Below are 125,723 nucleotides of genomic sequence, written 5' to 3'. Positions count from 1 at the left end.
TCAGGTATATGTCATGGGTGCCTACTATTAATGCTATTGGAAGTCCCAGCCAATGTAATAACATAAGAAAAAGAAACACAAATTGTCAAGTTTGAAATGGAAGAAACACAACTGTCATTGTTTGTAGAGTGATTTAGCCACCTAGAAACTGCAGATGTATCCAATTCCTCGGGTAGGGAAAGCAGTGTAATGGAATAGAAGAAGCCCAGGACAGACCCAGATTTGAGTCCTATCTTCTCCCTTACTTTCTGTGGGATATTAGGCAAGTCCTTTTGCCTCTTTGTGCCTCATTGGTAAAATGGAGATGAGAATAGTACCTATACCATGAGGATTAATATAAGTGTATATAAGGTACTTCAGTGGCTGACATACAGCAGGCTTTGATAAGTAGAAGGGGATTTGAAGGTAGGAGCCAGGCAGGATCGCAGTGTGACTAATTTAATGCCCAGTTCCCCAGGCTGTAGAATGTGGCATCCTTCCATTCTCCCAACTGACTCCAGCCTGCTGATAGGGTCCTAAGAGGTTCAGTAGATCCTTATCTGGATTCAACCTCTGGCTCCACTTCCTTTCACTGGGCATCTTAGGGCAACTTCCTTGTCTTGGCTGAATCCCCATGATGTAATCTATTGACTGATACGCTCATGCCTACCTCTTTTTTTTTTTTTTTTTTTTTTAACTTCCCAGGGACTATGGTAAGGATCAGAGAATGGAAAAGGAGCTTACTGAGGGGAAAACCTCACATTAGGCCATGAATAGCCCACATGAGTCACTCATGTGGCATGAGATCCCACCCCCAGAAATGTAGGAAAACCCAACAGGAACAAGCGGGCAAAATAGGCCCTGAGAGCTCTGTCTAGCTCAACATGGGGGCCACAGAAGGCATTGGGATATGGGACAGGATTCCACTGAGTGCAAGAATCACACCCCTCCTATTCACTGGCACTTGACCTTTATATTCTCACCAAGCCCAAGTGGTAGGGTTGATAGATGAAATAGAGATGCCCAGTTACATTTGAATTTCAGAACTCAGTGAATAATTTTTAGTGTAAGTGAATGCTCCCAACATTGTAATTATTTTTGATTATCTGAAATTATAATTTAAATGGGTTTTTGGTATTTTTATTTGCTATATCTGGTAACCCTACCCAGCAGTGAGGAAAGACAAGCAGGGCAGCAACTCTTTGCCTCACTTCACAGAGGAGGTACAGGGTGGAGATTGGACTTGCCCAAAGCTCTGCTGCTTATTCACCTTTTCATGCTACACAGGGCTCTTTGGCTGAGGTTGAAACCTGGGTTGTTTGTTGGCTATAACTCAGAGACCTTAGCTCACACCCCCTTCTTCCCTTTTGGGGTTAGATTGGCCCTTGGGGCCCTTTAGGGGCTCTGTGAGTCTAACTCATTCAACAAGATTAAGAGGGTGGGTGGGGAGCATAATGGAAAGATCAGAAGGGTAGGAGGAGATCTGACTGCAGAATTCAGGTGCTGGCAGACTAAATAATAAATCTCCCATTTCTACACCCAATGACTCAAGTTCTCAAGCACAGTTCTGTGAATTTGCCCCAGGTCAACAGCAGATGTGAATTAGAGCTAGAACCAGACTTTGAGCCTCTGGATCCCCAGCACTCTTCCTGTTGCTCTGGGGTCTGGACAAGAGGTCCCAGGGAGGAGCCCTCTTATGCCCATACCAGGGCATGGGAGCAGGAAGGCCTGTGGGACAGCACAGTAGGCCTTTCTGGAACCCACAGTATTTCGTTGAGCCTCTGCTGCCATCTAGTGGGCACCCAAAACCAACACCTCTTAGAGAAACTGAACAAGGAAGGCTGTCTTCGCAAGTTTCTGGTCCCTTTTTGCACCTGCCTGTTCCTTCTTATCTGGGCTCTACCTCTGACTTGCTATGGAACCCTGACAAGCCCTTTGTCTCTCTAGATCTCAGTTTTCTCTTTTAGAATAAGGGTTATCCAAATTGCAGCTGGCCTGATCTTTCTAAGGCCTAGCCAGGTTTGTCCCCTGACCCACCCTGAACTTCAGGTCAAAGTCTGTCATACCCTGCAGGATCTGAGCCTGGCTGACCTACAAGGTCCCCACTTCTCTGCTCCAGCGACACAGAGCTGCCTTCATCTCCTCAATCACCAGTCCCTCTCAGGGTCCTTGTACATGCTATTCCCTCTGCCCCAAACACTCTCTTTCACCTGGCTTGTTCCTACTCATCCTTCAAGTGTCAATTTAATTATCCCCTCCAGGAAGCCCCCTCTTCCTTGACGCCCCAACCCAGGATGGGCAAGTGTACTTTAGGTCCCCACAAAAAATAATTTGGGTTTCAAAGAAGATATCACCCTGGAAGAGGTCAAATGGCAGTCCACTCAGTCCACGTGGGGAACCATGGGCTCAGGGTTAAAACTGACCTGATTTCCTATCTCATTCTGCCACAGTTGGTTAGTGTGAACGTCAGCTCCACCTCTCTGAGTCCCTTTTTCACAGATGAATAAATCAGACTCTGTCTATACCAGTGATGAAAAATAGAACACTAATGTGAGCCAAAAAAGTAATTTGGAATTTTCTAGCTCTGGTTTAAAAAGTGAAAGAAACAAGGGAAATGAATTTTAATGACATATTTTCACATAATCCATGTGTAAAATATTTCAACATGTAATAGATATTTTAAAATTATTAATGATCTATTTTACTTTATTTTTTTATACTAAGTCTTTGAAGTCTGGTATTTTAACTTACTGTGTGTCTCAGTTTGGATTCCACACTTCAAGCTCTCAGTAGCTACATGAGGCTAAAAGCCACTGTATTGGACAGCACAGCTCTGTATCTTGATCTGTGTGGCTGTTACATATGTGTTCATATGTAAAAATTTGTGGAGCTGAACACTTAAGACTTTGACCTTTTTGTATGCAAATTATATCTAGTCTTGAGGGGAAAAAAAGAGTAATTCCAGGTTTCTAGCACGAACACGGATGGACAAAGGGTGGAACAATTTCCTGGAACAGGAGAGGTTGAATGTGAACCAAGGGGGTGCTGGGTGAGAAAAAGCTGAGTGTGAGGATCTTTGTTCCTTTAGGTTTTTCTTGCCCCCAGACCCTAATAAAGTTTCCAGGGTCACCTAACCATAAGCTGTCCAGGTGGCAGAGAACAAGTGGCCTTGGTGCCTGGGACTTGTCCCCAAGACTTGAGAGGGGGTCACAGTGCCATTCAAACTTCTCTCCTGGACTCCACAGTCCTAGGCTCTGCCTATTCTCATGTTGGGGCCATGGGCATCTCCTCTATCTAGGATTGCTAGATTAGCAAAAAATAAAAGTCACCAACTTAAATCTGAGTTACAATAAACAAAAAATAATTTTTTAATGTTTATTTATTTTTGAGAGAGAGAGAGAAGGACAGAGTATGAGCAGGGGAGGGGCAAAGAGAGGGAGACACAGAATCTGAAGCAGGCTCCAGGCTCTGCACTGTCAGCACAGAGCCTGACGTGGGGCTTGAATTCACCAACGGTGAGATTATGACCTGAGCCAAAGTCAGATGCTTAATGGACTGAGCCACCCAGACACCCTACAACAAATAATTTTTTAGTATAATTATGTCTCAGATGTTTGTTTGTATGAAATTCAGATTTAACTGGGTGTTGTCTGTTCTACTTGGCAACCTGACTTCTAGCTCATCCTCCAGGACTCTGAAGCAAGGAATCTAGCTCTACTTCCTTGTGTGATGTTGGCCACATTTCTTTATCACTTTGACCTTCATCTTTCTCTTCTGTAAAATAGTCAACAATTCTTTCCTTAAAGACCTGTTGAGAAGATTCACTGAGAAAATTTTTTAAGAAGGATCTCCCGGGCGCCTGGGTGGCGCAGTCGGTTAAGCGTTCGACTTCAGCCAGGTCACGATCTCACGGTCCGTGAGTTCGAGCCCCGCGTCAGGCTCTGGGCTGATGGCTCAGAGCCTGGAGCCTGTTTCCGATTCTGTGTCTCCCTCTCTCTCTGTCCCTCCCCCGTTCATGCTCTGTCTCTCTCTGTCCCAAAAATAAATAAACGTTGAAGGCGTGTTCCAAGATATTTAAAAAAAAAAAAAAAAAAAAGAAAAAAAAAAAAGAAGGATCTCCCAAAGGTAACTGGGTGGCTCAGTCAGTTAAGTGTCCAACTCTTGGTTTCAACTCAGGTCAGGATCTCGGGGTTTGTGAGATCAAGCCTCACCTTGGGCTCTGCGCTGACAGATCAAAGCCGGCTTGGGATTCTCTATCCCTCTCTCTCAAAATAAATAAACATTAAAAAATTTTTTCCAGGGCAACTGGGTGGCTCAGTTGGTTAAGTATCCAACTTTGGCTCAGGTCACAATCTCACAGTTCATGTATTCAAGCCCCGCATCCAGCTCTGTGCTGACAGCTCAGAGCCTGGACCTGCTTCGAATTCTGTGTCTCCCTCTCTCTGTGCCCCTCCCCACTCATCCTCTGTCTCTCTGTCTCTCTCTCTCAAAAAGAAATAAACATTAAAAAATTTTTTTTTTAATTTTCCAACAATAACAAAAAGAAGGATCTCTCCATAATGCCTAGCACACATTAGGCCTGGCACATATTATTAGGCCCTGAGTAAACATTCAACCCTTCCTTCTTGGGCTTCCAGAGGTGCAGGGCAGAGATGGGCTGCCCAGTGAATGCCCTATCTCCTTCCCTACACTGTCCAGGGGTTGGACCCCATGATTTCTTAGTGCCTTCCAGATTTTCCTCTTCTTTATTGGTTTTTCCATTCCTTGGTTTTCTAGAGATTTGTCCACACTTCATCTATGCTGGGAACATCCCAGAATCCTCTGGGAAGAGCCTATCACCCAGGAATAAGGTCTTCTTGATCCAGCTCCCAGTAGATTCCAGAATATGGCCCTGATGCCACCTAGTGGCCATGTCCCTAAACAAATAATATTATTCAGACCCCAACTTAGTAACCCAGACTTGTTCACTCTGCCCTCAGCCATCAGGGTCACCATATGGGCAGAGACCTATGCCAGGCCCCAGCAGGAGGCAGAAGAACTTGACCCTGAGCTGTCCCAGAGCACAAGGCTTGAATGTAGGGGGGCAGTGAGCTTCATCCTAACCTTAGGACCCAAGCTCAGAGAATGAAAGGAGCCTAAGGCCCAGGGGTTTGGTAACGTGCCTGAAGGCCATGCAGCAAGATTTGCACATTTGCCTCAGGTTGGGTAACAAATGAGGCCATGTTCCTAACTGGCCAACCTTCTCTGTGGAAGGATTGAGTTCAGTAGGATTAAGGGACACTTTATCTGGCATATTCACCCTTCTGTCTACAGACATGGTCTTCCTCTCTGAGCTTCGTATACCCATGAGGGGAGACTGACCCCAACCTGGGATGAGGGTGGGTGATGTGCCGTGCCCAGGGAACATTCTTCCCTATGTCATGTGAGGAGACTGGAGGAAAAAGTGATGCTACCTTAACAGAACTGGGCTGGTTCCTAGGATCCTGAAATTTTCTCTCCCTGCACTGAACAGAAGAAAAAACAGGCTCAGAGAAGAGCAAGGACCTATGAGCCTCAACAGATCAAATAAGCCAGAAGGTACCAGACTCTTGGCTTCTCCTCACCTGGCAGATATACACCTGAGGCCTCAAGTCCTTAATCACAGCTTTCTCCCACCTAATTACTTTTTTTTTCCCCACCATTCAACCTTCCTGGCCCCCAAACTCCTTGACTGAGGTTCCTGATCCCTCTGAGACTCTACACTGGCCTCCTACTTGTCTTATACTCCTAACCTCCACCTCTCCCCCTTGTACTCTGGAGAAGATCTGAATGCCTCTGCATGGATTACCATCCCCCCCCCCCACCTTTTTCTTCCTTCCCAGCCCACCCCTCCTTCCATCCCTTCACAGACCCTACTCTCTGGCCCTGGGTGGTAAGGCAGCATTTCAACAGGAGCAGGTTTTGTAGGCAGAGTCTAATCTTGAGCTTGAGTCTTACCAGTTGTATGGCATTGGGTATATTGCTTAACTTCTCTGGGCCTCTAGCTCCTCATATATAGTATTACTTCACAATTTGAAGGTGAGGATTAAATTGCACAAAACCCTTAGCATAATGTGTAGCACATCAATAAACATTCAACAAATATTAGCTGCTAGTATTAGTATTAATATTAGTGTTAGTATTAGAAGGGTAAGGGGAGAGGAGGGGACGGGGCAGGAGAAATGTTAGAGCTATTAAAATGAGAACCGTTGGGATCCTCAGAGCAAGCAGAGGAAGAAATCAGAACATTTCTATTTATTTTATTCTTTCCCACTGAATGAATATTTTTTATTCAGCATAATTTGTTGTAAGCATTAAATAATATGAAATCCAGGCTGGGTCCTAGCAGGATAAATGCAAACATCACCAACAGTGCTTTTATGGTCCATAAGTGCCTTAGTGTGCTAAAATAGAGAAGATATTACTCGATATATTTTTGAAGTTGAAGTGTTTCTAAGTTTGGTAGCTCCAACTCTGTTATTTCTTGGGAACATCTTTAATAACAAGAGCATGAAGAAATAAACAGTGCTGGTTCCCTAACATTAAAGTTTCAGGAATGTGGTTATTGCTTTCAAGAAGAGACCATGAGGATGACCTGATTTCTGACAAAGGAAAAGTTGAACTCTTGCCTTTAAGTCTGCCTGATGAGCCCAACAAATACAGCAAAGGAGAATATAATCAATGAGTTTGTCTTAACTGAAGCTAATGCTTCAATGTCTTTTTCATAATGATGGTACTTGGTGACTTTTTCAAAGGAGATAGCTCAAGCAGGAATTTTTAAAAGTATACTGAGAGCTTATTCAGTGCTAAGCCTGTTCTATATCTTCACAACAACCATTTGTGGTAGAAACAAATTTCTACATTAAAAAGATGAGGAAATGGAGGCTTCTGTAAGTGAAACTGCTGGTCTATAGTCACATAGCTAGTAAGCATGGGGACTTTAAATGCCCTCCAATCAAAGACCACCAAGAACACACCTGTGGCTGGACAGGCTAGGTTTATTACTTGTTGCAGCAAAGCAGGGGATGTGAATCAGGAGAAATGATGGGACATCTTAGTACCAGAGTGTTAGAAAGGACATTTAGGATTTGAGCTTGTGTTAAATACTTTGGGGGCAGGGAGTATGTTCAACAGGAGAACACCAAGACCTACCTGTGAGTGCCAGGCCAGCTCCTAGATATCAGAGATTGCTTTTCTTTTTCTCAGAGCCTGAACTCAGATCCAGGTTTGTGTGACTGGAAACATCTCCTGTGTTTCCACAGGAAACCTGAAAAGAAGACTAGCAGATGAGGAATTTCATCTATGCACTTATTTCATCTACTACCTTCACCACCTACTCAGACTCAACCTCTAATACAGTCCCTGGGATCATTGTAGGCAGTTAATAAATGTTTGCTGAATTAATGAAACAATGAACATGTCAAGAATTCCAGAGAACAACTGCCTGGGAGCAAATCGCATCTCCACCACTTATCAGTATGTGATTTGGAAATTTTTAATTAAATGATAAAATTCTGTAAACTTTAAAAAGTTTTTCTTTACCCTTTTGTAAAATGGAGATAATCATCAAAATCATTCAAAGGACTGCTATGAGGGTCAAATGAACTGTTGTGTGGAGTGTGCTTACTTCAGCTCAGCAAATGTTAGCTATTGTTATTTTCAGGATAAGTACTCCATTAGCTTTGTGATCATGTTTGATATTCTTCCCACTAGGCATTAAAGCAAAGATCTTGTCTCTTACTATATCACCAGTGCCTAGCACATACACAAATGTTGGATAAATAAATAAGTAAATTGGCTAAAACACAGGAACTGCCTCCATTTGGAGGATAAATTTTAATTTTTGTATCATTGTAAAAAGAACATAAGGAACTCCCATGTACCCTTTACCTAGATTCACTACTTGTTTATATTTGCTTTATTTGCTTAACCATCCCCCCCAAATACACACACACACACACACACACACACACACACACGTTTCTCTGAATAATTTGAAATTAAGTTGGAGACAGTGTGCCCTTTTATCCCTAAATACTTCAGTGAATATTTCCTAAGAACAAGGACATTCTCTTAACTACAATACAGTAATCAAATTTAGAAAATTTAATGTTGATACAATATGCATTAAGAGCTAGTCCACATCCATATTCAAATTTGTCACTTGTCCCAGTATTGTATATTACACCTATTCTGCTTCTTGTTTTCCCAGTCCAGAATCCAATCACATACTACATCTTGTTGTCATGTCTCTTCAATCTTTTTCAAACCAGGATAGTTCCTGAGCCTTTCTCTGCCTTTCATAATACTGACAGTTATTTTGTAGAGTGCCCTCGATTTGGGTTTATGTCATGCTTCCTCATGAGATTTGGGTTATGCATTTTTGACAGAAATATCACATTAGAGATGTTGTGTCTTTCTCAGTGCATCTCATTGGGAGACACAAGATCGTTACTTGACCTATAATTGGTAATGTTAACTTTGATCATTTTTGATTCACTTGTTTTTCGAGGTTGTACCTCTGTAAAATTACCATTTTCCTTTTGTAGTCAATAAGTAATTTATGAGAGACACTTTTACTGTGTAAATAATTCGTCTTCTATTTTTATCATTCATAATTGATTTTCTAACTACATCTTAAAAAAAAGGGAATTTTTCATTCTCCCTATTTATTTATTTACTTCCTTATTTATATCAGTAAAGATTCATGGGTTACCACTTTATTCAATTAGTTATACTCTGTCACTAACATGTTACTTTGATGCTCAAACAGCTAGTTTGTGTGTGAAGGAGCCAGTGGTAGCTCCTTCAAGTTAGCTCCCGTGTCCTTTGACATGCTCCCATCATTCTGATGCCCATTATCCTTACATTCTGGTGTAAAAAGATGTTTCAAGCTTATCTGGTACTTTCCCTGCCCGGACTCAGGTTCTTTGAAAGGGGGCGGGTCTCTGTTTCTCCGCTTCCTGCCCTCAGGCGGAACCTTAGAGCCGACTGGAGCCGAGAACAGCGCGGCGGAACAACCTCTTCCGGTTGTAGCCGGAAGTCCCTCGGAGAGGGGCGGCCCTGTGTCAGGTGACCGGAGTCCGCGTAGGAGGGAATTGCAGGTTTTATCCGACAGCCTGAACGGAAAGACTGGCGGGGCGGACGACGGATGGATACGCTGGGGTGTCCTCAGAGGCATTAATTGAATAGAGGTAGGTACATGATGGGCTAGGGTGGCAGCGTACGGGCCGTCGAGGTTGAGAGACGCGGGCAGGGTTTCTGCCTTTACCGGGCCCACGGGTTGAGACACCTGCGCGAGCGGCGCAGAGACAACAACCTCGGCTCTGCCCCGCGCCCTCCGCCCCAGAAGAGAGCTCGAGCTGGCGTTGTGTTCTACCGTCCTGTGATTACAGTTTGGGAAACTGAGGCCACGAGAAGGGAAATGGCTCCCACAAGCTCTCCTTTCCAGGCAGGGACTCATTCTAACTCTTTGGCTCTGGCCTGAGGCCGCCTCTCTCAGATGGATGTGCTTGTAATGATTTTACCTCGAGTGGAGAGGCCAAGGCCGGGAATCGTGGGGGACAGAGTTGGGCTTGGCAGTAAGGGAGCCGATTAGAGACTTAGCCACTTTAACTAATTGTGCGCTATGGACCCAATCCATTCCCTTTATTGGGCCTCAGTTTCCTCATTTTTTTTTTTAATGTTTATTCATTTTTTAAAGACAGAGAGCACAAGCAGGGGTGGGGCGGAGAGAGAGGGGGACACAGAATCTGAAGCAGGCTCCAGGCTCTGAGCTGTCAGCACAGAGCCCGAAGCGGGGCTCGAACTCACGAACCGCACGAGATCATGATCTGAGTCAGACACTCAACCGACTGAGCCACCCAGGCGCCCCTCAGTTTCCTCATTTGTAAAACAGGGCAGTGTTTGTCAAAATATGGTTCTTACACTGCTTTGAAATGCCCTGGGAACATGCTTTACAATGCAGGTTACTTGCATTTAGACTCTGAATGCATTCATCTGCATTCAGACTCAGATAAGACCTCTGAATTAGAATCTGGGTTGGAACCTGGGAAACTGCGTTTTGAACGTACATCTCAGGGGTTCTGTACATACTGATGTTTGAAGCCCACTGATTTTAAGTGCTTTCCTGCTGTGGGAACTAGTTATCCATTCTTTGGTTTGAAGCAGCTGGAGCCGGTTCCGGATCTTTGAAAGATGGGATGTTTAGCCCAGAAAAGAGAGCAGTGGAAGGAAACTGTCTTTAAAGGGGGAGGGCGGGGAACTGTTATGGTTAAGAGCGCTTCCACTTTTATCTTTGGGGTTGAAAGAGGCAGACTAGGACCAATAAGTGGATTCTACAGGAAGAGAAGGTTTTGACTTAATAGAAGAACTTAATGCTGGTCAGAGATGACCAGCAATGGAATGGATTGCCTTCAAAGGTAATGAACTCCCTGTTGAAGGAGGTATATAGGTATTAGATGGCAGTCTTTTGCAATTTGAAATGTGTGATTCTGAATAACTATTTTGAATCTTTCTGGTGCTGATTGACTTCCTTTTTCTGACCTCTCTTCTTGACACCTCCATCCCCACCAGCCTACATTTTCTAGAAGGCCAGTGGGTTTGAATTAATGCAGTCTGTTCCTGGTTGTCCTGTGCACTATCCTTCTTTTCAAGGACTTTGGAATGGCCCATTATTGTTGAATAACTAAGGAGATTCCCCACCCTATTGGTATGTAGCTTATGTTCTTAGAATAACTTGGAAGTGCTGCTAAAGACTTTGTGTTTGATCAGTAGAAACCAGTGAACTCTTTGAAGATCATGGAATTGAGGACCCTTGATCAGAAGGGCCCTCAGGGTTGTTCAGGCCAGCCTTTCCTCCCTGGGATGTAAATCCCTCTTTAATCCTCTCTCCAGCAATGTGTTGTATAGCTGTTGTGTCTAATGAGAGAATTTTTGCAATCTGTCAGCCAACTTTTCATCCAGCATTTAAAGCCAGTCCTCTTAGGGACATGACTTGCCAGTTCATCCTCACTAACATAAACTACAGATAATGCTCCTAGCATATCTTTCAGCTTTCTAATCAAATGTCAAAGTTCCTATTCTGTGGATAGGAAAACTCCAAGCAGATAACTTTTTCAAAACCTGTAGGAATGCTTACATTGCCCTGTGGAACAAAGATTCCATATTATGACCCAATTCTGCTCACATCCTTTCCACCCCCCAAAATAGTTTGGGTTTGAGCCAAGACTTCCTGCTTGTGTTCACCTTCCTGCTTTGCTTGTGTTTCCTAGGATTAAAAAAAAAGGATGTGAATGCTTTTTCAGATATTATCCAGGTGGTGGGTAAAATGATTGTAATTTGGTGATGTCTTTAACACTTCTTAATCTGAAAATTTCCTTTTCAAAAAGCACCTAAATTGGCATTTCCAAAGTGTGTTCTTCAGGCCACTAGTCTTAAGACATGCCTCTGAAAAAAAGCGTTCTATAGTAAAAATAAATTTGGAAAATGCTGTATATCATTATCTTTTCTTGGAACTTCTCAGTGTATAGTACCACATTGAAGGCACTGAGATATCCTGTAATAAAGAAACATGTCTAATCTTGTTTAATGTACTGTCGCCAAACTTAATTGATGTAAAGCACTTTTTTTTAATGTTTATTTATTTTTGAGAGAGAGAGCGCACGCCCAGGAGGAGCAGAGAGAGAGGGAGACAGAGAATCTAAAGCAGGCTTCTTGCTGTCAGCACAAACCCTCGAACCCATGAACTGTGAAATCATGACCTGAGCCAAAGTCAGATGCTTAACTGACTGAGTCACTCAGGCACCCCTAAAACACTGTGTTTTTTTTTAATTGAAGCACACATTGGCAAATACTTTTTTTTTTTTTTAAGTTTATTTAAGTAATCTCTACACCCAACATGGGGCTTGAACTCATGACCCCAAGATCAAGAGTTGCATGCTCTTCCGAGTGAGCCAGCCAGGTGCCCCTAACTTTGGCAAATTCTGACCTAGAGAGTCTGCGTTTTATGGCCTATGGGCCAAATCTTGCTCCATTGTCTGTTTTTGGATGGCATGTGAGGTAGGGATGAAGTTTATATTTTTAAATGGTGGAGAATAAATCCAAAGAAGAATGATATTTTCAGGGCACCTGGGTGGCTGAACTGATCAAGTGTCTGACTTTGGCTCAGGTCATGGTCTCCCAGTTCGTGAGTTCGAGTCCCACTCAAGGCTCTCTGCTATCAGAGTGGAACCCACTTCTGATTCTCTGTCTCCCCATCTCTGCCCCTCCCCCACTCACACTGTCCCTCTTTCTCTCAAAAATAAACATTAAAAAAAAAAGGACATTTTGTGACATGTGAAAATTAAAGGAAAATTAAAACTATAAGATTTTATTGGAACACAGCCACACCCATTAATTTACAGATTGTCTTTGACAGAAGAGTTGAGTAGTTGCCCATAGACCATATGGTTCACAAAGTCTAAAATATTTATTATATGGCATTTACAGAAAAAAATTTGCTAGCCCCTGACTTACACCGTGTTAATTTTTTTAACTTAAAAAAATTTTTTTAAATATTTATTTATTTTTGAAAGAGAGAGAGAGAGAGACACAGTGTGAGTGGGGGAGGGGCAAAGAGAGGGGGAGGCACAGAATCCAAAGCAGGCTCCAGGCTCTGAGCACAGAGCCTGACGTGGGGCTTGAACCCACGAACCATGAGATCATGACCTGAGCTGAAGTCAGACACTCAACTGACTGAGCCACCCAGGCGCCCCCATTTTTTCAACTTTTTTATTTTGAAATAATTTTAGACTTGGAAAAATAATACACAAACTTCTTGTATACTTCTCACTCAACTTTCCCTAACGTTAACATTTTACAGAACTGTGTTTAAAATATCTAAATAAGAAATTTAACATTAATTCAGTACTAGTACTAACGAATCTGTAGACTTTATTCAGATTTAGCCATTTGTCCTACTAATGTCCTTTTTCTGTTCCAGTACCCAATCCAGTTTCCCACATTGCATTTAGTTGTCAAGTCTTCTTCTTTTTTTTTTTAGTTAGTTAGCATATGGTGCAACAGAGATTTCAGGAGTAGATTCCTTAATGCCCTTACCCATTTAGCCTGTCCCTCCTCCCTCAACCCCTCCTGCAACCCTCTGTTTGTTCTCCATATTTAAGAGTCTCTTATGTTTTGTCTCCTTCCCTGTTTTTATATTATTTTTGCTTCCCTTCCTGTATGTCCATCTGTTTTGTATCTTAAAGTCCTCATGTGATTGAAGTCATATAATATTTGTCTTTCTCCGATTAATTTTGCTTAGCATAATACCCTCTAATTCTATCCATGGCAAGATTTCATTCTTTTTGATTGCTGGATAATACTCCATTGTATATATATACCACATCTTCTTTATCCATTCATCCGTTGATTGACATTTGGGCTCGTTCTGTACTTTGGCTATTGTCGATAGTGCTGCTGTAAACATTGGGGTACATGTACCCCTTTGAAACAGCATACCTGTATCCCTTGGATAAATATCTAGTAGTGCAATTGCTGGGTCATAGGGTAGTTCTATTTTTAATTTTTTGAGGAACCTCCATACTGTTTTCCAGAGTGGCTGCACCAGTTTGCATTCCCAAGTTGTCAAGGCTTCTTAATATCCAACAATCTGAGACAGTTCCTCAGTCTTTTTTTGTCTTTCATGACGATAAACTTTTGAAGAGGACTGGCCAATTATTTTGTAGAATGTCTTTCAATTAACTCTGAAACAGAATTCATACATTATAAAATCCACCATTTTAAGTGTTTGTTTATTTATTTATTTTGAGAGAGAGAGAGAGAGAGAGAATGTGCATGTGAGAGTGGGGGAGGAGCAGAGAGAGGGAGAGAGAATCCCAGGCAGACTCTGTACTGATAGTGCAGAACCCAACACAGGGCTTGATCTCACAACTGTGAGACCATGACCTGAGCTGAAATCAAGAGTCAGACGTTTAACCTACTGAGGCACCCAGGTGCCCCATAAAATTCACCATTTTAAAGAGTTCAGTAGTTTTTAGTATGTTCACAAGGTTGTGCAACCATCACAACTATTTTTTTTTTTTAAGTAAATATATTTTTTGTTTTTTTTTTTGTTTTTTTTATTTTATTTTATTTTTATTTTTTAATATATGAAATTTACTGTCAAATTGGTTTCCATACAACACCCAGTGCTCATCCCAAAAGGTGCCCTCCTCAATACCCATCACCCACCCTGCCCTCCCTCCCACCCTGCCCTCCCTCCCACCTCCCATCAACCCTCAGTTTGTTCTCAGTTTTTAACAGTCTCTTATGCTTTGGCTCTCTCCCACTCTAACCTCTTTTTTTTTTTTTTCCTTCCCCTCCCCCATGGGTTTCTGTTATGTTTCTCAGGATCCACATAAGAGTGAAACCATATGGTATCTGTCTTTCTCTGTATGGCTTATTTCACTTAGCATCACACTCTCCAGTTCCATCCATGTTGCTACAAAAGGCCATATTTCATTTTTTCTCATTGCCACGTAGTATTCCATTGTGTATATAAACCACAATTTCTTTATCCATTCATCAGTTGATGGACATTTAGGCTCTTTCCATAATTTGGCTATTGTTGAGAGTGCTGCTATAAACATTGGGGTACAGGTGCCCCTATGCATCAGTACTCCTGTATCCCTTGGATAAATTCCTAGCAGTGCTATTGCTGGGTCATAGGGTAGGTCTATTTTTAATTTTCTGAGGAACCTCCACACTGCTTTCCAGAGCGGCTGCACCAATTTGCATTCCCACCAACAGTGCAAGAGGGTTCCTGTTTCTCCACATCCTCTCCAGCATCTATAGTCTCCTGATTTCTTCATTTTGGCCACTCTGACTGGCGTGAGGTGGTATCTGAGTGTGGTGTTGATTTGTATTTCCCTGATAAGGAGCAACGTTGAACATCTTTTCATGTGCCTGTTGGCCATCCGGATGTCTTCTTTAGAGAAGTGTCTATTCATGTTTTCTGCCCATTTCTTCACTGGGTTATTTGTTTTTCGGGTCCATCACAACTATTTTAAACCCAGAGCGTTTTCATGTCTCCCAAGAGAAAACCTGTACATGTAACAATCACTCCTTATTCTCCCCTCTTCCCACCCCTGGCAACCATTAGTATAGATTCACACAGTATGTGACCTTTTTACAATATGTGGCCTTTTGTGTCTGGCTTCTTTGATTAAGCATAATGTTTTCATAAGGTTCATCCATGTTGTGTTTTATATCAGTACTTCTTTACTTTTTATTAATGAATAATATTTTGTTGTATGGTTATACCACATTTTGTTTATCCATTCATCAATTAATTAACATTTAGGTTGTTTCTTCCTTTTGGTTATTATGACCAACGCTGCACATTCATGTACAAATTTTCATTTGAACATAATTTCAGTTCTCCTAGATGTGTATACCTGGGAGTGGAATTGCTGGATCATATGGCAACTCTATGTTTAACTTTTTGAGAAACTGCCAAACTGTTTTCCATAGCAGCTGCACCATTTTATATTCTCATTAGCAATATGTGAGGGTTCCATTTTCTCCACATCCTCTTCAACAATTTTCTTGTCCTTTGTTGTTGTTGTTGTTGTTGTTGTTGTTGTTGTTGTTGTTATATCCACCCTAGTGGTTGTGAAGTGGCATCTCGTTGAAGTTTTTATTTTCATTTTTCTAATGACTGATGATATTGAACATCTTCTCATGTGCATATTGGCCATCTGTGTATCTTCTTCAGTGAAATGTCTTTTCAGATCCTTTGCCCATTTCGTAATTGCATAATTTGTCACCATGCACAATTTTGCATGTAAGTATTCAAAGACTTTGCAGATTCCTTGAAGCCCCTTGAAGTAACGTAGAGTGAGCTGAACTGCAAACTCTGAGGCAATGCCAATAACGCCCTGATCTGAATGGAGTTGGATTTGGACATGCTGAAGCACAGAGTAATTGCCCCTTTGAAACTGCTGACCATTCAGAGCTTGTTCAACCCCAACTACTCCTGCTGATCTTGCAGAGCTGGGGTGGCCATGGTCAAGTAAAAGAGGTCCTACAGTATTATTCAAAATATGATAAGACCACTAGGAGATCCTGCTACCTGGGAGCTACTCTCATGGTTGTCTGGTCACAGACAGGGAGTAGAGGAGTCAGTGGCAGTTTGGGATACCCTGGACTTGTGATATTGGTGGCAGAGCTACCAGTGCACCCATGCCTCTTTTGACCCCAAAGCATTTGGCTATATAACCAGATCATCTTAAACATATAATTAAGAATAAAACAGTAATTTTGAAAAAGTTTTTACAAGATGGGGCACCTGGGTGGCTCAGTCAGTTAAGTGTCCGACTCTAATTTCAGCTCAGGTCATGATCTCGTACTTTGTGAGTTCGAGCCCCACATTGGGCTCCATGCTAACAGTGTGGAGCCTGCTTGGGATTCTCTGTCTCTCCCTCTTTCTGTCCCTCCCATGTGTGTGCATGCCCTCTCTCTCTCAGAATAAAATAGGGGCACCTGGGTGGCTCAGTCAGTTAAGTATCGATTTTGGCTCAGGTCATGATCTCATGGTACATAGGATTGAACCCCACATCAAGCTCTGTGCTCACAGTATGGTGCCTGCTTGGGATTCTCTCTCCTCTCTCTCCCCCTTGCCCTATTTGCTCTCTTTCTCTTTCAAAATAAATAAACTTGAAAATAAATAAACTTTAAAAATATTTTCAAAAATACAAGTTTTTACAAAGAAAAAAATTTTAATTTTCAATGCTTCTAATATTTTGCTACAGTAAACTAAATGAGTATTAGTTTTACTTTTTCACCTCACTGTACATGTGTACCAATAGTAAGAGTGTTTTTAATGTGATAAAAATTTTTAAATTCATGGACAATTGTGATTTTTTTCCCATTTATTATTATGATCATTTTTAAAAAAATTTTTTTTAATGTTTATTTATTTTTGAGACAGAGAGAGACAGAGCATGAACGGGGGAGGGTCAGAGAGAGAGGAAGACACAGAATCCGAAACAGGCTCCAGGCTCTGAGCTGTTAGCACAGAGCCCGACACGGGGCTCAAACTCACGGACCGCGAGATCGTGACCTGAGCCGAAGTCGGACGCTTAACCGACCGAGCCACCCAGGCGCCCCATGATCATTTTTTATAGCTTCAGCTTGCATTTTTATTGTGTGCACTACTGTGCCAAGCAAGGATTGTCTATGTTATCCTCAGGCATTTTATTTGTTGGTAGAATTTGTGTCCATAATAAAAAAATATAGTCCAAAATGCAAAATCTTTACATTCAACTAAAAGGGGACCGTTCAAGAAGACTAATATGCACTATTCCTTCTTTACTTCAGGCTTAATACCATATTAGGAGCTTTCCTAGCATTAGAGGACTGAAAGTTTAGAAACTATATGTTTCCTTTTCCAGAGATTAGTTGGTCTGTGAAAGGAGAGTGGAAGAACTGGGGGATGAGGAATGAGATATGGTTATCCTCACAATTAGGAACCAAATAGAGACATATTCCTGAAAAACATTAATTTAGTCATTCACTCAATTTAACAGTATTTTAATAGAATATGTAGAAATTTAAATGGGAGACATTACAGTATAGATAGCACAGATCTTTCTTACTGATTTAGAAGTAAGAAAAGATTTAGCCAAGGGCCAAACTTTGAAGATGCAAGGAAAAAGACATATTCTGGGGAGCAAATATCTTGAACAGGTGAGAGGAAATGTAATCCATGGTATGGTTGGAAACTTTAGCCTTAGTTAAGAGCAGAGATAGTTCATGCATGGTAATAAAGAGAGAAAAAAGAATATAAGCCTACAGACAGCCAGGTTGTCCTATTTGGAAGTAGGAAGATAAGGCAGATTGTGTTTTTATTTTTTTCAGTGAAATAATAAGGATGGTCATTAGTGAAGGTGAAGAGAAGGTAGGGGCCATTTGTAATTGAAGGAGTAAAAAGTTATGAAACAGCCCTCACAGACTGATAAGTTAGATTGACTCTGAAACTATGGAAGGATTGCTGGAAATTGCAAGGGGTCTTTTGAGGTCATAAATTCACAGTAAAGTGATTTGCACCAAATCTCCTTCTTCCTTGTGTGGACATATTCAGTTTTTTTAATGTGTCAATAAGTAGGAAGGCATTATTTTGCTGGTTTACATTTTTTTTTAATGGTTGTGATAATAAAGTTTATTTCTAATTTTTATTTATTTATTTTTTCTGTAATTCATTTCCAAGTTAGCATATAGTGCAACAATGATTTTAGGTGGTTTACATTTTGTTGTTGTTGTTTTGGTTTTTGGGGGTTTTTTTTTTTGGTTTTTTGGCTTTTGGTTTTTGGTTTTTTTGTTTGTTTTTTAGGTTTACATTTTAGGTTTACATTTTTTAAAGTAAGTTCTTTGATGGAAACTAAGGGAGAGGAAGGAAATTAGGGAGGTATGCATATGGATAAAAGGATGGACCATGAGATCTAAATAAGATAAAAGGGAAGTAAGGACTTGAAGAGTCTTGATATACAGTAAAAAAGGGGTAAAGTTAATGAACTGGCCATCCCAGTTATTTGAAGTTTTATCAAACTGAATAGTAGGAGGAGGAAATTTGCTGGAATTTAGAAAGTGGTGGTCAGATGATGAAACTACTGAAATACATGTTTTGTTGTTGTTTTTAATTAAGTAGGCTCTCTGCCCAACACGGGGCTTGAACTTATGAAATCAAGAAATCAAGAGTCGTATGCACTACCGACTGAGCCAGCCAGGTGCCCCTGAAATACATGTTTTAAAAGTCCCGTAATAGTTGGGGCACCTGGGTGGCTCAGTCGGTTAAGCATCCAACTTTGGCTCAGGTCATGATCTCGTGTGTGAGTTCGAGCCCCACATCAGGCTCTGTGCTGACTGCTTGCTCAGAGCCTGGAGCCTGCTTCAGGTTCTGTGTCTCCTCCTCTCTCTGCCCCTCCCATACTCATGCTCTGTCTTGCTCTGTCTCTCAATAATGAATAAACGTTTAATAGTTATTGACAATAATAGTTAATAGTTAATAACAGTAATAGTTAATGACAAATTTTAGAGAATGGCCACAGAAGTGGGTTGGTGAAGTTGGGTAGAAAACAAGATCTTAGGGAAAAGCTTAGAGAAGCAGGTCGCTGGAGTAGGTACTAGACAAATTATCTCTGGAGATATTAAACATACTCTTTAAAAAAATTTTTTTTATGTTCATTTTTGAGAGAGACAGAGTGTGAGCAAGGGAGGGAGGGCAGAGAGAGAGACAGGGAGACCCAGAATCCAAAACAAGCTCCAGTGGGGATGTGGGGCTTGAACTCATGAACCGCAAGACCATGACCTGAGCCGAAGTCTGAGGCTTAACCGACTGAGCCACCCAGGTGCCCCATGCATACTCTTAATAATAATGTGGTAGAGAGAAGTGCAGTTAGGCAGATGATAAAATAGAGAAATTAAAGGACATGACCAGCTAGGTCAAAAGAAATATTGTATTGATTAGATTAGAGTTGGTAATCAGCTACATTGATAATGTGTTGATAATAAGTTCTATTCAATACTTCTTCGAACCAGTCTTTTTGTACTTTGTACAGTGAATTATGCAGTGTTGTGTCAGGAGGTTCTAGAGAGGTATCTTTGCAGGTGTTAGCAGGGGGTGGGGGGTGTCTGCTGACCACCATTAAATTTTTCTTTGTCCAGTGTCCAGCCTCAGGTTGGAGCTATTATGCAAAGAAGTGAGGGTTATTTAACAAGGAATTAGGACTGTATGAAATACAGAGGTTTCTTTCAACCTAAATAAATTCTCCACATTTTGTTTTTTAATAAGCCCTATTTCCCTTATTAACTGGTATCACAGTACCTTAAAAAGGACAAATAACATCGGGACTTGTTTTTAGAAACAATCAGGAAGTTCTAGGCTAAAACTGTTTGGGGTGAGGGATACAAAACAGTAAGTTTAATTGTTAAAGTAATATATACTCATTTTAGACATTTTGGAAACTACAGAGAAGCTTCCCTCTCTTCCCACCCCCCATTATCTCTAGCTCCTTATCTTAAGAGAGCATTTGTTACAGTTGCTTTATTTCCTTGTTTCTCCTCCACTGTGTACATTTTTAGTGGTTAGAATCATTCACTGCACATAGTTCTATAGCTTGCTTTTTCCTGTTAGCATTGTAATGTTAATGTCTCCATGCTTTTGCCAGCCTTTTCGGTAAGCATTGCTTCTGATACATTTACTTAACCATTCATTTATTTAATAAGTCAGTAAATCTTATTGTATAGATAATGATATATACAACAATTAATCAGCATGTTTTTAGTGAGTGGAAATCTGGTTTTCTTTCTAATAAGAAGCCCAGATTATTTTTTAAAAACTTTTATTGTGGTAAAATATACATCACAGAATTTGCTATTTTAAAACCATTTTTGAGTGTACAATTCAGTGGCATTTAAGTACATTCACAATGTTGTGCAACCATCATCACTATCTTTCCAAAACTTTATCATTACCCCAAACAGAAACTCTATACCCATTAAACAATAACCTCCCATTTGCCCCTCATCCTAGTTCCTGGTAACTTCTAATCCACTCTGGTCTCTATGAATTTGTCTTCTGTAGATATTTTCTCTCTCTTTTTTTTTAAAGACAGTATTCACCCATTTTTATTTTATTTTTTTAAAGTAGGCTCCACACCCATCATGGGGCTTGAATTCACGACCCTGAGATCAAAAGTCATGCTCCACCAACTGAGCCAGCCAGGCACCCCTATTGTAGATATTTTCTGTTAAGGGAATCGTATAATAAATTACCTTTTGTGGAAATATAGGGATCTTTTTTCCACCTTTTTTTTTGATGTTTATTTTTGAGAGATTGAGAGAGAGACAGAGTGTGAGTGGCGGAGGGGCAAAGAGAGGGGGAGACACAGAATCCAAAGCAGGCTACAGGGTCTGAGCTGTCAGCACAGAACCCAACATGGGAACCTAACCCACGAACCACAAGATAATGACCTGAGCCGAAGTCAGATGCTTAACTGACTGAGCCACCCAGGCACCCCTCCAATTTTTTTTTTATTGTAGTAAAATACACATAACATAAAATTTATCATCTCAACCATTTTTAAGTGTATAGTTGAGTGGTATTAAGTACTTTCATATTGTGGTGCAGCCATTATCCATCTCCAGAATTCTTCATTTTGCAAAACTGGAACTCTATACCCATTAAGCAGTAGCTTGTCAGTCCCTTTTCTCACCTATGCCTGGCAACCACAATTCTTTCTGTCTCCATGATTTTGACTACTCTAAGTACCTCATATAAGTGGAGTACTACAGGGGCACCTGGGTGGCTCAATCGGTTAAGCATCCAACTTCAGCTCAGGTCATGATCTCACACTCCGTGAGTTCAAGCTCCTTGTCTGGCTCTGTGCTGACATCTCATAGCCTGGATCCTGCTTCAGATTCTGTGTCTCCCTCTCTCTATACCCCTCCCTTGCTTGCACTCTGTCTCTCTTTGTCTCTCAAAAAAAAAAACAACGTTAAATTTTTTTTTAAATAAGTGGAGTACTACAGTATTTGTCTTTTTGCTACTGGTTTATTTCACTTAGCATAATGTGCTCAAGGTTCATCCATGTTGTAGTGTGTATCAGAATTTTTTTCCTTTTTAGGGCTGAATAATGCTCCATGGTATGCATATACCACATTGTGTTTATCCATTTATTTATGTGTGGATGGAAACTTGGGTTGCTTTCATGTTTTAGCTATTGGGAATAATGCAGATAGGAACATGGGTGTACAAATATCTCTTCAAGACCCTGCTTTCAGTTCTTTTGGATATATATACCCAGAAGCATAATTGCTGGATCATATGGTAATTCTGTTGTTAACTTTTTGAGGAACTGCCATAGTGTTTTCCATAGCAGCTGTGCCATTATACTTTCCAACCTAAAGTGCACAAAGGTTTCAATTTCTTCACCTCCTCACCAACACTTGTTATTTTCTGTTTGGTGGATTTTTTGTTTTGTTTTTGTTTTTTTAATAGTTGCTATCCTAATGGGTATGAAGTAGTATTTCATAGTTTTGATTTAGATTTTTCTTATATACATATCCATATATATGTACATATGTACATATGTACATATATATGCATATATATGTACATATGTACATATGTACATATATATGGATATGTATATGCGTTTTGTTTTTTTAGAGAGAGAGAGAGCGAGCACGCATGAGTGTGAGAGGGGGAGGTGCAGAGAGGGAGGAGAGAGAATTCCAAGCAGGCTTCAGGCTAAGCATGGAGCTTGATGCCGGGCTCAATCCCATAACCCTGGGTTCGTGACCTGAACCAAAATTGAGAGTTGGTCGCTCAACCAATTGAGCCACCTAAGTGCCCCTTGGATTTTTCTAGTTACTGATGTTAAGCATTTTTGCATGTTGTTTTTGGTCACTTGTATATTTTTGGAGAAATGTCTATTCAAGTCCTTTGTCCTTTTTTGAAAGGGATTGTTGTTGAGTTTTAGGAATTTTCTATATATTCTGGATACTGATTTCTCAGATATATGATTTGCAAATATTTTCTCCCATTCTGTAAGTTGCCTTTTTACTCTGTTTAGATAGTGTCTTTTGATGCACAAAATTTTTTAATTTTCATGAAATCTGTCTATTTTTTCTTCTTTGCTTGTGCCATTGATGTGTTAACCAAGTAATCACTGCCAGAAATGTAGTATTTAAAGCATGTAAAAAGCTACCAAGTGGGTTTTGGCTTAAGGTTCTCAGAAGTGGCCTGAACTGCCACATAGCTATCATGGACCCTACTTTTCTACTCTTCACATCAGCTAGGATGTCATAAGTCCATCTCCATTGAGCAGTGGGAACATGACATAACTGAATGGTGGTTCCTCTGTGCCCCAGCTGGTCTAAGGACACACAGAAATCAGAAGCAGTAGGCTATGCCTGTTTCTGTGGAAATGGCCTAGGAGTCTGGCTGGCCATTCCACCCTGGGACCAAGTTGACTCCCCTGGTAGTCTCTATAGCACCTGATTATTTAATATCCATGCTCTCAGTTGCTCCTCAGAAGTGCCTTGTGGAATAGGCATGGAGGGAGTTTTTAAAGATGGACAGCTCTCTGAATATGGGAGTGGGTACTGGGCAAAAGCCCAGGAAAATTACTTGTCTTTACTTACTGCCATCTCTGCAGAGGGGGTTTTCAGTGTGAGATGCTTTTTTTTTTCTTTAATGTCAGTTAAATTCTCACTAGACTATAGACTTCTTGAGGACAGGAACCAGACTTTGTCTGATTTATATTTAATTGCTCAATATTGCTCAGTATTTCACTGAGCATAGTTCTTGGCCATTCTCCAAATGTTTCCCAAACTGCTCTGACAATTAATATCAGGTGGCTCAGGACACAAATCTGATTTGTAGAAGTCAATCTTACATATTATTCAAAATGATGTCATTTTGGTTTTATTATTTTAAACCATAGTTGTTTTATCTTATATATGTTCTCCTGATGGTCCTCCTTGGGACCTCCCTTTGAATGGAGAAGTGAGATTATTGCTTTGTCAAGTATGAGCTGGATGTTTTTGGGTTTTTTTTTAATTATTTTTTTAAAATTTTTTTAACGTTTGTTCATTTTTGAGAGAAAGAGTATGAGCGGGGAAGGGGCAGAGAGAGAAAGGGGGACACAGAAACTGAAGCAGGCTTCAGGCTCTGAGCTGTCAGCGCAGAGCCCGACGCGGGGCTCGAACTCACAAACTGCAAGATCATGACCTGAGCTGAAGTCGGACGCTCAACCAACTGAGCCACCCAGGCGCCCCTGAGCTGGATGTTTTTAAGTTCTTAGAAAGTTTTCTCCTTGGGGCACCTGGGTGGCTCAGTCGGTTAAGTGTCTGACTCTTGACTTTGGCTCAGGTCATGATCTCATGTTTCTTGAGTTTGAGCCCCATGTCAGGCTCTGCACTAGCACGCAGATCCTGTTTGGGATTCTCTCTCTCTCTCTCTCTCTCTGTCTCTGTCTCTGTCTCTTTCTCTGCCCCTCCCCTGCTCGCATTCTCTTTCTCTCTCTCTCCCTCTCCCTCCCTCAAAATAAATTTTATTTAAAAAAAAAAAAGTTTTCTCATTAATTAGTTAAATCTTGTCATTCATTTTCTTTTTATTCTACTTTCAGAATATTTTAGCAGTCTTTAGCTCAACCTCAGGTAAAATCTGAATTAATGAGATTTTATAGAATCTATATTAACAAGGATTTACTGACTGCATGAAAACAAAAGCAAAAGTCTCATTTTGAAAACTTTCTGGGGGCGCCTGGGTGGCTCAGTTGGTTAAAGTGTATGACTTTGGCTCAGGTCATGATCCTTGCAGTTCATGAGTTCGAGCCCCACATCAAGCTCTCTGCTGTCAGTTCAGAGCACCCTTTGGATACTCTGTTCCTCTCTCTCTGCTCCTCCCCCACTTGAACTCTCTCCCTCTCAAATAACCAAACTTTAAAAAAAAAAAAAATGAAAACTTTTTCTGATAACAAAGGAAGGGTAGATACAATTATTCCATTTGCATGTGAGGACTCTGGCTTAGTGAGTGGCAGAGCTGAGCATCAGACTAGGTCCTCTGGCTCCAGATTCTTCCTTTCACTGTATTATCCTAGAAATCCACAGTCCTCAGTTGAGATCTGTCCAATCTGAAGATGTTTGCTTTAATACAATATTTTATGCAATTATATTGGTTTGAATTGAAATTGGCAGATCCTCATCATTCATTCATATGCATTCATCAGACATTTACTTTGTGTCAGGAACTGTGCTTGTGGCTCTAGGAGGTGTCTGACTTAGAGTGAGAAATAGAAAGTTCAGTGAATAATTCAACCTCTGTGTCAGTAGTTATCTCTAATAGAGGTAGGTACCAATTTGGGAAAACCCAAACCTTTTTCTGGTGCAAATTCCTGATTTTTTTTTTTTTTTTCATTTCTTTAAGAGTTTGGGCAATATTTAACTTAAAAAAAAAAAAAAAAAGGTCTAAAACAGTTATGTTAACATTTCCAGTTCTGAAAAACGTTGCTAAAGAATGTCTTTTTTTTTTTTTAATGTTTTTTATTTATTTTTGAGAGAGAGTGTGAGCATGGGAGGTGCAAAGAGAGAGAAAGAGAGAGAGAATCTGAAGTGGGCTCCATGCTGACAGCAGAGAGCATGATGCGGGGCTCAAACTCATGAACCAAGAGATCATGACCTGAGCCCAAGCTGGACACTCAACCAACTGAGCCACCCAGAATATCTGGAGCCCCAAGAATATCTTGTTCTTTTAGGATACTGATTTCTACAACTTCAATTGGCTAAACTGAGTCATATTGAGCTGTATAGTTCTAAGTACTCCTTGCCATCAGGTCCATCAACCCACACACATTTATGAGGTGTCCTTGAGGTGCCTGCCCCTGTGCTGAGTAAGGCACCTGGAAGCTGTGTCTGAGCTCAAGGAGACAGACATACGAACAGATCACTGAGGTACTGTTAAGCACATTGGCTTGGGAGTTGGGAAGCTTTGCCTCTGACTGGCTCTGTGACCATGATTAAATGATTTAACTAATCTAAGTTTTAATCTAACATCCCAGGGGATGCTAACAATGGTATAGTGGTGTTTACCTCAAAGGCAGGGTATAAAGATTAAATGAGGTAATTCATGTAAATGGCACTGAGTGTTAGCTGATATTATTCATGGTGATAACATATGACTCCTAATTTTAATACTTTCATGGAAAATCGGATTTTGCCTGGATCAAACTAAGTGTGTCGCATTCTGGATTTTCTCATACACAGGTCTGATGTTTCACCTACTATGCCTTCAAAGAATGATGATCATTCATAAAGGGAAGTTGTGGCTTATTCATTGAGCAAATTAAACAAGTACCTGATTACATAGCTCTGTGGGGAATATAAAGAAGCAGTACACCTTCAGTGTACTCCGTCAGACCTTACAGGGAGGGGAAATTAACATTTCTTAAGCACTTAACTGTGTTGGCACTGTGCTAGTCCCTTATTGTTGCATCTCTTTAATCCTTATAAACTATCCTATGAGGAAGGTAATAACCCCTTTTACATATATGAGTAAAACAAAGGCTCAGAGAGAAAATAACATGTAAAGTTACAGAGTAAGTGGCAGAGCTGAGATTTGAACCCAAAGCCATCAAATTCCTCTGCCATGTGTGTTTTTAAGGACAAAAGTCCTTAAAAAGTTAAAGAACATTTTAAGACAGTAAAGGATGACAAAAGGCAGCTCTTGGGTGACCCTTAAAAGCTTGTGCCAGGGATTGTCCAAATCTTGCTTCATCCTTTCTTAGGAAACCTGATAAGCTTTAAGAAAAAGCATTGAAGTTTAAAACAAAACAAAACAAAAAACCCTTTCGATTCAAACATAGCAGAAGAAAATCTGAAGAAGTAGGAACAGCTGACCCCAGAATCCCCATTTAGATATGAAGGGCACAAGGACTCCAAGGCCTTTCTTCCTGCCTCAGTCCCAACCCTTGTTGTCTTGCCACTCCTATATGTGTCCTGGGCTCCAGCCATTGAACTCAGCACAATAAATTGTCCGCTTGTCCTATGTGCTGTGTGTTTCGTCCTCCCCACCATGCCCTGCCTGCCGTCACACACTCTGTACATATTTTTATCAGCACTCAGTGCTGTGCTGATAGTAAGCTAAGCGCTGTGCTGAAGGTAAGGTTGCCTTGTTGGTTTATTTGTCTGTGTCTCCCTAGATAAACCCTTTATCTCTGTATCCTGAATGCTTGGCAAATAAGCTGTTTAATAAATCTTTGAAGGTAAGAGAGGGGTTGGTTGAACAGATAGGGAGGTTAAAGGGTGCCATAGAAAAGAACCAGTGCATCCCCAAGAAAAAGAGGCCAGTCTTTTCAACTTCTTCTGTCCTTTGAGACTTTAAAGGCCATTCATGCCCTTGGTCCTATATTTGAGGGCCAGGCCTCTGGGACCTACCTAAACTCCATTTTAGACTCTAAAATGTTAGAGCCTGGTTTCTATGTGTTCCAAGTTCCAATCAGCTTACTCAGATTTCTTCCCACTCCAAACTTCTGAGTGTGATATAGGCATTCTCAGAATGCATGTCTCGCCTCTGCCTACATGTGATCCAACAGCATCCTAATGAGCAGCAGAGACAGGCTCAGGCAAGCTACAGTTCCTGGAAGAAAGCTTCTGTATGAACAAGCATGTGCCCACAGGAACAAGAACTCTGCTGGGTACCCACTTGGGTCATGCCAATTATTTATCACCCAAATTTGTAATCTTCATAACTAGGATTAACATTCTTAGATGCCTTGGTACACCCTGGTCCAGGAACTTAGAGTTTTAAGGGGTAGAGAAGGCAGATTTTGAATACCTACAGTTCTCTAGAACGTGAAAACTGAATACAAGAATGTTACGAAGAGATTTCTTCATGAGGTCGAGTTCCCCAGTGTTTCCTGCAGGGACATGCAACTTTTCCATTCTCTCCCTTGCTCAGTTCCTGTGAGGTAGGCCAGGCCAGCTCTGGGAAGGTAATAGGAGTGAGGCTGGGTCAATCAATTTCAGCTACCAGGTTCTGCATTCCTAAGGGATCATCACGTATTGCAAATCTGCTTTAGTTCCAGCACCATATGGTGCCACTCTGGACATCTCAACTTTAGGAATGTTTTTTAAAACTAGGTATGAATTTGTTTCTTTAATGATCAGCTCTGTCTTGGATGGAGCACGTGCTGGTCTGAGATCTCAGCAGACTTGTCCCCCAACCCAAAGATTTATCTGACCTTCATAGTGCCTGTGGACTGTAGCTGGGGTGGGTGTATATTCTGAAGGACAGGCCCTGTGATCACTGTCCCTCCCAAACTCTGTGCTGTGCCATATTGCTTTGTGCTTTTGGTAGCGTTCTTCCCCTTTTGAGAGCTGGGTTTCCAAACTCTTCATCAAAGAATCACCTGGAGTGGAAAGTAGGGACCCTTATTTGAAAATAAGATTCTTATTTGAAAAACAGATTCTTGGGCATTATCCAGATCCAAATCCTACTTAAATCACTGAGGAGGTCTAGGAACCAGATTTCTGGGAGGGTGCCTTGTTTAGGAAAAACAGGCAAGTTTGATGGAGCCCCTTATTAAGAATTCTTATAATTATCCATGTGTCTTCGTTAGCTCCTATTCTATATTCCAGAGCCTCAACTTGGCCTTGCTCTTCTTCGTGACCCCCCCCCCCTCCACACACACAGTTGGTAGCCCCAAGCATCAAATGTAATTGGTATTGGAGATCTGTGGATTGAACGCATAAATGCACGAGTGATGAGTTTGCTTCACACTCCAAAGAACAGTTGCAGCATTGGACAATGAATTTGAGCGAAACAAAGACCAGGTATTTAATTTTGTAAAGCTGCATATTAAAGGGTAGCATGTCAGAATGAAAAGAGCACTGATGTTGTGTTGGAAAGTCTGAATTTGGCACTGTATGATGGCCTGGCCTTGTGCAAGTCCTCTAACCTCCCTGGCCTGATGACCTCATCTGTGAAATGGAGTGTAAAATAGTAAAAGCTATTACCTCAGCAGAGTGGTAATAGATGTGAATATGTTTGAAAAGCTGATTCAGATCAGGAGTGAAGAATGGTCAAAGTAGGGACTGGGGCACAGAACCAGCCACAACAAGGTTGCTATGTAGTCAGGTTGAAGTTCTTGGTTCCTATAGGGACCAGGAGAAAGTTTGAGTAAGATGGCAGCTAAGGCATGCTAAGGGCCTGCCTTCCTTTTACTCTGTCTACTTCCTGAGCCAACCAGGACCCTTTGTCCTCTGAGCCACTGTCCCATTCCTGGGCCCATGAAGCTGTGGCCACATTCTGTTGTTCTGCAGGTGTTCAGTGGACAGTCCCCAGGGAAGGCTGCTCATCTCTGCCATGTCGCCTTGGTGTGGTGAGGTTCCTGTACATGAGGGTAGAAAGGAGGTGTGGAGAGGTCTCTGGGGATAGGTGTGTGACTCTGGGGCCCAGGATGTATTTATTGCAAAGAGCGGTTTATGAGCAGCTGGCCTGGGAGTTGACCAAAACCAATCACACATGCCTGCACCCACTCACTCAGCAAATATTTGAGTGCCTACTAGGAGGAGGCTTTAGAGCCTGAGTAGCGACCATGTGGTCAGTCTACTAAGAATTAACATGAGAGTGATGTAGTCTGCTTGGAGTTGGAATGTGCAGCCCTATGCCAATGCCTGACTTGCTGCAGGCCTGCTACTGCCTACACACTGAGCTGTCTGTCCTGTTAACTGTCTCCTGACCATTCCCACTCCCAACACCTACCTTGGTCCTGACTGTCCCCTCAAGACTTATATCCCTAAGTAATATGAGCCATGCAGAGCCTTGTTGGGTTCAGGGAGCAGAGAGGTAATGGACCAGGGTAAGAGGTGTCTATATACATCTCCCCAGTAGCAACAGCCTACCTTGCTGGGCCCTCTGGGTCACTGTGTTATCTCATAGGGTCACCTTCACAGCCCTTTGTAGGAGGCATGACACCCTCACTTTTCAGGTGAAAACAGGGATTGTAGCCTTCAAGGTATCTACCCAGAGTGGTGTATTCAGGACTTGAACTCAGAACTTTTCAGAATTGGAGGAAACTGGAAGATCGGAAAGTGTTCTTTTTTTTTTTTTTTTTTTTTTTTTTTGACGTACTGTTGGTCTTTTGTCTCATTTCAAAATTAATATGTGTAAAAATGTCAGTTTTGTAAATGTGGGAGACTTAGAAAGTATAAATCACTACCTCTAAGCTCCCACCAATGCAGATAGTCACTATTAACAGTTTGGTATGTTTTTCCACACTTTAAAAGACATTTTATAATAATATCATTATTGTAACAAATGTAATAGTACACATACATTTTACAATTTCTTTAAAAAAATTTTTTTTAATGTTTATTTTTGAGGCGGGGGAGAGGCAGAGAGAGAGAGGGAGACACAATCTGAAGCAGGCTCCAGGCTCTGAGCTATCAGCACAGAGCCCAACATGGGGCTTGAACCCATGAACCGTGGTCAGACATTTAACCAACTGGCCCACCCAGGCAACCCCAATTTTTTAAATGTTACTATAAAGGTAATACCTGTTTGTCATAAAACATTAAATCAGAATAAGAATATGAAACTCGAAAGTTCCCCAGCCCCTGATCAGAGAAATAATTGTCAATAGTTTAGTTTGTGCCTTTTAGGCATTTTCTTTGCATATATTTGTGTGTATGTGTGTGTGTATTCATTTATGTATTTTGTTTTTACCCAAATAAGTTCAGGCACATACTCTTCTGCAATCTAACATGTTTCTGAAAATACCTTTTATTATGGAAGTTTATAAGGACACAAAAATAAGCTAATGGAATAAATCGCCATTCATCATCCAGCTCCAACAACCATCACCTTCCCTGTTCATCTTTTCTCTCCATTTTCACTTCTCCTCCTGGAGTATTTTAAAGCCAATCCCAAATATCATTCCATCATAAATACTTAAGTGTGGATTTCTAGCAGATGAATATTTTCTAAATTATGCAATACCATTATCATACTCAATAAAATTAATAATAATTCCTTAATACCACTAATACCCAGCCTAAATCTAATTTTTGACAGTCATCTCACAAATGTCTTTTTACAGTTGGCTTGTTTGAACCTGGTTCCAGTGAGATCCACACAGTTCCAGTGGCAGATATGTCTCAAGTTTCAATCTAGAATTCCACGCCCCACTTAACGCTATTTATTTTTTGGAGAATTTGGATTATTTGTCCTATGAAAGGTCCCACATTCTGGATTTGCTGATTGCATCCTCCTGGAGTTGTTAAACACATGCATCTATGCCCCATATTTTCTCTAAGTGGGTAATTTATTTTAGAGATATGATTAGAGTCTATGTATTAAGAGTGCTTCGTTGTTGGTGATATGTACTTCCTATTGCATCACAGCAGGAGACTGTCATAAAGATTGATCAGTGAACCTGACTTTATGATTGTCTTTCTACTTCTGTATACACAGTTCTTAATTTTAAAAGGTAAATATATTTAAAAAAAACTCACACCTGTCAGGTACTTGAGCTGGAACGACATGTGAAGGCCATAACATGGCCCTCAGAAGCAGGCTCCATCCTAAGAAGGAGAGAACACTTGTATATGGAGAGAAAGAAGCACTGGGTCAGGGGGAAGGTCTTGGAGCTGAGGCCAATGAGGCACTGGTGCTGCCAGCAGCCAGCTGCCCTTCTGGGACATTATGTAAAATGATGTAACTATGTGAAAAAGTGGTGGTGAGCTGGTTTCCTCTCCCTGCTCAAGTCACTGAGCTGCTGTCGTGAGGAGGGTGCTTGTGAGTCCAGAGTTCTAAGTTGGTGGTGTGTAGGAAGGCTTCTTGGTCTGAGAAGACTGGCTTTTTGGTCTTTACATCTCTTTGAACTTTGGAAGCTGGAATCAGAACAGTCTTCTGGTACTCCAGTGGTGAGTCCCAGACTTGTGGTGGGGCTGCCTGCTTTGGAGAGAGTGGATGAGATGACCTGGGATGGCAGTCTTAGAGCTGGAAGGAAACAACTAGGAGACGATGTAGTCCAGTGCCTCAGTTTACAGATGAAAAAACTGGCCACAGAGGAGAAGGGAGGTTCCCGAAACACCTAGCAAGCTGGAGGCTCAACTGAAGTCAGCATCCAAGCTGCTGGTTTTCTGGCTATGATTACCAGCCAGCATCTCCTACTTAGAATTTCTAGGGTGGTGAGGGTGGCTGGACCAGGCTCTTGACAGATTCTTAATCTATACCCAGAATTTCTGGGTATGGTTGGTGTTGGTTTTGTCCTTCTTTGTGTTCAGCTTCTGGCAGGTTCTTTTATTTGGAGGCAGTGTTGAACAATAGTGTCTTTCTCCTAGCATTTGTTGGCCAGCTTGATCCATGGTGGTACAATGGTTTGAATACAGACTGGGTGTCATGAGTCCCGGTCTTAGCTCCATATTCATCAGAGGACAGGTCTTGGGGTGCAGTTTCCTAAAGAGATTGGACCAGATCAAGTTTGCCCAACACATTGTATGTGCCAGATGATCTCAGTATGCGGATAAACAGTTTTTCTATCATTATGTTTGTAGTTATCTTTCACTTATGGTAACTAATACTGGTTTTCCATGTACAGCAGTGACATAAATCTCTTCTTTAAATGTATTGAGTCTAGGGGCAGTCGGTTGAGCGTCCGACTTCGGCCCAGGTCATGATCTCGTGGTCCATGGTTCGAGCCCCGCATCGGGCTCTGTGCTGACAGCTCGGAGCCCGGAGCCTGTTTCAGATTCTGTGTCTCCCTCTCTCTCTGACCCTCCCGTTCTTGCTCTGTCTCTCTCTGTCTCAAAAATAAATAAACATTAAAAAAAATTTTTAAATGTATTGAGTCTAAAGAGTTGACAGATTTAGACCAAATAAAGTAGATAGTATTTTTAAAAAATTCTTTTTAAACGTTTATTTGGACAGAGAGAGACAGCATGAGCATGGGAGGGGCAGAGAAAGGAGGAGACACAGAATCTGAAGCAGGCTTCAGGCTCTGAGCTGTCAGCACAGAGCCCAACACAGGGCTCGAACCCACAAACCACGAGATCATGACCTGAGCCCAAGTCGGACGCTTAACCGACTGAGCCACCCAGGCACCCCAAAGTAGATAGTATTTTAACCCGATAGAAGGCAGAATGCAAAACATTTTCAAAGACATTGGGCTGAATGGCCTTTCTGATTCTTCTTAGCTTCCTAACCTTTCACAGTTACACTTATATTCTGGCACATACCAGTCACAACTTTTCTGGCCTAACCAGATTCACCCGCCAATATAGTTGCAGTCTAAAGTTAAAGGACAGCCTGTGCACATTCAGTTTTATCGAGCACATATTTGTTACCTGGATTGGTTATCCTGGGAGAATGTATTGTCATGTGGGAAAGGTTCTCAGTTCCTCTGGAGAACCATCTGGAAGGAGGATGCTGTGTATTTGTGCAGTGTATTTGTGTGGTACATTTTAGTCCATCTTCATGAAAGTATCTGAGTCATTGTTCTCTGGGTGGTGCCCCATGAGTGTCATCCTTTGTAGCCTCTGCGAAGTCTGTTTAGGGGTCCAGTCATAATCTGAACTTCAGAACTGAGAAACAATGGAGGTATTGCTATGGAATCTAGGGAGAGTGGGCTGTAGAAATGGGCAATCAAGGACTCTCTGTCTTTCAGGATTTTCCTGGGGAGAATCTTCACTCCGTTTCTGACAGCCAAGGATGGCAAGCAAGGGGCCCTCGGCCTCTGCATCCCCTGAGAACTCCAGTGCAGGGGGGCCCAGTGGTAGCAGCAATGGTGCTGGTGAGAGTGGAGGGCAGGACAGCACCTTCGAGTGCAACATCTGCCTGGACACAGCCAAGGACGCCGTCATCAGCCTGTGTGGCCACCTCTTCTGGTCAGTATCCCTGTCACTGCCCCAGAAGACACACTACTAAGTTTTGAAAGCCTGTGGCCCTGGGCAGCTTTGGAACAAGGGTTTCCCACCCACTTTGGATCTCCTGATACAATCAGGCCCAAGAAGCAGGAGGCCTGGGTTCTTATGCCAGTTCTGTTGCTGATGAGCTGAGTGGCCTTGGGCAAATCATGTCCCAACTCTGGACTCTGTACCCCCACCTCTGAAATGAAAACACTCACCAGTTAGTGAGCAGTTACTATGTGCCACTTGCTGTGCTGAGCAAAGAAGCAGTATGTACAGTGGTTATGAGCAAGGACAGTAGAACCAGACTTCCTTGTTCTGAATCCTGACTCTGCTACTTTCCTACTGGATGACCTTGGGCAAGGTGCTTACACACACTGTGTCTCATTTTACAGGGTTGTTTGTGAGCATCAAATGACTCTAAATACATAAAAAGCTTAGAAGAACATGAGGCACACAGTAAATACTATGTATTAGTGTTGATCCTAATAGATGATCCTAATAATTGTTGCTATATTTTACATATATCAAAATGAAGTGGCAGGGTTAGTTTCATTCTGGCCTCCATCGTTATAGAAGCCCCTCCTGGCTCTGAGATTCTGGGTAAATATTGAGATTTTATTCTTCTCTCTTGATTTTGAACTTGACCTGGAAGGGTGAATTGGAGTAACTGGAGGGGTAAGAATGACAGATAAGGCAAAGAATATGTGCCCTCCAATGCAGGCATTTTCTAGGGATGGACATATGCACTCTTAGATATGAGACCTTGAGACCCCGAGGCTGCTGTATACCTCAAATAGCACCCTGGATGGGAGGCTGGGAAGTGTTAGGAAACAAGAGTCATTAAGGGAGGGTTGGGCCAGATTATCAAACCCAGATTTGATTGAGGACATAAAGCTGTGGGATATTTTTGAGCAGGGAAGTGGCGTGAAGAACGGGACATTTAAGCAGTATTTAAGGGAGTTTAAGTTGGCAGCAGTGACAAAGATAAATTTATTGGTGAATAAATAGAATGGGGCAGATTTTGTTCTGGTAGCTCTTGCCCTAATCATCAAGTTTTATGCAGAAACTATTGTCTCCTAGAAATTGGAGATTCTCTGGGGAATCATATAACCAGGACTTGAAATGAGTGTCATAATTAAGAACTAAATGAAGGTACCATTGGAAAGAACACAGACTCTAAAATGAAACAGATGCTTCCAATTAGAGTGGTTTGTCCCTGAGCAAATCTACCAGCCTCTCTGTACTTCAGTTTTCTCATCTGTGCAATGAAGAGATAATTATACTTTGTCATAGGTTAATATGACCCTCCAGTAATATTAATAAATGAAAAGCTCGTCAGCCACAGCCTGGCACACAATAGTTGCTTAATAAATGGAAGTGATCACCATCTTTGTTATAATTCTGGACTTTCCCCTACAGGAAAGTTACTTTCACTTCTCCCCCACAGCCTTTGAGGGAAGTTGCTAGGGGAGATCTGCCATGATTTGAGGTGCCTTAGGCTCAGTTTGGAATGGTACTGCAAGGTTAATGTGGGAGTCAGATGTCAGATGTGTCTGTTATATCCAGTGAGATTGCATATCTGGATTGTGAGGCTAAACTGGTTCAGGAACTGGGAAAGGAATTATCCTCTGAGTCCAAATTTTACTCGGCTAGAGGAGTCATGTTTTATGAGGGACAGAAACCGTGTCCACATTTTCCACTCTCCTGGCTCATAGGTGTGCAGTGGATATTTGTTAGTTGGATGAATGAATCAAGAGAGAAAAAGTGGAAAATCTGGAGTTAGAGTAACTTTTCCTTCAATTCTGTAAATGTCTTGTTTTGCACCTAGTGCTGGGTGATAGAATAGTCAGGAGGCTTACTTTTTAGTCCTGGTGCTGTAGGTAAGTCATTTCATGTTTCTGAGTTTGGTTTCCTCATTTGAAAAATGAGAGACTGGGCAGCAATTCATTCTAGTGCAACTCATATAAGCTGAAGGTAGCCCTTTCTGCCAAGCAGCATCCCCATGCTTTTTATTACTTAAAGATGTTTTTATAGTAGATTTGAATTTATAAGCTACCTCCTGCCAGCAGAGCACTCAGGGTTGAGGACAGCCTGAAGATTTTGTTAAACCAGATTTAGAGTCACACATTGTGAGACTTAGGTATGCATGTATATATGAGAATGCCTCCATGAATTTTTTTCTGTACAAAGGGTCTTTAGCTTTTATTGGATTCCTTCAGATGCCACAACCTCTCAAAGGTTGACTTGTAGAGAAGCTGAGTCTGGGATGGTCTGGGACCTGGAGGTCCTTCACAAGTAGGATCCCAAGGGTAGAGACTGGGGTCTTGTCTGTATTGCCTCATTTTTCCTGTGATTTTAGCCCAATCTTTTCTAATTTCTGATACTAGTGATTCCCCACAGACACTCGGTGGGATTGCAGTACTCCACAGTTCCACCTTGTGTCCCAGTTTTAAACTCCTCCCACCCTCAGTGTCTCTGCTAATGAAAGCATTTTTCTCTCTTTACCCCCATTCTCTTTCTCCTTGATGACTGGTGCCCTGGGGACTCTGGCAGTTGGCCATGTTTACATCAGGTAAGATGCATTTCATTTTACTTTGTCTTTCATCAGCTGTGGTTGCACAAGACACCCCTAGTCTCAGGAGACTACCGTCAGAAGGTGCAATCTCCCCTGTTTGTGGGTTCATTTGCTTGCTTTACCCCCAACCCTCTTTATACATCTGCCTACCGATGAGCACTTGGTGAAACAGAGGTCAGTGGAGTACCTGGGATGGTCCTGACTGTACTGATGGCCTTTGTGGCCTTGGCAGGCCACCACCTCTCTGGTTCACAATTTTCCATCTGTAGATTGGGTTGGATTTGATAGTATGTTAGGTGTTTATTTTTGAGATTCGGCCTCTACAAAAAGTATTTCCTACATATCAACTATGAAAATGTTAGAAAGAGAGAAATTTTTTTGGTCTCAACGGAGAGCTTTTGTGAGAGGGGAGAAAATCTGTTTTCCTAGCTTCAGATGATTATGAAAACCAGTTAGTAAGTATTCATCAAGACCCAGCCACATGCTTGGTGACGCAGAGCAGGGCCTGGCATTTACAACTGGCTGTGGATGATTACTGTGTGCTGACTGTCCCCGTGGTTGTTGGCAGAACCCCATAGTAGTAGGTGGCTTGGGAACATTGGGGGAAGACAGAAGTTCCAGACCTCTAGAGCCCTCAGAATTCAGGTAGGAGGAAGGAGCGGGGGAAACAAGAGAGGGATTCCCACTATGTTCAGAGCTGTGCATTCTGACTCCAGTGGAACCTGGTAGAACATGTCTTCTGTAAATTTATAAAGAGCACATAACACATAAGTTTTGAAGCTTTCAACAGTAAGATAAAGGAAGTGGAATATAAAATCTCTAAATGCTTTCTCCTTGGCCCCAAAATCTTAGATTCACATTTATATAATAAACTTTATATCATTGGATCTAAAGATACAATTTATGTTCTAAGATAAATTCTGAGAAAATATATATGTATTAAATTATTTAATGTCGGGGCGCCTGGGTGGCTCAGTCGGTTGAGCGTCTGAGTTTGGCTCAGGTCATGATCTCACGGTCCATGAGTTCGAGCCCCGCGTCAGGCTCTGTGCTGACCGCTCAGAGCCTGGAGCCTGTTTCGGATTCTGTGTCTCCCTCTCTCTCTGACCCTCCCCCATTCATGCTCTGTCTCTCTCTGTCTCAAAAATAAATAAACATTAAAAAAAAATTTTTTTTTAAATAAATAAATTATTTAATGTCTACGAAGACACTACAGATAACATGTTCTTATCATTTTTATTTGTTTTAGAGAAGGTTAAGCAAAATGCTTTATAACTAGTGAAAGAGCCTGGGAAACCCAAAATAGAATTCTAGTGTTTTTAGTATTGAAAGAAGTAGTTGAGTGCAAAAATCAATGAAAGTACATTAAAAAACAGCAAATTTAGATAATAAGCAAAGTCTGTCTTTTAGCACATAGTAAATCACCAGAAAATGGCCAAGTTATGTTCAGATGTTGATGCCTGGGATACAAAGTTGTTGAGGAAATGCTGTAAAAATGAGAAATCACAGAAAAATTTATTTTTTACAGTTGGTCTACTGAGGAATGCAGAGATTTTAAAGCTCGTTATACCAGCTGGGTCAGTCAGACTCCTTGACACAGCTCCAGGCTTGCAGTTCCTTCCTGCTATATTGCTGGGAGCCACTAGAGATCATGATGCATGAGGAAGCCTGTTTAATTTATGATGGTGTTTAAAAGCAATTTTGATTTCACCACTGATAGATACTTATTGAGTGCCAGGAGTAGGAATCAGGAGTTGGGCTCCTTGAAGTGTTCCCTGCTGGTGCTGGTGTTTCCAGTTTGAGGCCTCTGGTCCATGTTGTTCTGACCCTGACTGCTCTGAGGTGGGCTTCTTGCGCCATTCATGCATTTTTCTTTCCTGATTGCAGTGGTTGGAGACCAGACCTAACAGACAGGTGTGTCCAGTTTGCAAAGCTGGCATCAGCAGAGATAAGGTCATCCCCCTCTATGGCAGGGGCAGCACTGGGCAGCAGGACCCCAGGTGAGGCGTCTTACACCCACTCCTTACTTTGGACAGGAATTCTCTTCCATTCAGCACCTTCTCACCCCACCCTTTATTAAGTACTTACCCTCAGTTTTGAGGCACCTAGGATCCAGATGGCAGTCTGTCAGGAAGGGAGGAAGCCCAAGTTGCCACTTATTGGACTGTAATACACTGAGCATCTGCCAGTGGGCAGGCAGTGTGCTAGGCAGCACACAAGGTATTACAATTTTAAGTGTGCAGAGTGCTGTGAAATAGCAGCTTTGGAAGCAGGGTGTCCAGCAGGAGAGTCTGCAAGGAGGGGGTTGCTGCAATAGTGATACATAAAGTATAGAGGGAGGAGGAGACAGGAGGTCTGGAAAGCTTTGCAGAGTTTGAAGTATGTGTGGATCTTCCTACAAACACAAGTTCTGAGAGCTGGTCTCTGTCTGGTGCATGCGTACACACACAGGTATGCACTCACACACCCCGAAGCTCCCCAGCGGTATCTCTTACCTTCTCTTAACCCACCTCACCCCAGCATACCCTGTACCTAGACATACTGGACCTCTCTTAAAGGAACTTACCCTTTCACATTCATGAACCTTTGTATTTGTTTTCCCTTTGCCTCTTCTGCCCTCCCTGGGCCTGCTCAACACCCTCCTCCTCAAGTAATTTCTATCTGTCTTTAATGAGCAGGCCTGAAGTTACCCCCTCCTTGAAGTGACCCTTCTTCCCCACATTAGTTGCTCTCATCCATGCTTCCACCCTAGGTAGTTGATACCTCTATTCAAGAAGTCCCTTCTCATGCTGTATTGTGATTGGTGTATCCCCATTTAAACCATAAGCACCTTAAGAGTAGGGTTTGTCACAGGCTTAGTATTGGTCATATCCTGCCTAGTGCCTAATGGGTAGCAAACCCTTAGTCTAGTATTTTGGGGATGAATGATGGTAGGGACTAAACCCAGAAGCAAAAAGCATAGTGTAGAGTACTTACCAAGGAATAATGGGAGGTAAAGCTGAAGTTAACAGGGCTAGATCAGAGAGACCCTGAATCTCAGCTCTGTTTCGGTTTGGATTTGGGATTTTTAGTATCCATGACCCCTATGTTACACAGGTTCAGAGAGGGTGTCTGGCTAGCGTTCATAACCAGTCTGAGCCAGGCTCTCTGTGAGAGGAGTAGGCTATAGTGCAATATGGTGAACATCTTATACGTGAATTTTCTCCCTGGCTTTCTATACGGTTGAAAAAACCATTGCAAGTAGAACGAAGGTTAGGATTTGGTTTAATTTGGCATAAGTTCGTATGCTAGGCACAGTGGACCTTACCCTGTTGGTGAAGAGCTCCCACTCCATTCAAGAAACAGCTGTAAACATTTTATAATATTTATTTTACAATGTTTCTGTTTCAGAGAGAAGACCCCTCCCCGTCCTCAAGGACAGAGGCCAGAGCCAGAGAACAGAGGGGTGAGGAACATTCTAGGAGAAGCCTCTAGAAATGAGTTCATGGCTTTAGAAGTTTCCATCTTGGCCCTACACTTTTTCTCCTTGATTATAAAAGTAAAGGAAAAATTGTAAAATACATAAAGGAGAAAGAGAAGAAAAAAATCACTTAAAGTCACACCATCCAGAAAAAACTGCTGGAAATATTTTGGTCTATTTTCTATTGTTCTATAAATTTTGTAAATCTCTTCATGTGCATGTATTTATAGATATATTATGTATACATATATTTTATTATTTTTTTTACAATATTTTGCTCCTGTAACTCTTTTTAAAATTTCATTCATTCTGAGTGCCTTCTCTATGCTGGGCATTATTCTAGGCATTGGTGATAGATCAGTGAACATAGCAGAGATAAACTTATGGAGTTTATATCAGAGTGGGAGACTTTTAACGATGTATCTTGAGATTTTACATGTAGTAACATTTTATTTAAAGGCTGTTTAGTATTTAGTTGTATGAACTTAACATTATTTGATCCTTTGTTGAACATTGAACTGTTTTCTTTTTTTTATTTTAAAAATACTCTGATGAACTTATAGATACACTTTTTAGCAGGTTTGTGGTTATTTTACCAGGACAAATTCATAGAAGAATCACTAGCTCAAAAAATTTGCTCATTTAAATCTGATGTTAGTATTAAAATTTTCAGTTAAGGGGCGCCTGGGTGGCTTAGTCGGTTAAGCGTCCGACTTCAGCTCAGGTCACGATCTCACGGTCCGTGAGTTCGAGCCCCGCGTCAGGCTCTGGGCAGATGGCTCAGAGCCTGGAGCCTGTTTCCAATTCTGTGTCTCCCTCTCTCTCTGCCCCTCCCCCGTTCATGCTCTGTCTCTCTCTGTCTCAAAAATAAATAAATGTTAAAAAAAAATTAAAAAAAAATTTTTTTTCAGTTAAAATATTAAATGTTATTATTTTTTTTAATTTTAAAAAATGTTTATTTTTGAGAGAGAGAGAGTGCAGCGGAGGAGGGGCAGAAAGAGAGGGATACACAGAAACCAAAGCAGGTTCCAGGCTCTGAGTGTCAGCACAGAGCCTGACCCGGGGCTCGAACTCCTGAACGGTGGGATCATGACCTGAGCCTGAAGTCAGATGCTTAACGGACTGAGCCACCCAGGCACCCCTAAAGAAATTTTAAAATAAAAATACTTATCCATACTACCAGAACCCCAAAAAAGTATATTTTTATTTCTCTAGATTAAAATATTAAAAGAAAAATTTTGAGGGGAAATACTTATCTATATCTTGTCCACCTACCAGCATATTGTCCTGAGCATACTTGTGACCATAGTGTTCAGTTTTGTCTGATAATTTGGTCACAAGAGTTTTTCATTTCTCCAAAAGAATTAGGATCATAGGTTGTTGGACATACTGACCTAGCGCTACCCCTTGAGTACCATGTAATATCACCTTAACCTTTCCAGGCTCTGTTTCTCAACAGAACTTTGGCTCCTAACCTCAGGAAGCCATAGGCCCTGGCCTTAATTACTGTGGTGCACACCTCCAGCATATACAAGCACCCACAGCCACCAGTGATGCTTTTTGTCTACTTTGCCCCAAGAACATATACCCACCAAATGTAAGGACTTAGGGGATTGTATAGATGTTGCTAAAAGGGAGGCCAGAAGGTCAGTCCTCGGGATTGCACTCAATGAAGTGGTAGTTCCTGATTAAACAGTTGCACTTTTCTGGGTAAGGCAGCCTCGGTCCCAGGAGCCCTCAGACTCAACCATGCCGGGTCTGAATAGGAGGCATTTCTACACTGAGGAGATGGAAAACTGGTTGTTTTTCTTCTCTGTAGATTTGTTCTCTTAGTTTATCTGCTGTTAGGTTTTATAGGTAGTGCCACCCAGCAAGAAGTTTGGAGCTGGATGCCAGGCTGCTCGGTATGGGATAAGGAACAGCCACTTTCATAACTTGCAAAAGACTCACAAATGAAGGCCAGTGAGCTCTTTGTGGAGAGCAGTTGACCCAGTAAATTTTCTTATTATTTTTTAATCATTTGTTCTAAGGATCTACCCAGGGATGTGGGGGAGGAGAGAAAATTTTTGTAAGATGTGCACAATAATTAAGAGCATGGGTTTTCAGATCATATTGACCTAGTTTCCAGTCTAAACTCTACCCCTTTTATAAGCTGTGCAACCTTGGTCAAGGTAAAAAATGGGTTGCTTTTTCACAGTGTTGTAATTCTTACTGAATCTTTTTTTTTTTTTTAAGGTTTATTTATTCTTGAGAGAGAGAGAGAGAGAGACAGAACACAAGCAAGGGAGGGGGAGAGGGAGGGAGACACAGAATCCGAAGCAGGCTCCAGGCTCTGAGCTGTCAGCACAGAGCCTGACATAGGGCTTGAACTCACAAGCCATGAGATCATGACCTGAGCCAAAGTCATATGCTTAACCGACTGAGCCACCTAGGTGCCCCTTTACTGAGTCTTTTCATATGAAAGACGATGCAGTGTAGAACATGTTATGGGGGGAAAGCTGAGGATAATATGCCAAACTGGTAACAGTGTTTATTGGAGAGAGCATGGCCTTGAAATGGTGAATGAAGAGACCTCTGACTTTCTATGTCCACTATTCTTCTAATGTATAAGTTTCTTATAACAAGCATATATACTTTTGTAATCAGAAAAAAAATAAAGTATTTTACATTTTTTAAAATTCTTTGTAAAAATATTAAAAGAAAATTTTGAGGGAAAATACTTACCTGTATCTTGTTCACATACCTACATGTTGTCATGTACTTGTGACCATAGTGTTCAGTTTTGTTTGATAACTTGGTCACAAGAGCTTTTCTGTGTTGCTGCACTATCAACATAATGGTCTTTAGAGAGCATGTATCAAGATTTTGATCATAACCTCCATTGTCGGTTAATTAGGGTTCCACTTTTTTGCTATTACCAATGTGGGTGTACGGATTGTTGCCAATTTTGCTATTATAAAGCATGTAGAAAATTTTACTGACTAGTGTGGGATTCTGGGGAAAAAACTGGCGCTCTAACAACCCTGACTTGCATTAGCAGACTGTTTTACTTTGGACCGGGACCAGGCCTTTCTGGCATTCACAATTCCTTGGCTGGGACTCCTTGAAGGCTAGCGGGGCCAGGGTTCCTTAGGGGAACCTCAGGGTTCCTCTGCCTTGGGGTCTAGATGGGAGGAAAAGATGTCCCTCCCCCTTTGGAAACAGGTGGCAGAGGATAGGGAGGAGAGGCAGGTGCCACCTGCAGGTGACATGTTTGACAGGTGCAGGAGAAATGTATTCGTCCTTCTGAATTGCACTTCTTCCACACAGGGATTTCAAGGATTTGGATTTGGAGATGGTGGCTTCCAGATGTCTTTTGGAATTGGGGCATTTCCCTTTGGGATATTTGCCACAGCATTTAATATAAATGATGGGCGGCCTCCTCCAGGTAAGACCCTATCTCCTTGGTAATCCTGCTTGGAGGCTCCTTGGAATTCATTAGTATGAAGATTACAGATAATTGTCACTGCTTGGAAGTTTAGGCTTTTCAAAATGTGAACTCTTTCCAAATTACTGGTAGTCATAATGATATTGCACACCCGTCAAATATTAGGCATGTTCAAAATATTTGCCATCACAAACCCAGGGGATCCTCACCACGAGCCTGTGTACACCTGTGGGATGGGTGTGCAATTAGCTAGCTCCGTTTCACAAATCAGAAAATGCTCAGTATGTTTCCCAAGACATACTATGTGCCTATAAAATGAAAAAGAATAAAATAATGCCTAGTATACCTAGCTGAAGAAAAGCCTCATCCTGTTCACGTATCCCCCACTTTCACCATTTGGGGGCAGGGAAGAGTGAGGCAACCCACCAGGATTCAGGGCCTCTCTATTCTCTGGCATCTCTGTCCAGCTTCCCTCAGGATACACATGAGGCTGGTCCCACGTCCCATCCCTTTGATAACTCTTTCTAGGTCTGTTACCTGCTACTACCTTTCTCTTTCCAGCCAGCTTAAAGGTACCAGCTGCATTCCATGTAGAACTAGGCAGCAAGGTGGGTACCCTGTACTTTATCCCAATCTGACACCAGAGCCAAGATCCTTACCATGGAATCTGCAGAGGTGCTGAAGTTGGTTGAATTCTGCTTGTACTTATTGGAGCCTCATTTGCGATGGACTCAGTGTATTTGCAGAAGGAACCAGTGTGTGGTTCCTGGCCAGAAGCTTATGCTCTTAGGGACAGAAACCTACTCCTGGGTCATCCCAGTTTTCTTTGGCCTTTACCCTGATGCTTGGCATATAGCAGGCAATCAGTAAGTCTTTGTTGACTGCCTGCCTGCATGAATCATCAGAGCACCTGTCTGGGGAATAGTATAGCACCAAGAAATCTTGGAATGCCCTTTGTACCTCCTTCACCTCAAAGGTTTCTCCTTCATTTACATATTTTCTCAAAGGAAGGAGACCCCACAGGGCAGGGTGTACCCTTCCCTGAAGGAGGAACAGGGCCCTGTAGAGGCAGTAAGAACCTGCTTGGCAGCTTCCTTCCCTTCTTCCTGGTCCAGGGCTCAACCTGAGTTCCTCAGTTAAAGAGAGCTCTATAGCCAGACTAGACTGATCCAGAGATCACTTTATCCCCATGCTACAATCACAGTTTTCCTTTATCATGTTTGATATGTTTGCCCATCCTGGATTGGTTTTCGTACACTCATTCCCCCAAAGTCTGGACAGGGAGCCCTACATAGCTTTTCTCAAAGCAGGGAGGAGTGGAGGCCCAGTTCTGTCCCTAGTTTGCTGTATGATAGAAGAGACAAGCCATTTTGCCTTGTCTGGGCCCTAGTTCTATCCTCTAGAAAAGGAAGGCACTCTGTGTGGGGCTAAGACCCCTCCATGCTCAACAGTGCCAGAATCTAGAGACTCTGTGACTCAAGGCAGCATGCAGAGAGGCTGAGAGCATGACTGGGGCTCTGCCACTAACTTGTGAACTTTGTGATCTTGGGCAGGTCACCTCATACCTGTGCTTCAGTTTCTACTTACACAAAATGGGAATAATAATACCCAGCAAGGTGTGTGTACAAAACACTTAGCACACAGAAGAGGCTTAACAGCAGCTTTTCTTTTATTATTTCCTCCAAGAGCTTCCTGTTTTATGTACATCTGCAGACCAGACTCTCTTAGGATAAATTGGAGACCTTGTCCTCATTGTTGTATTATTCCACATATCTTCAGAATTCAAGTTTTGTTTTGCCTGATGTTATTTGGGGTTTGGAAATCTTTTTAGTGTGCAGAGTTCTGTTCTAAAGAGATGAAGATTGATGTTCTCAATTCTGGCCCAGACAGGCAGTGCACACAGCTGCAGTGTTCTGACAGCCTCTCTTCTCCCTCCTTTCTCTCCAGCTGTCCCTGGAACACCCCAGTATGTGGATGAGCAGTTCCTATCACGCCTCTTCCTGTTTGTGGCCCTGGTGATCATGTTCTGGCTGTTGATTGCCTAATGCTGGGTCCCAGCCTATATCCATGGCAGGGCCTCTGGACTGGTGACATGCCACACCCACTCTCTATGTTTGGCTCCCTGGCTAATCCTGACCCCTGGAATCGGTGGGGTCAGTAACACATCAAGGAGTTTTGCTTCTCCATCAGAGCTTTGGGACTCAAGACCTGTTGTCAAGGACTCTGGAGTATGGCCACTGCTGTAAACACCCTGCTGTAACCTCAGTCTTGGCATTGAGTCGTCTCTCATGAGTTACACCATGAAGTCCTGTTCCAACCAGCTTAGCAGGTCCTGACTCTGCACAGGGAAGAGGCAGGAAAAGAGAAATTGTCAGTACAATTTTACCTGAATTTAATATTACAAAAACAAAGGGATGAACCAAATAGAAACTTTCTTTCATCTCTTTAAATACCCCTTGGTAAGTGGCTTCCAAAATCAGTGGGACTCCCCATATAGTGAGGCTCCAGATCCCAGTGCTACTGTGTTCTATTTCCTCCTCCTCCTTAGCAGAAATGCAAGAAATTGTTGTCCTATAAAGATCATAATTGCAGCATCTAAAGCTGGAGTCACTTCATGAATTCACCAGAGAGCCAAAGATCTTTCATTGGCTCTGGGCCATGCTCAGTCTCTGGCTCCAGAGAGTGGCTTGAATGACCTCCTGGTTTCCTGGTGTGTATTATCCCCAGAGACATGTGGTTTCACTCACAGATTTCCCATCCTCTCTCCCCCCAAAAATACGTGCATCTGCGCCTCTCTGCCAGAGGACACACAGCCGAGACTGCTGCTGAAGCCAGGACTGCGCATTAGGAAAGACCTGCCATTGAGACTCTGATGGGATTTGGAGCTCTGATGTAGGAACTGAACAAGCAGCCCTTTCCCCAAGCCTACAAAAGCTCCAAGTGCGTCCTCTCAGACCCACCCAACGGGAACTGGGGGCTTTGTCAAGTCAGCGCATGTTGAAGACCATCTTCCCCAGAAGCCAAATTGTCCTTTATGAAGAAGCAGGAGTGGGGAGATCCGCATAGGACCCTGATTTGGGTATGGCTTGGTGGATACCCCTGAAAACTCCTTGTATGTGTACTAAAACCAGGGAATCATGCAACTGTGGAGCAGGCAGCCCTTGATGATTTTTAATGCCAGACAGCAGGGCCTAGAGAGCCTCAGCACGATGACATGGTGTGGTTTTCCCCAGGAAATTTCCAGGGGAGTCATTTTCCCAAGCCCTTGACTTGTTTTTCTAGTTCACAAACTTTTTCCTCAGAATCTGATTGAGGGAGTGGTTCCAGGCAGGAGGACAGTTCACTTGTGGAATGGTTCTCACTCTCCTGGTCAGGCCTTTTCCTAGAAACTCAGCCTCTTCCAGGAGATCCCAGGGGTCGTGGAAGATGGACTTCCTCTGGGGGCCTCTCTGTCACTTTACCAGTCCACATTGCACCTGGCTCACCCCTAGCCATAGCCAATAAGTGGTAGAAAGCCCCACCTAGTGCTTTTTTCCAGCTGTGGCTCTGCATAGCATGTGGAAACCAAGACCTTGAGGAAGACAGGGGAAGTCCTCCTCTCCTGTCCACAGCCCCCACCCCTTCCCTTCTGTACCTGTCAATGCCAGAGTTCAGTGTTTAATCAGACAAAACGTTAAGTGTTGAAAAGGTGGTTCATTTGCCGAATCCATTTGGTAGGACTAAGCTACCAGCTTTACAGTGTCCCTGATGGATTTTAAACATTCTTGGGACACCCACTCAAGAGTGCTCTTTTTATCACCTCCTGGAAATCCCAAAAGTCAGAGGGACCCCAACCTCTCAGCACAGGTGAATTGGTGAGATTGCTCAGTGCAGTAGCCCCACCTAGTGGTGAGAGAGAGGACTTCAGATAGATGGGCCCAACAGAAATGGGTTTCCAGAAGAAAAGTTAAAAAAGGGTTGTGGGTAGGAAGACAAATTATTGGGACTCTTTGACGAAGTAGAGTGAGCCCAGGAGAACTTCACCAGCAAAGGCATCCCAGGAACCTGTGAGCAAAGCCAGGTTGGCCATATACCCTTTGATTTTGAACCTTCTAGGCCCCCCACTCACCCTCTACTGGGAGCTGGGGCAGGAGAGCCAACTTGGGACTGCTGGCTCAGCCCCAACAGGAAACCCCCTTCCCACCACCCCTCTGCAGGCTCACCACCTTGCCCCTCTGCCAAGGCAGTTTTCGTTTCTTTTGTGTGTTTTCTGTGTTGGCGTCCAGCCCGCCCCCCCCCCCCCACCCCTGCCCCCTTTGTGGATTAGGACCAGGTCCCGACTGCAGTCAGAAAATGACACCATGTAAAGTGGCACATCTTGACCAGTCACTAATTTTCACTGTTGTGAAAGTGATTTGATTTAGAATTAAACAAATGGTTTTACATTACTGTGAGCTGTGGACTTGTCTGTGTAATTGGGGGGGGGGGGAGCGTGAATGGGTTGGGGAGTAATCACACTGATTTGGCCTCTGGGAAACACTTCTGCATACGTGGGAATGTCACAATGAGGAGCAGTCTTCAGGTAGCCATCGATAATTAGGGATGAGAAGCACAGGCTAGAGGACTGGCTGCATATACAGTCCTACCCAAGATGTAACCTGACAGCCCCAGTCCTGACAAGTGTATGGAATTCCTAAGCTTAAGGCTACCACAATGGAGCTTAGCTTGTGGACAATCAGAACCTTGAGGACAATCACAGGTTATTCACATGCTCTGCAACAGGGCAGATGGGACCCTGGCCAAGCCCTCTACCTGGAGCAGTGGATGTACAGCTCCCTAAGGTTCCTCAGTAGCAGAGTATGAGATGGAAGATAGGTTACAGACCTGGCCTCGCCTCAGGCTCCACCCCCACCCCCCCCCCCCCCCCCACACACACACACTAGAGCTACAAGGTCATCCCTCTGAAAAGGTCTCTTTTCTCCCTCTCTTCCACTTTGACCTAAGGCTTTAATCAAGTTGAACAGCACTAAGATATGATAGGAAATGCAAAGATCAGGGATCTCCAAGAACTCATAAGCCCAATAAGAGATGGAAAACAAAACATGCACTGAAGTAGAATAGGACAGTAAAGCCTCTACATACCTATGACCCAACCCCAATAACCATCAATTCCTGTCCAATCCTGTTTTGTCCCCACCCTCATACTGCTCCCTTTCTCTTGCCTGGACTATTTTGAAGCAAATCCTAGTCCTATGCCATCTATTAAGTATTTCAAATATGCATCTCAAGGATTTTCAAAAACAACCAAAATACTATTTTATGTACCTGAAAAAATTAACAATAATTCCTTAATGTCATCATATATCCAATCATTGATCAAATTTTCCTAGTTGTCTCAACTTTTTTGTTCAGTTTGCTTGCATTAAGATCCAAATCAGATCCATATCTTGCTATTGGAGGTCTCCTAAGTCTCTTACTACATCCATAGGTTCCTCTTTTCTTACTTCTGCAGTTTACATGTTTTTTTTAATTTAATGTTTATTTATCTTTGAAAGCGAGACAGAGTGCAAGTGGGGGAGGAGCAGAGAGAGCGGGAAACATAGAATCTGAAGCAGGCTCCAGGCTCTGAGTTGTCAACACAGAGCCCAACACAGGGCTGAAACCCATGAACTGTGAGATCATGACCTGAGCCGAAGTCGGATACTTAACCAACTGAACCACCCAGGCACCCCGCAGTTTATCTGTCATTTGTCCTATTGAGTTTCCCACAGCTTCAGTTTTGCTATATGCATCACTGTGGTGTTAATAAGCTCCTCTTACTCTTGTATTTCCTGTAAATTGTTAAATCCAGAAGCTTGACCAGGTTCAGGCTTGGGTATTTAGTAAGACTATGTCATAAATGGTACTATATACCTCTTGTTGCATCATTTCACGAGGCACATGATGCCTGGCAGTCCCTTTTTGTGATGTTAGCAGCCCTTACTGATCATTGTCTAAAACAGGACTTTCTGCCATGATGGAGATGTTCTCTATCTGGACTGTCCAACGCAGTAACCACTAGGCACATGTGGCTAGCAAGCACATGAAATGTGGCTAGTGGACTGAGGAACTTAATTTTAAGTTCTATTTCATTTTAACTGACATAGCCACATGTGCTAATGGCTATTGTATCAGTGCAGATTTAGATTAGTTCACAGGGTTTGCAAAACGATATAATTGAAGATAATGTGGTAAGCATTTAGAAACAAGAATAGGGTAGAATAGGTAGAAAGGGGCAACAAAATTACAAAGAACACGGAGGGAAATGGTAGAGTGGTACAAGGGCAGAATGTATTCTGGAAAAACAGTTCTGGAGTGAAGGGAGTAGGAGAAAAGCCTGCAAAGTGAGATGTAGTTCACTCATGAGGGCCTGGTTTAGCCTTTGTTTTGTTGGCAACAGGGAGCTATTGAAGGTTTTTGAGCAGATACATAATTCTGGAGGATTAATCAGTTGCTCTTGGATGGGACTGATTCTAGGAGTGGAGAGACTAGAGGCCAAAGACAGGCTCAATTTGATGAAAGTATAGGTGACAATCGGAAGGTGTAGCTGGGAATCAGTAGACCCGTTCCCTCAGGATGGCAGAGTCAGAACCTTCAGGTGTTTTTCAGTGTCCAGGTTCCCATTTCTATAGGTCCAAAGAGTTGATTGTCAGTCAGCAGGATCTGGCCTTAGGGACTGACCAAACTATGGTGGGGTAATCAAAGTGTGAACGGGTGACTTGGGTGCTAGAAACTCACATCTTCTCCCTACCCAGGATTTTCTGTCTTCCAGAAATCCCCCTGGAGTTCACAAGTGACCTTGGAATATTCTTTGGGCCTATACTGGAAAGATATCTTTTGGTTATACATTTCTACAGATTGCTATTTTCTTTCTTTACATTTCAATTTGCATTTCTCAAGAGTTACCTAAACTTCCCTGGAAGGAACTTGGGGGAGTTGGTTATCCCCCTACTCCCTGCTAGTGAACACCATGAGGCTGGAGGTGGGAAAGAAGTGGAAAGAGAGAGGATAAGGAGGGAGAAAAGACAGACCTGGGTGCCTTGCTGTGGGGCTGAGGGAGAGGGAAGACAAACAGGGGTCTTGGTTCCAAAGCTTCCAGTGCCTGTGTGCCTGGCAAAATACAGCATTACCTCTTTGCATGTGTAGGGTGAATAAAATCCCTGCTCCCTTTTTGCCTACCATGAGGTGGCTTGTCAGAGTCCCCTGGATCCCTGCCACTTTAATTCAACACACAATCCTGTAGTTGCTATAATCAGACCAGAAATTCTTCAGAAACTGTAAAGCCAACCGCTGGAGGGTTCCCAGGAATTACCGGAAGTCAGGCACATCCCCTCCCCCACCCCCTCAGCACTTTCTCTATACTCAGGATTTCAGGAGCCACCTGCCACACCCAGAGGAGAAACGTCTGACCTGCTTCCTATTTGGATTACACAGGTCAGGAAGAAAAGAGAATTGTGCCCACCTTTGCTTATTGGAGTGCTGGAGCCAGACAGCAGCAGAGTTGAACTTTGTCTTTAGCGGGGGTGTCATGATCCATTTCCTTGGGCCCCATTCCTGCCTCTTCCTGGTCATTTGGACACTTTTCCCATGACCTAAATCCAGTCTAAGGAAATGACAGTCGCCAAACACGCATCACAGGAGAATCAGATGGGAAGGACTGCAGGGTCCTGCTGATGCAGCCCACCCTTTGTCACATGGAGGACCCCAATTCCCTCCCAAACCCAGTGAAAGAAAGTGGTTCTCAAGGCCCCTCAGCCAGCTAGCAGCTGCCAGGAACCAGCCTGCTGTTCTAACTCCTTGTCCAGGGCTCTCTCCTCCACAAAGAAGAGCCAGCAGAGCAAATCCAGTCTACAAGTGTGTTCCTTTTAGTCTACATGGCATTTTTAGAACTTCTGAATATTACCAACATTTTAAAAAGTGGGAAATTTCACCTAAATACCTGGAGTTTGGGCTTGTCTTGAAAATTTGGAAGATCTGGTGTGCTGCATTTATTTATATACCTGTTTGGCCCCGATAAGAATCTGCCCCTAGAATGCTGGTTGCACCACCTTCACACCATCTTTGACCTAGAGATTATCTACTAAGTGCCAGCTTACTCACAGTGGGGGCAGATAAGTGGCTTCTTTGAGCTGGAAGCCTAAGAAAAGTCCACTCTAAATCCCCAAAGTTATTTGTGGAGTAGCTTCTCCATATTCATATTCCTTTTTTTTTTTTTTTAAGATTTTTATTTTTAAGCAATCTCTACACCCAACACGGAGCTCGAATTTACAACCCCAAGATCAAGAATGGAATGCTCTAATGACTGAGCCAGACAGGCGCCCCTCCATATTCATATTCTTGGTCTTAAACACTCTACTAGAAAGAGCTTTTGCCTGGGAGTTAGGCGACCTGGGTTCCCATCTCACCTCTGCTCCTAGTGAGCTGAGCCATTTTGAGGTAATAGAACTTCTTTCCTCGGGTCCTCAGCTGCCCCCATCTGTAAAATGGGCTGAGGATCTCCTGTTGAGACCTCCCAGGAGTCCCGGGGACTATGCTGACAAACCACCTCACGGCCGCGGACAATCACCCTTACCAGCCCAGGCACTCAACAAAAGGCGTCGCTCTCTCTGGGAGGCACCAGGGCCCCCACAGAGCCCGAGTCAGGGGGCGTGGCCTGGCGTCAGCGGGGCGGGGCGTCGGCGGGCGGGCCCCCGTGCCAGGTGCGGTTTGGTCCTCCCCGGGCGCCGTAGGCGGTGCATCCAGCTTGCGCCGGGGGGCCGCGGTCCTCCCGCGCCTGAGGCGGCTGCGAGAGTTGAGAGGAGTTGCTGTAGTCCCCACCACCTCCTCCCCATTTCCGCGTCCCCGGAACCATGGCCGCGCAGTCGGGTAAGGAAGGGCCGCGCCGTTCTGTTCCGCCGTTATCTCGGAAGCCCGGGCCCAGGACGCCTGAAGGGAGCTGGTAGCTCCCTTCGGGAGTTTCGGGCTGAGTGGACCCCCATGGACCCCGGCACTTTAGCAGGAGAACTGGGGAAGTGAGCACAACGCTCCCCGAGGACTCGGAGGTTGTGGGGCTTCGGGAATTGGGGGGCCGAAGACAGAAGGATGCGAGGGATATGCGGGTTGGGCTGCTGAGGGTTGAGGTCCCTCGAGGAAGGGATGCTGGGCTCTGTGAGGGAACCAGCTTTTTTTTTGTGAATCTGGCGGCCGCAGGTCCCCAAATGAAAACTTTCTAAGGGGGCGCCTGGGTGGCGCAGTCGGTTAAGCCTCCGACTCTGGGTTTTGGCTCAAGTCATGTTCTCACGGTTGGGGAGTTTGAGCCCCGCATTGAGCTCTGCGCTGACTGTGCCGAGCCTGCTCGGGGTTCATATTCTTACTCTCTCTCTCTCTCTCTCTCTCTCTCTCTGTCTCTCTCACTCAAAATAAATAAATCAAAAACTTAAAAAAAAAATAAAATTCTTTCTAAGAAAGCTGGGGCCTGAGTTCTCTTGGAGTGAGGGCTTTGTGGAATATGGAGAGTAAGGAAGGGATTCTCAGGGTTTGGGCCAGTTATATGGGGATGGAGAGTTACCCTGGGTTCTGGGTTTTCTGTGGGAAATGAGGATAGTTGTGACTTCTGACCGGATCCAGGGCGTCTCACGGGTATCTTGGTGCCTGTGATCTTAGGCAGGTCTTAGGGCTCTTTGCAGGAAGCTGGGAGTGTGGGCTCCCTTGGGGTTTAGGACACGGATTAGGGGTTAGGGAGAGAGTGAAGCATTCTTCCGGGGGAAGGTAGGCCACTTCGGGTTCTGGACCCTCCATGGGAGCTGGGTCTTCCCTTGGCCTCTCTGAGACAGGAGAAGAATGTGGCCAAACGCCTCTTAGAGCGAAGAGTTGTCCAAAGGTAAAGGGTAGCTTCAGAGTTAGATTAGCTGAGCCTACAGCCCCCTCTCGGTCACCTCACGCACTACCCTGCAGCTTCCTGCCCTCCTGGCCTGTCCCCCTGCACTAGGACTTTCTGTTGCCTCTGTTTCCCAGCCACCTGTGTGGGAGGCCCAGCCTCTAGGTCGACCAGGGTCAGCATCCAGAAGCTTTCTAGAGGTGACAGAAGGGAATGGTGGAGGGAGGGAGGCTGTCTTGGATATCTGCCCCCATTTCCTGGCTTTCAGCCTGTGGACAGTCACTTCCTCCATCCTGAATACAAGGACCAGGCCACCAATGGGTCATTTCCTTACCATGGAAGCTTGGGATTTTTCTCTTCATTCTGGATAATAGGCTTCTGGAGAAGACTAGGAGTAAAAATGTTCCCTGTCCCTTTCTCTCTGATTTTTTTTTTTTTTTAAGCTTCCAGAGTTTTTCAGTTCAAATGATTTCCAGTGACTTTTTTTCTAACCTCCATGTATGTCAGTTACCTGTCTCGAACCTTGATTCTCAGAAACTTGTAAAAGATCTTAGAGTGCAATAAGTGTTTATTAGATTTCTCTGAGTGAACCAAAAAGCTTTGTAGAGGCATTAAAGTGTCTAGGTGTATTAGTTTAGACATTTGTCCATTAGAATATCTGTGGGATACTTTTGTGCTTATGCAAGCACTGAGTAGTATAATGATGAACAAAATGGATACAGTCCTTGCCTTTGTGGTGGATACAGCCTTAGAGACGGATAGTAAATAATTGAGGTAATAATAGAAATAAATGCTATAATAGTTTGAGATAAACAGTGGAAGTAAGTGCTGTAAGAGTACACCACGGGTGAGGAGAGTGGCAAGAAGACACTTTTCTTTTAAAAAGCAAGTTTATGCTGATCCTTGAGAATAAGTAGAGAGTAAGTCCAGCAAAGAAAGGGCAAAGAACATTCCAGGTAGATGGAGCAGCATTAAAAGGTGCCTATGAAGAGCTGTGAGTAGGCCAATATGTCTTTTTTTATGGATGGGGAGACTAAGGCTCAGAAATGACTTGTTCAAGGTTGTACGGCCAAGTAAATGGCGGTGATCAGAATTCATATTTTCCAACTTCAAATTCAGTGCTTTGTCCTCTCACAAACACCAGAATTCTTTATTATCACAAACATTAGAATGAGATTATCCTGTGGAGTCAGAAGGAAGTGGGGCTTAAACTTTTACTTGTTCTGTCCGAACTGTTCCAAGACAACTCAGATTCCTGTGTAACGGGAGAATCAACAACAAAGAAACCAAATATTTACTGAGTACTGTGATGTCTAAGGCACTGGGCTGGGCCAAGTTTTACCTCTTATAAATTTTAACAGATGCTAGAGCCAGGAGAGACTTGATAATGTTACTCTCCTTGTTTCATGTATGAAGAAACTGAGGCCCAGGGGGAAAAATGGATTTGTCTAGGGTCACTCAACTAATGGTAGAGTCAGAACTAAACTAGGATTTCTCCTCCAGTGCTCTTTCCAATTTTCCAGGCTACTTGAGACATAGCACATAATAAGTCCTTCATAAATATTTGTAGAAATGGATAATATGTGGTTTGTGCCTTTGAGAAATTCACTGTCAGTTGAGAGTAATTAAGAAAAAAATGGGCAAATCAGGACAGATTTTTAGAAGGCCTGTGTGTGATAACATTATGGAATTTAAAAGATGTTGGAGAACTCTATTCATGCATCCATTCCACAAATATATATTGAATTCATATTATGTGCCAGGCACTTCTAGGCCCTGGGGGAAACAACAGGAAACAAAACAGACCAAATCCCTTCCCTAACAGAGTATGTGTATATGTTCTTTTTTTTTTTTTTAAAGTATTTATTTATTTTGGGGAGAGCGCAAGTGGTGGAGGGGAAGAGAGAGAGGTGGACAGAGGATCTGAAGTGGGCTCTGCGCTGACCGGCTGACAGCAGCAAGCCCAATGTGGGGGTCTAAATCACTAATGGAACTGTGAGATCACAACCTGAGCCAAAGTGGGACACTCAACTAACTAAGCCATCAACGTACCCCCTCAGAGTGTGTATTCTGATGGAAGAGATAGACAGTATGTAAATATTATGAATATCAAACATCAGGGATAAATCCTCTGAAGAAAAATAAAGTAGGATAAAGTCATAGGAACAGTTGGAGGTCAGGGAAGGGTAGCCTCCCTGATTAATGACATCGAAGCAGAGAAATGAAGGAAGGGAGTAAGCCATTTGGATATCTGAGGGAAGAACATTTCAGGTGTCGGGAATAGAAGGGAATGAGCAAAGGCCCTGAGCCCGGAATGTACTTGGCATGTTTGAACAACAGCAAGGTGTCCAGGGTGGCTACCAGATTTGGTCAGGAGATACTTCTAGGAGGTAAAATTTGAGAAGTCTTGGGTAGATTAAAAGTGGTGGGGGTGAGGGTGCAGTATGATATCCTGGTAGGGAAGAAACTGGAAGTAGGAAGCATAGCTGGGCAAGTTTCAAGGTTCTCAAAAGGGATGGTGAATTGATATGGGTGATAGAGGCAAGAATGGAGAAATGGGGCAGTTACAGGAAGTGAAAGATAAAGCTGAGAGGGTAGGTAAAGCCAGACTGCGGAGGGTTTAATGCTAGATTTGTGGAATTTTTCAGACTACAGTAGAGACCATAGGTTTAGAGGCAGAGAACATGATGATGTGTGTATTTTGTGTGTATCAATTTGGCATTGGTGGGCATGATAGATTGGACAAGAGTAAGGAAGGCACCAATCTGGGGGTGATACAGTGGGCCCTGAGGTGGAGTGTTAGTGATAGGAATGGAGAAGAGGGCATTGACCACAGGAATTACCTGCAACCTGGAAGGGCTAGGGTTCAGGGGCATATTAGGAACAGATGCAGGATCAGTTTGTGTGTATGCAGGATCAGTTTGGCATTTCAGTGAGAGGACCTAGAGCTCTAGCATTCTCTTACAAGCCTATCTTCCTTCTCACGGTTGACTTTGTTTATATAGTAGCAAGAATTAGACTCTTTTACCTATTAATCTATACCCAACAGTAGCTAGAACATGAAACCATTGCCGAGTTCTCTTAGAATATACTTTGATCATCCACCCTGGCATTCTATGTCAAGTCTTTCTGCCTGTAATTTCCTTTTCCTAGGGAAGAAAATCTAAATATAAAGACATAGACTTTGGAGTTAGCAGACCTGTGGTCTAAACTCAGATCTAATACTTGTTAATTGAGCATTTCAATTTTCTCTTCATAAAATGGGAACAATAATGATCCTTCAATACTAGTCTTCATCTTATAGGATCTTTATATTTGATTAGTTCATGTTTGCATAGTGCTTAGAACACCACCAGGCACATTGTAAGGACTCAAAGTAGTTAATTTTTTTCCCTCTATCTTTGACAATGAGTAGAGAACTACTGTTTGGGAATGTATTAATTGGTTAACCAGTTCTCTGATAAGAAAATGCCTATTCATTCACAGCTAAGTAGACTTATGGTTGGAAGTGAGAACCTGAGTGCTGGAAAGCCACAGGAACCATCTGTCTCACTTGTTTCTCTACCAAGTATCCTATTACCCTACTAAGTTTGCCCTGCTCCCAGCAACTGGTTTGTCCCTCTCTGACGTGTTATTTCTGTACATATCCCCTTGTCTCTGTCACCTGCATGAGTACTCACCAAGGGCCCCAGAAGTTCATGACATAGTCTTTGTCTTGCACATGGGCACGTAGAAAAAATTTGCTGAATTTGTTTTGAAAATGTTCCCTTCAGATTTTAGAGGTTAGTGTAATTCAACTCAACCTTTTCCCTTGCCAACCCCCTAGATATACATGAAAGAAAGAAGAAAAGCTTTCAGTTGCCAACCAACTGTCAGGCACTGCAGGAAGTATTTTCACATATATTTAGTTATTTCTCTTAATCCTCTTGGGAATCCTATAAGGTATAGATGGTTATTCTCTTTTTATTTTATTTATTTTTTTTTTAATTTTTTTAATGTTTATTTATTTTTGAGACAGAGAGAGACAGAGCATGAACAGGGGAGGGGCAGAGAGAGAGGAAGACACAGAATCTGAAATGGGCTCCAGGCTCTGAGCTGTCAGCACAGAGCCTGACGCGGGGCTCAAACTCACGGACTGTGAGATCATGACCTGAGCTGAAGTCAGACGCTTAACCGACTGAGCCACCCAGGTGCCCCGGTTATTCTCTTTTTAAAGATTAAGGGAGACAAGCTCAGAGAGGTTAAATAATTTGCCCAAGGACACAGAACCAGGTTTCACACCTAGGTTACTCCAGCTCTTCTGGTTGACCCTTACTACTAAAGGGCAGATGGAAACAACAGCAAAAATCAACCTTCTGAGATGTCTGTGTATGTGCCTTAACCTGCAAAATGAGAGACCCTCATTTGGTGTCACTGACTCAGAGCTAGAAGAAATAATTTGATCCCACTTCTTATGAAAGAAGAATCTAAGGTTCAGAGAAGTCCAGAAAGTCCTTTAAAAATCATGTCATATTTCTTCTATAGACACTCCCCTTGGTAATATTTGGAAGCTAGTGCAGAGGAAAAATCTTTGGGATATAGGGGAGAGTATCTGGAGGAACGTTAATCATACTGTTAGTCTTGTTGGTACTTACTTCATTAAAGGGTGATCTTTTCTCTCTTGGCTGCTCATCACCAGTTGCTGCCCTGCCCCTCTGCTTCCTGCTTTATCCTGGAACAAGTGGGATTTATACACCTGACCTGCCAGTTCCCAGGGGGGCACAGCAGTTACCATCCTTGTTGTTTTGTGCTGCACTGAATTGGCTGGTTTTGTTCCTGGTTCTCATTGTCTAGTGGAACATGAGAAGCATCAAAGATTTTTCTCAAATGAAAGGATAGGATCTGTGCATGTTGGTTCAGGTTAGGCTTTATGGTCTCATGAGCTTTCAGTACCTGGAAATTTCTCACCACTTTGAAGTCTGAAAAGGACTAGTTTGCAGAAACCCAGCTCTTAGACCAAGATTAAGGGGAATGTTAGTGTCTTGTGGGAAATGCACTGGCTGTGGGCTGGAGTACCAGGCTGAGCCCTTCCACTGAATAACTGTGTAGTCTTAAGCAAGTCCTAACTTGTCTAAGGCTGCATACAATAATAAAAATGCAACTGGTCTGGTAGTTTCAGAACTTGGGTTTGAGCCCCTCTCGGACCAGCTTTCTGATGGTTAGGCAACTTGACTCTCCTTCTTCAAGCCCATTTTTCTTTCAAAAAAATGAAAGGATTGGGCTAGAGTAGATGATTTTTAAAGGCCCTTCCAGCCTTACCATCCTGTCATCCTAGTGCCTGCCCCAGTGAATTCATAGATTATTTGAGAATCACATCATCAGTTATTAAGTTGGGGGAGAGAAGCATATGTAAATTGATTTTATATATATATATTTTTAAACTGAATATATTTTGTACCAGGATTCAAAAGATCCTGAAGATGAGAACCTTTGTAATGAACCATTTGTTGTAATTCTCACCCCCTTTGCATGGCACATTCACAACTTCTTAAAAGCAACAAATTCCAATAGTAACTGTGAAGGTACAGTTTTCTGATTATTAAACACTTAATAAGGGCCCCTTATTGTTTTGAGGCTACTGGGGACATTTACTTAATCAAACTCCCTTTCTGGCCTCTGACAATCAGTAGCCACTGTTGATAAGTCTGCAAATATGAGAGATAAACACTATGGAGGGAGAGAGTAAATGTCCTGGTACAATGAGGTATTTTCTGAGAGGAAATATTTCCCAGGCAGACTGGATTCTGGATGGGTTTTTCATTGGGCCTCACAGAAATTGCTAGGTCTTTGTATTATTATATTTCTCTTTCATTTCTTAGAATAAAGGTTGTAAGAGAGTTGGGATGCCTGGCTGGCTCAGTCAGTGGAGCATGCAACTCTTGATCTCGGGGTCATGAGTTCAAGTCCCATATGGGTGTAGAGCCTACTTGAAAAAAAAGTTGGGGCTGTCTGGGTGGTTCAGTTAAGTGTCCTATTCTTGATCTTGGCTCAGGTCTTGATCTCAGGGTTGTGAGTTTGAGCCCCACACTGGGCTCCACATTGGGTGTAGAGCCTACTTAAAAAAAAAAAAAAAGATGCAAAAGGATCATCAACTTTCAGGGCTGTAGGGAGGGGAAGAAGCCACGAGTATTCTTTTGAAGAGTATTTGGTTTTGAGAAGCTGAAGGTCTGGGTGAATATTCTTGCTCAGGTACTTTAACTGAAAAACAGTGTGAATGCATAACAGATAAACTGAGGCCTGCACATCCACATGTGGCTTTACCCATAGGTAGTCATCCTGAGAGCCTGAATACTTACTGAGTGGAATCATCCCTGCTGACCGTTGGAGCTTATCTTTGGAAATTACCTTCATAGTTGGCAGCTGGATCCAACATTTCAGTTGGATTTGCCACACAAAGAGTTTCTGTTCTGTACCAGGTTTTATGCTAGGCCCTGGAGATTTGAAGATAATCAAGATGCAGTCTTTGTCCTTTAGAGCTGGCAGTGGGGATGGGGGACACAGAGAGGGTGAGACTGAAGGAAATAGAAACATAATGAACTATAATTACAAAACAAATGATGTAAAGCAGGTATAGACAAAATGGAACAAACAGTGTCTGCCTTTGGGGGACCATCAAAGAAGGATAGAAATTTGATTAAGGGAAAAGGCAGTAAAGTATCCTAAACACAGAATAGCTCAAGATGTGAATGCTAGGATGCAAGAACATGAATGTGAATGGCAGAAACAGAAAATAGATCAAGATGTGATTTAGAGCATTCCTTTGTTGCTGATGAGAGATAAAGGTTCTTTGGGGTCACCTTGTAGACAGCCATTCATTCCTTTAGTAAAAGTTTGTTGAAGGACTACAGTAGGCCAGGGACCTGTCTTGGTTCCCCTCATCCTTTGGAGCTGACAATAGCCAACTTTAATGATATGTGAGGACTTTGTGTTCCTGCCTTAGGACCTTTGCACATGTCTTCTTTCCACTCCCATCTCCAGTGTTATCCTTCCCTCCTCCTCTCTGCCTGTTAATTTATGTCATCCTTTTGTTTTTAATGTTTTATTTATTTTTGAGAGAGAGAGAGAGACAGCATGAACAGGGGAGGGGCAGAGAGAGAGAGAATCCGAAGCAGGCTCCAGGCTCCAGGCTGCCAGCACAGAGCCCAATGTGGGACTCGAACGCATGAACTGGGAGATCATGACCTGAGCTGAAGTTGGATGCTTAACCGACTGAGCCACCCAGGCACCCCTCGTATCCATCCTTTAGAGCTCAGTTTGAAAATTATTTCCCTAAGGAATGCTTGTTTGCTTTATCCCAACCCCATTTTCCTAGTTATGAACTTGATTTCTCCTTCATACCACTTGCCCCAATTATAATTAAAATAAGTATATTATAGTTTAATATCTATGTTAAATCTCTTTCTCATTTGCTGCTCTTTCCCCAGAATAGGGTTGGATACATAGTTGGCATAGAATAAATATTTTCTGAAAGAATGACTGAAGTGTGTCCATTGAATTTAGCAATAAGCAGTCACTTTGGCCCTTGGTGAGACAGTTTCAGAGAAATGGTGAGGGTGGAAGTCAGATTGCAACAGGTGGGAAGTGAGGAAATGAGAGCAGTGATGTGTAGACAGGTTTTTAATATGTGTGGCTGTGAAGGGGAAGAAGGGTGGTAGCTAGAGAAGAAAATGGAATCCAGATTTTTTTTTTAATGGGAAAGACTTGAACTAATTTAAATAATACTTGGAAGGAGCCAATGGGGAAGGGAGTAGTGGTAGAGATAATGGAAAGTGCACATCTTCTGAGAGGTGGGATAAGATGGAATCTATTACAGGAGTGCCATGCTAAACAATTGAGCCTTTTCTTCTGTGGACACTGGGGAGTCTGAGTGAGCCAGCTAAGACTGTGTGGTAGATAGGGAAAAGAAGCCAAAGACCTGAACTCAGGCTGTGGTGAAAGACAGGGAAGGATTAGAGAAACATTTGGAAGGTGGAACCAGGTGGGTATGAGAAAAGGGAGTAGGGGTCTTGATTTTGTGCTCCTGGAGCCTAGCACAAAGCAGATTCTAAGTAAGTGTTCATTCAGTGGCTTTGAGTTTCTCAAGACTGGGGAAAGGGCATGCTCTGGAGGGTGTGTCAATAACAAGTTACCTCAGATATCTTCATAGTGGAAAGTCCTGATCCTTTTTGAATTTTGTAAACAGCCAGAGGTCATCCAGGGCCAAAATGCTGAATTGTTGAGTAAGTGGGTGGTCAAGTTAGAGACCATTCCTTTCAGTTAAAAAGTAAAAATGAGAAATAAGATGTGGCTTAGAATAATGAGACTTGCTGGGGGTAGGACACAGCAGTTCACAAACTGACTCTAAAAACCCTTCCATGCAAGAGTTCCAAAAATGTTTCAGATCTGTACCTCTATAAGTTGGAAGCGTCTGACTCTTGGTTTCAGCTCAGGTTATGATCTCATGGTTCATGAGTTCAAGCCCCACATCAAGCTCTGCACTGATGGTGTGGAGTCTGCTTGGGATTCTCTCTCTCTTCCCTCTCTGTCTCTCTGCTCCTACGCTGCTTGCTCTCTCTCTCTCAAAAGAAATAAATAAACTTAAAAAAAAAAACAACAACAACAAACTTGGAAGATTCATTTGGATGCCTGTCTTCATTGAAAACCTTCTTACTAATTCTTTGTCTCACCCACTGTCCATAACCCAATTTGAGTAAGTCTCTCAGACTTTGAACCTTGGACTTTGTGAGGATTATAGTGCACTCTCTGGTTACTACCATCCAAAAAACCAAAAAGACCCCTCTTGAGAGTCTGAGAATTTTAATTTTTTTTAAACCTTTTATTTATTTTAGAGAGACAGAGCCCCAGTGGAAGAGGGGCTGAGAGAGGGACACAGACTCTGAAGCAGGCTCCAGGCTCTGAGCTGTCAGCACAGAGCCCAACACGGGGCTTGAACTCAAAACTTGAGATCATGACCTGAGCTGAAGTTGGACACTTAACCAACTGAGCCACCCAGGTGCCCTGAGAGTCTGAGAACTTTAGATTCAGGTGATGATGGCATATATGTCCTATCTCTATGGAACTGGGGGAGAGGAGCAGGTGGGTCGAGATTTTAAAGCCTTCTGCCAGCTTGTTTAACTTTCCTCTGGGGTGTAAGGACAGCTGCCTGTGTGTTCTGGCTACCCCAGAATGCTGCTGAGCAATCTTGAAGTGTCTGGAGATGTGCATTGTCTATTCATGACCCCTGTGCCTGTGAAACAGGGTTCAGTGACTGTCACCGTGCCTGTGGCAGTCTGGAGTTACCCAGAGAGAACAAAGCTGCATACACGGAGTGTACAAGGGAGTCTTGTAACAACCTTGTCCTGCTTTCTAGGGCTGAGTCAGGTACCATAGCTTGATCTCAGCTGCCTTCTTTATTTCAAGAAGTTGGCATCTGAGCCACAGCAGAAGTATTGTGTTTTGTCCCTTTTGGAGGGACATGGATTCACTCTGTGTTATTGCCCATGCTAGTCTCTCAGCCTATACAGCCTTTCTCCATCCTTTCTCAGCCCCTGGCAAATCTACTCCATCCTTCAAGGTTTAGCTCAAGTATTAGCTTCCTCTGCAAAGATTTTTCTGACTCCCCTAAGTGGAATGAGCAGAAATTAACATGGTGGAGTATAAAGAGCATGGGCTTTAGGATGAGTTGGGCCTGAGTTGGAATGCTAAATCTGTTGTGTGGCCTGTCACCCTCTAGCCCTAGGTTTGAGTTCTCCCACCCATTAAATGAATTTAATACCTCTTTCACAGGATTGTTTTGAGAATTAAATGCGATTGGGTCTGTGAAAGCAGCTAGTACAAGCCTTGGTATATAGGAGGTGTTCATTAAATGTTCTTTCTCTTCTATACCCATAATTTCTCTTAACTAAAATAGCACTTTGCTTCTACTAAGGGAAAAATTATAATGTGGAAGAAGGGTTCTTTTTCAGTGGATTTGCTCCTTGAAGAACAGAGATGATGTTATCCAGCAGTCTCCATCATAGAGCTTGGAGAGGACCCATGGGTCTGACAAGAGGACCTATGATGTTGGTTGAATGAATGAGCTCCTGGACTCAGTGATGGAATAGGAAAAGGGAATAACATGTTTAACCCAGAGAAGTTTTGTGGGTGCTGGTTGAGAACAGTCATAGGAAGTCAAAAGAAAGAGACCTTGTTCATTTAATCTACTCAGAGCTATAATAAGCAAGGGCTGAAAGTTCTAGGAAAAGACAAGTTTTGTGGACAAAGGAATAATCGGAACCATTTCTAAAAAATGGAATGAGACTTACTTTTGAGGTCATGAATTCCCTGTCCCTGGGGAGATGAGCAAGCTGGATAAGTGCTTACCAAAGATCTTGTGGAGGCAGGAATTGTGTATTTAGCAGAGCACTGGACCACCCTTTCAATATAAGTCTGTTGACTCGGTCTTATTCAGCATGGTAGGAATCCCGTCCCTGTGCCCCCTGCTACCTCTCAACCTCCTGGTTTTGTGTGTAGGTGAAGATGCCTGGAGGTGTCGGGGCTGTGGGGACCACGTTGCTCCAAGCCAGAGGTGGTACAGGACTGTCAACGAAGCCTGGCACAGCTCTTGCTTCCGGTAAGTAGGTCTGTCCTCCTGTCTTTGCCAGCCACTACTTCGTGTTCTGGAAAATACAAAAACAAGCTTCTGACTTGAGAGTTTCCATTTTGGTATGGGTTGAGAGGACAGGGAAGAATGTGCCAAGGAAGAGCACATGAACAAATGGAAGAGCCACATGTGGGCCAGGTACAGCTAGAAATGGGGTAGGGGGATTGGAGCAGCCTTTTCCAGGGTATCCCAGCACCTTCACTTTACCAATGAGGAAACTGAGGCCCAGAAAGAATGACTTTCCCACAGCTACACTACTGATGACGCAGGTGCCTCAAGGGTTGTTCTTGAGTGCAGTTGGCAGAGCCAGCTCTTCACCACAGGATGCCTCCTAGTTTCCTGCTTTTTGTTATTTAACTTTATTATAGCTCTGAGATTATTGTTTGAAGGCAGCCCAGTTTCTTGAAAATAACAGAGACTTTAAAGTCAGATTTGTTCCTGTTGTCTGAGGCTCAGTTTCCTCATCAGGAAAACACGGATGTTAAAAATTTATCTCATAGATTTGTTAAGATAGAATGAAATCATATATGCCAAGGGCCTAGCACATGGTAGGCACCCACTGAATGGTTATTTCTTTCCCCTGTGAGATTGGAATCTTCAAGAGTGGGAGCTTGTCTGCATTCTCCAGAACATAAAACAGTGCCTGGCCTACAGTCATTCCACATCGGAGGCTGGGTGGGCATGTGTGCCCTCATGGTCTGAAGTAGTGGGGCTGTTGCTTACATCCTGAGAATGAGACAGACTGTAGACAGGCACCATGTGCTATAGATTCCAACTCCCACACACAGCTCTTGTTGCAAAGCATCCCCCGTGCTGATATCAAGTAATTTAATTGACCTTTAAGCACTTGCCTCCACCCGGGAACTATGTGGGGGGTTGGCCTGGAGAGCTCTGGCCTCTGGAAGAGTTGGAGAGGAACTAGCATTTTTTCTGCCCTTTCAGCTCTAATTCAGAGAGCTCTCCAGTCTTCTCTGTGGATCTAATTGCCTTGGTTCTTCCTTTTACCCTCAAGGAAGTTGATTCTTTACTTACTACCTTTATTTAGTAAGGATTAGAGCAGAATATCGGAGCTATAAGGGGACCCTACAGATAAAACCTTTGGCTACCACTTTCATTTAGAGCTGAAGCTAATCCTGATGAGTTCCCAGGCTGAGGCTCACCTTGGCACCTAACCCATAGGGTCATATTTATCCCTGCTGTTTTCCTATTTGTGTTAATATTTTCCATCCAAAATAAGCAGGACAGGGTAGAAGAAGCTAATTTTTTGAATTTCTGGATTCTCTTAACACCAGAGAACTTCAGAACCAGAAGGGACCACCTATTGTGTGACATAACCCCTTCATATCACAGTTGAGAGGCCTGAAACCAAAAAGACAAAAAGAGGTACAGAGACAGGTCATGGATGGTCAGAGTTGACCTTAGTACTGAATTCTTGCATCATGTGTGGGTCTGGTCAGATGCTAGCTTGTTAGGGGACATATTTGTGTGCATGTTGTGTGTGTGTCAGAGTGGGGGGTAGAGAGAAATATATGTGTAGAGAGAAAGAAGTAAGGCACGTTAACATGGTGGATGAGTGCAGGCTCTAGAAGGAGGCTGTCTGGTTTCAAATCCTGGCTTTGCAATTTATTAACTGTCCTTGGGTTGACTGCCTTGAGCTTTAGGCATCTCATCTATAAAATGGGGATAAGTACTCATCTCACAGGCTATCACAATTAAATGTAATAACCTAGATAAACTGTTCAGCATAGCACCTGACACATAGAATACCCATAATAATCCGTAGCTGTCACTTTATATTATATTGTGAGTGTGTGTCTATATACACCTATGTGCATGGATTTATTTCTCTTGTTACGCACCTCTTGGTCTTCTAATGTAGAGCCTCAGGGATTAAAGTTAACTTTGAACTACCTTGGCACAGTTACACCAAAGATCATGCCTGTGGGGGAAGTAGAACATCTGGAATAGGTCTCCCATTTATAGCTTTGTCTCAAGGACATAATCTGTCTAATCCAGCTTTATTTAAGGAGCACATTTCCTGATTCCTGAGCTTTCTCACGAAAACTGGATGACATGAAGTCCTCGGATGGAGCCTGGTAATTTGCCCTGGAGAGACTGGCTTCTTTGGAGCCAACTGACTTTTGTCCAGTTTGAAGGAAGATCTTCAGGGCTGAGAAGGACTGTATTTGTTTGTATTTGTTGTAAGGACCATGAGGCATCAGCCTGAATGGTCTTTGAAATTTTCTTTCATCCTAGCTCATCTGTGATTCTCTGATGAATTCAGAGTGTCTGGACACAGGTCTGCTGAAAGTAGGACCCTCCCTCCATGCTACCCAAAGAAATTCATTTTTCGTGATTCCCTTCCAGCCTTGTTCTTACCCAGTTGAGTTAGTTACAATAAAGGAAATGACTTTTCTTTTCCCTTTCCCCCACACCTTTGTTTTCCTAGTCACAGGGTGGAGCTGGATATTCAATGAAGAAATTACTGGGGTGTGGCCCAAACTCTCCTCCCTTCTCCTTCTCCTTACATTACCCCATCCCCCGCATCTGCAGCCACATCCGTAATCCTATCTCTGATAGCCTTCCGCCAGATTCTCAGGTGCCCCAGACAATAGGAAGCCACTGAAGGCTGGAACCTGGGACTGTACAGCAGAGGCCAGCTGACAAACCTCCTGGAAGTAGCCTAGTCTGTAACTGTGCTGGTACAGTTGGGTGCCTGGCCAGGATCCTTCTGATCCCTGGACACTTGGCTGACCAGCCCTCCTGCTTCCTCTCCTCAACCTTTGCAACAGGCCTATTTGGACTCTGTGTACCTCTGGCAATGCCATTGGTTCTAGAGTTGGGGCCATTCTCTCTGAAGCTCTCTGAAACTGGCTCCCCTCTCCATGGGGGAGGCCAGGAAAACAGCCAGACTACATGTTGTTTGTAGCTGAGGTCAAGTATGGAGCTGGCATCTTGTATAATGACTTGGCATGTTGGCAAACCTAAGAACCTTGACAAGCTTTCTGATGATTGTCCTTTCACCCTCATCAGAAGTGTTTAGCCAAGGAGGAGGGGTTGTGGGAAGAGGGAAAACTGCCTCTATTAATTAGTCTTTATTGTCCTTACTTGGGACTCTCTGACTTGACCTGGTTCCTAATAGCATTGTCAGAAGGAAAAACCCACCATCCTGAAGGCTCCTGGGAACTCTTCAAGGCCTCCTTTCTTGGGATCATGAACAGACTCTGAGCTTTCTCTTTTGAGAAGGGATTTCTTTTCTTATTTTATTTTATTTTATTTTTAACATTTATTTATTATTGAGACACAGAGAGACGCAGAGCGTGAGCAGGGGAGGGGTAGAGAGAGGGGGAGACACAGAATCTGAAGTAGGCTACAGGCTCTGAGCTATCAGCACAGAACCCAATGCGGAGCTCAAACTCACAAACTACGAGATCATGACCTGAGCTGAAGTCAGTCGCTCAACCAACTGAACCACCCAGGCGCCCCTTGAGAAGTGATTTCTAATGCCTATGTTCTGGAAAAGGAATAATACAGATAGAAAGCTGTTGTCACTTCATCAGGCAACAGACCATTTCCGCTAAATTTGTGATTCCAGGAAAGGCCGGTGAAGAAATTATACACGTAGCCACCAGAGACTGTGGTGTAATAGGCTGGGTGACGACAGGGTATCTTCTGTGATGCTGCAAGCCATGCTCATTTTCTTACCTACACCCCCATCTAAACAAGCATGGTGCATCATAATTATAGTAAGAACTACCATTTTTTGAGTGTTTACTATGTACCAGACACTGTCCTAAGCATTTCACATTTGTATCATCTAACTTAATTCTTATAACAACCTAATAACTGTAGTACTGGTCATACATATTTTACAAATAGGGAAATGAAAGTTACTTGCTCACAGTCATAGAGCTAGTAAGTAGCATAGCTGAGATTTGAACCCAGGTGTTCTGACTCCTTGCTTACAAGAATGAATCTCTTTACATTCCTGAATATGGCCAGGTTGTTTAACCTCCCTGAGGCTCAGTTTCCTCTTCTGTAGCTTCAGAGTAAAAACACTCACCCTGCTTGCCACACACAGGTGGTGTCAGATAACATTGAAGGCTATTGATTCAAAAGCTTTATGAACTCTCAAATGTTAACAAAAGTGCCGATACATTTCTCCTGGGTCTCTGGCTCCTGCTGGGGGAGTCCGTGGAGCAACCCTGCCATCTGCTGTTGTAATGTTGTTGTTGCTGCCGCATTTACTGACCCAAGCCTTTGATTCTAGTTGGCTTATTTGTCTACTTTATCTCTAAGGAAGAGCCAGCCAGCAACTCATTAAGGCTGGCAGTTAAACGGACTAGGGCCTGCCTGACAGAGGACAAACAGCTGGGCCTTCCTCTGCCCCCACAAACAACTCCAGCGTGAACACGGAGTGGGACTTCTAGTAATAGCAGCAGTATGTTACCTTCAGCATGCCTTAATACTGCTCTGTTCTTTGGGAAGAGAGAACTAAGATCCCAGAGAAGCCCCACAGCTGCTGTCTGGGGCAGAGATGAAGAGGGGTAGGGTGGAGCCAGTAATGGAAGACAGATATTTATTAAGCATTGTATTGAGAGTTTCACTTAGATTATCTGATTCAACCCTCACAATAACTCTACAACTGCATTTTACACAAAAACAGGAAGGTCCAGAAAGGTAGAGGAACTTGCTCAGGGTCACCCAGAGCTAACATTTGAACTCAGGTCTCCCTGACTCTGAAGAGGGTCTTCTCTCCACTAGGACTCCCCAGAAAGAATAGTAGACTTAGAGTCAGAAGAGCTGAATTTGGGTCTTAGCTGAGCCAGGCTGGCTGTAACTGTGGGCAAGTTCCTTTGCCACTGTGAACTTCAATTCCTCATCTATGAGATAAAGTAAAAGTAATCCACCTCATGAACTTGTGAGGATCAAGGCGGTAATGGATAAGAAGGCACTCTGAGGGGCACCTGAGTGGCTCAGTTGGTTAAGCATCTGACTCTTGATTTCAGCTCAGGTCAGGATCTCACAAAAGAAAGCACTCTGAAAACATGAGGATGGTGTAATGTGAAGGGTTAGCAGTGAGCAGCACATGGGAATTTTGTGCTGCTTACGTTACCAGTTCACGTATAATTTTGAGCATCATTTGCTATATCAAAGGCACCAAATTAGATGCTGTTGGGGATACAGATTTAACATATTGGCCTGGTCTCCTAACTGGCTCCCTCAGACAGCTGAAAAACAGTAATAATGTGGAGCAGTCCTAATAGTGGGCTCTAGTGTGACTTTTATTCTCATTCCCCTGAAACAGTGTTCCCTTAGTAACTTTCCAGGGGACAGCCACATCAGTCCATCCACTGGCCACTCTTCAGTCTTCATCTTGTATGACCTTCCAAGTTACACTAGAGGTTAGTAGAGAAAAGTGAGCAAGATTTTGGGAGTCAACCTGTTTGAGTTTCCATCCCAGTTTCTCTTGAGTCAGCTGACCTTGAGTTTCTTTCCACAGTTTCCTCATCTATAAAAGGGGAAGTAAAATGCTTCCCACCTGAAAAGGTTGTTGTGCAGCATTAAATTTGATCATGTATTCAAAGCCCTTAGCACAGTGCCTGGCCATAATTAGGACTTAACAGATGTTAGCATTTATTATTATGTTAGTATTTTTGTCACTCTTGAAACATTCTCTTCCCTCGACTTCCATGACATTCCATACTCTCCTGCTTCCCCCCCCCCCACACACACACACACACTTTTCTGGTCACTCCAGTTTACTTATCCTCTATCTAGCTCTGAAATGTTGCTGTTCCTCCAGGCACACTCTCTGTTTCTCCCTAGGCAATCTCACCCACACCCATGGCTTCCTCCACACACTGATGACTCCAAAGTTTGCATCTACAATCCAAACCTTTCCACTGGGCTCTTGTCCTGTCTATCCTACTATGAGCCTCTCCTGCCCATTTGAATGTCTTCCAGGCATCCCAGATCCAGCTGGACTTTCATTCTTCCTCCCCAGATTAGCTTCTCTTCAGTATAACCTGTCTCATTGAATGGCATGACCATCCACCCCACTGCCTAAGCCAGAACCTGGAAGTGCTTCTTGATACCTCTTCTCTCTCATCCCCAATATCCACACCTGTCAGTTTTATCTCTAGGTTATATTTTGAATGCGTCCATTTCTTTCCATTTCTCCTACTACCACCCTATTCCAGGCTATTATCGTCTCTCACCTGGGTGACTAAAGTAGCCTTCTAATTGCATAGTCACTTGCACCACCCAATCCATTCTCCACAGAGCGGCCAGAATGAGTGACCTTAAAAAAAAATCTGAGCACGTCACACTGTCATCTCTCCATCCTTATATGCATCCATGATTTTGCAGTGCTCTTGGATAAAAACCAGTCCCTAATGTGGCCTACAGAGCCCCTTGTGGCCTGGCCTCTCCCCATAGCCTCCTGCTCACTCTACTTCAGTCTCACTGCTCCTCCTCACAGGGTCCAAAACACACCCTGATTCCTTCTGACAGCCTTCTGTTCCCACTGTTCTCTCTGCCTGGAATGCCCTCTCACTCTCTTTTGGCCTAATTAACTCTTGCTCATCCTTCAGATCTTTACCTGAATGTCTCAAAGAAATAGTTATAGAATAGGTCATGACCCCCTGTTTTATGCTTTCATAGACCTTCCCTTTGATGCTTTTTTTTTGTGGTTTTAATTTTACGTTTATTCATTTGATCATCTCCTTAATAACATCCTGAGACCTCTAATATTCTGTAAGTATAACCTGATCACGGACCATGGGACATTTTGCCCTTCATTGTGTCACCACTGAGCACATCATTGGCATGTGAGGGATATTTGTTGAATGAGTTGCCAGGGTGGCCAAGAGACATGATGTAAGCAAGGCCTTTCCCTGCCCTTCCTCTTCCCCACATCCTTTCCTTAGCAGCCACTGAGTCTGCAGTTACTGTAAGTGGCAGAGAGGAATTGGTTCTAGACATTGGGTTGTTTTGGAAAGTTGCCTGCGATGTTGAAGTGAGAAGTTAAAGCTTTGTCTTCTGCCCCCAAAGGAGCCAGAGATGATGACCCAGGAATCCTGTTCAGCAGCAGGTCTTGAGCTGTGCTTCTTTGTAGGTACCAGCCAGACAGGAACAAATTGTGAAGAGAAAGGCAGTAGAGGGAAGAAAGAGCCCAACTACTCTAGACGGAACTAATTATGAATTGAAATCTGACAAGTTTCAGTTCTAATTGTAAGTTTTTTTATTTTTTAAATTTTAGAAATCTTTGAAAGATGATATTAGCTAAAGATGTACGTTAAGTATAGAGTGGAAAAAATGGAATATTTACATAATATCTTTTACTTATGGGTGATTTGGGGCAGGGAGGGGGTGAATAGGTTGGTGATTCCCCAAGAAGTTGGAAATGAAGTTTGTCCTCTGGGGGGTTAAACTAGTCAGATCTACATGTAATAGGAACAGTATCATGTGGTAGTTAAGAGCACAGACTCAAGAACCAGATTGCTTGGGTTCGAATTCTGATTCTGTCATTTATTGCTTGTGTACATTGGGCAAGTTACTTACCCTTTTTGTGCTTCATTTCCTCATCTGTAAAACGAAGATACTAACCTTTTGTCTAGTTCCTAATATTATTATGAGGGGTAAATGAATGAAGTCCTGTGTAGTATTGGGTAAGAACAGGGCTTCACGTGCAGTGAGCACTCATGAGTATTAGCCATTTATTATTAGCTACTAGGGAGCCAAATGTCTCCCAGAGCAGAATAATATGTGAATTGGTGATTGTTATATATCTGAAGAAGTAATTATTTTTTTTTCAATTAAAAATTATTTTATTCAGGGCACCTCGGTGGCTCAGCTGGTTAGGCATCCAACTTCAGCTCAGGTCATGATCCTATGGTTTGTGAGTTCAAGCCCTGCATCGGGCTCTGTGCTGACAACTCAGAGCCTAGAGCCTGCTGTGGACTGTGTCTCCCTCTCTCTCTGCCCCTCCCCAACTCACACTCTGTCTCTGTCTGTCTGTCTGTCTGTCTCTCTTTCTCTCTCTCTCTCAAAAATAAATTAATACTTAAAAAAAATATTGTACTAAACTGGGGCAGCCACTCTGGAAAACAGTATGGAGGTTCCTCAAAAAGTTAAAAATAGAACTACCCTATGACCCAGCAATTACACTACTAGGTATTTACCCCAAGTATACAAAAGTACTGATTTGGAGGAGCATATGCACCCTGATGTTTACAGCAGCAGTATCAATAGTAGCCAAATTATGGAAAGAACCCAAATGTCGTCGACTGATGAATGGATAAAGAAGTTGTGGTATATACACAATGGAATGTTACTCGGCTATCAAAAGAATGAAATCTTGCCATTTGCAACCATGTGGATAAAGCTAGAGTATATTATGCTAAGTGAAATAAGTAGGTCAGAGAAAAACAAATACTATGATTTCACTCGTGAAATTTAGGAAACGAATATAGGGGAAGCAAGAAAATAACAGAGAGGAAGGCAAATGATGAAACTCTTAACTATAGAGAACAAACTGAGGGTTGCTGGAGGGGAGGTGGGTAGGGGGATGGGCTAAATGGGTGATGGGCATTAAGGAAGGCATTTGTTGTGAGCACTGGGTGTTGTATGTAAGTGATGAATCACTAAATTCTACTCCTGAAGCAAATACTACACTATGTGCTAACTAGAATTTAAATTAAAACTTGAGGGGCACTTGGGTGGCTCAGTTGGTTAAGCATCCAACTTTGGCTCAAGTCATGATCTCGCAGTTCATGAGTTTGAGCCCCACATCTGGCTCTGTGCTGACGGTGTGGAACCCGCTTCAGATCCTCTGTCCCCCCCCCACCCCCCTCCCTGCCCCTTCCCCGCTCATTTGTTCTCTCTCTCCCTTTCTTTCTCTGTCAAAAATAAAGAAACATTAATAAATACTTGAAAAAAAGGTTTTTTTAAAATTTTTTTTTTTTAACATTTATTCATTTTTGAGACAGAGAGAGACAGAACATGAACGGAGGAAGGTCAGAGAGAGAGGGAGACACAGAATCTGAAACAGGCTCCAGGCTCTGAGCTGTCAGCACAGAGCCCGACGCGGGGCTCAAACTCACAGACCGCAAGATCATGACCTGAGCCGAAGTCGGACGCCCAACCGACTGAGCCACCCAGGCGCCCCTGAAAAAAATAGTTTAAAGCCCAGAAGAATAATGAGTGGCCAGCAGTGAAACAGAAAGTGAAAAATCAGTGAGGCAAAATTAGTAGTATGTCCAGATAAAAATATTTAATTTGGATTTGGTCACCAGAAGGGAGTTCTTTGTTATAGACAGGGCTGATTTGGCTGGCTTGCCAGTACCAGAATGAAATTTCTCTCCATGGCTGCTCATCTCCCTTTAAGTCCATACTCACAAAACAACCTTCTGATGCCTAATTCAGCTTGTTGGGCATCTTGATAACAGGAAGGGTCTAAAGGTAGTACTTGTATGGGGGATGTGGGTATTCTAAGTTCAAGTGTCAACTCGTAAATGGACCGTGGGATTGATAAATGGTTAGAGGCATCCTAGAATGTCTGTACCTCTCCAGGTGCTATGAAGCCCTGTTTCTGGACCTCAGAAGCCAAAAAAACAAGGCTTCATTGAAGTAGGATCATTCAGCCAGAAAATGCTAGCCTTGGAGAGGTCTCTAGATGGTGAACCAGTCAACCTTTCTCTGACTACAACCCCTTCCTCATGTCTCTCTTCAGTATTGACCTCCTGTGTGTGGAATTTTTTGCTTACTTAACTCCTTCCTTTTACAGAGGAAGAAATTAAAGCCCAGAGAGGTTTAATGGCTTACCTCAGATCACAGAGCAAGTCTGTTTTTAGCCAAGTCACATTTTCAGTTTTTCTCTTTTCAGGCCAGGGCTCTTTTCCTGGCATTACCTACAGATTTGTTAAGATATCCAAAGTGTTTTTTTCCCATTGCGGCCAGGAGAAGAATATGTAAACATAGCATTAGACACCGAAGGTTGGACATTCAGTTGTATCACATAGCAACAGTAGATGATTATTTACAAGAGGTTACAACTTCACTCTTATGTGCTTACAGCCCATACAGGCAAATCTCAGTTGTTAAAATGACCAGCTCAGTAGAGATGTTGCCTGAGAATGAAGCCATGGTCTGCCGTTAGCGAACACTTAGCCAGCAGACTTCATATGGACATAAGTGCAGCCAGCTGTAGACTTGAGATAAAAATGCACATTCAAGGAGACTAATTGGCAACTAAAAACCAGCACCCTCTTTGGTGTCTGAGGCTTTATGTTCCATTAATTGAGAATCTCTGCTTACTTAAATACCTCTGATAACTCTTCACTGCCTGTGGATGACTCTTTCACCTAGCAGACCTGGCGCTTGGTGATCTGCCCTTGCCCTCTCCCACCATCCCAGCCTCCTCTTGATCACCCTTGACATGTGCCCTGTACTGCAGCTTACAGACCATACTCTTCTCCCTCAGTGCACTTGCACGTATTGTTTCTTCAGGCTGGAATTCCTCTTGTCTGCCTGGTAATCAACCTTCAGATTCAACTGATACACCTCATCCTCTGTGGAGGAGCCTAGCCAAATCCACCCTGAACCTTCCCCACCAAACATAGGAGACTTTCTCCCTCTTTGTTATTCTCATACCTCAGTTATAGTCCTGTCAATATTTGTTTACACACTTAAGTTTACACATCTAAGTGTATGTTTACACATACACTCTTAGAGTATGAAATTCTTCAAGTCTGAAGGTATATCTAGTTCATCTTGGTATCCTAGAGCTTAGCAGAGTGCCCAGAATGCAGTGGGTGCTCAGTGTTTGTTAGGCGAATGATGTTTTTGTCAAATGACCACCTTTCTCTTTGGACACATGGATAAGCCCTTTCAATATGCATCTTCACCATCTTTTTGCTCTACAGTATTCTTTCAGGCAAGAGCTTTTCTTCTGAAATGGGAGCATGGAGTAAGACCTCTGTCCGTGTCATTCCAAAGCTGAGATCTATCAAAAGTCAAGGTATGGCATGCCTTCTGCACTGTGGCAGTCCACTGTGCTAATTTGCTTTGTATTTTTCCTCCAAGGGCTGGAATCCCCCCTTCCCTTGGGCAGTATTTGGAAGAGTGCTAGCAAATTCTCTTTCTCCACATTTGTCACCATTACCAGGAAAAACCTCCCAAGTACCTTAGGCCAGATTTGAGGGTAATTTTTTTCTCTCTGTTGGTCATCTTCTGGCAATACCTTCCTGAGGCTGTTCTGTAGTGATCCTGCTTCGATCCAAGGATGCTCCACTGGGCTCCCATCAATAGCCCCGACTCTTACAGCAGCATCAGCTGTTTCTGAAATTGGCTAATGTCAGCCCTTGTGTTTTGTTTCAGTTCCAAAGGTGGCCTTTTCATGTGATGACCTGTATTCTGGAGTCCTCTTTTCCCACCATACCCTGAGTAACACTACAGTATCACTGAAGGAAAAAGAGAGGCAGCTACTATGGGGTTGCAAATGAGTAAGAACAACACTAGGAAGGTGAAAGTCCCCAGTGAGCCAAGGCTTTACAAAATGTAGACATTTTGTAAACATTTATTTTTAATTATTCTCAATCCAGAATAAGAAGGTGAACAGCCTATCTTCAAGTCATTTCCTCATTAGTAGCCAGGAGGTAATAGTGACCTATTCTGCTTGCCTCTCAAGGTTAGTATGAGAAAAGAATGAAATCAAGTGGAAGAGCCCATAGGAAAGAATAAAGTAGTGGATTCCATCTTCAATGTGCATCAGAAACACTGGGGCTTGTTTAAAATGCAGATTCTTGGGGCGCCTGGGTGGCGCAGTCGGTTAAGCGTCCGACTTCAGCCAGGTCACGATCTTGCGGTCCGTGAGTCCGTGAGTTCGAGCCCCGCGTCAGGCTCTGGGCTGATGGCTCGGAGCCTGGAGCCTGTTTCCGATTCTGTGTCTCCCTCTCTCTCTGCCCCTCCCCCGCTCATGCTGTGTCTCTCTCTGTCCCAAAAATAAATAAAAAAAAAAAATAATAAAAATAAAATAAAATGCAGATTCTTGTGCATGGTCTCAGCCATTCCTATTATGTAGGCTTGGGGTAAGGTCCAGGAGTCTTCATTTTCAATAAGCTCCCCCCGGGAGTCTGATGCTGCTATTCCACACTTTCAACCACATTTTCAGAAATACCACTGTAAATCAAATAGCAAGTGTAAAATAGTTATTTGAGGCAACTTTACTGTCTCAGACCTGAAATCCAAAGACTTGGGTTAAATCCCAGCTCTGCCGATTGCTAGACCTGTGTGTGACCTTGAATAATAGCTTTCATTGTGAACCTTAGCTCCTCATATGTGAAAAGGAGATAGCAACCTCAACCTCACAAAGTTTTTAGAATTAAATGAAAGCATATGTGAACGAGCCCACCTCAGTGCCTAACTCCTGGAACTTAGTCAGTGTTTTGCAGAGTGGGAGCTAAGTGTCCACAACTTCTGGAATGTGGTGTCATGTTAACAAAAGATAATCTTTGGCATTCGTCTTAAGTGTCATGGCAATCTGGAAAGAACCTTAGAGATTTAGTCCAATCCTTTGATTTACAGCTCATGAACTTGAAACTAGGGAGGGAGGATGTGAAGCCCAAGATGCATGAGGGTACCCAATCACATGAAATGTGTTTAGTTTTTAGACTGGAAAATTCTTTCCCAGTATACTGAAAAAAGAAAAAAATGAAAAATCTTTGTGGCATAATAACAGAACCTCTATTAGTAACTTTGGAGAAACCGAATGGGGGCAGTACCCCAAGTATAATGGTTATTTGAGCCATACCTGCCATATACCAAGGACCTATCAGTGAAATAAAGATGGAAATGGGTAACTGGCTCAGTTTTCAAAAAGAAGGAAATAGAGATGCTGGAAAACGTGAGCTCATAATCCTTTTAACTTGACTTCTTCACCAAATTCTGATGGAATTCTGTGGAAATTTGCAGATATTGGAATAGGTGGACAGTGAGCACTTAGAAAAGGAGCCGATTACTAGGATTCAGCAGTAGTGAATTAGCCATGACTAATTAGACTTGACTTCATGTTTTCATTGGGTTGCTAGTTGTGAGACCCTCTCTTGATTTCCCTAAGACATTTGATAAGCTCTTTCATGATACCCTGACAGTAAGAATGTGGGCAGGAAATCTAGAAAAATCAGATACAGGAATTGAACACACCCAGCAGTTTGGGGCCCTCTATTGGAGAGGTGGGATTCCTGAACACCTTGCTAGGGCTCATGTTGAGGAAAAGGTATGGGTTTTGAGGTCAGCAAGGTAGCTTTTAATCTCAGTCTTGTACTTCCCAGCAGTAACCTTGGATGAATCACCTAATACCTCTAGGCTGCCCTTACCTGGTCTGTGCTATAGGTATTCCTCATGAGGTTGTTACAGGGACTAAACTGGATTATGAGTATAAAAGCCCTCTGTAAATTAAAAATGCTTTATAAACATTAGTTACCACCGCCATTCTAGTACTGTGGTTGCTCATAATGGGGGGTCCTGAGTTACATGTTTATTTAGTGGGCATCTGTGGATGAAGGGTGAGCCTGGTATGGGCCTCATGTCGTTGGATCTGGCACTAGACAGATACGGGGTCAGAGCCCTTCCTGCGTGTGGTGCTTAGGGACACATCAAGGGAACTCTTTCCAAAGGAGATTGAGTGCTCTGTTGGAGCTGGATCTAGAAAAAGGAGGCAACCACCAGCCTGAAGATACAGGAAGCTACAGAAAGAGCTAAGAGAGCAAAGGTTTGGGAAAGCCTGTGTGGCCAGGTCAGGAAGTAGAGTGGGGCAGGAGGTGGCCAAAGCCATGACTCTGGTAGGGAAGCTGAAGAAACAGCCCCAGGAGTTCTGTGTGCAGTGTACCCAGGCAGGCTTTGCTTTTGGACAAGAGCACTAGGAAAAAAGTGTGAAGAGACATTTGCTCTAAATCTTGGGGCTTCTTTTTTGTTGTTATTCATTTATCGCCTTAAAAAGCAGCAATTAAGTATATAAGAAAAAATGGAAACAGTATCAAAAGGGTAGAAAATTAATACTGTTTTTATCCCTGCTTCGAGAGATCTCACTACTTGAAAGGAGAAACTGATAATAAAGTAGTGCAATCTTCTAGATGGTCTTTAAGGATTATGCACATAGAATTTTTAAACAATGGAATTATTATGTTTACTCTCTGATGGTAGGATTTATTTTATTTTATTTTTTATTTTTTAAAATTTACATCCAAATTAGCATGTAGTACACCAATGATTTCAGGAGTAGATTCCTTAGTGCCCCTTACCCATTTAGCCCATCCCCCCTCCCACAGCCCCTCCAGTAACCCTTAGTTTGTTCTCCATATTTATGAGTCTCTTCTGTTTTGTCCCCCTCCCTGTTTTTATATTATTTTTGTTTTTCTTCTCTTATGTTCATCTGTTTTGTCTCTTAAAGTCCTCATATGGTGAAGTCATACGATTTTTGTCTTTCTCTGACTAATTTCACTTAGCATAATACCCTCCAGTTTCATCTATGTAGTTGCAAATGGCAAGATTTCATTCTTTTTGATTGCCGACTAATACTCTATTGTATATATATGCCACATCTTCTTTATGCATTCATCCATCGATGGACATTTGGGCTCTTTCCATACGTTGGCTATTGTTGCTAGTGCTGCTATAAACATGGGGGTGCACGTGTCCCTTCGAAACAGCACAGCTGTATCCCGTGGATAAGTGCCTAGTAGTGCAATTGCTGGTTCGTAGGGTAGTTCTATTTTTAGTTTTTTGAGGAACCTCCATACTGTTTTCCAGAGTGGCTGCACCAGCTTGCATTCCCATAGGATTTTTTAACGTAACACCTTACCTGGGACAACTTCTGTTTCAGTACCTAGGGTCTACCTAATTATTATTTTTTTTTTTAATTTTTTAATATTTATTTATTTTTGAGACAGAGACAGAGCATGAGCAGGGGAGGGGCAGAGAGAGAGGGAGACACAGAATCTGAAGCAGGCTCCAGGCTCTGAGCTGTCAGCACAGAGCCCGAATCGGGGCTCGAACTCACGAACTGTGAGATCATGACCTGAGCCGAAGTCAGACACTTAACCGACTGAGCCACCCAGGCGCCCCTACCTAATTATTTTTAATAGCTGCATAATATTTTATTGTATGCCTGTGTAATTATATTTAGCCCGCCCCTATTAATGGACACGTGACTGTTTCTAATCTTTTAGTATTAAATCGTGCCGGACACATGTCCTGGCACATTCGTACAAATATTTCTCTGGGCAAAATTTCTGTCAGTGGAATTTCTAGGACTCCTGTTTTAGAAGGATGATGGCTGCTGTAGTGTTTCCGCACTACAGAGAAGAGAAGCAGAGGCTGGAACAGTGGTCAGTAGATGAGAGTGGAAATGCTCACCTTTCAAGGTTCAGAAGTGGTAGAGTCCCAGCAGTTCCATTTTTTGGTTGGAGTCCTCCTGGCCAATAGAGGGCCCCACACAACACAGTTCCTTGGGCTTCGGATTATCTGACCAGAGCTGCCGGGGGTGATTCACCACTCCTCACTAGAGTGCTTGCTTAGGGCGACCAGCCTTGAAGGCTGTCGCCTCCAGCCTCTCACAAACACCTTGAAGCCTTGTGTCTCAGCTGGTCCTGAAGAATCAGATTGCTTGGCTTCTGGTCAGGTTTGCAACTTCTAAAATGTGCAGGAGATTAGTACCTCTCCTGCCATCTTATCCTGTCCATAACTGCCAGTACAAGGATCCTTGCAGTTGCCTCTGGCAGCTGTAGCTGCTGAATCCTCTGCCAGCTGCTCTAGGGACCTAGAAGAGCAGCTTTCCACGCAGGGCCGGTATCCAAGGGCAGGAGGGGGAAGTATAGTCTCCAGTATAACCTTTCACCTCCCAGTTCTGGGTGGTTTAGGCCCTTTGAAGTTGGCCTTGAGGAACCACACACATTGGTCTGAGCAGCCAGCAGCTTATCACATCTGGTGATCAGTCCTTCAGTGGTTCCTCCTGAAGTCTGGATTTATGGAGGTCACATGGATTCCACCTAGGAGGGGCTTCCACTTCAGCTCATGACATGGGGAGATGGCTGCCCCTCTTTGAGGGGGAGGCAGTTTTCATGGCATTGAGAAGCCCTCACACTAGTTCCCCACACACCCACCCACCCACTGAATCCTTTGTAAGCAGAGTGGGGGGAACAGAGAACGCCTGCAGCCTCCTGCTCGCATTCCTAGACACCGACTCACTGCGCCTGCCGCCGCTGGAACAGCAGAGCTGTGTGAAATGTCAAGAGGAGTTATGCTCATGGGCTCCCTGGCCCCAGTCTCTTTGTGGCTTGCATTTTCTTCCATCTGCACTCTGTTCATCAGATGGAAATCAGAGGGTGCAATTAGAAGATAATTTGCTAGTTCCAAACTTAATTTGGGGCCCCCTTCTTGCTTGATCGAATTACAAGGGAACATAATAGATTATGGTGAGAAATAGTTGGCTCTGTCACTGGGAGAAAGAGAGCTCCTAGCTCTCCAGCTGGACAGGGCTTTTGGTATCCTGTGTGTTTCCCCTTTCCACTGTGCTCCACCTCCTCTGTGGCTCCTGTGTGGCCCCCACGTTGGGATCCTGTTCACCTCCGGGCTTGCTCAAGAGGTTTAAACTCCACTAGAGACCAAAGGAAAACAAGCAGCCCTCTGCAACTTCATAGGGCTGACAAATGTTGAAGCTGGAAGCTATTTAGAGACCTAACCAAGGCCCAGACAGAGGCAACAACTTACTGAAGGCGACATAGCTAGCCCATAGTGGTAGTAACAATAGTCTTAATGATATTAGCAGCTCACATTTATCAACCCTTAATGTGTTCCAGACCCTGTGCCAAGGGCTTACGCGCAGTGCGTTGTCACATTCAAATCCAGACAGTCTGGCTCTGGGCCCAGACTGGGCTCCAGCATAGCAATGGCGGAGCTCAGTATAAAAAGCCTGGGTTCGAATCCTGGCTTCACCTCACACTTGTACAGCTGGGTAGCCTCACACAAGCAGTTTAGACTGTGCTTCAGTTCCTATCTCTGTAAAAAGGGAGAAATCCTAGCACTACTGACTAGTGTGGGTTAAAATTCATTCATATGTATGAGTGCTGTGGGCAGTTAGTTCTTGGTGCAGGGTGAGCTCCTGGCCAGTGCTTGTTCCTGCTGGCTGCTTCTGGGGCTGGAGTGTGGTATCTGTATGGCAGTAGGTAAAGGTGGCTGAGTTCTGTACATATGTCAAAAGCTGGTCTTCACTATTAGAGGCAGTAAACCAAGTGGTTGAGTGCCTTCACTGCAGAGCATAGGTTGGCAAACTATGGCCTCTGATTTTTACATTTTTTAATGAGGGTTGAGAAGCAAAAGAGTGTTTCATGTTACATGAAAATTACATGAAATTCAAATTTCATTGTCCATAAATAGAGGTTTATTGGAAAATAGTCACATCCATTTGTTTACATTTTATATACAGGCACTTTCACACTGCAGTGACAGAGTTGAGTAGCTGTGACAATCTATAATTGTGTAGACCTGCAAAGCCTAAAATATTTATTCTCTGGCCCTTTACAGAAAAGGTGTCCTGACCCTGTAAGTGACCAGTAAGTCACACTTACTGGTTTTGAAACCCAGCTATACCACTTACTAGCTGTTTGTCTTCAGACTAGTGATATAACCCTTCAGAACCTCAGTTTCCTTATCTGGTAAATGGGGGTAACATCTACCCCCATATATTGGCAATTAAAGTATGATAGATGAAAGATGCAGAGCTCTTAATACAGAGCTAGGAACTAAGTGTTTAATAAATGGTAGCTTATTACAGGGTGCAAACGCAATCTGTTTTATCACATTCATTGTTACCCGTGTATCCAATCAATAGAGGAATGGGAAAAGGTTCCCTTGTAATCCAGCCACCACCTTTGCCACAGACTTTCCTGTCACGGTGATAGGGTGACTTCAGTGGAGAGGAATGTGTGCCTGGTGGGAGAGAGCTACTGTCACTCCCTCAAGTCCAGCAGTGGGGTCTGGATGTGTCCCAATCTAGCAACCTTGCTTTTCCCCTCACAGTCCTGCACTCAGGGGAACAAGAGGCTTTCCCAACGGTGGGCTATGTTTTGGTCATCCCCTCAGCCAGGCCACCACTCCAGATACTAAGGCCCATCATCCCCACAGGCACTCCCAGTCTTGTCCTCCATCATGCCTCATTTTTCTGTTTGAGAAGCTTGGTTACCATGGACACAATGGAAAAAGTGCCACTGCCCACCGAGGCCAATGGATGGCATTCTGGCAATGAAAGAATAAATGAAAAAGGGGTGACAGGTGATCTGGGCTCTAGTCCCTATGCTGTCTCCTACTTGCAGAAGGGTTTTGAGGGAGCTATTTCCCCTTGAAGAGTCAGAATAAGCTCCAGCCTCAGAGCTCTGGCTCTGGAGCTCTCACAATGGCCTACATTTAAATCCCAGCCCTGCCACTGACTAGTATTTTGGCCTGAGTTAGTTAGCTAATCTCTCAACCTCTATCTCCTTGTTTATAGAGGTAATTCCCATCTCGGAGAAATAAGAGAGTGCTTACACAGTGCTTGCTACATGGAGAAATGTCAGGTGTCAGTGACCACTGCAGGCCTTGTTTCCTCTTTCCCAGCACAGCTCTGCCCAGAAGTGGAATGGCAGCCCCCTTTGGCTAGCCCTGGGGGCTGTCCTCAGGCCAGACAGAGGGAAGGGATGAATGGGGACCCTAACACCAGGACCCAGTAGATGCCAGCCCAGAGCACAAAACCTAGAGGGTAGTTCTCTGGACCTGGGTCTCTAGATCTGTCTCTCCAACCCGGAGAGACCATCCCCCACCCACCCCTTTTGAGGGGAGGCGTGGCTTGGCCTGGAGTTGGTATGTTTGTTTTGCTTCACCTCCGAGCAGAGTTACTATACTTTGGGCAACTCCTCAGGCTAGGGACACTTGGGGGCAGATGGGCTCTCTCTCTCTTGCCCTGCCCTTACCCAAGTTCAGGGATGGACGCTCAGCCAGTCCTGGTTATTGTCTATGGTGCTAGCCTGCAGCCTCCCTCCAGCTCAGCTCCACCCCTTGCCTGCAAGGTCTATTTCCTAATAGCTGCTCCAACCACACACCTCGGTTCCGCGAGGAGCCCCTCCTCTTCCTCCCTCCCTCCCTCATCAGGGGAGGGACCGAAGAAGAAGGCTAACTTGACAGCAGCGCTTCTTTCTTAGCTAGTCACCAGCCCCTGCCCAAGAATCCGTGTGTGTGTGTGTGTGTGTGTGTGTGTGTGTGTGTGTGTGTGTGTGTATAGCCTCTGCAGAGAGGTGGTTCTCCCGGAGTCCCCAGCGTCTGCTGGAGCTTCCGAGAACTGGGGAGGAGCCATGAGCCCCTGCGGGAATCTGCCAGGGGGCAAGTGGCCCGGAGTCCTCACGCCCCTTCGGCTGCTCCGGAGGGAGAGGTGAGCGCTGGGCAGACCGCCCGCAGCCAGAGGTGCCGGGAGCTCTGGGCCTGTCATGGTGGCCGTCTGCAGCCAGCCTGAGGCACTCCCAGACGGGTTTGCAGCTGAGCTTGTTTATCTGGTGTGGGAAGAAGATGGGGAGTTACTTGTCCGTCCCGGCTTACTTCACCTCCAGAGACCCCTTTCGGTGAGTTGGGCTCAGAGACCCTTTTCCATCTCCTCTTCTGGCCCCTGGTCCTGAGGGAAGGGCAGAGGCCTCAGATTTCACTAATCCTTTGACCATTGGTTCTGTCAGGCAGAAGCTAGTAGAAGCTGTTCCCAAGCAGAATAGGCCTGCTGAAGGCTCCCACCATGGTCTAGGAATGGTGAGGTGAGGGATATGCCCAGATGGAAGCTCTTGGGGAATTCCGGCTCTCCTTCCTTCCCAGGCACACCTGAAAGAGCCTCCAAAAGATGCCGCTGACCCTGCCTGTTCTTGGTGTTACTGCTTCCGGGGGAAGAGCACAAATGGGGTGCTTTCTTCCAGCTCTCACATGTCTTACCTGCAGGCCTTGCTGTCTGCCAGGAATTTGCCTCAACAAGCAGGATGGGCAGGTTTTGCCAAACGGCATGGAAGAAGCTGGCAAAACCTGGGTGTGGGCAGCCTAGTACACAGTAGGCGCTCTATAAACGCTTTTTCTATTAATGGCAGGCATATTTGCCTCTGGCTTTAAGGGTTTCTGAGCTCTCAGGTGAGTACAGTTGCTAAGGAAAGGCCTGGGCAGGTGCTTCCAAGACTGGAGCAGTTGGCTTTGGGGTGTTCCTGAGCTTCAGGCTAGCCCACCCCACCCCTGCCCTATGCAGGTCAGGTCCCCAGGCCTGAGACTTCTGGGGGCCTTTTTCTATGGGGCTTCTGGGAGGTGTAGAAACTTTCTACTTCTGACCTGCCTTTCTTTGCTCACTGCCCCACCCTACCTCCAACAGAAACTCCCCAGGGGGTTTCTGGCCCTCAGGGTCCCTTCTTGAATGGAGCCATTCCTGGCTGGGGTGGGGCTTGTTTTCATTCTTTGGGAGCAGCTTGTTCCAAGGGCTGCCTCCCCCTCACCAGTGGTCCTGGTCGACTTCTCCCTTTTGGCTTCCCCAACCCAGCTTCATGCCCAGACCTTGCTGCTGGGATACTAGTCAGGTGGCCATGCCCTGAGCAAAAAAGCAGAATACCATGTGGTTTCAGGGAATTACTGGACCCTGGTTGAGTGATGGGAAGCCTTTGGATATGGGGGAGGGGGAAGAGAACTTGGCCTTCAGGGCTGACTCTTCCAGGCACCCTCCTAGGCGCTTTATCCTTTGATTCTCTCAAAACCTAATGTCATTAAGTATCCCCATTTTACTGAAGAGGCAACCACTTTCAACAGAGTTAATATGTGGGGTCTCTCTGGCCAGCCTTTGTCGTATTCCTGAGTTTGTTTCATCCTTCAAAAGGCACCTTCCTCTGCTCGCACCTCCCCCCAGGGCTGTCTCAGATTTGCTTTTCTCTCCCAGCAGAGGGAATCCAGAAAGGGCCCCCATAGGTTGCCTGGAACATCGGAGGGATGGCAGAGATTCTTTTCTGAAGAGCCAATGGGAATTGATCTTGAGTTTAGGAGGCAGGTTTTACCATGTGGAATCAAGATGCCAAATGTTTGAAATAGCCACTACTTCAGCCAGAGCCTCATTAATCCCTCTTACTCTTAATCCTGGAAAGGCAGTTTAGGGGAGGGGTTGTTCCCTTAGGAGCCAGGAATGCTGTGCCCCTTTTAATCTCGGGACAAGACACAACTCAGGAGCTAAAGCAGATAATGAACTCTCAACCTAGACCTTTGAGGGTCATGACACTGATGCTACCCAGGTCCCACCTGTCCTTTGTCTTGCTCTGTCTCCATGCCTCTGGGGAATCTGACTACCCTCTCTCTGCCCCAGTTCTTATTTGTCCAGCTGGAGTCAGGGGGTTACTGACTCGCTTTAGACCCTCCCACCTCCCCCAGATGAGGGGCTACATTTCTGGAGCCACTTCTGAAGAGATAGCCAACACTCAGGGCTCTGTGCCCCACAGGAGGGACCACCCAGACTTTCTGCTCTCCCAGGTATCAGTCTAATTGATCACCACTGTCACTGGTCAGAAAATCGCTTCTACCATCAGCCCCCTCCCTTATTACAGGGCATTCTCAAGGGCTCCTCTCTGACCTGGTGCCAGTCCCCTCCCTGGGCCTCAGTTCCTCCTCTGCAGAGCATAGGATTGGGCTTTCTAGACTCCCTGAACACAACCTTGCCAGATTCCGTGAAACAAATTAAGTCCTTGACCTCAAGTCTCTGGGGGAGTACAAAGTCCACTGGACTAGGGCTGTGGTTGCAGGAAAGTGACGCAACCAGATTCCATGGGGACATGATCAGGCGTGACAGTGCACAAGGGAGGGAAGAGGGAGCAGGGAATGAAGAATGTAATTTCTGTACCCTATACATCCCTACCTGACAGACTGCCCGCAGCAGAGTGCCACTAGTGTGAAGGGGGAGATACAATTTTGGTGTGCTTCCAAGTAAGAAAATGTCTCAAATTGGAATTTACAGAAGAGGTAAATTAAGTAGTGGCTTTTGTCTGACATCTTTAAAGGATTTTTCTTTTTATAGAATTTCCCTTAATGTCTAACATTGATTTAATGGGTTTGGTTTACACATTGTCTCTTAAAGAGAACAGGTGCATCTTTGTATCCTAAAGCAACCTGTGTTTAAAGGGAGAAATTATTCTTAACTCTTCCCAGCTTAGCAGTAACTTTTTGGCAGCTGCCTTAGGTCCTGACTCCTCGTCTAAAAAGTGAAGGACTTGGATCAGGTGAATGATTCCTATAACTCCACAAGTCATATGGCTCCTCAAAGACACACAGGCTCTTTTCCATTTTTTTACTAATCATGGAGGCTCTACCCTTAACTTCAGTATGACTGCACAAATTACTTGAATCTACAGGTTTCCTGGCTTTTGGTTGGAACTGAATCAACGCACTCTGGTAACACTTACTTCTTGCTGATCAGAGGCTTGTTATGTGTTTGGTTAATTTTTTTTAAGCAGGATAACATCATAGTCTATAATAATTACAGCTTCACTGACAGCCTGTTTCAGTCTACGGAGTCTACAGGAAGGAGGAGTAATAAAAGGATCTTTAGTGGTAGGAGACTGGGCTCTGATGGGCCAATATCTGTAGGTGCCTGTTACATCCACCCTTCTGTGCCTAGGGGAGAGTTGGCATCCCTGGTCACAGTACCCTCAGGCTGTGGCACAGAGACCTGTCCATTTTCCCTTTTTAGCCCAGTCAGAGCTCAGAGGCAAGGGTCTAGAAACAGCTTCTCCCCAACAGTCTCTCTGCTCATTCAGGAGGCTAAAGATGAGCATCCAACAGGCCTTTACTAGGACATGGGAGGGCTTGTTTTTTTGTTTTTTTTTTTTTTTAGTTTGTTTATTTATTTTGAGGGGGGAGGGGCAGAGAGAAAGGAGAGAATATCCCAAGCAGGCTTGGTGCTGTTAGTGTGCATAGCCCAATGCGGGGCTTGAAGTCACAAACTGTGAGCTCATGACCTGAGCCTAAATCAAGAGTCAGATGCTTTAGTGACTGAGCCACCCAGGTACCCCATGGTGGGCTTTTTCTTTAACTTGTGTAAATCTACTGTAATAGTGACTACTTCAACCACATAAGGTTGAAATATTACCTGTAAACATTTGGTCTGAAAAATTTGCATGTGCGTGAGGGCTGGGCTTATTATGTCTTATCTCACTTGGCCTCTCCCTGCACAGCACCTTGCCTGTTTGGTCTTGCACATCCTAGATGCACAGTAACTATTTCCTAATTGATAGTAATTGATAATAATAAATGTTTTCTAATTTATTAGATAAATGATTCATTTTAGGACCTTCTTTACTCACAGAAATCTGTTTGGTTCCAGGCCAAGATGCAGATCCATATTGCTTAGGCACAGGAGGGAAAGGAGTCTGTCTATTTTGCCCTTGCTGTTCTCAAGTTAAAGAGGGGAGGGAGGGAAATGGACATTTACTGGGCACCTGCTTGAGCATCTGTACATAATTTTCATAAACTGGTGAGGTTTTATCATCACTGGTATACAAATAAGGAAACTATGGCCCAGAGTGGCCCTTGAAGTGACACAGATAGTAAATGACAAAGAAAGAATGTGGACCCAGATCTTGAAAGAGTTATTTTGAGAATTTCAACCTGATTATCTTTTTTTTTCTTTTTTCTTTTTTTTTTTAAGCTGTGTTCCCTACTGACTCATAAGTCCTTAGTTTGGGGCCACTAACTGGTTCAGTCAGTGGAACATATGACTCTCGATCAGGTTGTGAGTTTGAACCCTACATTGAGTGTAGAAATTACTTAAAAATAAAGTCTTTTTTTTTTTTTTTTTTTTTTTTTTTTTTTTTTTTTTTTTTTTTAGGCCCTTAGTTTGGATCTGAGCTGCCCACTGAACTGACCATAGTGCTTTGGGAGAGGAATTTTCAAGGTTGTCGGCTATCCTCAACACATGTGGGCCTGTCTGTGATCTCCCCTGACTGGAGGGTTTCAGCTCTGTTCCCTCTGGTTGCTCAGGAGAGGGTCTGATACCTCAGACCTCTATTTAGGGTTCCACCACCAGCTCCACTACCTCCAAGCTGAATGCCCTTGGGCAACCTGCTGCTAGGGCAGATTTTGACATTCACTTGAAACTTTCAAAAATTGAAAGCTGCAATAAAAAAGGGCTTGGCTTTGGGAGAAACATATCGTGGCCATGGCCTCTAACAATCTGAGGGGGGCGTTTTGGGGGTAGCACCTTACATTTCCAGAGTGTGTTTTGGATTCTTTTTATTTTTATGTTTATTTACTTTTTTCTTTCTTTCTTTTTTTTAATGTTTATTTTTGAAAGAGAGAGAGAACAAGTAGGGGAGGGACAGGGAGAGGGGGTCAGAGGATCTGAAGTGGACTCTGCTGACAGCAGGGCTCGAACCCACGCGATGCGGGGCTCGAACCAGGAAACGCCCTGCACATCGTGAGATCATGACCTGAGCTGAAGTCGGACGCTTAACTGAGCCACCTAGGCACCCCATAATGTTTATTTACTTTTTGAGAGATAGAACTCGAGAGCGCAAGTTGGGGAGGGGCAGAGAGAGAGAGAGAGGGAGACAAGAGGATCCAAAGCTGGCTCTCTGCTGTCAGCACAGAGCCCAATGTGGGGCTCAAACCCACCAACCAGGAGATCATGACCTGAGCTGAAGTCCAACACTTAACAGACTGAGCCACCCAGGTGCCCCATAGATTCTTTTCTTAAAAAGGCAGAGACTGCTGGAGAACAATGCTGTGGACTAAAGGAAGAAGGAGAATCATTGTGCCATTTAAATTCAGTACTTGGATTTAAGGGGAAGCCTCACAAGGCTTAACACTCAAGGGGACTTGAGCTCTCATTTTCACAGATGCAAATCCTGAGGCCCAGCTTAGTAGATGTGCTGCATTACTCAGGTGCTCAGGTGATGTAGTCTACTGGAAATGGCTTCATAGCCAAGTACACATAGGTTAAGACTCTAGCTCCATCCTGTGTGTGTGTCAGGCAACTTTGCACAAGTGACTTGACTCTGCTTTTCAGTGTTCTATAAGATAGGGATAATCCTATCACCTTGCAGGATGTGGCCAGGATATAAGTAAGACACCTCATAGAGTGCCCAGAATATGGTTGGCATTTAAGTAACAGTCGACAGTAATTGTTCTTAATATCTAAGCTAGGACTCTAAGTCTACCACTCGGGTGACCTGAGAACTAATTGTGTTCTGTGACAAAACAGCTTAGGGACCCACAACCAGCCTTCCTACCAGCTGTTCACCTTCCTGTTATTCAGACATACCTGTGTCAGCCAACTTTGGCTGTTTCGCTGGCCATGCCCTTCAAAGGCATTCCCTGACACATGGTGTGCCTTGGTGATGTCGCTCTCCAGGCAGGTGTTCTTCCCAGAAGTCTGGCGTGGCTCTCTCCTGCATGTCTACACTCGTTTCTCTCCCCACTCTCCTGGGCCTGGCCAGGGCTACCTGCAACAAACAAAAGCAGAATATTGGCAGTGGAAAGGAGGACGTGTTCTGGTACTCCTGTGCCCTGCAGCACACATACCATTGAGAGGGTGTAACAGGGCCCAGGCCTGCATTTGGGTGCAAATAACGTGTGCACCAGCTTTTCTCCATTGCAGACAGCAGAAGGGCAGGACCTGCTGACCATGAGCCACAGAATGTTTGTGGATTGCTGGTTCTTGCCACTCCCACCATTTTCGGTTTGGAAACCTCTGCTAGGGCTTACTGTGCTGGGCTCTTTGTTAGGTGCTTAGTCTACCAACAGTAAATGGGACACTGTTCCTGTCCTCCAGGAACTCACACTCTAATGAAAGAGAAAGATAGGTACCTAGGAGCTTCAAGTCAGAAGCTGGGAGGCAAGAATGAAGTTCCTGCTCCTAGTGCTGGCCCTTTGCTAGGCTCCTCACAGTCTTTCAGAACTGGATTTAATGTCCTCACTGCTACCCTGAATATAGGTGGTGATGTTGCCCTTTGTCTCATTTCACAAATGAGAAATGAAGCAGCCAGCCCAAGATCACTTAGGTGGTAAGTGGTAGTTCAGAGATTGGAACTTTAGATCATCTAGGGAAAGACATAGATATGCATGGAATTAAGGGGATGTGGGTATAGTCTAATTCCTTCATTTTATAGGTAGAGAAACTATACCTGGAGAAAGAAAGGGCCTTGTCCAAGAGCCTGTAGCTCCCAAGAACTTGAACCAGGCCTCTTCCCAATTCAGAGCTCATCCAGCATGCCTTTTACATTGAGAGGAATTTGAGCTGCATGTCCAGAACAGGTCTTCACCCTTTGCCTCCTAGAATTAATGGTTCACACTGTACCATTCTAGGTATTTCATATCCATACTCTTCATGCTGTGTCTGGCTCTCAAGTCCCTTAAGTTCAGCGTCCATAAAACAAGTAGGAGAGGGGCACCTGGGTGGCGTCCAACTTTGGCTCAGGTCATGATCTCGCAGTTTGTGAGTTTGAGCCCCACGTTGGGCTTGCTGCTGTCGGTGCAGAGGCTTCTTTGGATCATCTGTCCCCCTCTCTCTGCCCGTCCCCTGCATGCATTCTGTCTCTCTCAAAAATAAATAAACATTAAAAAAAAAAAAAGAACAAGTAGGAGATGCTACAGGATGGGGATGACTGATGGCAGAAGCCATCAGTGTTAAACATCCAGAGAGACGTGGACACTCCATAAAGAGCGATTCTCAGGGTCCTGCTTCTCTAGACCTTACTGGCTCAGTTGCTTTCCGTAGCTGCTTCAACTCATTCTGGTCTCCCTCCTCCCTCCTGCAGTGCCCAGTAGTAGTAGCACCCATTGTGACCTCTCACCTTTCATTGTTAATTAAGTTTTGTTTAGACTTTCTCTTCCCCAGCTCATTATAAGCTCTTGGAAATTGTAGTAGGGAACCTTGTATATCTATCTCTTATATCTGCAGTGCCTAGCAAGATGCTGTAATAATACAGCTAGTTCCGCTCTTCACAGTTTGCAAAAGGCTTTCCTCATACATTAGCTCATTTAGTCTTCACGGTGTTCTTTGTAGTACTGTGCTATTAGTCACATTTTGTCAAGGAGGAAGAACTGAGAGAAGTCCAAAGCTACCCAGCTAGTGGAGGAAAAATGGCAAATAGTGTGAGCAGCTACCATTATCATCATCTTTAATAGCAGTTTAACACTTCATGAGTTCCTACTGTACTTAGCCTTTTATATAAACTATATATAGTTTGGTACATGTTATTTCCTTTCCACAGTAGTCCATTTGACAGATGAGGTCAGAGGAGTGAAGTAACTTCCCCAAGATGAGCTAACTAGTAAGTGGCAGGGTCAGGAGTCACACTAAGAGGCCACTCCATCCTGCCTCTCAGAAGCAAGGATTTGGCCAGTGAAGGGTGGTGTGAAGCCTTGACAACAAGAATAGAGTCTTCACTGGAAAGAAAGAGGTGGCATGGGCTCACAAGGGCAGGGAGCCCTTAGCTCTGGGTGCTGGGAGGTTCAGAAATGAGGAGAGGTTCAGAAATGCTTATCTTGTGCAAACTTGGTCTGAAAACACACCCAGCCTGACTGAGGGGTGGAGCTTTACAACCAGGTAATTGGAGGGGAAAGGAGCTGTGGAGTCTAACATGTATATCTTGCACAGTGCTAGTGGAATTTTGTTTACCCCCCATTATTTTATTTTGAAAAATTTCAAATACTTAGAAGAGTTGAAGGAAATGTTCCAAGAACACCCATATATATCCTTCACCCAGACTTAACTTTAAGCCACTTTCTCTTTATGTACACACATGATGTATTTTATTTTTTGCTGAACTATGTAAAAGTAAGTTGTAGATATCTTGACTTTCACTCTTAGTTACTCTAATATGTTTCTTCTAAGAATTCTTCTATCTAACCAAGGTATCATTATTACATCTAAGAAAATGGATAGTAATTTCACAGTATAATCTAATATATAGCCCAAATTCAAGTTTCCTCAGTTCCAAAAATGACACTCATAGCTGCTTTCTTTTTCAATCCAGAATTGAATCCAAGGTTTAGGTGCTGCATTTGGTTGCTGTGTCTCTAGGCTTTTTTAATCCCTGTACCTTTTTTTCCCCATGACATTAACTTTTTGGAAGAGTCAAGAACAGTAGTCTTAGAATGACCCACATTCTGGATTTGCCTGATTGTTTCTTAATGCTTAGCATAATTTTTTCACAAGAATGCTACATGTTAATGATGTTAATAAAAACTTAAACATCAGCAATGGTGTTGGTGATGGGTAGTTTTTTTGAAGAACAGAGGTGATTGAGCTTCTTTAGTTCATTGAGATATCTGTCTAGACCAGAGGTTCTTTTTAGAGAGAGAGGGCATGTGCAAGCTGTGAGAGAGGGGCAGAGAGGGAGAGAGAGAATCTTAAACAGGCTCCACACTGACACAGGGCTCAATCCCATGACCCTGGGATTGTGACCTGAGCTGAAATCTAGAACAGAGGTTCTTAGCTGGGGCCATGACTAGGCTTCAGACCTACACACACACACCCATACCTAAATAATATGTACATTTTCCTTGTACATGCCTTCTTGCAAGAGCGGCTTCTTGATTCTTACTAGATTCTCTGAGGGCTTCAAGACACAAAAATGTTAAAAAAATTAATAAACAGACACTGGTCTACCAGGTTAGGCAGACAATACAGAACTGGTTTCTGGGATCTTCTTTATTCTGAATCAGCTTCCTTTGGGGAGATGGCAGTAAACTGTAACTTTCCTCCATCTTGGCTTTGGATCAAGGAAAGGTCTGTCCATTTTGTTGTTAGACCTGGGAGCCAGAGGCAGCCTATGTAGCCTGGTTCCAGGGATCCACAACAATTTTTTCTTGTCTTGCCTTTCAGGTGCTCAGAATGCCAGGATTCCCTCACCAACTGGTACTATGAGAAGGATGGGAAGCTTTATTGCCACAAGGACTACTGGGGGAAGTTTGGGGAGTTCTGCCATGGGTGTTCTCTGCTGATGACGGGGCCTGTCATGGTGAGTGAGTCCCTCTCGGTCATCAGAGTCCATTGACAGCTCCTCTGGTTTCCCATGGCCTTTCATCTTCTACTCTTCCATCAGCCAAGGCCTCCCCTTTTATTTCTTCAATCACTTAACAGATGTTTGTTGAGTACCAATTAAGTGCCAGGTAATATCCTTCCCTTAAAAACTTAACAGTCCAGGGGCACCTGGGTAGCTCAATAGGTTGAGTGTCCAACTGTTGATTTCGGCTCAGGTCATGATCTCATGGTTTGTGGGTTCGAGCCCTGCATCAGGCTCTGTGCTATTAAGCACAGAGCCTGCTTGGGATTCTCCTGTCTCCCTCTGTCTCTCTGCCCCTCCCCAGCATGTGTGCTCTCTCTGTCTCTCTCTCTCAAAATAAATAAATAAACATTTTTTTTAAGGTAAAAAAAAAAAAAAAACTCAACAGTCCAATATTGGGAATGGGTGGGTGGGCGGGCAGGGCAGAGACTTAATTCAATGGATAAAGTCCTTGAAGGAGAGCATTACAGGTTGAGAGGAGAATACACCCAAGTTGTGTAGAGGGAATCTGAAAAGGAGACCCTGGAATGGGCTGGTAGAGAGAGGTTCCACCTCCACTACCTGCTTCAGAAAAGGACTTTAAGCCCAATCATGGATTTGCCAACTCTGTGTTAGAGGAACTATGTGTCTTTCTAGTGAGGATGATGACTTCTGGGGACTTGGCTAGGACCAAAACAGTTTTTTGTAATCTCAGAAATGACAGAGAGGCACCAATCTGACTTGTCCTCTGGAAGCTCTGGGGCAGAGTTGTGCAAAGGACCTATAGATCCTTAATTAGAGGTCTCTCTAGGGGCGCCTGGGTGTCTCAGTCAGTTAAGAGGTCACTCACCCACCCCAACTCTCCAGCAACAGTGACAGCTCACTTCCTCCATCTGTCATCTGTCTACCCTTCTCCCCACCTGCTCACAGGTGGCCGGGGAGTTCAAGTACCACCCAGAGTGCTTTGCCTGTATGAGCTGCAAGGTGATCATCGAGGATGGGGATGCATATGCTCTGGTGCAGCATGCCACCCTTTACTGGTAAGATGGTGTCCCTCTCCCCTACAAGAGCAGTCAAGAGAGAGGAACAGATGGCAGTGCGAGTTGGGGCAGAAACAGTACTGGGATATCAGAGCACTGGATTCCTATCCCAGCAATGCCTATAACCAGCTCTGTAATCTGTAAGCAAGACAAGTAACATCTCTCTGCCCTCTGTCCTTACCGACCATGAGAATAATGACACTTTGTGCTGCAGTCTTCCCAGAGGGAGAGAATGGCTCAGAAGGTGCTCTCAGAGAAGGATCCCAGAAAATTAAAAGAAAGGCCTCTTAGAGTTCATTTGCGCAATTGCCTCAGTTGGCAAAGAAGTCAGGCTGAGGCCCAAAATGGAGAAGAGGGCTGGGTTCTCACTGTGAATCAAAGGCAGAGTGAAGAGAACCCAGGCCATCTCACCCCCACTTCCAGCCTACCCCAGAGACCCTGGGCTCTTCTTTCTGAGCAACCAACTGGAATCTTGGCAAGGATGGTAATAGTGGGATTGTGGGTACTATTGCTTGAAGCCACATGGTACAGTGGTTACTGGGGGCTTCCAGGTGGGGCTCCAGGATCTTAACCACCTTTATGTTCCTCTTGCTAGTGGGAAGTGCCACAATGAGGTGGTGCTGGCACCCATGTTTGAGAGACTCTCCACGGAGTCTGTTCAGGACCAGCTGCCCTACTCTGTCACACACATCTCCATGCCAGCCACCACGGAGGGCAGACGGGGCTTCTCTGTGTCTGTGGAAAGTGCCTGCTCCAACTATGCCACCACTGTGCAAGTAAAAGAGTGAGTATTTTGAGAACCCCAGGAGCAGGAGTCCTTACACAGAGTCCATAGATGGGCCTCAAGGGGTGCAGAGTTCTCTTCACCCACATCTCATATCTTTGTCCTGGAGCTCACTGTGCTGTAACTGCACCTGGGCCTTGGCACTTACTCTTCCTTCTGCCTAGGCTGCTTCCCACAAGATACTTAATGACAGAACCGCTCACCTTTCATGTGTCAAGTTTCAGATAACGTTTGTTCTTTGAAATTATCTGGCTTGATTATGAGTATTAGTTTATCATCTGTCCTCCCAACGAGTTTCTTCTGGAACTTAATCTTGTTCAGTACTGTATGTCCAGGTCCTGGAACTGTGTCTGGCATGTAGTATAGGTTCATTGATTACCGTTCTGTTGGTTGAGTGAATGGAGGATGGAGGAGAAAGAGGTTAAGACTTCATCCTAGGTCCAGGCCAGAGACCAGATGGGGAAAGAGCCTGTGTTCATCTAATACCAGTAATGAGGAATTTATGGCTGCCAGCCCTATAAATAGCGACTGTGCACTTACTAGGTGCTTGCAGTACAGGTGAGAGGTATTAAGGTTGGGGAAGTCACCAAGAGTTGAGATCTGCACTAAAACCTCATTAGATGAAGATGGGAGGGAATTGTGTTCAGGGCAGAGGTGGGAGTCTATGATTGTGTCTGGTGTAAATTAGGTGGTTGGGAATAGCCAGAAAAGGGGGCTATTAAGTTATGTAGGGCCTGGATTATGAACACTCAGCAGGTCTTTTAAGGGATAAGCAACAAGGTGATACAACCAAGTTAGCGTTCTAGAGGGATTGCTGGCATGGATGTTGGATGGAAGAGGAGCAAGCCTGGAAATGTAGAGGGTGGTGTTAATAAAAACTTAAACATCAGCAATGGTGTTGGTGATGGGTAGTTTTTTTGAAGAACAGAGGTGATTGAGCTTCTTTAGTTCATTGAGATATCTGTCTAGACCAGAGGTTCTTTTTAGAGAGAGAGGGCATGTGCAAGCTGTGAGAGAGGGGCAGAGAGGGAGAGAGAGAATCTTAAACAGGCTCCACACTGACACAGGGCTCAATCCCATGACCCTGGGATTGTGACCTGAGCTGAAATCTAGAACAGATGTAGAGACCAGGGACCAGTTCTATTGAAAGATCCAGGTGAGAGATGTTGGTAACTATGATGATGAAGTGAAGGCAGGATTCTCAAAGATGGTAAGGGTTGTGGAGCAGTGAGAGAACTCCGGATAGGGGAGATACCATCCAAGGCTCTGGCTTAGGCCATTGGGTGAGTGGGGGTGCCCTTCACTGAGATGAGGCACCTTGTAAAGGGTGTTGCATTTCCCCTGTGAGTTGTCTGGGCCTTGCAGGCATGTAGGGGCCTGGGGCATGGTGAACCTTCCTATACAAGTAAAATTGGTCAAGCACAATTTTAGGATGCCTTCTTCCTGCCTCAACTCTTGTCTGGCCCAGGGTCAACCGGATGCACATCAGTCCCAACAACCGCAATGCCATCCACCCCGGGGACCGCATCCTGGAGATCAATGGGACCCCTGTCCGCACACTCCGAGTGGAAGAGGTACAGTGTGTGTCCAGTCTGTCTTGTGGGGGTGGAACATGGTATAGACCTTCTGGGAGATCAGGCTGTGGACCTTTGCCTTTCTCCACCCCCAGTCTATCTCTTTGTCTTGCCACTGAGCCTGTGACCACTGATGACCTGTGTCAGCCTGGCACATTCTCAGGGCAGCAGGGATGGCCTGACAGATGGGATATCTGACAGGATGCCAGTGAGAGGGCACTGGGGCTACTGGCAGCTAGAGGCCACCATTAGCCAACTTGAGCATTGGCCATACTGTGCTAAGATCATGTGGGCTGACGGTGGGTGGCCTAGGATGGGACAGCCTGTGGGAGCCAGCCTTACACTGCTTTTGGCTACAGGTAGAGGATGCGATTAGCAAGACAAGCCAGACACTTCAGCTCTTGATTGAACATGACCCCGTCTCCCAGCGCCTGGACCAGCTGCGACTGGATGCACGGCTCTCTCCCCGCATGCAGAATGCCGGACACTCCCCTACTCTCAACACCCTGGACACCAAGGAGAATTTGGAAGGAACACTAAGGAGACGCTCTCTGAGGTGCTGCCTCCCACCCTGATTCCATGCTGACCAATGCCTATCCTTCAGATGAGGCTGAGCTGACTTTGGGAGGCCAGCAGAGTTAGGAAGGAAACCCGCTGGCCAGAGATGGGCCATGAGGATTGTGCTGACCCAGCTCTCCCCATAGGGATCACAGTTCACAGCCAGGGCCTGTACATGATCTGACCCAGCTGTCTGCCAGGTTTTGTTAGAAACCAGAGAGTCGGCTCTGTCCACTGAACTTCTGAGCTGAACTCAGGAGGCAGAAATGCTGACCCCCAAAGGACAGCATGGCCCATGGGGAAAGCATGGGGTTCAGAGGCTGGAGTTGGGGCACAGAAAGAATTAATAAGTGGAAGTAAGAACACTGAAAACTGTAAAGCAAGAGATGGATGCAAGCTGTTTTAGATTTGAGGGACCAACAATCAAAACCTCATAGTTCCAAGTCCATGGGGAGGGAGCAATCACCCTGGATACAGGTGCCAAATAGGGAGACTGAAAGAACAGGAGTCTGAAGCAGTGGCTCTCCAGGCAGACACACCCATACCATGCTTTTGAGCTGAGCTCCCTCCCTTCACACATCACTTCATGTCTCTAAGCCTCTGTTTCTGCATCTATAAAGTGGAGTTCTAAGACAAAGGTGGCTGTCTTTTATGTAAGGACAATCCTTTATGTAAGGATTCAGTGTGGAAAGAATGCAAAGTGGCACAGTGACATCACAGGGTCAGCACTAACTCAATGTGAGGTGTTGTTAGTATCATTAGGAGTCAGGTCTTTATCCGCCCTCCTGATCAAACAGACTGAATCACTCAGGGCCCTTGACTGGCACCTGTTGGAAACAGGGCCCTCCCCACAGATTTCTGGGCATGCACTTCTGGCTGTCTTTGTGGCCTCAGAACGCGTGAGCTGGTAGAGGTGAGGTGCCAGAGGGCAGAGAAGGCCTGAGAACATGGCTTGGAAGCAGGAAGATGTGGGGTGGCTAGGGACTGCTTAGATCTCTGGAGGGCCATACTGCAGAAGGCAGCACACCTTGTGTGCTTCTGTGGGCACAGTTGGTGGAAGGCAGAGCAAAAGAGCAAGAGTTGAGAAGCCTGTGTGTGGTCCTTTCTGGGTAGCCCAAATGAAATAGGAAGATGTGCTGGAGGGAAGTTTGCAGGGTTGTAATTCACCTGCAGTGCTGTGGACTTCAACCTTTCTTGTCCTTCAGGAAGTCGGTAACAGTTATCAACCATTATTATTACTGGCTGCTTTTAAAAATGTAAATACACTGGTTTTATTGCTGTAAAAATCATACATGCTTATTATTTTAAATTTCAGGAAATATAGACAGGTACAAAATGAGCAAAATAGCCAGAATCCCATTTGGTCATTTTTTGGATGGTGGTAGGCTACCACTCTAACCCAATTCCGTACCTTGAATCAAGCAGGCATGTAAAGTGGTGGGTTACCATCCTACAGTGCTGTCCTATATTGAGCACTATAGGGTTCCTGCTTTGAATGTGGTTTTATTGTACTTAAATAAACTACTGATGTTTGTAGCCCCAAAATGGCATGTCTGTCTGACATAAGAGTTCCTTCCCCTCATCATAGTACCTGAACTACAGAAATTGGGATGGATAGGGTGGTAAGGTAGCTTTGGGGTTTCTACCTCCATGGTTTTTCTGGCAAGTCTCTGAGGACTACCCTATCCCTACCCTCATCTTTCCTTATCTTCAGGCGCAGTAACAGCATCTCCAAGTCCCCTGGCCCCAGCTCCCCAAAGGAGCCCCTGCTCTTTAGCCGTGACATCAGCCGCTCAGAATCCCTCCGCTGTTCCAGCAGCTACTCACAGCAGATCTTCCGGCCATGTGACCTGATCCACGGGGAGATCCTGGGGAAGGGCTTCTTTGGACAGGCCATCAAGGTGAGCACAGGCAGCAGCTGGTCTGCTTCTCGGCCCCCTACCCTTCTCTCACCTTCTTTTGGGGAGCTCTTACCACATGGTCTCACCCCATACATACCCTGCAGGACACCAGGCCCCCTTCCTTGCTGCAGGTGATGGTGTGAGGGCTACACTCCTGCCCTCCCAGGCCACCTAAGGGCAGCATTGCTGTTGTAGTGAGCTTGGTGGACCTGGAGACCCAGGTTGGGATGAGTTGTTGCCCATGGCCCTGCCATCTCCAGGCAGTGATGTTTTTAGGTACCCAGAGGCCTGAGTGTTGGGTATACTGCAGGGAGCACACAGGGGAGTGGCTCCTGCCTCCCTGATGAATAGTCTTAGGGACTAACCTCTCTCTCTTTCTCTCCTCCTCCTCTGCTGAGAGCTGGGAGGGGGGGTCAGGTAAGCCATGTGTCTCAGCTTTCAGGGCATTGGGGCTGGAGAGCTCACCCTGACCCACCTAGTTCCCTGGTGCATGTCTGTGGCACTGACCCCTACTGTCCCCAGACTTCTGTTCACCCAAGGGACTCACTCCTTTGTCAGATAACCAGAGTCCCTGCTTGGCTTGGCAGTGTCCCTTCCTGCCTCCTCACTTCCCTTTTCTGCATTCTTGCCTCCCCTCTATGCATGCCCCATTCTCCAAAGAGGGTACGCTCCCCTTTGAGGCCCCTGTTGCCTCATGCTGTGTCTTCTACACATGAATTCTGTCAGTCTCATCTGGCTCAGTATGTCTTCCAAGGGATGGGATGGCCAGTTGCATATATTTTCACATATTTCCCCGGAACTCTGCACCACTAATAGTTGTCCTCCTTGTAACTAGGTAACACACAAAGCCACGGGCAAAGTGATGGTCATGAAGGAGTTAATTCGGTGTGATGAGGAAACACAGAAGACTTTTCTGACTGAGGTAAAAAGGTGGGGTAGGGGTTAGGAGTGTGGTGTCACTCTTGGAAGAGGGTAGATCTTACTAAATAACGGTTTCAGGAGGAAACTTGTTTTATTTTGTTACTTTTTTAAAAAAAATTAATGTGGGGCACCTGGGTGGCTCAGTCGGTTGAGCGTCCGACTTCGGCTCAGGTCACGATCTTGCGGTCCGTGAGTTTGAGCCCCGCGTCAGGCTCTGGGCTGATGGCCTGGAGCCTGCTTCCGATTCTGTGTCTCCCTCTCTCTCTGCCCCTCCCCCGTTCATGCTCTGTCTCTCTCTGTCTCAAAAATAAATAAATGTTAAAAAAAATTAATGTTTATTTTAATTTTTTTAAATGTTTATTTTTGAGAGGGAGGGAGAGAGAGAGAGAAAGAATGTGTGAGGGAAGGGGCAGAGAGAGGGAGACACAGAATCTGAAGCAGGCTCTAGGTTCTGAGCTGTCAGCACAGAGCCTGATGTGGGGCTAAAACCCACAAACCATGAGATCATGACCTAAGTCGAGTTGGACACTTAACCAACTGAGCCACCCAGGCACCCCTAATGTTTCTTTTCGATAGAGGAGACAGAGTGCAAGCATGGGAGTGGCAAAGAGAGAGGGAGACACGGAACCCAAAGTAGGCTCCAGGCTCTGAGCGATTAGCACAGAGCCTGATGTGGGGCTTGAACCACGAACCATGAGATCATGACCTGAGCCAAAGTCAACGCTTAACCAACTGAGCCACCCAGGCACCCCTAGGTGGAAACTTATTTTAGAATCACTTTCTTTTTTTTTTTTCTTTTTTTTTTTTTATGTAAACAATTTTTTTTTTTTAATTTTTTTTTTTCAACGTTTATTTATTTTTGGGACAGAGAGAGACAGAGCATGAACGGGGGAGGGGCAGAGAGAGAGGGAGACACAGAATCGGAAACAGGCTCCAGGCTCTGAGCCATCAGCCCAGAGCCTGACGCGGGGCTCGAACTCACGGACCGCGAGATCGTGACCTGGCTGAAGTCGGACGCTTAGCCGACTGCGCCACCCAGGCGCCCCAACAATTTTTTTTTATAGAATCACTTTCTTAAAAGCTGGGCCGAAAATAGCGGTAGAGGAATATCCTGCCCCTTCTAAATTACAGCATAATGACCTATTCAATAAACATTTACTAAAGACAGCATGATCTGGGTACAAGGGATACAGTAACAAACGAGATGTGGTTCAGAGGAGCTTACAGTTAGTGGGGATTATGGACAAGAAAACAGGCCAATTTAGGACAACTAGATATTATACTCACCACCTGAACACCCTGCTAAGGGAGCCTGGAGTGGGGCCTTCCAGAGAATTGCCATCTCTTGAGCATTTACACATTTTTTACCACCTCTCCCAAGTTGTTCCATTCCTTTGGTTGGTACTCCTGTGGTTCAGGTATTGCCCTCCAGGCCTTTGTTTCACTCCTGGACCCTCCCATTCTAGTTCCCCCCAGTACAATTCCTAGAAAGGCAGCATCCCAGGGTGAGGCCTGTGAGGCATCCCTATCCATGTGGAGGTGTCCTGCCCCATCACATAAGACTGGAGGTAGGAGATGCAGGTAACAGTTATCAGACTGACTCCTTGGAGGGAAGGGGTGAGGAAGACATAGTGGAAAGTAACCATCCACCTTCCTCGGCCTTGTCACCCCCAGGTGAAGGTGATGCGCAGCCTGGACCACCCCAATGTGCTCAAGTTCATTGGTGTGCTGTACAAGGACAAGAAGCTGAACCTGCTGACAGAGTACATTGAAGGGGGCACGCTGAAGGACTTTCTGCGCAGTGTGGTGAGCACACCACCCTCGCTGCTTTGCCTACAAAGGGGCATGCTGAGCGTGATTGGGCACAGGCAGGGAGGGTTCACTGGCAGACGATATTGACCCATGGGGCCTGGACCACAAATGGGACAGGTCCTAACAGCCTCTGATGGGCATTCCCCCTTCCCATAGGACCCATTCCCCTGGCAGCAGAAGGTCAGATTTGCCAAAGGCATCGCATCTGGAATGGTGAGTTCTGCCAACAGCCCTGCCAGGTGTGGGAGTGGTGGTGAGGTGGTGATGGGGAGGGACTGCAGGCAGGCACTAGAAGGCAAAGACCCCATCCTGGGCAGCTTGTATGGGCTGGGTCAGTCAGCAGCTATTTATTGAGCTTCTTTCTGGGCTGTTGAAATTGCCCCCAGTTGTTTTTCTTAGCTCACAATCTACCTCAAAGAATTCCAAATCTTCAAGGGAAAACTGGAGAGGCAAACTAGTAGCGTCTAGCCACTGCAGGAGCTTGGAACAAGCAGGGAACCTCACTGCCTATGAAATCAGAGAAGGGGGAAGTGTTCTAATTGAGCCCTGAAGGATGGGTCAGAATTGGATAAAAGTTCCTCTTGGCAGAGAGGCACCAAGGTTGAGGTGATGATAGCAGCAAATACCTGGGAGGAGAGAGGAAGTAATAGTCTATTTCACCTGGGAAAGAATGATACCAGTTATATAGTAGTAGTAGTACCAGTGACAGTCGCTGAGTGCTTTCTGTATGCCAGGCACTGAGCTGAGGGACTGACATGCATGTATATGTTTGTTCCTCATGACAGCCCCGGTTTCCAGATGAGAAGCTGATGCTAGAAAGCTAGAAAGAGAGAGGAGCTTGGGCTTGTCAGTCTGACCCCAAGCCTGAAGCTTTAATCACCGCTCTTCATGTGGTGTCCATTAAGACAGTGTTGGTCTTGGGTACATTAAGGTCCCTATATTTCAGGCTAAGGAGTCTGGATTTTACTTAGGATGCTTAGGAAGCATCTTTTTAGACAGATGTAAAAGATGTTTAAGTAAGGAAGTTTTGTGAGCAGAGCTGTGCTTTTTTTGAGGTACCTAGAAGAATGGTGGTGTCACTTACCAGATACTGGGGAGGCAGTGATGTTGGGGAAACAGGTTTGGGAAGACCTAGTGTCGACTGAGGCTGATGTGCTGTTAGTGGGCATCAGCGTATGTAGAGAAGGCGGCTTTAAAAAGGGCTGACACCAAGGAGACTAGAAGGAAACAGCAGCCACACAGGAGTCTCAGGAGCAGGTAGCGTGGGAGAAGTTCTGGCAGCCTTTGGGGAAAGGACAGGCAAGCAGGCAGGTCACAAGAGCTACCATGATTCAGGAAGAGCTCCCTGGGTATGTGAGCAGAGCCAGGAGCCTAGGGGATGTAAGCATTATTGCAAAGGACAGGGGAGGAGGGAAGTAGCTCCTTCCACATTTGCTGGGGAAGAGAAAAGAAAAGGAAGTGGCTACAGAGAGTGACAGGAGCCAGGAGTGGAGACTAGGGGTGGAAATAGCAAAGACTTGTGTGAAAACATTGGGGTAGGAAGAGGGAGAGGTTAAAGTGTAGAAGAACAAGGAGGGTGCTGAGTCTCAGGGAAGGAGAATGTCAGAAATACAGAGCCAGCTGGCCAGGAGGAAGTCACTTCTCTGATCACTGGCAGTGAGGGTGGCTGAAGTCAGAGATTATGGTGATGATGGTGGTGAGGGGGACTGGAGCAGTACATCTGAGGACCTTCACTTCAGGTGGCCTGGATCTACATAAAATGGATAGAGGGGCTGGGGGCATGCAAGGGCCAGGGCCCAGTAGAGTTGGGGACTTTGGGAGGGAGCAATGAGGGTCTAGAGCAGCACTGGGTTGGGGTCAGCGAACCAAAGGATGGGCAAGAGGTGGCAGCAGGGAGAGAGAGGAAGCCCAGGCGGCCTTTGGCTTTCTGTTAGTGTTGGGACAAGGGGGTGACAGCAGGAGGCCCTTGCCCTAAGGTCCACATTGGGTTCTGAAGCTGAGTGGGGATGGCCTGGGAGAAGAGCAGGCTCCCCCAGTTCCAGGGTCTGCATCTGCTTGAATTACTGGCCATTGGCCTCAGCTCGTACTTCTGTTCCAGGCCTATTTACACTCCATGTGCATCATCCACCGGGATCTGAACTCACACAACTGCCTTATCAAGCTGGTATGTCCCAACCATTCTGGGCTTCCCCAGGGCCAGCCCTCATGTCTTGTCACAAAGGAGACTGTCCTTCTGCTTTAGACCTCAGGTGTCACTAGGACTCCTGTTTTACCCTTCCTGCTGCACCTGATGCCCTCCCCTGTCTTCTGGGGGCTCTCAAACACATGCAGACACAATAATACCTCCTCCCAGTAGCAGCCTTTGAAATCCTTTGGTTAGAGGGGACTTCAGAAGTTCCTTAACACTACAAAGAGCCCTGTTGTTTTTCCTGGTTTCACCACGATAGTTCTGTAAAGCAGCTCACTGAGGACCCTATTCTACAACTGTGGCACCTTGAAGCCTCAGTCTAAGGCCATAGAGCTAGTAAATGTACAGTGGCCAGTTTGGGACCAGCGTTTTTTCCCACCAACCATCAGCTCTGGTTGTTAGCATGTCATTTCTGCGATTAACTTGGAATCTAGCTTCTCAGGTATCCACTAACTGGCCCTGGCTCCACCCTCTAGATCCACACTAAACAATCGTAACCCTTTTTCCACATGACTGCCCTGTAGCTATTTGAAGAGCTTGTCTCCCTCTAAATCCCCCCACTGACTCCCTACACCTTATCCTTTTCTGTCTTATCCTGGTTCTAGCCATGCCTTAAATCTTTTGGGGAACTGGCAGGATGGGGTAAAAAAAAAAAAAAAAAAAAAAAGGAAAAAAAATCCCTTTTCCTGCTTCTGAGTTCCACTCTGCAAGTCCCAGAGCCTTACCCCTCCAGGCTGCAGGGGCTCTGTTGTGAACACCCCAAGTCTGGGAAGTCTGAGGAGCAGATACCAGACTGCTAGAAAACAAATAACTGAGCCTTATCTACCAGAGAGAGCATGAGCTATGACTCTCCTTTGCTACATACCTTTTCTCCCCTTCTCAATTTCTCTTGGGAATGTCCTCACCAAGTCCTGATCTGGCCCTTGTCCTACCAGGACAAGACCGTGGTGGTGGCAGACTTTGGGCTGTCACGGCTTATAGTTGAAGAGAGGAAGAAGCCCCCAGTGGAGAAGGCCACCACCAAGAAACGCACCTTGCGTAAGAATGACCGTAAGAAGCGCTATACCGTGGTAGGAAACCCCTACTGGATGGCCCCTGAGATGCTGAATGGTGAGTCCTGACACTGGACACTGGAGGCGACATGTCCCCAGAGGGGAGTTAGGAGCCACATCTTGCATCAGAGTCCTGGGTGAAGTGGAAGGCCAGGTACCCAGAGCTGACAGCTGGATGATTTTTATCCCTTGCCAGACTGGGCCTTATAAACCCCTTCCTCCCTGAAGTCCTGGGCTTAGGGTGAGATCTGACTGTGGCTTTTATGCCCCAAGTGTAGCTGAGAGCTCAAGCTGTTTATTGCCAAGAGATTTAGCCTTTTCTTCTCCCTGCTGAGAACTGAATTATGGTGCCCCCTTGTGGATAATGCTCAAACCAGCCAGAGATGCTGGCTGGGATTCTTGAAATATACAGGGTTGTGAGGTCTCAGAAATGGCCTGCTGGTTTAACCCTTTTTAGAGTCTTTTTTTTTTTTTTTTTTTTTTAAAGCTGTTGGTGATCTTTTTTTAATGTTTGTTTATTTTGAGAGAGAGAGAGCAAGAGAGGGAGAGAGAGAACCCCAAGCAGGCTCCACATTCAGTGCAGAGCCTGATGTGGGGCTCAGTCTCACAACTGTGAGATCATGACCTGAGCTGAAATCAAGAGTCGGGTGCTTAACTGACTGAACCACCCAGGCACCCCAACACTTTTTGGAGTCTTGTGGCCCAGAGAAGTTCAGTGGTTTGCCCAGGAACATACAGCTAGCTAATGACAGAGTCCAGATGAACCCTGATCCATTTCTCTTTCAGTGTCCAATGTAGTTTCATTTTGGATAGTGTGTTTTATAAGATCTTTCTGAGGCAGCCCACCCAGGGCTGAGGAAAGATGTTCAGATGGTACCTCTCCTGGGAAGCCTTCAAGGCATCCCCATGGAGCCTCTTCTAGCCCTGGTTCTTGGCTGTGGCCTGGCTTGGCCCCAGACTCAGTGCAGAGCAGATAAGAGACCAAACCTAACAGCCTGCTCTCCTGTGTTCTCCAAGGAAAGAGCTACGATGAGACGGTGGATGTCTTCTCTTTTGGGATCGTTCTCTGCGAGGTGAGCTCCGGCCTGCACAGAGGCCAGGCCTGAGGCAGAAGGCCTAATGGCTCTGCCCTGCCTCAGAACTGGGACTGCTTCTCCTAACGATGAGTAGCTCACCATAAAGTCAACATGAATGTAGGGTTGTGCAGTTATCACACATCTGTTGACACATTTGAGTCTCATCAGTCCCATGAGAAGGACTGGGCAGGGTTTTTTCAGGTGAGGAAACTGAGGCTCAGAAAGGGGCAGCAGCTTGCTCTTAGTCGCATAGCCGGTAAGGGGCAGGTGAGACTCGGAACTCCACTAGGAAAGGCATGAGGCTGTCCATTTAGCTGTTGGGCCAGTGTAACCTTTGACTCTGATCCCCATTCCCCAGGCCCTGATAGTGCTGTTGCCCTCAGCCCCACAAGTGGAAGTAGCCATCACAAGAAGTGCTAGCCTGTCTAGCACAGTTCTAAGCACTGTGAGGTGTATAGGCTGAGTCTTGGAAAGATTCCTCCCCTTAGGAGCTTAGCTCAGTCTGTCTGAAAGCACTCAGTCAAACACATATGTTCAGAGCCTTCTGTAATTCCTACAAAATGGTGAGTGGTAGAGGAGAGACAAGAACAGTTGGAATAATGGAAGGAGGGTTTTTTAAAATCATTTTCTTTAATAGAGATCAATTGAGCATATACTGTGTGCAAAGCACGAGGCTGGTGCCAAGAAGTTTCAGACATGCATCAGACCCAGAACCTCACTTCACAGAGCCTGAACTCTGGCAGGGGACATAGACACAAGGGCACACAGCAGGGCAGGGTGGGATGTATAGAAGCTCCTCCTCCAGATTTGAAACATTGTGCTTTTGCTACAGAGAAGTCTTTTCTAAACCCTCCTCAGTAACCAGACTCTCAGCTGAGAGACAAGTCTGGACTAGCAAAATTTGGGCATGGAGGATAGCTTTCTAACCTTGGTTTTTACCTCCCTCTTCTGCCCATCCTTCTTGTCCATACACCAATATCCCTCTCCCCTGCCCTATGGCCGCACACACCACAGCCCATTCCTGACCAGCCATCTTCTCACCTGCAGATCATCGGGCAGGTGTATGCAGATCCTGATTGCCTGCCCCGAACACTGGACTTTGGTCTCAACGTGAAGCTTTTCTGGGAGAAGTTTGTCCCCACAGACTGCCCCCCAGCCTTCTTCCCCCTGGCCGCCATCTGCTGCAAACTGGAGCCCGAGAGCAGGTTGGTATCCTACCCCTTCTCCCCAGCTCACATAAGCCTGGATGCTTGCCCCAGCCTTCAGCCATCCCCAAGCCCTTCCCAGGCACAAGGGTGGCAAAAGCCTTGAGCTCAAGAATACCAACCACTGAAGCCACCCTAACAACTCTGATGTGCCAGGTGAGGTGGTAGGGGGGACAAAGGCATTGTCATGAGTGACCTGGATATAACAAAGACACAGCCATGAAAAGAAATTTTAACAGAAGAAAATTCGCACAAACCTGTGCCATTCCAACAGAATAAGTGTTCTTCACCTATCTATTCCAAACACATACATTTTTTTTCATATAGCTATAATCTCAGATAAAGAAAAAAAATGTTTTTAAGTTTATGTATTTATTTTGAAAGCAAGAGAAAGGGTGAATGGGGGAGGGGCAGAGAGAGAGAGAGTCCTAAGCAGGCTCCACACTGCCAGGAAGGAGCCTGAGGTAGGGACCAAACTCATGAATCGTGAGATCATGATCTAAGCTGAAGTCGGATGTTTAACTGACTGAGCCACCCCTCAAAGAGAAGTTTTATATTTTGCCCTGCAAAAAATATACTACCCAGTCTTCCCATTTATCATTTTTGTTGACTATGTGAAATTCACTTAAGATATAGTCTGAACATATAATATACATAGTATAGATATTCAGGTTTTTCCAGTTTCTCCTTACAATAGGTATTACTATAGTGAGCATCTTTATTCATTTAACTAATTTTTTCCTTTAAAGAAATATTTTTTAAATGACCTTTATTTATCTCAGGTTATAGTTTTCATTATTACCCTGGTTGTTTTCAAGTTTGTACATTAGAAAACTAGAATCTATACTTTTTTCTGCTCTCAAAAATCCTGTTTCTTTAAAAAAAAAAAAAACAAATTCAAGCATTACTAAAATATATAGCACAGGAAGTATACATTTTCTATTATCTACTAACCAATGTGCTCCCCAGCACTCCTCACTCTCCTGCTCCATCCCCTCAAGATAACCAGTTGGCGGGGTGCTTGGGTGGCTCAGTCGGTTGAGCGGTTGAGCGTCCGACTTCGGCTCAGGTCATGATCTCACGGTCCGTGAGTTCGAGCCCCGCGTCAGGCTCTGGGCTGACAGCTCACAGCCTGGAGCCCGTTTCAGATTCTGTGCCTCCCTCTCTCTCTGACCCTCCCCCATTCATGCTCTGTCTCTCTCTGTCTCAAAAATAAATAAACGTTAAAAAAAAAAAATTTTTTTTTTTAAAAAAAAGATAACCAGTTGGCACATAACCTTTATTTTAAAATGATTTCCAGGTAGCACCTGGGTAAGTGTCTGACTTCAAGCGCAGGTCATGATCTCACAGTTTGTGGGTTCAAGCCCCACAATCGGGCTCTGTGCTGACAGCTAGGAGCCTGGAGCCTGCTTCAGATTCTGTGTCTCCCTCTCTCTCTGCTCCTCCCCTTCTCGTGTTATCTCTTTCTCAAAAATAAATACATTAAAAAAAATTGTTTTTAATAAAAAATAAAATGGTTTTCAAGGTCCAGTTTAGAGTTGGGATTTGCTGGTGGGAGGCTTTACATTTTGTTCCTTCATGGGCCAAAGGACTGCAGTCCTTCACTAACATCAGAGTAAGACCATGAGGAGAAAATGTAAAGCTACACAGTATTTGTTTGCTAATATCCTTTCCTAGTCATTCTAAATGTCTGTGTTTAAGTCACTCAAAAAATATTGACTGAGTGCCTACCATGTGTTAGACACTGTCCTGAACACTGGAGTGAACAAAGCAAAGGTGCCTGCTCTCCTAGAACTCACATTCTAATAAGAAGAGATGATAAACAATAGATAGAATAAACTTCACTGAACAAAAGAAAGTGACAAATAGTATGGGGAAAAGAGCAGAGCTGAGGAAAGAGGATGTGTAGGGTAAAAGTTGTAATTAAAAAAAAATTTTTTTTTTTAATTTTTTTTTTTTAACGTTTATCTATTATCGAGAGAGAGAGACAGAGCATGAGCATGGGAGGGGCAGAGAGGGGGGAGACAGAGAATTCGAAGGAGGCTCCAGGCTGTGAGCTGTCAGCACACAGCCCGACGTGGGGCTCAAACCACGAGATCATTGGCCTGAGCCGAAGTCAGACACTTAACCAACTGAGCCACCCAGGCACCCCTAAAAAATTTTTTAATGTTTATTTTTGAGAGAGAAACAGACGTGAGTGGGGTAGGGGCAGAGAGAGCAGGAAGACAGAATCCAAAGCAAGCTCCAGGCTCCGAGCTGACAGCAGAGAGCCCGATGGGGGGCTTGAACCACAAACTGCGAGATCATGACCTGAGTCGAAGTCAGATGCTTAACTGACTGAGCCACCCAGGCACCTGTAAGTTGTAATTTTAAATACGGTGGTGAGAGTGAGTGGGCCCCGCTGAGAAGGTGATAAGACGGTTAAACAAAAACATGGAGGAGGTGGAGTAAGCCTGAGCTGTCTTAGGGTTCCAGGGCAGCTAAACTGTTTCCATAGTACTGGGAACCCAGTGTTTGTTTTCCCTTTGGGAAGAGCTGGTGAGTCTGTGAAATGTCCTTTCCTGAGCAGATCTATTGATGTGAAGACAGTATAAGGACTGGAAAGAATCTTTAAAAAGGCACTTAAAATTATTGCATTTTCTCCAAGACATGAGAGGAGCTTTTTTTCTCCTGGACTTTCTTTTTTTAAGCTACCCCTTTGAGCAAGTCCAGCCTTTTCACAGTATTATCTCTCATCTTCACAACAACCCTACACAATAGCAGTAACATTATATCCCCATTTCCTGCAGAGGCACAGGTTAAGGGGCTTGCCCAAGGTCACACAACTAGGAAGTGGTTGAGATGCAGGCCTGGGTGCCTTTCACACCACCCCGTGGCCCTGTCCGTGTCTCACCTGCCTCTGACTCGCCCCTTTTCTTTCTAGACCGGCATTCTCAAAACTGGAGGACTCCTTTGAGGCTCTCTCCCTGTATCTGGGGGAGCTGGGCATCCCACTGCCTGCAGAGCTGGAAGAGCTGGACCACACTGTGAGCATGCAGTATGGCCTGACCCGGGACTCACCTCCCTAGCCTTGGCCCAGCCCCCTGCAGGGGGGCGTTCTGCAGCCACCATTGCCCCCTCTGCGCCCCATCTCTGCTGTGGGCAGGGCCGTCCGGGCTTCCTGTGGATTGGCGGCTTATTCAGAAGCAGAACAAGCCATCCCTACTACCTCCCCAGGAGGCCAGCGGGTGCAGCACCAGGAAACACATCACAGGTTTGGGGTTCTGGTTACTGTCTGTAAATCCAACACTCACCTGAAAGCTGTGAAGAAAGAAAAAAAAGAAAAAGAAAAGCCTGGCCCATGGGCTGGGGGAATCTGTTACTGATGACCACTCGGGAGCTCCCTGGCAGTGTGATTCTGGGAGGCTGTTGCTTACACTAATCAGTGTGACCTGGACCTGCTGGGCAGGATTCCAGGGTGAACCTGCCTGTGGGCTCTGAAGTCTCTGGTCGCACTGGATACAGGAGGACTTTAAGGGGGAGTATGGATGAGAGAGAGACTGGTGGCCAGGTGGCTATCCAAGGATGTGAAATGACAGTGGTGCTACCCCCCTTCCACCCCATGCCTCGCCCCCCTAGGGTTAGGGTTAGTTTGTGGTGGAACTGGCCAGGAGTCAGGGAAAGGCTAGTTTCTACTCATCTCCCAGGCCTAGGGGCCACATCAGTGTGAGGGGGAGCTTCCGCCTCATGTTCACAAACTACCGCTCTTGCTGAGAGCTCCTGGGCTTTTCTGCCTACAACAAGCACTCACCCACAAGTGCAGGAAGAGGCTAGGGGCTAGAAAGGGGCCCTGTCTTCTAGAAAGCCCATATCCTGGCTGCTGTCATTCATAGCCTGGTGGGCACCTCAGTCAGAAGCCCAAGACATATAGCTTAGTGTTAGATGGGTTCTGGAGGATTGTGTGGCTTGCCACAGGCTCAGTGTATAAGCCAAGGGAGTGGGAATCTCAGCAGTCTCTTGGTCTTGTCCTTGTGGCAACCACTGCTCACTCTTCACTATGCCTGGTCCAGGCAGCAACCTAGGCAGGAAGAGGTGGTGGCAGAGCTCCAGAGCTGGGATGCTGGAGGAGACCACTCCCTGAGCTGGCCTTTCTGGCTTCTACCTCCCTTGTTGGTTGGCCCAGCTCACTAGCTCCTGGCTGTATCTTCCTGACACAGCTGATGGGTGCTGAAAAGCCCCAGAGGCACCCTCCACCTTGGCTTCCAGAGCTCCAGGGACTCTTCAACACAAATAGATTTGCCTCCTGTGAGCTTGCACCATATTTAACAAATTGGGAATGGGTTTGGGACATTACTGCAATGTGTGGTGGTTGTTTTGGGGATGGGGGAGGTGGTGGTGGGGAGTGATCCAAGAGAGTGGTTGATGTTAAAACTATTTTGTTGCTGTATCTGTTGGGTGATATGTGAAATATTGTACATAGACCTGATAAATTGTGGGATTAGATGTCATCTGTGGACAGAGTTTACCTGCTATATAGACCATACTTAATGTGTGGAGTGTGCAAGCTTGCTGTAGGATTGAGCCCTGGCTCCCAGCAGCCCTAAGTCAGCATTTTGTGGCTGGTTGTGCCTCAGTTGTCCCCAGCAAGCATGGGAGTGGTGGGCCCACGATGGGCCGTTGAACAGACCAAATAAATTAAGCAGTTAACATAACTGATGATACGGAGAGTGAGAAAGTGACTTGGGGCTTGGCTCAGCAGGAGGAGGGTACATGTGGAGGGTCTGCTGGCCACTTTCAGGCCCCACCCTGTGACTCCCCATAGCAGGAGTTCTCACACACACCCAAACTCTAATCCCCTCTTATATAGACACTAACCTGCTCCAGAGAACATGCACATCCCACCTGAGGCAACCCAGTCCTTCAAGCAGGTCTGACTCTGACTTCCCAGCCAAGTGCTTCCCTTGGGTCCATATACTTCCACTCTCTGATGCATGTACACCCTATAAGCCTGGATATCCTCCCTGCAGGGTTGGGTGCCACCTTCATAAAGGGAAGAAATGAATGCAAGTCACCTCCACACCTTGTGTTTTCCTATAAATGCTTGAGAGAAGACCTATTCTTCTACACATGGGAGATGTGAAGCATTGGGCAGGATATTATCTGCCTAGTGGGATCCTGGACACAGTACAAATCCATATACCCTTAAGTTCAACTTAAGGACAGACTCCAATTCCTGGCAAAACTGATATTCTAGGGTGCCCCTTATTTGTAGAACTACAGAGCAATGTCTAGGCATGGACAGAGATCACCCTGGGTATTCCTAGAGGCAGAGAACATGTTGTTGAAATCTTGTGCTGAAAGTCCTGTTGGTAACTTCTTCTAGAGCTCTAGGAGTTCCACTCCACTCCCCTCACCCCACCCCACCCCCCCTCCCTCACCATCCCCAGGGGCCTTTCTCTGCTCAGAGCTGCTTCCTGCATCCCAAGGACCCAGCCCACTCTACACATCCATCCTCCCCTTTTGCTGCTGCAAGCACCACCAATCACACCTGTCTCCAGCCCCTGCCAACGGCTGCCTGGATGTTCATTTGAACTACCTCCACCTTGGGAAAAATGGTGAAGGGGAGAGGATTTGCAGTGACCAAACCAGCATACCCATCTTTCCTGCAGCTTCAACCTGAATGATTCCTGGTGATGACAGAACAGAGGCAACAGTTACACACCACTCACTTGCCATCTCCCAGTCACAGGGCCAGAGTTAATGAGGGAAAGCCAGAGCTTGCCACACAGGTATGGACAAGGTAACTAAAAACTTCCAGCTTAGCGGAGGAATATTCTTGCACCCCATAAAAACTTGGTGATACACAGCTTTTTGTTTTTTTAATTTATACAAGTCAAATGCAGAGCAATTTACTGCACTTTATATGCAGGTATCAGAATGAGGTATATAAAACATGTACACAGAGAAATGCTTTTATAGAAAAGTAGAAACCAGTAATGTACTGTTCTTTTCTTCAGCATCACTAACACCAAGGGACCCATGAGGCCTAGGCCCCTCAGCAAACCACTCCCAGGAATAGTCTGCTGAAGAGAATGGGCCCCTCTAAGCCCCCTTTCCACATGGGGCAGTGGAAGGAAGCTCTGGGTAGGGAGCACTGCTAAGGCCTCCAAGTGTGACATCAGGACTTGGAGGCCCTGCTGAGCCATTGGCTCGGTGAAGCACAGTGCTGTGGAGAAATGTTACTTTCCTCTCAGCCATGCCTATGCTCTATGACCTTAGGCATCACTTTCCCCCTCTGGGTCCCTGTGTCCAAAAGGCTTGAGGAACCCTAAGGTCCCTTCCAATGGTTCTGATTGTTTTACAAGTTAGGGGTTGTGAGCCTAGCCATACTACCCTCACAGGAATGCATTAGCCTGGAGGCCACAGAGCCACCTGCAAACTCAAGCCACTGCAGGTGCAAGCCCTGAAGCACTTTATTACCTTGCCTCTGAGCTTAGTTTCTGAGTTAACCTCTCAGAAGCAGCTCACAAGGCCCCACAGTGTAATTCCCATAGGTTAGTTGGCTGATGTCTTACCTCTGCAAAATGAAAAGAGGTCAATGTCCACCCTGAACAGACTGTCTAGGGTTCCCCAGGTCCCCCTCGAGTCCTGTGGCCTAAGGCAGCCATAGATCCTTCTCTACCTTCTTCCCAAGTGGAATGTTCAGTGCGATTCTTCCCTTCCTTTCCTTTCAAAACAGGAAGAGTCCCTGGGCCCAGGGCCAGCCCACAGTTATCAAGGCACATCACTGCTAGCAAGCTGGAGCACCCCCCAGGAGCCTCCAGCCTAGATCCCATTCTCAACCCATAGTTTTGACTTTTGTACAAATTCATTTCTGGTTCTCAAAGTCAGTAGGGAGTTCCATCCCAAATATTTTAAAAACTATATTTTTGAAATACTGCCTCCTCATCTGTCTGTCCCGAACTATGGATAACAGTATGCGCCACTCAAGCACACGGAGAACAAACAGAAAGGCAGAGACTGAGGCCATCTTAGATAATAAAGCACAGAGGAGCCTGGGGGAGCTCCTTGCCTGTCCCTGGTTCAGATCCAGGGCACAAGCAATGTTTGGAAGCCCTTGTCAGCAGCATTGCTGTGGGGGCTGCCACTGTCTCCATCCACAGGCAAAACCCTGCTCCAAGGCATGGAGGAGGAGCATTGGTAGGACCCTACCCAGACTTGCCCTCAGCACACCACCTGCTTCTGTTTTAGAATTAAGAAAACAAAAAGTCGAGGGAGGATTTTAACCACAACAAAAAGTGTAGATCCTCCCAGCTGAAGGAGAGTAGGATGTCCTGCACCAGTGTCTGCATGGGCTCTTGCCCATTGTTGGCAGCTCAGGCCCCAGGAGTGCCTGCCTGGCCCATGAGAGGGGCACTGCCCTCCTGAAGGTCCACTGGAGTCTGGTTGGTGTGGACCACAATAGTCTTCTCATCCACGATCTCACAGGTAGGATTGGTGAAGGCAGACAAGGGCAGGGTGATTCGCTGCATCTCCCTCTCACACACACGCTGGTCATGCTGCTCTTTCAGGTCCTTCCCCCTGGCAGGAAAAGAGGTAAGCATTGAGGCTGTGCCTCCTGAATGGCTTTGCTCATTAAATAGCATTGCTGCGCTCAGGCAGGGGCTGAGGCTAACCATGGTCAGCAATTCAGTAGCTGAGGTATAAGATTTCCATTTTGCCCTGACACGAAGTTCTTACACCTCTGGTCTCTGCTTCCTCATCTGTAAAATGGGTGTGTAGCAGCCTGAATCTCAGACAGCTGCAGACAGGCTCAATGAAGATAATGTATAGAAGAGAGACTCTTAAGATAACGATTTTGTTCTTTAAGCCCAGGGCTCCAAGAGACCCAGAGAACCATCTCAGTCCTAACCCATAAAGTTGTGCAGAAAACTGACCTGTTCTGAGACAGCTGTCTTGTCCTAAAGTGCTGGAAGGTGTGAGCCCTGGCTGGAAATAAGGACTGTCCCTAGCCCACACAGTGGGCAAAAGGGACTGAGGGCTATTCAGGTCAGTGGGAAACAATGAGACAATGACCATCAGACACCTTTAGGCTCACATATCTTTGAATTCTCATGGTGCTTAATGACTCAATTAGGCCATGGTGTTGCCCCATTTTACTCAAATGGAGTGCTTACTCCATGCTAAGGATGATGTGTACCTTACCACACTTCATCCTTGGCTAAACCCTAAGAATTAGGTCTTACCATTCATTTTACAGATGAGGAAACAGCTCGGAGAAGTGAAAGAATTCTCCAATAACATAATGGGCTCAAACCCAAGTCTGCTGGACTCCAACTAATATTCAGAGAAGTTCTGAACCGATCAGAGTCACCCCAAAGAAACAGTGGCACAGGAACTCAAACCCAGTCTTCTGGCTGCACATGTAGGGTCCTTCCCACTGGCCTGGATTACCCCTGTTGCAGGCTGAAGGGTTTGGTGAGTGCCTAACACACTGCATACCACAACCAGCACCCAGGACCCAGATCTGGGTCCACACTAACATACTCTGAAGCCACAACTAGAAACATGGGCTCAACTGTCACGGGAAATCTTTCTGGAAGGAGCCCACCCCAAAGAGGCCTTGAAACTGACAGCTGATGGATGACTAGGTGAAAGAAAAGAAGCCTACTTCAGACCTCAGGAAGATAACAGATCAGATGGATTACATATTCATCATGGTATAAGGTGCAATGACAAGTTTCCAGAGACTGGAGAACAGTATTGAGAAAACAGCAGGGCCTGGAGGGGCCTGGGAGCTGCACAGGTGCCTCAGAACTGTCTTTAAATCAACCAGTTTTCTTGTATTCTAGTACCAGCTCAGCCTTGGCTGTGTGACACCCGGCAAAAGAGCTTTGCTGAGCCTTGGTTTCCTCATCTATGAAAGGGGGACAGTATCTGCCTCAAAATAACAATGAATGTGAATGCATTTTGAAAACACTGGAACTGCTGTAAAACTCACAGAGGAGATTATTATGATTTGCCCTGAATATGACTTGACTCACCAAGCAATGTTATCTTAATATGGTTTCCCAAGGAAACTCCTACTGACCAGCCAAGGCAATTATTGTTTATGTGACCTCAGCAACTCCCCTCCTCTCTGGGCCTTAATTTTATCATTTTTAAAACAAGGAGTTGGACTTGATAACCTCCAAGGCCCCTGATATTCTAGATGATCCCTCATATGAGATGTGCTCTGATTCCCTGATTCTCATCGTAAGGTCACAGAAGACAAATTTGTGAGTCACCCTAGGTGACTGAGTTTTTTGCATGTGCAACCCTGAGCACTTGCCCCATCCTTATCATTTGTCTCTACTGGACACCACCAACTCCTGCAGCAGAATAACCCCCAGAGCACTCCAAAAAGGAAATGGAGGGACCTGGGAAGACAGTTGTCTGGACCAAGTGCATCCCCACTCAGCCTAAGATTCACTTTGCCCTTGGGCACTGCTCATCAGTTACAGCTGCCACTACAGAAGGAAACACTTTCCTCCATAATAAAAGGCCAGATTCTTCAAGGTTGCCTATGTAGGTCTGGGTTTAACTTTATTAAGGGAGCCCTCAAGCCAGCAGAAGGCCAAGTGGCAGTTAACAAAAGAGGTGGAGTATGCAAGTCTCCTTTGCCAGGGCCTGAATTTCAAACTCTAAAGGGCTAAAGGAAGAGATAAAGTGAGAACTCATACATCCGGAGTGCCTACTAAGGTGCCAGGAAATGACCTTCCCATTACCCAGGATGAGAAGAGCTACCTATGCACCTACTGGATGCCATGCACTTTATACATGTACCATTTCCACACTAACTTTGCAAGATAGTTTTATCCACATTTTATAGACAAACTGAGGCTTTGGAGTTGTCCTGCTTTCCTCAGCTACCTTTTTTTTTTTTTAATGTTTTTATTTATTCTTGAGATAGAGACAGAGCATGTGCAGGGGAAGGGCAGAGAGAGAGGGAGACACAGAATCCAAAGCAGACTCCAGGCTCTGAGCTGTCATCACAGAGCCTGACGCGGGGCTCAAACTCACGGACTGTGAGATCATGACCTGAGCTGAAGTTGGACACTTAACCAACTGAGCCACCCAGGCGCCCCCTTTTTTTTTTTTTTTTAAGTTTATTTTGAGAGAGAGTGCACGCATGTGGTGGAGGAGCAAAGAGAGAGGTAGAGAGAATCCTAATGAGGCTCCACACTCAGCATGGAGCCCAATGCAGGGCTTGATCCCATGACCACAAGATCGTGACCTGAGCTGACATCAAGAGGGGGATGCTTAACTGACTGAGCCACCCAGGTGCCCCCCTCAGCTACCTCCTTTACCAAGCATCTGGCTGTGGCCACCTATTGATAATGGTCAGGATGCATCATCATAAACAAGTCTTTAGGGGGAAAAAAATCAATTCATATTAATGGAGCAGAGCAGGACTGGAAGAACAGTCAGGGTAAAGGAAGGAGATGCTGGGATTCATCTGGATTACAGTCTCATCCATTTACAAGCCTCAAAACACACCCAACCCCACAGGCCTCCTGTTAATGGTGCCTATGAGTCCTGGAGATGCAGAGGATGTCCCCAGCTCCTTTTAAGATCTGAGGCCACCAGGCCTGCTGCACTGACCATCAAACAGCTCAGCCCCTTCTTATGACTTTTTTTTGCGGGGGGGGGGGGGCGTGGGGGGGGGGATAGGGGGCAGGCTGTTGTCTGGCAGCCAAGATAGAACAAAAGGTTTATTCACTGACTCAGCTCCTCCTAAAGGGGTGGAGTGGTGTTGACTTACAGTTTTTCCCTTGCCTTTTTATCAGAAAATAAATGCTCCCTCTGGATAGCACAGACACTGCACTTAGGGCAGGGAGAGGGAGCTGCAGACTGGCTGGCTGAGTCTTGTAGCCTAGACAACCGTGACAAAGACCCGACAGGCTGAGCCCTCACCCACACCCACCTGCCATCCTTATTCCCCTGAGAGGAAGCCTGGTTCCTGCTTGCCCTTCCCAGCCAGGGGAAAGCTCCATCCCATTAGCCTCATGGTCTTTGGCAGAGTTCAGGGGTTACAGTAATTCTATCCATGACTGCCCCAGGGCCAGAGACAGCAAGCGTGGATGGAGCTGCTGCCCACATCTGACATCCTCTTTGGAGTGACAGAGACACCCCAGACTTTCTTCAGGCAACACAGTTTCTTCCAATTATTCTTTTCACTGTTTGCCCAGTTGAAAGCAGTGCTATACCACACTGCTACTCAGGAAAAGTTCCTCAAGGCAGCTAAGGCTATGAACACAAAACCTATGTCCAACTATACTGTCTAATTTCATCCTCACAACAAACCTGTATGGTATCTATTAGGATTAGAGATGGGAAGGCAGATGCAGAAAGGTTAAATCATTTATTTAAGCAAACAGCAGAACTAGGATTTGAACCCGTACTGTCTGCAGCCACCAACAGGTAATATTGCCTTTTTAGGAAATATTAGAACTGAGAGGATCATCATATCCAACCTCCTACCTTTGCACTTTTTACAGATGAGGAACATAAATTACTTGTCCAATGTTGTACCCAGAATTGATGGCAGTTGCAGAACTAGATCCTGGTTCTTTTGACTTATAAGTCCAGTTATTTTATTTTGAAAGTTTCCATTTTTCCTAATATCCTTTGCAATTCAAATTTGCAGGACACTGCTGAGCCTCGCTGAGCTTTTGGGAGATATTGTTAATCCTTGCACACATCTTACTGGCTGTGTAGCCTGGATGTGGCACTTAACTCTTCTAGGTCTCAGCAGCTCACTGTAAAACAGTATAAAAAGTGATCCTTCTAGTGTGGTCATGAGACTTGGGCCAGATGATCAGGGAAGAGCATTCAGTAGAGCCCTATTTGTTTAAAAAGCATGCAACAGAGGCGCCTGGATGGCTCAGTCGGTTAAGCGTCCAACTTCAGCTCAGGGCATGATCTCACGGTTCATGGGTTCAAGCCCCATTTCAGGCTCTGGGCTGACAGCTCAGCCTGGAGCCTGCTTTGGATTCTGTGTCTCCCTCACTCTCTGCCCCTCCCCCACTCACACTCTGTCTCTCTCTCTCTGTCAAAAATAAGTAAACATAAAAATAAATAAAAATAAAAAGCATGCAATAAATGTTGGCTGCTATTATTATCTAACATGATTGGTGTCCTACTGCTTATATTTAATACTTATGATAATCTTGGGTGGGTGGGTATGGGTGCATGGAGGGGGCATATATCCCTATTCAATAGTCAAGAAACGGAGGTGAAGAGGAATGACCAAACCTATACACAACAGCTCTTTCCAGGACACTCTGTTCTCTGACTTTGGAGAGAGATGGGAGCTGAGAGCTTGCCTCTAGACCACATGTGGTTTCCTGTTATAGTCTGTTCTCAGAGCACTTTTGCTGAGGAAAGGGGTGGACCGGTAGTTAGTGACAGGGAGTCTGGTGACTTGGTGCCTTGCCCTGAGTTTACAGGATAGTAAATGCTAGGCTTCAGGGCAGTCCTATGACAGCCTAAAGAAGCAAATTTAGAAGAAAAAAAGGCCTGGCTTCCTCACTGCACATGAGAATTGAGCTCAGAATTAAGAACATTTAAGTCAGTTCAAATACCTGGAGGCCTGGAAACCGTCACAAGATTGGAGTAAAGCCATACTCTATCCAGTGGCTGAGTTAAGAGGAAATATTTCAAAGGCTAAACTCAGCCAACAGGTTTAGGTCTGATTATGACTTGTAGGCCAAGGCTACCACATCATTTCCTCTAACTCTCTGAATGAACAAACAGGTGTCCCTGGACCTGCCATGTTAACCATCCCACTGAGGGCAACAGCCTTGGAATGGAAGTCAAGAGACCCTCTTAGGTCAATTCTTATTCTCTTTGAACCTCTGCTCCCTGAATCATAGAAAATCAGAGAAGAAACAAGGTCTCAGAGAGTGCTAGTACAGTACTCACATTTTACAGAAAAGAAAAAAACAACTATTATTTACTGACCACTTACTATCTGCTACACACTGAGCTAAGCAATCACATGCCTTAGCTACAGCAGTGCTCTGCAGTAGGAAATAGAAGCAACTTGCCCAAAGTCACACAGCTAGTGACAGGACTAAGACTTGGCTCCACCAAATGCTAGGTGTGTGACCTCAGGCAAGGTACGTATCGTCTCTTGCCTCAGTTTCCTAACATGTAAACTGGTTTCCTAACGTGTAAATAACAGCATTTACCTCATAAGATAAAGTGTGAGGTAACCATAAAAAATTAAATTAAATTATGGTAATCATAATACCATAAGGATGATTGTGTGAACTGAATTAAAGCATGCAAATTGCTTGAAGCAGGGTCTGGCATATGGTTAGTGTTCACTTTCTTGTTATTGTTGTTGTTGTTATTCTTACCCACTATTTCACCCTTTTCATCTGTAAAATGAGCAGGTTGACTACACTGTCTCTAAGGACACCCCAGGTTTATTTAATGCTGGGTGATCCATTGGGGCTGTGAACTCACAGCACTTACCACTGGAAAATGCAGGCCACCATGTCACATCCCTTTTAGGAAGCCTTCTCAGACCTCAGAAGAGACATATCAAAGCACTCGGGGCTAGAAGTCAAATCCCCTGATTTTGCCCAGAACGGCAAATAATTTTCCCAGAACAAGCCAGCACTGTAAAAATGAATGCAACTCTGGCTTATCATGCACCCATCACTGACTTTGAGAGCCTTTTCCACATGATATTTCAGGGGCCCTCTCAAAATGAGCATTCCTCCTCCTGTTGTCCCAGCCACAGGTCAGGTCCCTGAGTTTCCCAGGAGGAGCCTCTTTGGCTTTCTCATATGTAGTGATGAGTAGCAGGTTCTATATCCTCCAGCTCATTTTTTTCCTCCTGTCCTAAATAGGAGATCCCTGCTTATGGCCCAGGAAATTCAAGCCCAAACTGTGAAAGGAGTAGCTGGGAACCTTTTCTAGTAGAATTTTATAACTCACAGAAATAATTCAATCTCTGGGAACCTGCAATGAGTATCCAGACTGATTTCTGCAGTGCCACTCGCTTCCATACCAGGCATGTTGGATTAGACAGCAGAGAATTTGGTATCAAGAGAGTTGGGTTTGAATCTAGGTTCTGCCACTCCCAGGGAGTGTGACCTTGGGCAAGTCACTTCACCTCTCTGATGAAAGCTTCCTCATCTGTAAAATGAGGAACAAGAACTCCTACCTCACAATGCTTTTGGGTGAGGAGTAAAGACACTAAAGGAAAGGGGTTTTCTAAGGTCACCTGGTAAAGACTAGAACCAAGTCTGTACATCTTAAGCTTGTTTTCCTCTTTTAATACTTCACTTCCTTTTTGGGTATGTATGCTACAAAAAAGTCTGATTCAACTTTATGTACCTTCCTCCCGTCCTTTCAGAGGGCCCAGAAGAGAAGCTACTGACCTCTTGTAGGTGTAGCCCAAGACGATGCCAGCTCCAATGGCGATGATGATCACCATCATGGTAATGCCCAGCACATAGCCTGCCAAGGACACAAGGTCCCATTAGCCTCACCCCAGCCCATCGGCAAATATTTCTTGATGATTCGCGTAAGGATGGGTGAGGCAATCGTACCCAGGGTTCCCAGGTCTTTTTTCTCCTTGGAGTTCACCCGCACCCGCTGGCTGATCCCAATCACTGGCTGCACAGCTGCTGCCTCACTCCGGGCAGGCAGGGCGTTGGCAGGAGCGAACACCTGCACCTCATCTCCACTTGGCACTTCAGACGCCTCCTCAGTTTCTGTTGTGAAGGTTGGAGGGGACTGGGAAGTGGTTTCTGGAGGTGAAGTGTAAAATATCTCTCATTAGCGTAGCCTGAGTGAACTCCACAGCTGAAACTGTTGGGGGAGAGGGTCCACCTTAGAATGTCTGTACATACTGAAATCAATCCTTGCCCCAGGAGCAAGACCAGGTCTGATGGGGTCACACTACAGTTGGGACAAGGCAAATGTGAGGGGAAGAACATAAGAAAGAGCCTCTCCTGCCTCCCACGTCTTCATCTGTTCGAATCCTTGCCATCTTCCAAGGCCCAGCTCAGTTGCTATCTTCTCCCCTCTGCGCTAGGAAACAATCCACGACCCCTGTGAGCAGCTCACATTTACTGAGCCCACACTGCCTGCCAATCCCTATGTTATATGCTTTACATATCCCATTTAATCTAACCCTAGAGAATGGTCTTGCTGCCTCGGGAGCAACAAGCCTTCGTTCCGGAGTCTGAGAAACAGAGTCAAATCTGGACCCTGCCATTGCTTTGAATACGTCGCTAAACTTCTCTGAGGCTCAGATCCCACAACCAGCTTCTTTCCAGGAGGGACTGTGAATAGAGTGCCTTAACACACAGCATACGCTCCCCAAACGATCACTAAACGCTGAGGGAGGGGCTACCTAAGGGCGTTGAGACCCGGACTACTGTCTCGCGGGCTCCCCGAGGCTGCGCACCAGGCAGGGAGCTCGCGGCCAAGGGGTGGGGCCTCGCCTCCCACGGTTGTTTACAAGGCGTTCGCGGAGGATGAGCTCACTCAGAGACGCGGCGGCGGCCAATGGGCTTTGGGCTCTGCGGCCTGGAGACAGCCCTGGCCAATCGGGTGGCGCCGGGGCGGGGCGGGGCCGACCGGCGACGCGCGGACGCACGTGCGCAGCGGGTGTAAGGGCCGCTCCCAGGCTGCCTAACATGCTTGGGGGCTCTGGGGTCCTGAGGGCTTCGGGGTCTGGGAGGGTACCTGGGCAGTGCAGGTCCTCACAAGGCCACTTCTCGGGAGCGCCGGCCTCGCCCCTGACGTAGCACCAGGGCCCGCGCGGGTCCTGGTCCGGGTTCCGGCAATAGCTGTGGTTGCCGGTGTCTGGGAAGGGAGAGAAGGCGCCATGGGACGGGGCCAGGACCCAGACCGCGGTCGCCGCCCGCCCGCCGCCCGGGGCGGACACTCACCACCCGACGCGGGGGCAGATGCCAGGCCGCTCTGCGCCTCCAGCCAGTTGAGGCATCGGAGGCCCGGTGCTGGGGAGGGCTGGTCCGCCCGGTACAGGTGGCCGTTGTCCCAGAAGCAGCCTGTGATGAAGAGGAGCCCCCCGGACACTGAGTGGCCGGCAGGGAAGCCGAGTCTATCCCGGCTGGGCGACGCTGGGCCCGTCGGGGCCCCCCTGCCCTCACTTGGAAAACCCCACCTGCCTTGAAGGGTTGTTGTGACGCCTGAAAGAGAAGGAAGAGAAAGCGCTTCTAAAGCCCCTTGCTGGTGCCGGCCCTCAGTCATTGCTCAGACAACGTTAGCTTGTTAGCACTTCATTTCATTTCATTTCATTTTTCTTTCTTTTCTTTCTTTCCTTCCTTCCTTCCTTCCTTCCTTCCTTCCTTCCTTCCTTCCTTCCTTCCTTTCTTTCTTTCAAGCCAGAAAGCACTGCACAAGTGCAAGGGGTTGTTACTCTGGAACTTGTGGCCACTTTAGAGGAGGGTGTGGGGGAGGTCTGGGTTCGGGTTTGGAGACGTTCGGAGTTTTGGGTCGGGGGCAGCCAGCCCTGAAATTCATCTCTGTGTTGTAATTTCATGTTACATAAACTCGGGTATTCCTTTCACGGATGTGACCACACTTGGACAAGCAACACTCCCTCCCAAGAGAATTCTTCAAAAGCCTTAATTCCGTCGGGCAAAAGCCTCAAACGGAGGGAACCTGCCTCATCGCTGCCTGGATGTGACTCCAAACTCCCACTCCCCTCAGCAGGAGAGTCACAGGAAGACGCTGGGGAAGGAGGGCCTGTGCCGTAACCACCCTGTGCAAAGCCCCTGAAAAGAGTAGGACTTAGTAGGGGAGATGAACCCCAAATTCCACCCACTCATGAGCCCCAGACAAGGAAAAAGAAAAAGAAAGTGGCTACTTGCCTTTGTTCTTAATGGCAAATATGGAGCTGCAAGCCACTGACAGGGAAAGGAGAAAGAAAAAAAAAAAAGCCTTCATAGGACAACAGAAACCAGCTAAAAGCTTCATTTCCTATCATCTTCCTGTGTAGCCTGGCCATGCTTAGGAAATAGGGAGCTTTACCCTTTCTACTTGATGAAGTTGCTGCAGGAAGGAAGATTGTAATCTCACCTCCAGATCCATAGGCTTCTGCTAGGAGCATGTTGCCGATGAGGAATGTTTTCACCCAGGCCAAGAGCATCCTCCTCTCCTTCGTCTTGCAGGTGACTGACCAACCAGTGCCCAACTGGGGTCCCCTTGGCGTAGGCTCTGCCTCCCAGTCCCAGCCTTGCAGTCAGACCTGCCCTTGTTATGCTCTTCTGGTAAACAGCCTCTCTTTAGAACTGGGAGCTTCCCAGCCAGCTTGCTGCAGCGAGGTGTTTTTCGGCTGAAAGGCGCCCCCTGGGTCCTAAGCCTCCTATGCCAGGCAAGATCACTAAGCCAAGAGAGAAACTCCCCCCAGAGAAGAGAGAGGCAGAGTTCAGGTTGTGTTTAGCAGAAGATCAGTTTGAGACCTACACTGACTGCATCCCCAGGGCTTTTCATCTCTTCTGTTTCCATTTGTGTGAGTACAGAAAGAGTAACTCTGCCAAGAGGCATCATTGTGGGGAGAAGGGTTTGAAATTATAGTCACAAGGGTGGACAATGCGCTAACTACACTAGTAGGAGGAATTCAAGACCACATAAGGGGCACAAAAAAGAGTATCTAGGTGGAAGTAACTCTTTATACTCATTCCTGAAAAAGAAAAAGGTCTTTTGTGGTTTATATGTTTTTATGAACTTAAAAAAAAACAACAGTATGACATTGCCAGGGTCAGATCAGTCACTTTCCTTTGTTTATATTTTTGGAGTGTCATACATATTAGGTATACAGAAGAGGTCTCTTTAGTTTAAAACACATGTTAGGCAAATGTTGGGACATTTGCTCAGCTATATTTAATAGTCTACCCTTTCTACCAGCCCTGAATTCATAGAGGAAGTTAAGTCCAATGTTTACTTTTTTTCCCCCCCTCCACCCTGTGGGAAATCCTTTCACAGTGATTTATATCCATCATTAAACCTCACCACATACATATGACTTAGGCCTTTTGGAGTTAAGCAGAAGGGTCCTCTTCCTGTTTGGCTGACAGTTTGAGTTCCCAGTTTGAAGCCTCAGTAAATGTAGAGACAGAACAGAGTGATTCTCCAGGACTACCTTGTGACTCAGGCAAATCTCAAAATAGAAATGAGAGACTGTTTCGATCGGAGGGCTTGTATCTTTAGGCAGTAATTTAGGGAGCAGAAAAAAAAAAAACTTCCTTAAATAAGTTTCAAAAGCTTTATCAAGGAAGAAAGCTAATGTCAATCCAACCACTGTGAAGTGAATTTGAATTTACTACAGTCAGATTTCAGACGTGGAAAGGACAGAGATAAACTTAGTTTACTTTTTACAGAAGTTTGCTGTGTTTGATTCCTTCAGTCCCTTTAATAAAACATGTTGCTTTGTTTTTGCAGTCACGCTCCTGTCTCCCCACACAAACTTCTGATCCTCTGACTCCTGACTTGGCCTATGCTAGAAATTACACAGAGTCTGTAAATTTAGTCACATGTATATATATATACACAGATATGCCAAAATTTTATAATAATTTTCACATAATATTCAGGGGTCTTTTTAAAAACACTTTTATTAATTTTACAATTTTTTGAGAACTTACTGCATACTAGATATAGTTCCAGATACTGAGAAGTTGTCTGTGAATAAAATACTTGAAATCTCTGCCCTTACTGAGCTTACAATCTAGTAGGGAAAGATAAAGGATAAATATATAAAGTGTCAGGTGGTCTTAAGTGTTATGAAAAAAAAAGTGAAAGGATCAAGGAGAGAACAATGGGGTGTATTTCACTTGCTAAAGAAAGCTTACACTATTTTCAGGGAACCAATAGGCTTTTTCTGTAGGCAGAAGGCCAAAGAGGAGGTCCTTTTTCCTTGCAGATCCTACTCTTACACCACTACAAGAGAAATATGATATACATTTTGTTTCATTACATAAAATATATAGGTTTGCAAAAATGAGAATGCAGTTTATTATTACTATTTTCTGAGAATGCAGTTTTTAATTTCACAGCAGCAGGGGGTTCTTCTGGATTGATTC

The 125,723-nt window shown here is 44.9% G+C and overlaps 3 protein-coding genes and 1 long non-coding RNA gene across 10 annotated transcripts; 2 read left to right on the top strand and 2 right to left on the bottom strand.

Annotated features, from left to right (window-relative positions):
* The first annotated feature begins 9,052 nt into the window (after positions 1 to 9,052).
* RNF185 (ring finger protein 185) lies at positions 9,053 to 47,342 on the top strand. The gene is made up of 7 exons (XM_019426733.2): positions 9,053 to 9,191; positions 33,210 to 33,429; positions 36,007 to 36,025; positions 37,916 to 38,028; positions 39,419 to 39,473; positions 42,798 to 42,915; positions 44,863 to 47,342. The coding sequence occupies exons 2-7, from the start codon at positions 33,254 to 33,256 to the stop codon at positions 44,958 to 44,960; spliced, it is 579 nt and encodes a 192-aa protein (XP_019282278.1). The 5' UTR covers positions 9,053 to 9,191; positions 33,210 to 33,253; the 3' UTR covers positions 44,961 to 47,342.
* Positions 44,562 to 51,452, bottom strand: LOC109253614 (uncharacterized). Its single transcript, XR_002074485.2, has 3 exons — positions 51,339 to 51,452; positions 50,396 to 50,536; positions 44,562 to 45,253 (listed from the first exon to the last, which is right to left on the bottom strand). It is a non-coding gene; the product is annotated as an uncharacterized LOC109253614 (long non-coding RNA).
* Positions 51,449 to 111,320, top strand: LIMK2 (LIM domain kinase 2). 5 transcript variants are annotated; one of them, XM_019426724.2, is made up of 16 exons: positions 51,667 to 51,798; positions 63,320 to 63,419; positions 92,359 to 92,494; positions 93,449 to 93,558; positions 94,154 to 94,342; positions 95,811 to 95,916; positions 96,276 to 96,472; positions 98,189 to 98,375; positions 99,211 to 99,297; positions 100,971 to 101,102; positions 101,265 to 101,321; positions 103,207 to 103,272; positions 104,232 to 104,406; positions 105,366 to 105,421; positions 106,472 to 106,629; positions 109,553 to 111,320. In XM_019426724.2, exons 1-16 carry the CDS (start codon positions 51,783 to 51,785, stop codon positions 109,695 to 109,697), a joined length of 1,917 nt encoding a protein of 638 aa, XP_019282269.1. In that variant the 5' UTR covers positions 51,667 to 51,782; the 3' UTR covers positions 109,698 to 111,320. The 5 variants fall into 5 exon arrangements, with proteins under 5 accessions (XP_019282268.1, XP_019282269.1, XP_019282270.1 ...); XM_019426723.2 differs by lacking the exon at positions 63,320 to 63,419 and having other exon boundaries at positions 51,449 to 51,798; XM_019426725.2 differs by lacking the exons at positions 51,667 to 51,798; positions 63,320 to 63,419 and adding an exon at positions 82,628 to 82,908.
* Positions 111,321 to 112,468: 1,148 nt separating this feature from the next.
* On the bottom strand, positions 112,469 to 123,982 carry PIK3IP1 (phosphoinositide-3-kinase interacting protein 1). Of its 3 annotated transcripts, XM_019426731.2 has the most exons (7): positions 123,721 to 123,982; positions 122,808 to 122,828; positions 122,568 to 122,687; positions 122,362 to 122,481; positions 121,218 to 121,418; positions 121,047 to 121,125; positions 112,469 to 114,189 (listed from the first exon to the last, which is right to left on the bottom strand). In XM_019426731.2, exons 1-7 carry the CDS (start codon positions 123,788 to 123,790, stop codon positions 113,985 to 113,987), a joined length of 816 nt encoding a protein of 271 aa, XP_019282276.1. In that variant the 5' UTR covers positions 123,791 to 123,982; the 3' UTR covers positions 112,469 to 113,984. The 3 variants fall into 3 exon arrangements, with proteins under 3 accessions (XP_019282276.1, XP_019282277.1, XP_019282275.1); XM_019426732.2 differs by lacking the exon at positions 122,808 to 122,828 and having other exon boundaries at positions 123,721 to 123,981; XM_019426730.2 differs by having other exon boundaries at positions 122,568 to 122,828; positions 123,721 to 123,980.
* Between the last annotated feature and the right edge of the window lie 1,741 nt (positions 123,983 to 125,723).

The sequence above is a fragment of the Panthera pardus genome, unplaced genomic scaffold (genome assembly GCF_024362965.1).
Source record: "Panthera pardus isolate Hobbes unplaced genomic scaffold, ASM2436296v1 HiC_scaffold_15, whole genome shotgun sequence".
In the NCBI taxonomy this organism is placed as follows: Eukaryota; Metazoa; Chordata; class Mammalia; order Carnivora; family Felidae; genus Panthera; species Panthera pardus.
The sequence above is the reverse complement of the archived record's forward strand: the minus strand, read 5'-3'. Positions and strand labels throughout refer to the sequence as shown.

What these genes read in the sequence shown, in the direction of transcription:
- LIMK2 (XM_019426723.2), top strand. Translation starts at nt 51,464, where the DNA reads ATGCTGACAAACCACCTCACGGCCGCGGACAATCACCCTTACCAGCCC. An exon ending in ACCACTGTGCAAGTAAAAGA is followed by an intron (nt 94,343 to 95,810) that starts GTGAGTATTTTG and finishes TGTCTGGCCCAG; the next exon opens with GGTCAACCGGATGCACATCA. An exon ending in ACAACTGCCTTATCAAGCTG is followed by an intron (nt 103,273 to 104,231) that starts GTATGTCCCAAC and finishes TTGTCCTACCAG; the next exon opens with GACAAGACCGTGGTGGTGGC.
- RNF185 (XM_019426733.2), top strand. Translation starts at nt 33,254, where the DNA reads ATGGCAAGCAAGGGGCCCTCGGCCTCTGCATCCCCTGAGAACTCCAGT. An exon ending in CAGAGCCAGAGAACAGAGGG is followed by an intron (nt 39,474 to 42,797) that starts GTGAGGAACATT and finishes TCTTCCACACAG; the next exon opens with GGATTTCAAGGATTTGGATT. An exon ending in TGATGGGCGGCCTCCTCCAG is followed by an intron (nt 42,916 to 44,862) that starts GTAAGACCCTAT and finishes CTTTCTCTCCAG; the next exon opens with CTGTCCCTGGAACACCCCAG.
- PIK3IP1 (XM_019426730.2), bottom strand. Translation starts at nt 123,790, where the DNA reads ATGCTCTTGGCCTGGGTGAAAACATTCCTCATCGGCAACATGCTCCTA. An exon ending in AGAAGCCTATGGATCTGGAG is followed by an intron (nt 122,829 to 123,720) that starts GTGAGATTACAA and finishes CTTCTCTTTCAG; the next exon opens with GCGTCACAACAACCCTTCAA. An exon ending in AAAAGACCTGGGAACCCTGG is followed by an intron (nt 121,126 to 121,217) that starts GTACGATTGCCT and finishes TGTCCTTGGCAG; the next exon opens with GCTATGTGCTGGGCATTACC.